Source organism: Sorex araneus, chromosome 3 (genome assembly GCF_027595985.1).
Source record: "Sorex araneus isolate mSorAra2 chromosome 3, mSorAra2.pri, whole genome shotgun sequence".
NCBI classification, from domain to species: domain Eukaryota; kingdom Metazoa; phylum Chordata; class Mammalia; order Eulipotyphla; family Soricidae; genus Sorex; species Sorex araneus.
In genome coordinates this window covers 40,839,568-40,983,746 of record NC_073304.1, presented here as the reverse complement: position 1 = coordinate 40,983,746, position 144,179 = coordinate 40,839,568, and positions in this window count along the sequence as shown.

The window sequence follows — 144,179 nt, the reverse complement described above, 5'->3', positions numbered from 1 at the left end:
GATAAGCGTCATTTCTACCATTTAGGCATCAGATAAGTGCCCTGCCTTTGGGAAAACATTAGACTGGTAGCTGGTTCCTGCTTGAGAAAAGACAAAGCATCCTGGCAAAGAGTAGGAAAAGAGAGAGAGAGGAGCACTGAGAACAGGGGGTAAGGAGGTTCCCACACAAAGCCAAGCAATGATGACACACTTTCCCAGGAGCAGGTGGTAGTTCAAGCAAAAGAGAATCCAGCCAGGTACATAAAATGAGAGTCTCCAGCCACATATGTCAGAAATGTAATGAATGGGCTGTTACATGTCATTGCTTTGACAGAGTGAACTATTTTCTCTGTTGTCTTCAATTTAAAAAATTACTCTTTGTAACATAAGGATTTTTTTAAAATGTCTATTGCTTCTGCGTCCCCCCGCCCCCCGCCTCTTCATTTCTATCTAATCTTTAGACACAGGTTAGATGTCAGTATTTTTTATTATTGCTTCTCTTTCAGAAGCACTAATTCCTCTAGGAGCATTACTGGAGGATGAGAGTGGATAACAGACAGTCTGGGACAGCAGTCCCCAGTCCAAACCTTTGCTTTAAGTTCAGTTTAAGAACTGGCTCCTCAATTCATTTCCTTTGCCCTGGAAGGTGTCATTCTCAGTTTTTGCTGTTCAAAACCAAAAGTCCATATTTTTCTGTACATGATCTATTGCCATACTCCCTTCTTTTCTTACCCAGATTCACAATCTCTATCTAGTTCTACAGACTAAAAGGTTTTAGGCATGTGGAAATTGAATAGCAGTGCATCATTCTCTTTATCTGCTACCACCTAACTTATTATTCTTACTCAAAGCAGAAGTTCAGGATATGTCTTTCAGGATTATGTCAGTAGCTTTTAGGGAAAAAATGTTTTTTGACCAAGGTATGAAAAGGTATGAGTCAACTCTCAGCCCATTTTCTAGGCTTAGGGCAACCATGACATATATATATATATATATATATATATATATATACATATATATATACAGCTATATATACATATATATAAAGACTTTTGCTGTTTACTGTGTGTGCTATGGATCTCTTCTAATTACATTGTCTATCAAGTTTTGTCTCCCTTGTTTTCACTTTTAAACCACTGTTCCAGGTTTTAACATTTAAAATGTTCCTTTGAAGGGATTTCTGTATCTCCATTCTAAACCCTATCCTGTAGATGTCACAAAAGTAAAAGGGAAATGAGGGGCCTAAGAAAATATTGGGGGTGGGCAATGTCCTAACAAAGATAGAAATTAGCAGGGTTTCAAGTTTTGGCTGAAAAGGAAACTTTGGAAGAGAAAAGGCAAGGAGACTCAGATGAATTCAGGGAAGACAGAAGGATGGAAGGATAGAAGAGTAGCCCTGCGTGCATCTCACTTTCTCTGTCTCAACTCGAGACAGAAGGAAAAAGCAAGTACTGTGGAAGTACTCAGTGCAAGTACAGTGAAGGCAGCCTTTGAGGCCAGGTGACATGGGGAGGGCTAAATGCAAAAAACTGATCAAACCCTGGGCTCTCCACCCTTCTTCACCCCTCTGTCTCTTTTCCCCTCCCCTCCTCTCCCCCACTCTTCTCACAAACTTTGAAGATTAGTGTTGGAAACTGAGCTGTTGGCAAAGGAGAATGCTGGGGTACAGGTATGGGGAGGGCAGCGGGAAGGGACTGGTGGCCAAAAGGTAAGTCAATTAAAGTCTTTCATCTTTGTTTATCATTCATTCCCTTTAAGACTGAAGCAATACTAGACTTCCTCTATCTCTGGCCCTGCTCAACATAAAGTCAGAGTCCTGCTCACTAAAGTAAAGCAATAAGCAGGGCAATAAATAAGATAAATAAGAAGATAAAGATTAGAAAAAAGTAAACAGTCTTTGTTTCAAAATGATAAAATTATCTACATAAAAAAGAATCAACTGAGAAACTGATAGAATAAGAGAATAGAGCAAGTTTTCTTAACCTATAATCTTTCTTTAATTTTTGGCACCAGAGATTGAATATACTCTTTCCTTCATACCAGCAATAATAAACTAGAAAGTACATAAAGAAACCAGACATTATCCACAGGACATTAAAAAACCTATTAATTATCTATTTATACATAATAAACAACTTTATATTTTTCCTTTTGCCATTCCCTTTCAATTTTATAATAGTCATAAAATGTGGTTATAATGGTTAACATTAAAATGTAGTTCATAATTTCCTGAATATCAAAGCAGAATTGTTATTGGAACAGAGGAAAATTTACCACTACCCATAAATGGAAATAATATAGCAAAAATTCATAAAACTTTCCTAGAGAAAACTCTAAAACCTAATTATAGGACATAAAAGAAAGCCCAAACAGAGAGTCATACTATGTCCATTAATAGACAAAAATGTTATAATTTTTTGTCAATTATCAATAATTTTGTCAATTATCTCAAAATCATACTGTGAAATTAACATGATTTTAATAAAAATACAACTGTTCTTTTAAGGCAGGCTCTCATCAAATCTATACCAAAATGTATATGGAAGAATAAAAGTCTACAGATAAAATCCTTCAGGGACCTATATAATGAGAACCAGATCCTCAGAACTTTCAAATATAACCTAACTTAGCCAATCCTAGATTCCTGTTTTAACCTTTGAGGGTTTGCAATGACTTAAGGTACCAATTACTGAATAAACCAGCTTTCTAGGTTGCCAACAGCAGAATGCTCTCTATTTTGAGCACAAGGGGGGTTTATTAAAGGGTTTGTGTAGTTCACAGAATCATTGTGTAGTTCACGGAATCATTGAGAGTACTGACTAAATTGAGAGCATTCAGACTCTAAACCAGGCATCTACAGTATCTGTCTCCAAAAATCAGTAGAGCATCATTGAGACACATTCTCCCCTTTCTTAAACTATGAAACCACAGCAGACTTTTACCTAAACTAATTTAACTACCTCCACAAAAATATACTCAATATTCCCCCCCAGAATATACCAAAATCTTATCATTGCTCAGACAAGATCTTATTTCTATCTGACCATTAAATTATCTACAATCAGAAAGATTTATCAAATCTTAATGAGACTGTGGGTAAGATTAAACTTTCATGAATTGAGCAGATTGCGCTTAATCTTCATAAAGGCGCAGCAGCCCACAGCCACACTAAACACCGTCCAACATAGCAATGACCCAACTCTACAACTAATCTCAAAAAGAATGACAAACAGTTGAATCTTTCCAGGTGTGACCAGTCTATAGGCTGAAAGCTAGGGGTTGTTCTCAGAATGGGGGCTGGCAGATTCCTTACCCCCTCCCTATACACCACCAGAAAACACACCAGCTCCCACCCACACCTGCTATCCTGCCAACAGATAAACAGCCCAGCTCAACAACTCATCTTGGAAAAAACATGATGCCTCTGAATCGTTCCAATAGGTTTGTCTGGGCTGACAATTCAGGGGCCTTCTAGGAACAGGGGTGGGCAGATTCTCCTTTCTTCCTGAAGGAACAGCAGCCCACAGCTACACCCAACACCCTCTGATATAGAAATGTCCCAGCCCCATAAGTGAACATCAGCAAGCCACCGTGCCACAAATCTTTCCAGGTCCATAACTCCTGGATATATGGCTGCATGTGTGGCTACACAACACTTCCAAATTTTGTAGTACTGTCAAGACAGTGGGATCACAGCAAATCCGATGGGAAAGTTGTGTAAGAAGACCACCAAGTTTAGTGAGCTAAACACTAACACAGAAGGCTCAGCAAGTACCAACTAGCACAGAAAATCCTCAGACAGTGGCTTTAGTAACACCATTCCAAGATAATACAATTATTACAAATTGACTTTTATTAATATAAATTTTGATAATTCCACTTGACTTTGTATTGTCTTGAATGCAGCTGAATCCAGTTCAATCTCCAACCCTGCATGGTCCGCTGAGCAGCCACTAGAACTGTTAAATGTAGCCCAGTGATCCCTCCCCAATTTTTTTCTTTTTCTTTCTGGTTTTTTTTTTGGTGGGGGGCAGTACCAAACAGTGCTCAAGGACCCTAGGGCAACTTCTAATGGTTCTCAACCAACCAATGATGCCCACAATTCAGATCTAGAGCCCAAGGATGCTGTGCTGCTTGTATCCTGTGGTGTTCAGGAGTCTCCAGGACAATATCTGATGATGATCAAGAAGCCATGTGGTGCCAGGGGTCAAGCCCAGGCTAAGCACTTACTACGTTTGTGCCCTAAACATTATACTATGTCTTGGATGAAGAAAAACTAATTCTCAAGAATTTTAACGTGCATATGGTTGGATATGTAGAGATGTGCTTGCACAGACAAACAGGGTTAATTCCACTCTACCCTTGAGGCTTCTTTTTTAGCATTATAGATGTCATATGAGTACGGAATTTCCCCAGTTAATCATCATAATTAAAAACTCAAAAGTTTCTCCAAAGGTGCAGGCACATTTCACTTTCAAACATAGTGCTGATCCGTTTATTTCTCTAAGGAGACTTCCCTCAAACACGTCAGTCATTCATCTCTAAGCTGCTTATTTTCTTGATTCCATCTAATCTTGGTAAAGAAAGTGGAGGGAGGTTAGAGCAATCTTTCAAAACTTTGAAAATGGTTCTAATTGCTCTACTTTCAGGCAAAGTTACTGTTGCTTAATAGCCATTTAGAGCTCTTTTTGGAAAGCAGTCATTCTGGGTTATAAAGGTAGTTTCATGGAAATGTCCCTTCTGACAGAAGGGAGCATTGGAGAATTCATACACTATTTTAGCTGGCTCTGTGATTGCAATCATACATTCCAGAGAGATCCCAGGAACAGAAGCTTTTTCCATTTCAGTATTTCAAGGTTTAACATTATCTTTTCATTATATATATATACCCTCGGGTATCAAGAAATGATGACATGTAATCCATAATTGCAATAGCATTCTGTCTTCCTCAATAGATATAATAAGGGAGATAAGGAGAATTCTTTTGTTCTCAGTTACATTAAAATGCCCAGAGAAATAAATATATATGTGCATAGAAATATTAATAAATAGGACTGACTTATCTTTGCTCAACTGTTATAACTTCCTACTACCCACTGCTTTGTTCATCCCAACATGAGTGAGCATTGCAGAGTAAGGTAATGGCTATTTTTCATAGCCAGTTTAGTGCTAAAGAACTGCATACAATTAGAAGGTAAATGATCTGTTGATTTGTCATACATTTCCCCAGCTATTCTATTTGGCATCCTGTTCTCTTCTTTGGCATTTTTATTTATGTACATGTAACACCATAAGGAAGCCGGTGGCATAAACACTGAATATATCTTAGGGCATTTAATTTTGGCTTTATTTGTTGAATATTTCAAAGCTATGTGATTATTGCTAATCATATATATATTCTATTTCAGTGGTGTGATTTAAACACAGGACATCAACTGAGGGATAATCAGAATGAGTATCCTAGTTGAAATCCTCTATATTCAGCAATGTGAAATCGTTCAGAAACTGTAGCCTGGTAAATGCAGCTTATCTGGGCTTCCTGAAGACTGAGTTTTGCTATAGCATCTACTTCAGTGTGGTGTGCATATCTCCATTTACTAGTGAGAGAAGACTGTCTCTTAAGAGCAGAGCAGGATGGGCCACAGAGAGAGCACAGAGTGTAGGGTGCCTCCCTTGCATGTGGCCTACTAGAGTTCAATCTCCAGCACTCCAGATGGTCCCCTGGACTTCTCCAGAAGTTATCCCTAAGCACAGAGCCAGGTGTAAGCCTTGAACACTGCTGGGTGTGGCCCCCAAACAAACAAGAATAGGCAGAGCAGTGTTAAGTAATTGAAACTAGAGTTTCATCTTTTTAGAAATAAGTATCACAAGATTTGAGCCCATTGGTTATTGAAGCCATCCTTCCATGTGAGGAAAAGGATAACCCCAAACTGACTTTGGGATCATTTCTTCAGATATGAATATTATAAGTGATTAAAGAAAAAAGTGCATTATATTAAAATTTGTAGCTGAAGTTGAACTCTAGCCTATAAACCCTTTCTGAACATTTCCTTATCGAAAGATTCTTCATGATTTTTTTCCCTTGTATATATCTGTATGTGGTCATGTGCAGTAGAAAACTCTGGAAGATCTGGACAGTATTTGCTGAAAGCATGTTGGCACCCAGATTCTACTGCTGCTCACTAAAGCTAAAGCTGAAAAGTAAATGAAAGATGCCAGAGATATGAGTAGGGCCACAGTCTCAGGGCACATGGCAACAGACTCTCTAAACTGGAGTCTGCTTGTTATAGGAAGATAAAACCGAATATCAAAATTGTTTGGGTGATAATCTTCTGCTCTTTATCTTCTAGACAGCAAATAACATATACTCTTAAAACCCCTAAATATTTTTGTGTTCACATTTTCTAAATACTTAAGGCTGCTATTTTGAGATAGTAGGAAGCAGCCCAATCTGTCATCTTATCTCTCTTAAATAATGAAATCCAGACTGCCACAATCAGCTAAAACCAGGATTCAGAGGTTTCTATTCTAGTATGTGGGATGCTGCTAATGTAAGAAGCAGCATCTTCTATAGCCAAGGTTTCAAAGTCACAGGCAATGTGCTAATGACCCCGGGTATCTGTGATAATTATGAATATTCAGGAACATATGTGAGCCAAAGGAGCCCTAAAATAGTAAATATAGTTTTCTCTCTCTTTCTTTCTTTCTTTCTTTCTTTCTTTCTTTCTTTCTTTCTTTCTTTCTTTCTTTCTTTCTTTCTTTCTTTCTTTCTTTCTTTCTTTCTTTCTTTCTTTCTTTCTTTCTTTCTTTCTTTCTTCCTTTCTTCCTTTCTTCCTTTCTTCCTTTCTTCCTGGTTTTGGGGCCCACCAGGCAATGCTCAGGGTTTACTCCTGGCTCAGCACTCAGGAATCATTTCTAGTGGAGCTCAGGGAACCATATGGGATGCTGAGGATTGAATCCAAGTCAATAGCATGCAAGGAATATGCCCTACCTGCTGTACTACCTCTCTGGTCCAATATAATTTTCAATTAATTGCAATTTCTTACATATCTGACATAAATTATATATATATATTAATCTGAAATAAGGTCTTCAGAGATGACCCTGGAGCTTACACTTTTGCCTTGGGGCTGGCTCCGGTTTGATCCTCAGATTCTTCAAGAACCACCAAGAGCAAGCCCTAAGCACAGATAGATGTGAATGAATAAATAAATAAACAAACCTGAAATGGGGACTGGAGACATAATACAGTGACTATAGTGCTTCCCTTGTATGTGGCCAACATGAATTCAATCCTTAGCACCCCATATGGTCCCCTGTGCCCCACCAGGAGTGGTTCTTGAGTGCAAAACCAGGAGTAAACCCTGAACACTTCTGGGTATGTCAAGAGAGAGAGAAGGAAAGAAAGAAAGAAAGAAAGAAAGAAAGAAAGAAAGAAAGAAAGAAAGAAAGAAAGAAAGAAAGAAAGAAAGAAAGAAAGAAAGAAAGAAAGAAAGAAAGAAAGAAAGAAAGAAAGAAAGAAAGGAAGGAAGAAAGAAAGAGAGAGAGAAGGAGAGGGAGGGAGGAAGGGAGGGAGGAAGGGAGGGAGGGAGGGAGGGAGGGAGGGAGGGAGGGAGGGAGGGAGGGAGGGAGGGAGGGAAAGAAAAGCCAAGTTGAAAATTATTTTAAACATGGGGGTGGCACCGACCCCGCCTGCCGCCAAGATGTAATCCTGGGGGCCGCACGTATGTGCAGCCTCTCTGCACCTGCATGAGCGTGACTCCAGACACCAGCTAAATAACTTTCAGTATGAGCAGCTCCTTGCAGAATGTCCCCAGACTGAGAACCAAGCTGAGGCCCCATGCCCGCCTAGGAGGGGAAAGGTATTTCTCTCTCTCACCTCTTCCTTGCCGGGGGTGAAGGGTGTGGTGACCGCCATAATATGAAGACCACAGATGTGGTTTACAAGCTTGCAATGGTCCAATATCTGGAAGAAATCTCTCTGAACTTAGTTGCTAAAGTACAGAAATCCAAAACCTCATATCTCTTCACAACAGGTCTGACTCTAGTGGGGTACTCCTAACAATAATAGTGAGGTTTGTGTTGAAATATTGAATGTAACCAAAGTAAATAGAAAGTAAAGTGAAATTTGTCAGTTACAAGGCAGGGGGGTATGGGGTGGGAGGGATGGGAGGTGTACTGTGTTTGTTTTTTTTTGGTGGTGGGATATGGGCACTGGTGAAGGGATGATTGTTTCAGCATTGTATAACTGAGACTTAAGCCTGAAAGCATTGTAATTTTCCACATGGTGATTCAATAAAATAAAATCCTTATTTAAAAAAAGAAAATTATTTTAAGCATGGATTTTAGGCATACAATTAATTTTTAGTAACCATATGAATGAGACACAAATGCAAGAAATTGGAAAAGTTTAGTCTAATGTGCTACTTGCATTAATTGTATTTTCATCTATGTTTTACTTTGGCTCCCTCCTTAGTGCAGATAATTGGTTGTGTGAATTCAACACCTGGATTGTCCCTAGAGAGGGGTATGTTGGGTAGGTGTCCTGTCTGGGTAGATGACTGTACATTGAGAAGCGAGATGAAACAGTTAAATTCATGGTTATTGAGAAAATACCTGTCCCAGGAAAAAGACAGGATGCAGTACAGGAGTTGAGCTAGATGATTTGGGAGCAGCACTTTCACCAAGTGTGCCGTGGATCTTATTTTGGTGAGAAACATGAACCTTAACTTAAAGGAAGTGCCGTATGATGTCACTACATGCCAACCCGAATCCAACAACATACTAGTGAGAATAAAGACAATTTCTGGTAGGTTTGTGTAGCTGTTTCAAACAGTCACTTTAGTGGCCTAACTTTGTTATTCTGGAACTTCATTCTCATCAGAATATTTCCTAAAAGGGATCTCAAATGTTCCTCACTTCTGTCTCCAGGGACACTGCTAACTCAGAAGACATTGCAGCAACTTTTTGGTCTTTGCTGGCTCACTTCTGATCCTGAGACAAGCTCTGAGTTGGCTCTACTTACTCACATATCAGAAAAAAAGTATTGAAAGGGTAAAGGAAAAGAGTAAAAGGCAGGGGCAAATCAATAAACTGCTAGTTTGAATGTCTTAGTGAGGCCCTGTTGGCCTTTGAAGGCAGTCTCTTGGTGTTGTCAGATCTTCTTAAGTGTCATTGGAAGGAGAATGACTCTAGAATTGTCAGTATCAGAACCCTAATGTTGCTGCCTTTCAGGATACTGACCCAGTATTTCTGGGGCTGAATGAAGTGATGGTGAAGTCAGCAGGCACTTGTAATGAAAAGTCAAAGGAATGATAAGTTCATCAGTGAGAAGTTCATCGGTATGGTGCCTGGGCCTCCTGATTTCTTGTGTATACTGGGTTGCTATCTGGGAATGTGTAGTATTTATGCTTATTTCTACCTGGTACAAGATAGTATAGGGCGTTTATAGAAATCTTTCTCTGCTCCTGCATATTGCTGAAGATAATTAGCATTTCAGTGAAGACAAAATGGGCTGAATTTTCTAAAGCCATATTCAAACAGAATATTGTCCCTGGCAAGAGGCTTTGGGTCTACCTTCAGGTATAGTGGTGAAATCTAGGAGTGGAATGCTTAACTGATTCTCCCTATTAAAATTAGGAGATGAGGGTAGAAAGTACACTCAGTACTTTTTTCTCTTTCAGAAAGTAGGTGACATCTTTCTCATTGGATCCCAACTGAGTCAAGAATTTAGGGACCTGCCCAAGAATGCCAAAACAAGAGGAAAAGAAAATGGAGCTAAATGGCTTGTTCAGACACTTTATTGACAGAACACCCCCTTTTTTTAAATTTTAGGTTTCATAAGGTACATAGAGCTTTTAGAATAGTATTGCGGGATTTTCTCCAGCATTATGGTAGGTTGTATTATATAACAGACAAAAAGCTATTGGTGATCTGATGTTAATAGTTACAGGCTACTCAAACATATAATTGAATGTTGAAAACAAACTGCCAATGTCTTGAAGATTTACTTGGGGTTGACTTCTCCACAAAAACCTCTATCCCATCTATAAGTAATCCTCATTAGCATTGATTTAGGTTAGCAATAAAGCTCAATCACCTGAATCTTCTAAATAGGGGAATCCATTTATATCTTACAAAATCTAGTGTTTCTTTTCATATGCTGTTGCCTTTTCTATTTGTCCTGTGTATTTAAATAAGTTTGAATGCACAGTAGAAATGACATCTGAACCTGTATGTTCATTGCAGAACTGTTAATAATTGCTAGAATATGGAAACAACCTAAGTGCCTGGGAATAGATGATTGGTTAAAGAATCTTTGTACATCTAAACAATGAAATACTATGTAGCTATTCAGAAAAATTAAGTCATGAAATTTGCTTATAAGTGGATGGTCACGGAGAGTATCATGCTAAGTGAAATGAGTCAGAAAAACAGGGACAGCTTTCCGCTGCTACATGAGCATGATCCCGGAGGCCAACTGAACTACTTTGGACACCAGCAGCTCGCAGAAATGCCTCTAGACTGTAAACTGAGCCACTGCCCCATGCGGCACCAGGAGGGAAGGGTCTCTGTCTGCAGGCTTTTCCATCTTATAAACACCACACAAGGGAAGTAAAAGCTTGCAGTGATGCAATTTCTGGCAGAATTTTCCCTGGACTTTATACAGAAATCCAAAAACACGCGGCCACAACAGCGGCCGTGTGACCTAATATCTCTTAATTATCAGCAACGTGAAAGTTTCTTTTTAGCAGGTCTGACTTTGGGGGGAAACTCCAAACAATAATAGTGAGTTTTTTGTTGAAATATTGAAGGCAATCAAACTAGCAGCCATGTCTCTAGACTGTGAACTAAGCCAGAGCCCCACTCCAGCCAAGAAGGGAAAATATCCTTCTTTCTCGTTTTTTTTTCCCTTTTCAGGGAGAAGCGGTGTGGCATCCGCCATATTATGAGGACTATTAAGCAGGCACGAACTTGGTGGCATGGGAAGGAGAAAAAAAAAAGAATTATGTATTTGGAACAGCGGGGCTTCATGTCTCTTCATTCTCAGCAATGGAAAACTAATTATCAAATGCTTCCTTGGCAGTAGGGCTGTATTTTGGGGGGAGAAACTCCAACAATAGTGAGTTTTGTGTTGAAATATGGAATGTAATCAAGGTAAAGAGAAAATGAAGTGAAATTTATCAGTTATGCAGGTTGGGGGTGGGAGGTATACTAGGGTTTTTGGTGGTGGAATATGGGCACTGGTGAAGGATGGGTGTTTGAGTATTGTATAACTGAGACATAAGCCTGAAGACTTTGTAACTTTCCACATGGTGATTCAATAAAATAAATAACTTTAAAAAAAAGAAAGAAAGAAGAAAAACAGGGACAGACATAGAATGCCTGCACTCATTTGTGGAATATAAAATAACATAATATAAGACTGACACCCAAGGACAATAGACACAAGGGCCAGGAAGATTTCTCCATAGTTGTAAGCTTGCCTCATGAGCTGCGGGAGAAGGCAGCTGGGATAGAGGAGGGATCACTAAGTCAATGATGGTTGCAGGGATTGTTCAGAATGGGAGATGTGCTGAAAGTAAAGGACTAAATGTGATAGCCTCTCAGTATCTGTATTGCAAACCATAATGCTCGAAAATAGATAGAGAGTATGGAGGGAAAAATTATCTACCATAGAGGCATGGGGAGAGTTGGGAAGGAGACAGATACCAGGGACAATAGTGGTGGAAAATGTGCACTGATGGAGGAATGGGTGTTCAATCATCATATGACTGAAATTCAAACATGAAAGTTTTGTAACTATATCTCATGGTGATTGAGCAAAATTAAATGAATAAATAAGTTTGAATGCTTCATTGTCAAAGAACTGTGCTTTGGGGAAGGTTCAGACATAAGTGTTAACTATACCAAGCTTACTCAGATCAGGACTGGGCCTCCTCCGCCCAAATCCCCAGTTTTCCAGGAACTTGGCAATCACACCCACAAACTGCCTCAGCGCCAAGTAATCTTATCAATAGCCAAGATCCAGAGACTGTAAAACAAAGCTCCTGGAAGAGAACGACGCAATTTTTTCCTGGAGTGCGTGGCTGCATTTGCAGCCACATGATCTCTTATACTCTAGCCATTGATGTTCCTAAAGCAGCACACATGTGTTTGGTTTTAACATACTTGCTTGTATTCTCTTATATAGGGGCTTAAAGGCCCCAGAATGAAATCAACAGCCTTTACACACTTCCCTCTTATTGTGATGGGAAGATGCTTGCTGGTTGCATGGGTGTTTCAATATTATCTACAATGAACTATTGTGAAATACTTTATGAAAATAAAATGTATAAAAACTGCAAAAAAATGTTAACTATAATAAATAATAAAAACGTTAACCTGATACAACTAGCGATAGACATTTTTAACCTAATACAGCTACCAATAGACCTTTTTTGTTCCACCTTTAAGACCTTAAAGCAGACATAGGTAGAATCATGTATTGCCACCAATAAAGGTTTATTCTTATATCTTGGGCTTACCTGTGCTTTTATTATAAAGGAGGAAACATATTCATTGGCATCACTATCTAAGCACTTTAAATATTTTTTCCCAAGCTTTGTATTGAAGTACCATGACTTCTAATACTGATAATGATAGAGTTTCATGCATACACAGTGCCAGTGTATCTTCCCTCCATCCATGACCCAGGGAACTCGCTCATTTTTACAACCCTCTTGGTAAACCAGGTTTTTCTGCCTCGGGTAGTTATTACTACTTTAAAGTTTCTTTATATCCAACAAATGAGGAAAATCATTCTGCATTTGTCCCTTTACTTCTGACTGACTTCACTCAGCATGATATCCTCTAGTTTTATCCATGTGGTAGCAAATTTCATGATTTCATCTTTTCATAAAGCTGAGTAGTAGTGCACTGTGTATACATACCACAATTTCTATATCCAATTATCTATTCTTGAACACTTGGGTTGTTTCTGGAATATGGCTATTGTGAATTGAGCTGCAATGGATATAGGAGCACAAATCTAAGAAATTTTTTTAAAAACCTTGAGCCTCAAACTTCTTTACAGTCTTTTCCTTGGAGATTTGTGACTAGAGGCTAGACAAGGTAGTAATTCTGAACTTGGTTTTTAAAAAAAGTTCAGGCTGCTCAAATGAACAGAAATGACCTAATTCCTTTCCAGTTCTTTCTCATGCTAAAATAAGGTTATATATCTTTCTCTAAATATTTAAATTCATTTTAGCCATTCTTAGTGAAGTTACAATAGTCTAAATATTCTAAATATTTTATGAAAAAAATCAATAAATACAGAGCAATATGTTTATACAATCTAATATGCTTTTATCTGTAAAAAATGGGTTGTACATATATAGAAATTGAAAATTTCTAAAAGCCTTTTAAAATATTCTAAACTACTTGCTTATGTTGTAATTTTGAATGATCATATTATTTGATCAATTATATTTTAAATTTCCATTTAATAAATTTATACTACATGAACTTTTTTTTTTTTGCTTTTTGGGTCACACCCATTGATGCACAGGGGTTATTTCTGGCTCTGCACTCCAGAATTACACCTGGCAGTGCTCAGGGGACCATATGGAATGCTGGGAATTGAACCCAGGTTGACCATATGCAAGGCAAACGCCCTACCCCCTCTGCTATAGCACATGGCAGATCCAGGTTCGATTCCTCTGTCCCTCTCAGAGAGCCTGGCAAGATACCAACAGTATCCCCCCCTCAAGGCAGAGCCTGACAAGCTACCTATGACGTATTTGATATGCCAAAATTAGTAACAACAAGTCTCACAATGGAGATGCTGCTGGTGCCTGCTTGAGCAAATGGATGAACAACGGGACGACAGTGCTACAGTGCTACATACTACTTGAATAATAAAGTTGAGAAAAATATTTCAAAGATCAAATGAAAGAAAGAAAACCAACCAAGACAGTTTAAAACTCAGTCTACAAAGTTATAATGCAAGAACATGACGGATTGTCACATCTGAAACCAAGAGAAATACATAATTTGACTTATTCCAGCAGGAGAATATTCTGATTATTGCAATGTCTAGAGAAAAACATAGTGTTTCTTGTCATATGCATAACTAAAGGTCTTCAGTGATTCCAATGGTGCTATAGTTCATGGTATAAAGGGAAGGAACAAAGGCTCTCTGCCCTGTAATCTTGGTGAAGGCAGAATCCATGTCTGTCATACTCACTAGCTCAGTGTTTGTTTTTCACTAGAAATACAGAGTTAACCCTGCATATTTGTCAGAGGTTATGAGGTCTGACAGATAGCATTTGATTTCCGGGTTTCTTATCATTATGCAACAGATAAATTCTAGTTGAGTCGCCTAAAGTAACCACAATATTTATTTTGCTCATAGAGCTTACAGTATAGGCTGGTTGGATGGGGATATCTCAGTTCTGTTGCTCTCAGCTTCAATTGAAGTGGCTTGAAGACAGGATGTGGAATTATCTGAGAGCTCAGCCACTCCTTGGTATGATAGGAATGAACACCCTGAGAAAGAGAGACAAACTTTTAGGAGCATTTTATGAAGCATGTTGCTTCTACTATCCCTTGTTTGCTTAGATAAATAGTCACCAAGGTGAACTCAGCTTCAAGTGAAGGAAACATGCACAGCATGGTCTGATGAGAGAGTGTCATATGGGACCAGGAAATACAATTATGTGAATGCAATCTGAAAATGCTAACATAAAATAGGATCCATAAGCTTCAGCCTAACTTTATTTGCTTATATGTTGCCTTAAACCGTGTGCTTTATATATGTAAATCATGGTATCTACCTCTGAGCTGTTCTTTGGCCCCACAGAGTTTTTATTTTAAAATGAAATGCAAGGTAGGTGTCATTGGCCATTCTATTTCTAGTTAAGCTACCTCTCTACAAATATGCCATTACTTAATGACCATGTGGTCTTTTGTAGCAAGAAGCGGGGTCTTTCTTGTATGAGAAGATGCGCTATATTTGGAGTATAACCTCAATTTGTAGCAGGTACCTGAGAAATCATAATCATGGCTTTTCATTCTGGGAAATGTATTTGAACTGGGATTTAAAATGAGTAAAAGCATTGGTACATTTCGAAGCAAGGCAAAAATAAGATTATTGAATATTCGGATATATTTTGCTCAATGATGACCCTCAGACATTTCTGTTGAAGCAGAAGATAAAATCCAACTGTATGACCACAGAAACCATAAGAAATTTTCTAGTGGTGGAATTTTTTAAAATTCCTATTTTGTGTTCATACTGGGATTCTGAGAAGAATAAAGAAAATAGAGGCCTTGCCTCCACTGTTTGGACAGCTGGAACTCTCTCTTCTTAACCTCCAGGAAGACCAAGGAGGCTAACTTCCGGTCCTTGGGAATATCATCTTTCCTCCCACTCTTACTGAAAAAGGTGTGAGGAGAGCCTTTTGTTTAAGTCCTTGAAGTTAGAATGACCTCAAGGAACAAGGGGAGGCAATAGATTTGGAGACCACACAAAACAAACAAATTGGGAATTAAAAAAGAACTAATTTGCATTTCAAGGCCGAAGAAAATGGCCCAGGTCTCTGTTTAATTGGCAGGCTAAGACAAATTTTCAGCCTTATTCATTTAGTCAATTCATTTAGTTGCTTATTCATTAGTCAATTCATTAAGTTGCTTATTCATTTAGTCAATCATTTATTTACTAAGATTTTATTAAAAGCCAACCAATACTTTATACTGATAGCTATTTATAGCTAACCACTGATTATTAGCATTTACTGATGGCTACCAAGAATAGGAAGAGAAAAAAGAAACAAGTTTTTTCTCCTCTAAGTTTTCTGGAACATTAGTGGCACTGGTGGAGGGATAGCTACTTGAACACTGTATGAACTGAAACATAATCACGAACGTTTGTAAGTCTGTAAGTATATCTCACAGTGATTCATTAAAATATTTTTTAATTATAAAAAATAATTAATTGGGATTTCTATTAGTTCTGATTCAGAGCTGAGATTGCAGAGGGGCAGAATTAGAATCAGTGGGTCTAAGGGAACCATGAGGCTTGCTCTTCAAGTCCCTGTTCTCCCTTCAACATTTATCTAGCTTGCTTATCTCTGTTTCTTTGCTCACTTATTTTTCACTCTGGAGAAACCTGTGTTCTCTCTTGAACACATACTTCTCTCTTTATCTCCCCTCATGTCTTTATAAATAAGTTTCAGTAAAAACTATCTTGCTTCAAAAATTTTAAAATGTGCAGTGCTATTTACAACAGCCAACAGCTAGAAACAACCCAAGTGTCCAATAACAAATGAGTGAACCACAAAATTGCAGCAGACATAAACATAATGTAATTCTATTACTACTCCACTCTAAGAGAAAATCAAGTCTTGCCTTTGCAACAACATGGGTGAAGCTACAGATGGCACCCTTATTAAATCTGTTATTTTGACTTGCTTTCAAAGGACTAGGAAAACTGGAGCACACAGTTCTGAATGGTCCTTAAAGCTATAAGCGAAAGCTAGAGTTACAAAATCTAAGACTTAAAAAAAAATCTAAGATTTAAGTTGTGAGTGAAAAATTAAATGTCATCTTATAACACAGCTCTGAATATGCCATGCCAAACCCATCAATAAGGAACAAAGGACTCCCAATTAAAAAAAGAAAAGAATATGGGACTGGAGTGATAACACAGTGGGTAGGGCATTTGCTTTGCATGCGGCTGACCCGGGTTCGATTCCCAGCTTCCCATATGGTCCCCCAAACACCACCAGGAGCAATTCCTGAGTTAATAAGCCAGGAGTAACCCCTGTGCATTGCTATCACCAGGTGTGACCCAAAAAGAAAAGAAAAAAAAGAAAAGAATAGGTAGCCAGGGAAAACGGCTTCTATGGTTACCTACAAACTTGAAGGAGACCAGAAAATAGGTGAGGTTTCACATCTACATGACCTGATAGGAATCTATTGGAGTCTGAATGTTTGATACAAGTCTTATTTCAGGACCTGGAATGAAAGGATGTGGTCACTTTCCAGAATGAAGCAGGATGCCAGAGCTCCCCATTGCTGTTGATTAAGATACAGGTTGATCTCAGAGCTCAGAAAAGCAACAATCCTGCCAAACTGGGGAGGAGGTAGAGGTGAGGGGAAAGACAGGCAGAATCTGCACCATGATGTTGGGATATTTTTTGTAAGTCATAGCCCTTTCTTGTCCAATATACAGTGAGCACCCCCTGCAACCTCAATGCTTGCCAAGTGATACAATAACGGCTTGAATCTCATTTGGGCTGTGTCTTCTATAAAAAAGAATGGGCATCAAGGCTATAGGTTAGGTAGAACAAACAGGCTTTTATTAGGCCTCCATATCAAGTGGTCTCTCAAATTTCATTCAAAAGTCTATTTCTTTTATGACATCACTAAGTGATACTACAAAAAAGTCAAGAATATATTGCCAAATGCTAAAAAGGGACCCAAAATGTATAGATTCCCAAGATCAGAGAGATGCCAAAAATATACTACCCCAAAAGGGATCCAAATGTATTTATTTATTTAATGTATCTGAAAAATTTTATCATGGTAATCTTTGTAGATGAGCTTAAGATATTGGATAAGTAAGTGGCAAAAATGTGTATCAAAAATACTGATCAATGAATCCAAACTAAACTTTCTCAGACTGGTAAGTTGCAGCTCCATTTTATTTTAAAGGAAAACATATATTAATACACCTCCCCATTTTGACTTAATACTTTATTATAATTTTATTCAAACATTTAAGCTACAAGTTTGAGTAAGTTCTTTACACTTACAGACCTCATTCCACAATAAAGAATCTAAAATCAAAACAAACTAAAGAATAAAATTAAAATATAGTTTTAACCTATACTATTAATTTAACATGAATATAATTTAGTGCTTTCTGACACTAAATCACTGATAATTAAATTTCAATCTTAAAATGATAAGGTCTCATGTCAGACTCTATAATGTTCAACACTTTGACTTCACTTCGTCTGATTCTGAAAAGCCATACTCATATAAACACACTGTACAAGATGAAATTTAAAACTCCAAGGATTTGTTTAATATTTCAGGATAGTTAGACTTTCTAATTTATCAGAATTCTGCCAGCAAGAGTTCTTATATGTCAATTTTAATTAATTACAAAAGATTGGAATTAAAGTTAATATTTTCATGGAATTGAAATCCACTTTCAGTGGGAATTTATTTGTTTCTGGAAACAAAAACATTATAGGTGCATATAACATTTACTGCTAGATTGTTATTATGGAAGAATCACTGTCATCTCGTTGCTCATCGATTTGCTCGAGTGGGCACCAGTAACGCCTCCATTGTGAGACTTGTTACTGTTTTTGGCATATTGAATACACCACAGGTAGCTTGCCAGGCTCTGCATGTGGGTGGGAAACTCTCAGTAGCTTGCTGGGCTCTCTGAGAGGGGTGGAGGAATCGAACCCAGGTCAGCCGCATGCAAGGCAAATGCCCTACCCGCTGCGCTACCGTTCCAGTCCTATTTTCAAAATATAAACACCAATTAAAAGGAAGAAATTACTTAGGATAGATGGAGTAAAATGACGCATCCCCTCAGATTTGGAAACTTGAGTTTCATCTTAGCCATCTGCTCACCCAAACTCTTATTAGCAGTCCCCGCTCTCCTGTAAGTATGACTCAGTACTACTCTCATGTGTCGTGTGCGTGAGTTTCGAAGCTACAGTCTGCCTTCAAAACGTATTTCATGCATTCACCTGGTTTAAGAAATAATCTTCGACTTTTGATGCTTAAAGAGAAGCCACACAAGTGAAACCCCCTGCTTCCACCCATGGTATCTGGAGTATGAGATGCTCATCCATAGCTCAAGAAACTCCCCAGTCTAGACCACGTGGCTTAGTCTGCACTAGGAAGGTCTGTGCCTGCCCAGTGCTCTAGAAGGAAAGGGGTGACTCTGTGTGGCCAGGCTATAGTATTATGGAAGAAAGGTTAAATAATATTTTTTAAAAAAATCAAATCTTCAACCAATAGCAAGAATTCACTGAGTACATTTTTCAAACTGCTGTGTGCTCTGTAAACATATATCTTTTATTTCATGTCTCCATTTCAACTGCCAGAAACATTTCTTTGTATGAGATGCTATAAAGTTATTTGTCCTTCACGTACTGTGAACCCAATGGCAGGCAAATGCAACCTTGAACCGTAAAATTAAGTTAGAAGCCTCAGTGTTCATACCTTCACCAGAGAGAAAAATATGTTCACATGATTTACAAAATCTCATCATTCAGTCAAACTCCACATTTAAAGTTCTAAGTTTATGGTTCAGAGTTAACTTTTTGAGTGCTTCCTAGCTCATTTCTTAGAAATTTTCAGCAATTGATAACTATTTTACTATTGTTTATTTACATGTTCTAAAACATCTGATTGACAGTGCACTCAAAAGAAAGAGGGCTGGTATAAGAGCAAGGATTTTGAGTCTCTTTTGCAATCTTGTATGAACTAGTCAACTCATCTTTGATATAGCTCCACTTGAAGTTTTGACCCATAAATGAAGCTGAAATCTTTGAGAAATGTTAAGTATATTAGAGCTTAAAATTTATTTAAATAACACCTATTATGTAAGAACCCCTAGGTAAATCATATGACAATATATTCCAGAATTACAAGAACCAAACACAGCTACACACATCTTAGATATTTACTTTATAGTAAGCCAATTTGGAATGAATTGTTTTGTTGTTGTTTTTTTTAATTTTTTATTGACTCACCATGATAACAGTTACCAAGCTTTCAGGTTTAAGTCTCAGTCGTACAATGATCAAACACCCATCCCTTCACCAGTGCATATGTTCCACCACCAAGAACCCCAGTATACCCCCCATCCCATCCCAACCCACCCCCACCTGTGTGGTAGATGATTTTCACTTTACTCTCTTTATTTTGATTACATTCAATTTTCGACAGAAAACCCACTCTTATTATTTGAAATTTTCCCCCAACAATCAGACCTGCTGAAAAGGCATCATTTGATAATTTGTTTTCTATTGCTGGTAATGAAGAATATATAATTTTGGATTTCTGGTATTTTAGTAATTAAGTCCAGAGTTAGTTCTGCCAGAGGCCACTGGGTTATGAAATTGGTTTGTGTGCCTCTGGGATCATGGCCGTTTGTGGGCGGCTGCTTGGCGTCTCCTCTGGGTCGGGAGCAGCGCTGGTACCACCCTAGATTTCCTGCGTGCCCGATCACTGCAAACTTGTACCTCTGTCCAATGGATCTGAATGATGGCGGTCACCATGTCACTGCCATCAGAAGGAAAGGCCGAGGGACAAAAACCTTTCCCCTCCCGGGGGCAGCATGAGGCCGTGGCTTAGTTCACAAATACTTTTTAGAAGTATTTCTGCAAGAAGCCACTGGGTTCTGAAATTGGTTTGTGTGGCTCTGGGGCTCTCTCTATAGATTTGGGCATTATATTTTGCTTGGACATTCAATACCACCATTCAAGCCTGCCTTCTAGGGGCAGATGCTAGATCATCTATTTTCCATTGCTCATTCTGTATATCAAGAAAGGTTGCCCGGCCACTTATGGAGAATCCTGGTCCCCACATACCGGAGCCATGTTTGTAGAAGCTCAATGTCACCGGGATTCCATCTGGAGAAGGCGGGGAGACTGTACCTCCTCCATCTAGAGCACCCTGGGGTTACCGGCTCACTTTAGGGCCTGGAGCATTCTCCAATGTTTCGTTGCCTGCAGGCCAGGATTCTTCCGTTTTGTTGTTTCTTAACAATAGAAAAAAATCTACAAGGAATGGAGCATCAAATCATTGCCTCTGGACAATCTTTTGATTATTCTTCCACACTATAGTGATTATTTGTAAATGAGACTTTCTGAAGCAGAGATAATATTTAAAGAAGTCATTCTTTTCCTAGAATTCAGAATAGGCTTCAAAGACTATGTTTCTTTATGCATTTATTTATGTATCCAATAACTATGGGAGTGGGTGTATACAAACATGAGAGCTTAGTGTATGCACATGCACAAATCTGAGGGGAAGAGCTTGTGCTTAATCAGATTCAGAAAGATGAGCAAGAAGGAAAATGGATATGAACCAGTGTTTGATCATGAGACTCAATTTACATCACTTGAGAATGAACACTTTAACCTGAAGAGCAAATGTTTTATGAAATTATTTTTCTAGGAATGGTCTCCAGGTTTCTGCAATTTAGCCCTCACTTCAATTTTGCTGCAAAGTGTTAATCAATAAAAAACACAGTTACATCATTTATCAAAGATTAATTGAGGCTAGGCACTTAACAATGGTATACATAGTGAATGTAAAGTGAGTACCATGGGGCTGGTATTTGATTTGGAATTTTATAGTATGAAGTAGCCCCAAATATTCCTTAAACATGTATTTGATCTTTATAGCTAAAATCCACTGAGACTGTAGGGTATCTCTTTAGCTAAGTGAATGTAAGTTAGTATTTATCTAAAGATTAACCAGATTCTGCCTGGCTTCAGCCTTCAGTTATTTTATTAAGGTACATGTGGTGAGATCACCAATTTGAAATGTATAGTTCAGTTTTGACAAATGGCTACACTGGTATATCTCATTCTTCTGTCAAGATACAGACCACTACAGTTACTCTACTCTACAAAGTCCCCGATTTCCATTCTCAAGCAATCTCCTCTCTAGAGACTGATTTGCTTTCTTTCATGATGACTTTTATTATTTTAGAATGTGTCCTAGTTTCTTATTTCTGAAACTAATTGTCAGATCAGTTTTAATGTTTTGAAATCTGTGCTTCCTAGAATGGCAGGAAGTCACTGCCAGGATTTCAGAGGAAGGGCCCAAGATCTTAGAGAGATCTAGACACTTCCCCGGTGCTGATATCCACTGGAACAAGTTCCCTTTGAACTCTTTAATAAATTGGAATTTCACAAAGAGGGGTGGTTTTAAAGGAGGTTCTGCTTCTTTTCAAAAGTTATCTGCCATGGGCTACTGTGCCAAAAATAACTGCAGTGTTTAAATTGAACCATTATAGAATCTAACTCTTAAGTGACAGTTAAGACTTCTTTAAACCCATGGGAGTGAGCAAAAGTTGCCAGTGGTGAAGAATGGAGGCCAAAGGGACAAGATGGCCACACTCTGACATGAACAATGGCAGGATACCACAAGCCATTCTGCAGAGTGGGTAGCCTTTCCTAAGGGTGATTTCCAATGTTGCAACGGGTTTTCCTCAATCTGGAGGCACTAAATGATGCTCTTGCATTTGGGGACATGTTTCCTCCCATGAAGTAAGTCATTTGACTATTTCAAGTCAATCTGTGCCTTAAAAAAACCCTGATTAAGACTTTGGCTAGGGTTATTTATGACAATACCTAACTAGGCAGTAAATTTTTCCCTTTTATCTAACTTCACTGCTTTATAAATTAAACCTAACATTATCTATTGTTGGATAAGTTGCTTTAATAGAAAAGTTCTCAATTGTGTGCACTATAAATGTTCTTTCATTTATGAGATGTAAATATGGGAAACTGTCTTTAGAAGAAAGTTTACTTTTATGGAATATCAGCTCCTAGTTGCTAAATTTTCAGAAAAGAGCCTTAGAGAAATATTTTTTTGGTTGATTGTTTAAATGAGGTTTTCTTTTTAATTTTATCTCCCAAAAAAGAACACTGTCACGGTCATCCTGCTGTTCGTAGATTTGCTTACGCGGGCACCTGTAACATCTTCATTCTGAGACTTGTTGTTATTGTTTTTGGCATATCGAATACGCCACGGGTAGCTTGCCAGGCTCTGCCCTGTGGGCGGGATACTCTCGGTAGCTTGCCAGGCTCTCCAAGAGGGGTGAAGGAATTGAACCCGGGTTGGTCATGTGCAAGGTGAACGCTCTACCCGCTGTGCTATTGCTCCAGCCCCCCCCCAAAAAAAGATAATGTAAATAAATTACTTTAAATGTAAAAAATAATTTTAATTTCTATAGTGGTTTGTAAGTTTCAAAACTATCCTGTTTATCATTATAATTTCTAAAGTATGTGTTATTATATCCATTTTAAAGAAAAAAATTAAATAAGTAGTCATTAATCTACTACCTAGCATTTTTCACCTGTCTTTCTAGGACTGGTTATTTTAGTTAAGAGACAATAGGTGATTATTAGTTAGTTTATTTGTTTGTTAGGAGGAGGGGATTGGACCACATCTGGGGAGTACTTTGAGGATATTCCTGGCTCTGTGCTGAGGAGTGACTCTGGTCATGCTCAGGGAAGCATCTGCAGTGTTGGACCTTCAAACTAGGGTCACAGCTAATGGAGCTACATGCTAGCAAGTGTCTCACTCCTGCACTGTCTCTCTGGCCCCAAAGTGATTATTTTTAACCCTAAATCTTGGTCTCACCTCACTTATTAGCCTGTTTTTATGTTGGATTTATCTGTTAATGAAACTTGGCATACTAACTTGCAAACATCTTTTAAGTTTACTTTTTAAAAGCTTTTTCTATTGGGATAAGAGAGGAAATCATTTCCCTAAACTTGAGAAAGTGCCAGGAAAAGCTAAACGATTAATTTCCCATAAAGTGCACCAGGCATTTCACTTTGGCAAATGACCCTGAATTAGAAATCATCCTTAAATTAGAGATAAAGATCTTTGGAGTCTCTCTGAACCAGGAAAAGCATGTTTGATTGGTTGGTGAGAAGAGACAAAGTTACAGGAAAGAGACTCCTGGAAAGAGGCCCCCTAAAAGTACCTATAAAACATTCATTGAAGAGGCCAAGCTTTGCTAACAGATGTGCACTATCTGGCTGATGAAGGGCTATGCTATAAGAAAAGATTGAGAATATCATTTTAAACAAATGATCACTTAACTGAATGCACCATTACGAAGAATGTAGACTCCCCATCAAAGAGGAAGGGAGCATTTAGTCACACATGGGGGAACCAATGTCAGAAAGGAGATAAAGTCTAGCAGAGGATAACATTGCGATCCTGGGGTCAAAATGGAGCCATGAATCAGGATGAGTCATTGAGAGCCTGAATTCCTTCCAACATTGTAGATGAAGTAAGAGAGAAACTTAAATGACCGAGAAAGCAAATGACAAAGGGTGAGAACGTGCAGCTGGACAAAGGCTACACAGATTGTTGGGATCCAAAACAGCCACAGGGGGGCAGTATCAGAATGACAAATTCCCCAGCGTTCTTTCAAAAAGTTGGGTTTTTAAAGATAAGAATCTGTCACTAAGGGCTCACTTAAAATTGCTGGGAATCACTGGAATCTTTTATTAATGACTTTTAGATAATTTAATTCAAAGTAAATTTTCTTTTAAACTACAGGTCCCAAGAATTTAGCAGAAGTGGACTGGTACAAGTGTTTCCAGGTAACAGAAAAACAGAAGATGCATTCTTCTTTCCATTATTTTCTCTTTGTCTGTCATGCTGAATAGAGAATTTTAGAACTAGTAATGTTTAGGTTGTATGCTGCTGTCTTTGTTGTGGAGGCAAGAAGGTGGCTAAAAAGATAGTTAACATTACCAGTGTCTGATATTAACAAAGTGTACCTCAGGAAATGGACAATTGGTTGATGAAATTACATGATTAAATTTATACTGCGGAGTTCCCCTGAGCTCTGCCATAAAAGACTCATAAAAGACTCCTTTATCCACTCTGTGTACTCTTGTGAATTTTGAAAAGATATGTGAAGGAAAGAGCGTAGTAGATTTTTTTAACTACTTTTTTTTCCACCAAGAAAATGTCGCTTTAGCCAGTCCTCTAAATAGATCTAGTATTAGGAGTCAATTGGACCTATAAATGGATTGTCCCACTTTGATTTAAAAACAGAAAACCCACTGAGGATGAAATGAATGAGTCTACTCAGTAACATTGGGTCACTAGGAAACAAATAAAAATGCAAAAACATTTTTTGCCCAAGAATTGTGTCCTTCTCAGTATTACTTCTTGAGACTTGAATTTTGTAATTTCTCTGACACTTTGTTTTTTAACTTTTATAAAACTCAGTTAACAGACTATGAAAAACAACCCACACATTAATCAGGAATTCCCAGCCAAGGTACTGATTTCAAAACAAAATTAGAGAAACCAAAACACAAAAACAAAAATACAAAAAGATTTATGTTCAGGATGTTTACAGATATGGATATTGATTTATATTTGAGAAAATGGAAAACAACCCCAACTTAATGATTATAACAATGACCTTCACAGAGCACTAATTTGGTGCCATTTTCAAGACTTCATATTTTTCTCCAAAGTCTAGAGGTATAATAATAGCCAAATTAAATACGACGAAGCAAATATCCAAGAGATTAAGTACTTTGACATTGATGGTCACACACCTAACAAAGAGAGGAAACAGAATTTGGGGGATGGGGAGAAATGGGCTGCCCAGCAGTACTTGAGCAGGCTCCAGGGTCCCTCTTAGAGATTTCCAAGTCTGGGCTGGAGATTCAGAGACAAGGCTCCAGTGCGCTCTGCTTTCCCTTTAAGATCAAGCACAGACAAGTTTGTCCTTGCCACTTATATTCAATATAATAGTGAAAGTACTCGCCATAGCAATTAGACAAGAAAAATATATCAAAAGCATCCAGATAGAAAAGGAAGAAGTCAAACTCTGCCATTTTCATATGATATGAAGCTGTTTTTTAGAAAATCCTAAAGACTCTACCAAAAACTCTGAGAAAAAATAGATTCATATAGTAAAATGGTACTCTAGAAAATTAATACTCAAAAGTCCATGATTTTTCTATAAACAAATAATGAGAGAGAAAAAAGAGATATTTTAAAAAATAAATAATCACATTTTCCATTGTGCCTCAGAAAATCAAGTACCTTGGAGTCAGCTTAACTAAAGATGTGAAAGACTATACAAAGAAAATTATAAAACACTACTTCAAGAAATAAAAGAGGACTCAATAAAATGAAAACACATCTCCTGCTCATGATTGGGAAGATTAATATCATCAAAATGACAATACTCCTCAAAGCATTGTACACATTCAGTGCAGTCCCTATAAAGATACCTATGTCATTCAAAAAGTATATCAAACACTTCTGAAATTAGTATGGCCCAATAAGCCCCTCTGAATAGCTAAAGAAATCCTTGTAAAAAGGAACATGGGAGACATCACTTTCCTCAATTTCAATTTGCACTACAAAGTGGTAATAATTAAAACATCATGGTATTGGAATAAAGGAAGACCCTCAAATCAGTGGAATATACTTGAGTATCCTGAAACAGACCCTCAGGGATATGATCAGTTAGTCTTCAATAAAGGAACAAAAAATATTAATTGGAGCAAGAAATGCCTTTTCAACAAGTGGTGTTGAGAAAACTATTCAGTTACATGCAAAAAATATAAATTCAGACTTCTTTCTAATTCCACACACAAAACAAAATCAAAATGGATTAAAGACTTCAATAATAGATCTGAATTCATAAAGTATATCTATAAAAATGTAGGCAGAACCCTCCATGACATTGGAGCTAAAGGCATATTCAAGATGAAAAACTACTGACCATGCAAGTAGAAGTTAAAGATAATCAAATGTGACTACATTAAACTGAGAAGATCTGCATTTCACAGAAAATGATGATCAGAATATGAATAAAGACCATGGAATGGGAAAAATGTATTCAACACTCATCTGATAAGGGCTTAATATCCAAGGTACATAAAGCTCTGGTAGAATCTTACAAGAAAAAACATACAACCTCATCAAAAATGGAGAGAAGAGATGAACAGAAACTTTCTCAAGGAAGAAATACAAATGGCTAAAAGGCACATGTAAAAGTGCTCTATATCACTAATTATCAGGGAGATTCAAATCAAAATAAGAATGAGATATTATCTCATATCACAGAGACTGGCACACATCAAAAATAACCAACCAGCTGCCATGAATACAGAGAAAGGGTCTCTCATTCACTGCTGGTGGGAATGCCAATTGGTCCAGCCTTTTTGGAAAACAATTTAGGTATTCCTCAAAAAAACTAGAAGTTGAGCTTCCATGTGATCCAGCAATATGATCTGGGAATATTCCACAGTAACCCAAAAACACAATATAGAAAAGTCATCTGCACTCCTGTGTTCATTGCAGCACTATTCACAATTGTCAGATTCTGGAAGCAATCCAAGTGTCCTAAAACAGATCATTGGATAAAGAAACTATGGTACATCTACACATTGGAATACTAAGCTGCTGTTAAGAAAAATAAAGTCATGAAAATTGCTTGTACATGGAGAGTAACATACTGAGTGAAATGAGTCAGAGATAGAGGGACAAACATAGAATTATTGCTCTCATTGGTGGTTTTTTTTATATATACATGTATATATACATGAATAATACAGTAGAAATAAGGTCCAGGAGGACTGGTCCATCATAAGGAGCTTGCTACACAGAGGGAGGGGGAATGCAATTCGATCACCAAAGGGGCCACTCTGACAGTGATAGTTGGAAATAATCACTGGACAAAAACTGAATGCTGAAATGAGGTAAATTGATATGCTTAGTACCCTTTAAGTAACAGTATTGCAAATCACAGTGCCTGAATGGGAAGAGAGAGAGAGAGAAAAAGAGAGAGAGAGAGAGAGAGAGAGAGAGAGAGAGAGAGAGAGAGAGCCTGCCATGTGCCATAGAAGCAGATTGAGGAGGCAGGGCAGGGGGTGGTGAGAAGAAAACTGTGGACAGAAATGTGCACTGGTAAAAAGTTGGGTTTTGGAACATTGCATGTCTGAAACTAAATCATGAGTGACTTTTTAACTGTATATCTCACAGTAATTAGATTAAAAATATTTTTTTAAAGTTGAACCCCCTAAAAATGTAATAAAATGTCAGCTGGACATATTTTTGGATGATAGATAGAAATTTTCTCTTTCAATCCTCTGGCATTTTCTAGTTCTTTAATTGAGCATACTTCGCTTATATAATTATGAATAAAGTTTTATATAGCAGGTATATTGCGAAGAGGAACTGTAAAAAATTTTTTTCTGTAAGAAAATCTGATATGATGAACTTGACAGTTGCTAAGGAATTTGTGGACAGATCTGTATAGTCAGCCCAGACACTTGGGAAGTGAAGAGCAGGGAGCTGTTTTCTTTGTTATTCATAGTCACTGAAACCTGTTAAGTAGAATTACAGTGGTTTATTTAACGTGGTGAAATGCAATTAAGATCATATATATATATACATATATATGCATATACATGTATATATATATACTATCATGACCACATAAAAGAGATAAGATTCTTAGAAATAATGTTTCCCAGTTAGAATATTTTTGACAATGAGTAACACAGTACTCAACTAAAACTGGCTTTAGTGAGAAACATATTTATTATTTCCCATAAGAAGAGGCCCAGTGTCAAATTGGTTCCAGGTTTGCTTCAGCTATCCAATGCAGAGATAAAAATCTAGTTGCTTTCCGATCTCCCTTTCATATCCTTAATTAGTAGAACTATCTTCCCTCACTCTAATATAGCTCCAACATTATATGTAGACATAATCTCACTCCATATACATGAAATTATTTTGCCCATGCATTTTGCCTTACTATATATATACTTATCATTAATCCCCATTAGTTGATAATACATATGAGCAGAGTCGAGAAATGGGAATGGCCACTGTGTTGTTTGCACAAGTTCCTCTGAGTGATGCAGTGAACAATAGAGCTTCACCCATCTGAGCCCTTCAGATGGCATAGTTATGTATTCAAAGAACTGTATCTTTGTAAATAAGAAACTTCAACCAGTTTTGGAATCTTATAGTATAGGATCAGGGAGGATGGTGACCACCCTGTAGGGTAACATAAAGCCTTCTCAGTATATTTCGGTGTCACAGAAGGCAAGACAAGGGACGATTTGGATGTTCAATGGAACCATTTAAAAGAAATACGATCAGACCTTCTACTTGCTGCTCCACCATCCCAGATGTAGCTTGCTACTGGCTGATATCACTGGCCTATTCTGGCCTATTCCAAATATTCTGGAATAGGAGGCAAAACCCCTCCCAATTGGATGGGTCCCCACAAGCTCCAAACTTGGCCTGTGCCCTATTAAGGCACAGCGCCTTAAGTGACAGCTCTGTTCAACAAATTACAAGCTGCTCAGTTATTCTTCCTGTCGTTCTGTGAGGATGGACAGAGAAGACAGAGTGCAAACTCCAGCTTAATCCCTCAGTATCTTCTGAAGGGTAGCTGCAAAGACTCATGCCAAGCACAAGAACACTAGGAAACAAATGTAAAAGCCCACCAAGCTCAATGAGTGAAACAGTATCACTAAAGACATAAACCACACTAATAAATCCTCAGATGGTGTCTTTAGTGACACGATGATGAGGATGTTCAATGAATTCAAAGCAATGATCACACAGATATTCAGAAAGCACAAGAAAGTATAAAAGTCAAAATGAAAAAACTCTTACAGTCAGAAATGACAGATATAAAGTATATGGTAGCTTATATAAAAAATGCCAAGAAACACTCTGAACAGCAGAATAACAGAAGCTGAGTCAAAGATCAAGGATCTCCAAGATGAGGAGAAAACCAATAGGAAACAACATAAAGTGGAAAATATTTCTGAAAAACAAATGAACAGCATGCCAGAGGACTGTGGGATAAGTTCAAGAGGAGCAATATAAGAATCACTGGAGTTCCTGAACATCAGGAATCAAATGTGATGAAGAAATAGAAACAATAGTTTCTTAACAATAGTTATTGAGAAATCATCTATAAGAACTTCCCAGAGTTCAGTATTCTAGGCTCTGAGATCCAAGAGGACCTAATGGTCCCAGTGAAAATAGACCCAATTAGGAAAACCCTAAGACACATTATACTTAAAATGACAAAATCCAAAGATAGAGACAGAATATTTAATGCGTCAAGATCAAGAAAGAAAGTTATATACAAAGGAAAGTCTACAAGATGTATAAGATGTACAGAACATCTATCAAATTATACACTATGAGACAGAAGAATATGGAAGGATAGAGTACAAAACCTCAATGAAATGAATTAGTCATCAAGAATAGTCTAGCTAGATTATCATTCAGATTTGAAGAGATGATACAGAGCTTCATGGACAGACCACAGCTTAGGGAACTTGAAGCCAATACTGCAAGAAGCATTAAAAGAGCTCCTTTATTCCTTCTCCCCATTTTGTAATTGTATTTTTTAGTTGTTTCTTTTCTTGTAAAGTTCTACCATTGCCTTATACATCTTTTATACTAATCCCTTATTAGATGGGTGTAGGATGACATTACTTTGTCCTCTCCTCTCTTGCCACACGAAGCCTATCCCGGTTTTTCCCGGAGTTTAGGCTTACCCCAGTCACACCTATCAAGGTGTTCCCAAATCTCTCCCATCCCTTTGTTTAGCTGTAGTCACTTCTCTATGCTCTCTTCCCCCAAACAGTTAATCAGCTTTTCCCCTAATCTGACTCTGTTAATTTATAAGGTCCGACCTTCCTAGGAGACAACTTTATTAGTTAATATTGAATATTTTAACACTAAATATTATAAGTTAATATTGCCTTTCTCCTCTCCTATGCCTTTTGAATAATTTACTTTAAAGCAATGTCCTTTTTGTTTAGACACAAAAAGACAATATTATGCTTTTGTAACTTGGGTCTTAATTGGCTTCGAATATTATTCATTCCCAGGCACCTGCTTTCTCCACTTATGCCTCAGTTGCCCTCAGTTCCTAGCACCCCAAAAGCAGGGTCCCGACGAGGAATGGGACAGATCCAGGGCAAGCAGTGAGTTATGTGCTACCCTGGCATCAAGATGGGCCTGGCCAAAGTGCCCAATTCTTAACTATAAGTTAAGAGCTTGATCATAGACAAATGCTATCATGATCCAAAAGTAATGACGAGACTAGGACTCTGCTAGCGATAGGAAAGACTGATCTGGCCTGAGCCCTGTAGTCTGAGATTGAGATGGTCCCAGGAGAGCAATTCTATAAGCTTTAATGCATTTCTTATTGTGTCCATACAAAATGATTAATATTGTTAATGCTTATATGTTTGCGGGACTTATTGTTACTGTTTTTGGCATATCCAATACGCACGGGTAGCTTGCCAGGCTCAATACTCTCAGTAGCTTGCCGGGCTCTCTGAGAGGGGCAAAGGAATCAAACTTGGCTGCGTGAAAGACAAATGCCCAACCGCTGTGCTATCGCTCCAGCCCCGGATCTTTAATAATAATAGTAATAATAATAATAATAATAATAATATAAAGAAAGAGGTCTGCATGTAGCTGCCCAACTTTCCCAGCACCACTTGTTCAAGAGGCTTTCCTTGCTCCACTTCAAAAATTGGGGAGAAGAAGTGGACAAAAACTTCTTCAAAGGAGAAAAACAAGTGGCTAAAATGTGCCTGATAAAAATCATCAGGGAGATACAAATCAAAACAACAATAAGATATCATCTCATGTCACAGAGACTGGCACACTGGCACAACAAAAAAAAACAAAAGAACAGTGTTGGCACAGATGCATGGGGGAAGGGGACTTTAATTCATTGTTGGTGGGAATGTTGACTGGTTCAGCTTTTCTGGAAAACAATGTGGGCATTCCTCAAAAAACTAGAAATTGAGCTTCCATAGGATCCAGCAATAATGCTCCTGAGAATATGCCCCGGGGGTCCCAAAACATGCTGCAGAAAAGCCATTAGCACTTCTGTGTTCATTGTAGCACTATTCACAATAGCCAGAGTTTGGAAACAACCAAGTGCCTGAGTACTGGTAGTGGGGTAAAGAAAAAATAGTGTATCTACATAATGGAATGCTACCTAGACACCAGGAAAAATTAAGTCACGAAATCTTCTTATAAATGGATGGATATGGAGAGTATCATGTTGAGTGAATTGAGTCAGAAGAACAGAAGACACAGAATGACTGAAATCATTTGTTGGATGTATAAAAAAAGCAGTATGAGACTAATACCCAAGACAGTAGAAACAAGGGCCCGGAGGACTGTTTCATGGTTTGAAACCTGCCACAAGTGGTGGTGTAGAGAGTAAAGTTAGAGAAAGAACCACTATGAAAGTTGTTGGTGAGTGCTGAAAGTAGGTAAAGAGACAAACATGATAATGTTTTAATAGCTGTATCACAAACCATAATGCTCAAAAGAAGTGGGAGAGAGAGACAGAGACAGAGACAGAGACAGAGCAGGTTGGGGGCGAAGGTGTCGGGAGGGAACCTGGGGATATTGGTGGTGGGAAATGTACAGTGGTGAAGGAACAGGTGATGGAACATTGTATGACTGAAACCCAATCATAAATAACTTTGTACTGTATATATCACTGTATATAAACTTTAAAAGAAAAGAATTCTTTTAAAGGGGATTACAAACTTCCTCTTTTTTTGCATTTTAGGTCACACCCAGTGATGCTCAGGGGTTACTTCTAGCTCTGCACTTAGGCACTCGGAAATTACTCCAGACTATGCTTGGTGGACCATATGGGATGCCGGGATCAAACCCAAACAGGCTGCGTGGTAAATGCCCTACCTACTGTGCTATCGCTCCAGCCCCAAACTTCCTAACATGTGGCTTGAGTATAGCACTTACTAATGGTGCATATGGTTTTCTTCTTCTAGATTAAGAAAAGTTAAAAACATAGCAATTCATCACCACTAATTGACTTTTGCTTATTTATTTTCTGATAATTAATTTTGCCATTGTTTCAACTTTTTTTAGACCAAGCAATATGAAAGTTAATTTTTCATCTGCTTGCCAACAGGGTAGGCTAGGGGGCTGGAAGGAAATCTGGGGTATTAGTGGAAAGAAGGGGACATTGGTGCTAGGATTGGTGCTAATATTGTTGGAATATTATATGCCTGAAATAACTCTATTATGAACAATTTCATAAAGCACAGTGCCTCAATAAAAATTACTGGGGGAAGGAGGTGGAGCAACAGTACAGCAGGTAGGGTGTTTGCCTTGCACGCAGCCTACCTGAGTTCAATTCCCAGCATCCCATATGGTTCCCCGAGCACTGCTAGGAGTGATTCCTGAGTGCAGGCAGAGCCAGAAGTAATCCCTGAGCATCACCAGATGTGACCCAAATGCAAAAAAAAGATACTTGGGGAAAAATAAAAGAAATATGATCACCAACTATGCTGATAAAGTAGAATTTGGTGTAAATGTTTTAGATAGTAGCATGACAAAATTATTGAAGAGGACCTATTAAGATGATGTGACAGCATAAAATACTTTTTCTAATTACATATTTTTACTTAATCTTTCTCAGTTTTAAAAAGTTTTTATTAAGAGGACATAATTTACAAATTTTTTCATAATTGAATTTTAGACATACAATGTTCCAGCACTAATCTCACCACCAGTGTCAGCTTCCCTCCACCAAAGTTCCCAGTTCTCCCACCCCACCCCTTTCCTATCTTTTTGACAGGTGCCTTATTAAATTTGGTTGTTGTAGTTTGGATCTTCTGCTTTCACTGTTTTTAGCCCTGTGGTTTAAACGTTTAGATATACCATAACTCTACTTCACCGATGTGCTTGGAGCCTCTGACACCTATCCCCTTTCCTTCCCATCTGCTTCTGCTTACTCCCCTTCCACCGCCACCCATTTTTCTTTTTTTCCCAATTCTTTTTCTTTCCTGTCCCCTTTTCTATACTTTATGATCAAAGTACTATAGAAATCCCCCCTCTAATACCTTGCATCTCCCTCCTCCTGTTATTCAATGTATTCCAAATAAGTACTTTCATCCTGTGTTTGTCCTTCTTTTGACTTTCTTCATTTAATATGATATCCACCAGTTCCATCCAAGTATAAACTATTTTTAAAATAAAATAATATAAAAATAGACATAATCATTAAATAATGCAATATAAGCTAGAAGGTAAATAAAATATACAAGATGAAATAATACCAGCAAGTACATAAAAATAAACATTCAGTTTAAAGAAAATCACTGTATCACTGTCATCTTGTTGATCATCAATTGCTCAAGTGGGTGAAAGTAACATCTCCATTTGTCCTAGATCTGAGATTTTAGCAGCCTCTCTTTACTCATTCTTCCCAGCGGTGCCACATTGGAGGCTCTTTCAGGGTAAGGGGAATGAGACCCATCATTGTTACTGTATTTGGCATATGCCACGGAGAGCTTGCCAGGCTCTGCTGTGAGGGCAGGATATTCTTGGTACCTTGCCAGGCTCTTCGAGAAGGAGAACTAGGCAATAAGAGGTCACTTCTGGAAGATTTGTTTTATAGTCTCTGAATCTTGGCCGTTGATGGAATTACACAGCACCTCCAGGGGCAGTTTGTGGGTGTGACTGCCAAGCTACTGGAAAATGGGGGATCTGGGTGAAAGAGGCCCAGTCCCATTCCGAGCAGGCCCAGAGATCTCTGCCCTTGGTCCTGCATACCTGGGTTCTTTTGCCGGTTCATGTGTGAGACTGGTACAACCATGTGGAGAGCAGCCTTGAGTATGGCTGTGGCTGGGTTCTGGAGGTCTTCTGCTGCTGGGGCTTTGCTCAGGGCGGGAAGTAAAACTCAACCCACCCCTTTTTGAGGGGCCCCAGTGAAGACAGCCAGGTGTGGGGGCAAAATAGTAGAAGAAAATAAAATAAAAAGAAATGAAAGAAAATAGTATAAGAAAAAAACAGAAGTAGTGCTACATGGAGTTTGGTTGAATGCACAGTTAAAAAATGGTGGGCTGCAGCACCCCAACTCCTTAGGGTTCAATTCTGTTTCTTCTTAACCTTTATTTTTCTTCCCTCTCAGCCACTAGTAAAGCTGCCATTTCTACCCAACAAAAGCAGATGGCTCTGATGATGGTCCTCAGACTCTTTGAGTCCTGAGCCAGGTAACAATCAATTACAGTTATTCCTGGTGATGAAAATTTTCTAAACCCTATCTTTGAAAAAAACACTGAAATTAGCTCTTTAAGAAAAAAAGAAAACCGTAAGTGAAAGTAGTATTATTGACATGTTAACTTCAAAAGTTAGGAAATAAACTGGCAAAATACAATCATAATAGCTTACACTGAAAAATAACGTGGTTTTGAAAGGAAAAGAGGAGGATATCTTAGGAAGGAGGTGAAGGGGTTGTTGCAGTAGTTTGATGGCTCTACATCTCTGGTGGTGGGATGGAGAAGCTTATACCCATAAATGTGTGAACCTGTACTCCTTAAATTTTATAATTTTGCAAACTTATCGTACTGTACACCCATACTGTTGCAAACAATAAAAAATTGTTTTAAAAATGGTGATATTGAAGTAAAACAGATAGACTATAAAAATAAAGCCATATAAATGTCATTATCTATAGATAAATTCTGAGAATATGCCTGGAAACATAATAGGGCCTTTTGGTTTTGTGTTTTTGTGGCTAGACTCACTCTTTTATCCAGTCTATTGATGACTATTGATACATATTTTTATGTGAGGCTATGTGCTAGGAACCAGGGGCTGAGAATATAGTATCAAAGGTAGATCAGCATTTCTTTCATAGATATAAGGTACGTATATTCTAGTATCTTTTGTTTAATATTAAATCATCCCACATTTGCAATTTTTGTTGGATTTGGGGGCCACAGCTTACTGTACTCAGGCTTTTGCTTGGCTCTATGCTCAGAGATCACTCCTGGCAATGCTCAGGGGCCCAAATGCAGAGCTGGAGATTGGTCCCAGGTGGGTGGTGTACAAACACCATACCCACTGTATTGTCTTTCCAGTCAAAACATCTGAGATTTTTAAAACTGCTTTTTAAAATTTCAACTTAAACTACAGTTCACATGTCCTTTCTTTTGAGAGTATTTTCCAGGGGAATGGGAGGCCTGATTCTGCACTCAGGCATCATTCCTCCTGGCAGTGGCCACAGGATCCCATGTAATGCCAGCATCAGGAACTGAATTCAGGTTAGCTGTGAAGGCAAGTGCCTTAATTCCTTTGTGTTCTCTTTACAACCCTGCATGTATTTTCATGGTAAGTAATTAAAAACTACTCTTTAGTAGTTCTTTTAAATAATTTTCCAGGGGGCTGGAGTGATAGTACAGTGAGTAGGGAGTTTGCCTTGCATGCAGCTGACCTGGGTTCGATTCCTAGCATCCCGTATGGTCCCCTGAGCACCCCCAGGAGTAATTCCTGAGTGCATGAGCCAAGAGTAAGCCCTGTGCATTACTGGGTGTGATCCAAAAAGAAAAAAAATTAAATAATTTTCCAATTTTTATCAATTCTGTCATTATAAATGATCAATTTTATTACCTCTTATAGCTTTATAAAGAACTTTTTAGGAGAATTTTGTACAATAGTATGTAAATGGGTAAATGGACACAGTTGTTTAATTACATCCATCAGATAAACTTTGCTCTCCAGTGATTTGAGTTTTAGTTCATATACCTTTTTCCAGTCAATATGTATATACATGCAGCTCTACTTTACCATTTTATTTGCATTTCCTTGTATAGACAGTGCATTTCTTATTGGTTGTTATTACACTCAATGAAACAACAAAGATTCTTTGTAAGTACATAGGTACATTTACATTAACATTCATCCCTTTAAACTTTGGAGTAATACTTGGAATAAAACTTCAGTAGATATGTATTTAATGACAGGTTTATGCTTCATGTATTTAATGACAGGTTTATGCTCCATGCTGTCTCTTTTCCCTAACCCCAGTTCAACTCCTTAGAGGTAAAAACCAAACATTTATTTCTCTAATAATTTCCTCTAAACATACGGCATACATGATGCTGTGATGTTTTAGATCATACGATAACCATGTCCTCTCTCTTGAAACTGCATTCTGATTTTTATTTGTTTATGTTGGGGCCACACCCAAAGGTACCCAGGCAACTGGTTTTGCTCCCTGTACTACTAGGGACCAAACCCAGATCTCCTGCATGCAAAAGGAGATATACTCCACCCACAATGCTGTCTCTACAGCCCTGAATCTATTTTTTATGAATATGTGCTTTTACCTCACTCAATTTTCCCCAACTACTTCCTTGTTCCTTACCATGTCAATATGAATTAAAAATTCTCTACCTTCAGAGAATTTACTTATCTCCAGAGTCCCAGAGCTCTCTCCTTTAACCCTTTAGGACTTTGCTCAATATATTCTCAATAAAGTATTCCCTGATTGCTCCATATACAATGTCAATTCCAGCCCCAGTCCTCCATTCCCTGTCTTGGTCCACTGCCCTCAGAACATACTTCTTATGTTAAATTCAGTGTATCGTTCCATTAAATTATTGTTTAAATACTCTAGTGGGATGTAACCTCCATGAAGGAAGATTTTTATCAATTTTGTTTTCTGTTGTATCCCCAGTGCTCAATTAATGTGTTTAATAAATATATGAATAGCTGAGAAGGGCATGTGGACATCTGAAGCTTAGTGAAACATTAATTGGAATCTCTTCATGTAAAAATAGCTGTGTGGGACCCTCTGCACCTAAAGACTTTGATTCCAGAGACGTAACACATTCGAGCATCCAGCGCAGCTTCTTATAGCAATGCACTGGGACTGTGAACTGGGCTACAACTCCATGCTGCCGGGGGTGGATCTTTCCTCCCACCTTGTCTTCCTGCATGGAAAATGGCGGCGGCAGCAACATCCACATGGCAGGAGCCATCTTCTAAGACTCCTAATCCAGAGGTATACGATTTTTACACTTGGGGATCCTAGGGAATCATGGGAAGTGGGTGTAACTGGTATGCCCTCGGCCCAGATAAATTCGGAGCTGCTGAGAGTGAAATGGACCCTCTGCGCCTAAAGACTTTGATTCCAGAGACTTCTTACAGCAATGCACTGGGACTGTGAGCTGGGCTGTGCAATTTCTGGCAGAATTTTCCCTGGACTTTATACAGAAATCCAAAACCATCTATAATTGTCAGCAATGTGACAATTCCTTTTTAACAGGTCTGACTTGAGGGGGAAACTCCAAATAATAACAGTGAGTTTTTGTTGAAATATTGAAGGTTATTAAAGTAGCAGCCATTTCTCTGGACTGTGGACTAAGCAACAGCCCCACACCGGCTGAGAAGAGGAAATATCCCTCTTTCCCGGTTGTTTCCCATTTTCAGGGAGAAATGAGGCATGGCGTCCACCATATTATGAGGCGCGGGAAGGGGGATAAGGAAAAAAAAAAGGGAAAGAAAAAAAAGAGTTATGTACTTGGAGCAGTGGAGCTACATATCTCTTCATTCTCAGCAATGGAAAACTAATTATCAAATGCTTCCTTGGTAGTAGGGCTGTCTTTCTTGGGGGGAAACTCCAACAATAATAGTGAGTTTTGTGTTGAAATATGGAACGTAATCCAGGTAAAGAGAAAATGAAGTGAAATTCATCAGTTATACAGTTGGGGGTGGAGGGGCGGGGGTTATACTGGGATTTTTGGTGGTGGAATATGGGCACTGGTGAAGGGATGGGTGTTTGAATATTGTATAACTGAGACGTAAACCTGAGAACTCTGTAACTGTCCACATGGTGAGTCAATAAAAATTTTTTAAAAAAATAGCTGTGTGATCTTGAAATAAATCTCATAGTTTCCCCAGAAGTCATCTCCATCTCGCAATAGCCTTGGCCATTTTGACTCACCAACGAGCCCTGCTCTTTAGATACCTGGCCTAAATCTCAGGAGAGCAAGCCAAACAGCTAAACTTCATGGACACACTGGTTCCTGAGACTGAAAACTCTGGTGACGATCTGCCAGATGCACCCACACCCCACTGTTAGAGTCTGCAAGGGCTCAATTACACTGCTCCCCGAATGTTCTCTGCAAAGATGTCAAATTGCAAATAATTTCAAGTATGTTGGTAATATACTTGATAATTTCAAGTCTATTTCACTGCCCCTGGAGCTGTGTAATCCCATCAACAGCCAACATCTAGAGACTATAAAACCAAGCTCCCAGAAAAGAGATACGCAGTCTCTTGCCCCCACACGCCTGGCTGTCTTCACTGGGGCCCCTCAGAGGGGACAGGTTGAGTTTCCCTCCCCACCCGGAGCAGAGCCTTGACAGTTGAGGACATCTGGAACCTAGCCACGACCATGCTCAGGGCCACTCACCACACATTCAGACGAGTCTCATGCATGGGGGAGCTGGTGGAGGCCTCTTCCACCCAGATCCCCCCGTTTTCCAGTAGCTACACAGTCACACTCAGAAACTGCCCCCAGCACCGTGTAATCCCATCAATAGCCAACATCCAGAGACTATAAAACCAAGCTCCTGGAAGAGACCAGCTGCGATGCCCCATGACATCTAATAGCCTAGTTCTCCCTCTTAGAGATCCTGACAAGCTACTGAGTCTATTGCCCGCTCAGGAGAGCCTGGCGAGCTCCCTGTGGTGTATTCATATCCTAAATACAGTAACAGATATATACATACCTCTCAGAGATCCCAGCAAGCTACCAAGAGTATCCCACCGCATGGCAGAGCCTGGCAAGCTACTACGCATGGCGTATTCAATATGCCAAAAACAGTAAAGATAGGTTTCATTCTCCTGACCCTGAAAGAGCCTCCAATTGTTTGGAAAGATGAATAAGGAGAGGATGCTAAAATCTCAGGGCTGAGTGTAATAGAGACATTACTGGTGCCCGCTCGAGTAAATCGACAAACAATGGGATGACAGTGATACAGTGATGCTAGTGTTCATCAACATCTGGGCTCTTCTCAGAGTCAGAGTAGGCAGCCTCCTCCCCTTCACACTTTTGAAAGCCCCCACCAGCCTTACCCACCTCCCATATCTGCTGCCATGTCAACTCATTGTCCTAAACCATAGATCCTGAAGTCTCTGGACTGCACAGCTACGTATGACACTTTCTAATTCCCCAATATTGAAATTCCAGTAGGAGCACACTAAATTAGAAGGGAAAGTAACAAAAACCAACTAACCTCAACAAGCAAAACTAACAATACAGAAGGTTCATTGTAGCAACAGATGGCTTAGTAAATTATTGAATAAGGACTTAAAGCATCTTGATGATATATGATAGTTTTTCACATTTAAAAGAAAACTGTTTTTAAATTTCGATTAATTTTCATATTGGAACTTTGTTATATAATCAAGTTCAACTCGAATCATATTGACACTTTCAGCCTTTGTCTACATTAAAATATTTTGTAAAAAATTATCATAGGACTGGAGAGATAACACAGTGGGTGGGCGTTTGTCTTGCATGTGGCTGACCTGGGTTCAATTCCCAGCATCCCATATGGTTCCCCGAGCACTGCCAGGAGTAATTTCTGAGTGCAAAGCCAGGAGTGGAACAGTACAAACCCTGAGTATTGCCAAGTGTGATGCAAAAAAAATTATTAAACTGAGGAATTGAAATTAATCACTGTATAGGTTATGATAGTTCAAAGGGGCTTCATCATGACAAATTTTTAGACCAGTATTTTAAATACATGCGCAGCGAGTATCAAAAAGCTTCCTTTTCTTCTCCTCTTTTTCCTTCCCATCCTTCTTTCTTTTTCCTCCTGCCTCTTCTTTTCCAATCTTAATTTTTACTTCTGTTTCTTTCCCTGTTCCTGCTCCTCCTCTTTTTTTTTATTACTATTAGAAGTAAAAACATATCCTTGCTATTTTTCTTCCATAGAGATCACACTTACTACTTTGTACACAAAGCACTTAAAATTTCTGTCCACCACAAGTTCACTGATGTTACCCTTCAAATTATCCTTCATTAAAATGAAGATAATATTGTGAATTTCATCCCTGCCCCAACACACACACACACACACACACACACACACATCATCATCATCATCATCATCATCATCATCATACTGGTTTTCAGGTCATACCTTACTGTGCTCAAAAGCTATTCCCATCTCAGCACTGAGTGAACCATGTGGAGAAACCCAGCCTTCATACATTCCAGACTTTTGAGCTGTCATCCAGGCCCCAATTTTGCTAATGCAAAGAGCACTCTATAGCTCCACCTGGAAGATCTGGCTCTAGGGCAACTGTCTGAAATCAAAGACACTGTCACTTCCTTCCACACTCTTTGGGCAAGTCACAGGGACTGATCCAAGTTTAGAAATTCTCATTCTCATGAAAATAAAAATACCTGGACACTAAGACAACTCCATTGTTTGCCTGAGTGTTGGGGAGTCACTCTCCTGGCCCAACCCTACACAATAGATCTCTCTCCACTAGTTCTTAGCAGCCAAGAGTAAATTAATGGAGCAAGAATCCCACTTGGTTTCTTGGGATTTAAGAGAAAAGGAAATTATCTATCATGTTTCTCCCAGCCGAATTCCCAGGAACTTCTAGCCAAGATACTGGCTTTAAGTTAGCTCATTCCTACATTTTTTACCCACTTAACAAATGCTGTGTGACTGTTTGGAGGTGGGGGAGAGCCGATTACTGAAGTCAATAAAAGTTGTGCCACGAAGTTTCCTTCTTCAAAAGACAACTAGTCATAGAAAATATAGAAGCTATTTAAAAGAGAATTTATCTTAATCAGGCAGTCTACACAGGAAATCAAATTCAAAAGTTTAACAAATGTGAGGGAGTGAAATTTACATGACACATAAGAAGACAGACTGAAAAAACTTTTCTATCCAAGGTCACAAACTAGATAGTGACTAACCCTGGGTTCCTTGCTGCCAAATTAGAAGTCCCAGGAGTTTTGCAATAGTTTATATGCTATCTGGACAGTATAACCTACAAGGGGAAAATAGAAAGTCTGTTGATAAATCATGTGGAAATGATTAAACTGCTGCTTCAAGAAATATTTATCAAGAGTGCAAAACACTGTTAGATATTCACAACAACTTGAGGAAATAAAGTGTAACTACACCTCCTCTAGGGGAATGCACTCAGGGACAGTATAAATAAAGGCTAAAATTGATCCCCCCTGATCTCATGCCTTGGGGCCCCATTTACATGATTTTTACCTGTGCCGCCTGGAATGTGTGCTTTTTTTCCCCCTGGAGAATGGCTGGCATAGAAAACTGATTAGAGCTGATCATGAGTTATGCTTTCAGTTTGAAGAACAATAGCTGAAGGACAAGAAGTCTGAAGGGGTGAAAAAAAAAAGAGATTCCCTTACCAGGATGAAAATCAGGGCTTAGTCACGAAAAGGATGAAGGGGCGCTAAGGATTGAGCTGAATGAGATGGCATGCAAAAATGCAAACCATAACACCCCAAAGAACAGAGAGAGTAAGAGGGATTTTGCCTGCCACAGAAGCAGGAGATGGGAAGGGATGGGGGTAGGGGGAGGGACACTGAGAATATTGGGGGTGGGGAATGGGCACTGATGGAAGGATGGGTACTTGAACATTGTTTGACTGAAACGCAATCATGAAAGTCTGTACATCTATAAATCTATCTCATGGTGATTCATTTTAAAAAATTAAATAGTTTTTTAAAAAATGCAGCAGCTTAGAGAAGTTAGGCACTAAATGATTATGAAGCCAACTGTGTTGAAGGTGCTGGCAACAGCAACTGGGAAAGTGGAAATAACAGGAATGTGGCTGTGAATAGAACCAGCTATAGCTGAGGTGGAGCCTGATAACATCATTTACATGGGCACAGAGTGTCATGGTCCCCAACAGAGCAGGAGTGTTAAGTTGCTAAGCCATCAATCTAGGGGTAGGATTACTTTGAAATAGCTTCAGTAGAGGGGAGTCTGGTTTTTGATGACAAGGAGGACAGTGAGGAGCAGTCTTGTCTTGGTAGTGTGGTTCCTGGAGAATATATCCTCAAAATGTTTGAAATCTCTCTAGTGAAAGTCAGAGGGTACAAGAGTTAAAGCACTTGCCTTGCATGCGGCCCACTTAGAATTCCTATGACCATATATGGTCCCCCAGTTACCCCAGGGGTCATTACGGAGTACAAATCAAGTAATGGCCCCTAAGCACTGCTGGGTATCACCCAATACACCCTATCATCCCATTCCTCAAAAAAAAAAACAAAGAAAACCATTTCAGTTTCTTCCTCCACCACAGTAAGGAAGGTGCACTTACCAAATGTGACCAAATAAGATGCATTTGTTTTGAATATTCTACAAATGACTCCTTTTAAAATTAAGATGAAACTGATACATGACATTGTATTAGTTTTGGGTATGTACCAAATAATTTTTATTATTCCTATTAGTAGTGTTGTATTAACACCTAAAACCTAAGAATGTCTGAGGAACTTTAACTCAGATGTCTTTATTTCAAGTTAAAATATTTACTTTAAACATGAACATGGAAGACAACAGAAGTACTCAGTTATTTTGATAGAAAATAAAAATAAAATGGCTCTGATCAGGTGAGATTGAACAGAAATATATTCTGTTCAATATATTCTACTATTTTATTATTTTTTATTATTATTTATTATTCTAATGGGCTGGAGCGATAGCACAGCGGTTGGGCATTCGCCTTTCACGCGGCCAACCAGAGTTCGAATCCTCCGCCCCTCTCGGAGAGCCCGGCAAGCTACCAAGAGTATCGAGCCCGCACAGCAGAGCCTGGCAAGCTACCTGTGCGTATTGGATATGCCAAAATCAGTAACAATAAGTCTCTCAATGAGAGATGTTACTGGTCTTCGCTCAAACAAATCGAGGAGCAACAGGATTTATTATTCTACTATTTTATACTGTGGAGTTAGGCCTGGAATACATTTTTTAGTTTTATTGTTTTTTAGAGTTTTTTACTGATTAAACTTAGTATAGTATGATTAAACTTATTTAAAGATGAAAATTGACAGCTCTGGTTACATTATTTAATTTAAAATATCAACTAAACGATATTTTATAGAGTACATTTTGGATAAGCATATCAGTTTGAAAATGTGCTTGCTCCTATTACTTTGTTTAGAGTTTTGAGTACAAAATACAAAGCATTAGCTGGCATTTTTTCATTTTAAAGATTCATCTGAGAAAAATGGTTTATCCAATTTATCTCAGTAGCAGAATCAGTGCTACTGAGGTTTCACCCATGTCTAGAGGGAGAGAGGCAGAGGAGGCAGATTCGAGAGTCAGGGCAGACTTGAGGACACTGTTCCTTCAACGATCAGAATGCCTGTCATACCTGAGAGGCCTAATGAAAAGACAAGAGCTTCACCACCTTAGCTTAGAATCCATCTTCAGCAAGCTGAGTCTCCATATTGCCAGGAACTATGCTGCCTCTTTCTGCCTTGGGCTTTCAAGGTACAGGGTTAGAAACGTGGGAGGCAGGAAAGAACTCCACTTTCTGCTCACTTTTCTACTCACTTCTACTACTACAAGCACTTCCTCTTCCTTGAGTACTACTTAATATTTATTTGTTCGACATTTCCGAATGTGCAAATATTTCCTAATATTTGTTTGACATGTCCTCATATAGTCAGACTTCTTCGTCAAGACCCCGAATGAATGATTTGAGTCTTCCTGTTCCTGGAGCGAGCAGATACCATTGAGCTACACTAAAACGTGACAGGGATAAATGGAGACATTACTGGCACCCGCTCGAGCAAATCGAAGATCAACAGGATGACAAGTGATCAAAGTCCTCATTCTAAGGATTCAACATATAAACTTGTTTAATATTACAACTTTATCAAGTAGAACTGATATGATATATGTTTGATGGAATATATTCTACTGTTTTATACTGTGGAGTTAGGCCTGGAATACATTATAGTTCATATATGTACCTGTCCTAATTTCCTAGTGCTCATAATTGGCAGTGTGTAAACTAAAAATCCACTTTATCAAGTAGTTAAAATATAAGCCCTAGAAAATCTTTTGCCTATTTTTCATTTGCCTTTTTAATACAAAAGTTTGTACTTTGTCAAATCAGATGTTAATCTTATTTATTAAATCAGATCATTTATTAAATCTAATTTATTAAAAGTTGAGTATCTCAAAGAACTTCAATGTCTTACTTGAATTCTGCTAAATACAACAGAGTTTTTATAAGCCTTCTCAACACATTCTGGTGGATAAGATTGCTGAGTCTTTTATCCGAGAGGGAAACAGAATGAGCTGAATTTGGCCATCTCATGAGAGAGGTCTTGTCATAGATTATTGAACATCATAGTCTGTTTTCAGGCTTCTGAGAACCACATCAGAGAGGCTTTATAGCAAAGATCTGCCCATCTCCTTTACTGGGAAATTCTGTGAGAGGAACGAAAGGGGCTGGAGCAGTCCCTATGAACAGCTTTCCTGACATAGCAGCAACACTGGCTGGCTGCACTCTGCATTGTTTTGCTCTTTAGGTTTATAGGTTTGTAGACACAAGAAGGCCAAGGAAATCTGATTTCTGTGAGTGAGTACTAACTAAGGGCTCTTCCTCCCTCTTTTTCCATCCTCTGAGTAAAAATCAGAAACATTTTTGATCCAAGGGCTGAGTTTCTCCATTTTGGATTTTCTCTCTCTCTGAATTCGGTTACAGGCTGAATTAAGGCTTTTCAAAAATTGCTGAACCCCCATCCCAGTTCTCAAAGAGGTAATGTAGTTAAAAATGATGCTATTAGCATGATAATCATGCTAAGTGAAATGAGTCAGGAAAGAGAGGGACAGACATAGAGGGACTGCACTCATTTGTGGAGTGTAGGGTAGCATCACATGAAGCTGACACCCAAGGACGGTAGATACAAGGGCCAGCGGGATTGCCCCATAGCTGGAAGACTGCTTCATGAGCAGAGGGGAGAAGGCAAATGGAATAGAGAAGGGATCACTAAGAAAATGATGGCTAGAGGAACCAGTTGGGATGGGAGATGCATGCCAAAAGTAGATAATAGACCAAACATGATGACCTCTCAGTGTCTGTGTTGCAGCTATAATGCCCAAAAATAGAGAGAGTATGGGGAATATTATCTGCCATGGAGACAGGAGAAGGGTGGGAAAGGGGAGGTATACCTGGGATATTGGTGGTGGGGAATGTGCACTGGTGGAGGGATGGGTGTTTTATCATTGTGAAATTGTAACCCAAACATGAAAGCTTGTAACTATCACACAGTGATTCAATAAAACTTTAAAAAATTTAAAAAAAAGAAAAAGGATTGTGATAAGGACATGAAGGTGGTCCACCAAAATTATTGAACTCTTCTCCTTGACAATGATATAGCAATGATTCTTATCTAGGTAGAAAGTTCAGTGTTGGGGGCAGCTTGAGAAAAAAACTATTAAACAAACTGCAAAAGCAATTAGTGTGCCCCCCCATTTTGGTGGATGTCCTCATTTTTATCTAAGGTGTATATTCTCAGTTCTCTCTCCTTCCTTGTAATTTCTAAATAAAACTGTTTTACTTAAAAAAATTATGCTATTAGAGTAGGGCCTTCTAGAACAAACGGCTATCAGAACACAAATATGTTTATGCAATAGTATTTTTAAACTAGCTATATTATTCAGACCAGTCCGAATAACATAGCTAGTTTTAAAACTAGGGACTGGAGCCCAGATAAGATCCGGAGCTGCTGAGCGCGAAACGGACCCTCTGCTCCTAAAGACTATGATCGCAGAGGTCTTCTAACCCATTTTGGCACCCAGAGCGGCTGGCTTCTTACAGAAATGCATCTAGACTGTGAGCTGTGCTACAACTCCGTGCCGCCCGGGGATGGATTTTTCCTCTTCACCCTGTTTTTCTGCTTGGAAAATGGCGGTGGCAGCAATATCCACGTGGCGAGAACCACCTTCTAAGACTCCCAACTCAGAGGTACGATTTTTGCAGTTTTGTGACTCATAAGTGATCATGGGAAGTGGGCATTACCGGCACGCCCTCGGCCCAGATAAGATCCGGAGCTGCTGAGCGAGAAACGGACCCTCTGCTCCTAAAGACTATGATCCCAGGGGTCTTCTAACCCATTTTGGCACCCAGAGTGGCTTCTTAGAGAAATGCATCTAGACTGTGAACTGAATTAAAATACCAGAAATCCAAGTTCATAGAGTTCATAGAGTCTTCATTCTTAGCAATGTCACTGTCACTGTCACTGTCATCCCGTTGCTCATCGATTTGTTAGAGCAGGCACCAGTAATGTCTCTATTGAGAGACTTATTGTTGCTGTTTTTGGCATATCCAATACACACGGGTAGCTTGCCAGGTTCTGCTGCGTGGGCTCAGTACTCTCAGTAGCTTGCCAGGCTCTCCGAGAGGGGCGGAGGAATCGGGTCAGCTGCGTGAAAGGCAAACGCCTAACTGCTGTGCTAAGAAATTATTAAATGATGCCTTTTCAGCAGGCCTGATTGTTGGGGGAAAATTCCAAACAATAATAGTGAGTTTTCTATTGAAATATTGAATGTATTCAAGGTATAGAGCGAATAAAGTGAATATCATTAGCTACTTAGGTGGGGGCTGGGTAGGAGGGGGGTATTTGGGGGTTCTTGGTGGTGGAACATGTGCACTGGTGAAGGGATGAGGGTTCAATCATTATATGACTGAGACTTAAACCTGAAAGCTTTGTATTTTTTTACGGTGATTCAATAAAATAACAACTTAAAACATAAATAAATAAATAAAACAAAATTAGGGACTGGAGTGATAGCACAGCAGGTAGAGCATTTGCCTTACAAACAACATTTGTTGCCTTGCAACACATCTCACAATGGAGACTTTGCTGGTGCCCGCTCGAGCAAATCGATGAACAACAGGATGACAGTGTTACAGCTATGTATGGCACTTTGATTTATTAGTCCCTAGTAGCATAAAAACTTAAAATATAAGTAAATACTATTAACATTGATAAGGAATAAACAAGTTCTATAAATATTTATTTACTTATCATTCTTTCTTCTCCTTGGTCACATGGCTGTCCAGCGCGGCCAGGGTACACTCGCCCCCGTCCTGGTAGTGGCACAGCGTCCCTGTAGTGCACCCACACGCAGTTGGGGCATCCGCTCATGCAGCAGGTGGTCTGGGGGCTGGAATTTGGGGGGGGGGTTCCCTGCAGGGCCGGACGCTCCTGCGCCCTCCTTCCCGGGGTCTGTTCCGAACTCTCTGCGGCCTGGGTGGGCCGGGATCCGGGCCCGGCGCCGCCGAGGAAGGCCTGGGAGAGCGAGGTGGGCCGGGCCGGCCACGGGCAGCGATGGTCACCACCCTGCCGGCCCCGGCCACGCTCCGAAGCAGCATTCTTTCTTAAATTTAAGTTTGGTGAAAGCATTAATATGTCTTGTTTCCTTTGTCTACCTTGAATCTCAAACTGTGCTGGTTAGTATTAAAGATAAAAAGATGCCAGATGAATGATAAATGGTAAATGATGTCTTTGTAATAAGTAAATAGACTTGATTCATATATTTAAAAAAGTAAGTTGATAAGTAAGACTTTAAATAAGATAAATACCTTGTTTGAAAATGTAAACATGATTTCTTTTATGAATCCTTAAAGCATTAAATTATATGTTTATTAATGTCCTGGTTTTCCATCTGATAGTTGTCTAATTTACCTAATTATACTAGTCAACAGGAAAACATAGGGTTGAGTTCAGATTCAGTGTCCTGGGCTAGACATTGATACATGAGTCAAGTCCAAAGAAAAATGGAAATGTAGCCTGATATTTGAGTAAAGGCATCTTAGAAAGAAGTTTTTTGTGGTTGTTTGGGAGGGGACATAAAAATTAACCTAAATCAGATTCTACATGCGAAGAATAGGAAAGAAAGACCATTAGGTAAGAGAAGAGAGGACAGGACAAGAAAAAAGGATGCCAAGAGTTATAGAATGATTGATTATTGGAGTAGTCCTGGAATAATCCTGGATCTATTCCAAGCAGAATTATTCAAAGAAAGAATCTCTGGACTGGGCCCCAAGCTTTTGATCAACAAAGTAAATAAAAGCACAAAGCTAGTCAAACAACCATCAGTGTTTGATTGCTGCTGGTTTATGAAAATACTGTTCACATTGTCTCTTTCTTATATTTAGAAAAATACTTGTCTTTAGAAGAACTTTTTCCTTATATCTGGATCACTTTTTTTTCTGGCATCATCAACATTTGTTTTCATATTACTAGAGAATTGAAATTATATCAAAGGAGTTTATTATTCATTTACCACCATATGTGCCATTGATTTTGGAGAGTTTACAGTAAGTAAATTTTAGTAATCTTGAAAAGATAATTGGCAAACTCAACAACAGATTGAAAGATGTAAAATAGAAGATCAAATAGAAATGTTAGCACACTTCTTTGAGAGATACGGGTACAGCTCTTTTGAATAAACTCTTATTGTATGTAATACATCATATCTACCTCCTACTTTTCCCATTTCAAAGTAATCTCTGACTATGAGATATGATGCAGAGCAAGTCCTTGTAAACTAAATATATCTGTCTGATCAAACTTTTTAATGAAATCGTTAGTCTTAAATGAGTAATCCTACATAATATGTCTTGGAAAACTTCTTGAAATATATTTAAAATTTCTCCCTAAAATAAAGATAAAATAAAGAAAATGAGAGGACTGGAGGCAGACAATATCAAGATTGAAATCAACTGGTTCTGGGGCTGGAGCAACAGCACAGCAGGTAGGGCACTTGCCTTGCACGCAGCTGACCCAGGTTCGATTCCCAGAATCCCATATGTTCCCCTGAGCAGGAGTATGTCCTGAGTGTATGAGCCAGGAGTAACCCCTGTGCATCACTGAGTGTGACCCAAAAAGTAAGAAATCAATTGGTTTTTGTAAATCAGGCCACTCTGTGGAAGAGGGCAAGGAAATTCTGCAGAAGGAGATGAGAGAAATCAAAGGGACTTTTGGGTAGAGGTGACAGCATTCACCAGCCTGGTTGGGGTTCTCTTAGATTGCTCCAAAGAGCAGCAGGTGGTTAAGAACATTTAAAGCCACCCATTTTAACTTATCTTTGTCTGTCAGATGTTGAATACTGTTTCACAGAATGACCCATCAGTCAGGCCCTAACTTACTAGGCCTATTTTCAAAAAACAATTTAATATAGAATAATTTATATTTGATGTTGGTGGGTTTTTGAACCTATGGTCTGGACTTCTGTGAAGACATAAATTAGGACCAATAATCAGAGGCCATTTTGGACTGAATAATATAATATTTATATATTGTATAAAAGAGGCAGCTAATTCTAATTTCTAACAATATTATTTGCATATTTGGAGTTCAGCTGAATAAAAACTGTGTATATGATTTCCCTTGTGTTCATCTTTTGCTTGATATATATTTGAGACTTAATTAATGTTATCACAGTAATAATTTATTGTTTTTGCATTGTTGTACAATACTACATTGCATAAATTACCAAATTTTAAAATCCATTCTCCTGTTGGTGGATATTTAAGTCATCTCCAATTTTTTTATTATTTTGTACTTATGTTTTGGACCACACGTGACAGTGCTGAGAGATTAATCCTGGCTCAGTGCTCAGGGACCACCCCTGGCTGGATTTAGGGGCAATATGGAGTGCTGAGACTTGAACCTGGGTAAACTGCATGCAAGGTAGATACCCTAACCATTATACTATCTCTCTGGGCCCCCAGCCATAATTTTTGAATATGTCATTAAGGTTGTTGTGAATAACTTTCATGCAAGTTTTTATGAATTTGTTCTTCTTTCAAGTGATTAGGCAAGATTGGAATTATTGATCTGTAAAATTATTGGATCAATATAAAAGTTGATATATATCAACTTTATAACACAAAGCTTAAAATGTCACTCAAAAATATTAATTTTATACTTTTATAAGAGATATATGAAAATTTTTTTCTGAAAAATAAAATTGTTATTTTACCATTATTTGGCACCTTTATTTAACTATTATAATATGCATTTAAATGTCATTGTGGAGTTTGTTATGTGTTTCTCTAGTGACTAATAAAGTTGAGTACAGCTTTATATGATTATTGGCCATTCACAAACTGCTTTTGTGAAAGTTTTTTCAAACTTTTTATTAATTTTAATTAGTAAGAAATTGATGAACAAGTAAAAAATTATTTCATTTGTTTTTAGGTCACACCTGGTGGACCAAAATTTACTCCTGGTTTTGTACTCAGGGATCACTCCTGAGAAAACTCAGGGGACCATATACAATGCTGGGTTCAAATACAGGTCACCTTCATGCAAAGCAAACACCTTGTCACTGTACTAGCTCTGATATTTCTTTTAATTTACAGATTATGGAATTAATTTTTCCAAATATAATCAAAGCAGTTTTGAAAGATGTATATAGTTATATAAAGCTGTACTACAAAGAAGATGCAGATAGTTTTGTCAGCCTCCCCCCTACTCTACCACAGACACACACACACATGCACACGCACACATGCACAGACACAGTCACATATGCTTTTCCTTTAAGGTAACTTTTTTTTTGTTTTTTTTTGTTTTTTGGGTCACACCCAGCAATGCTCAGGGGTTACTCCTGGCTTTGCACTCAGGAATTACTCCTGGCGGTGCTTGGGGGACCGTATGGGATGCCGGGGATCGAACCCGGGTCGGCCGCGTGCAAGGCAAACGCCCTACCCGCTGTGCTATCGCTCCGGCCCCTAAGGTAACTTTTTATAAGCAAATCTCCTTCCTCATAATAACCTCTGGCATGTAATTATTTTTTGTCAACACAAAATTTAAATGGAATATTCTAGTATGTATACTTTTGTCTTGTTTCTTTAGTTTCATCACATATAATGCATTAGAGATATTTGAGATTCGTCCTTATTATTCCATATATCTATACCTATCTCTATCTCTATTTTGCTATGTAGTTTCCAAGTTATGGGCTAGATACAATTTTTTTCAACAATTATAAACATATATAACACATCATAAACACATATAAATTATAATCATAAATTATAAACACATATAAATCAATTTATATGTAAGGGACATAAATTGCTTACAATTTGAGGCAATTATAAATAGCTGCTATAAACATTTACCTTGTTTTTGTGATGAGCGTATGTTTTCATTTATCTTGAATAGCCAGGAATCAAGTTTTGGGATCATATGATAAATGTATATATACTTATATACATTTAAAAATTTTGTTAAAGACTAGCAACCTGCTTTCCAAGTCTCTAAAACTCTAAAACCCATTCTTTATATATTAGAACTCCAATATAATCTTGATACTTAGACAATTGTTTTCTTTAGTCATTTTAATAGTTTGGTAGGGAGCTTAGTGGTTTGAGTTTGCATGTTCTAATGGCTAAGGATGTGAACTGTTTTTTTAAGTATTTTTTGAAATATCATCCCTCTCTTTGAAAATGCTACTCAAATGTAGTATGTGTTTTACCAAGTTTTAAGAAAATGTAATGTATTGTGGCCACAAAGCCTTTATAAGATATATGATTCAAAAATATTTTCTCTTGATCTATAATGTCTTTTACTGTTTTAATCTCTTGCAGAGCAAAGCTTTTCATCTTGCTCAGAATTTGTAATGTCATTTCCTCTTGATGGATCATGCTTTTCATCTCGTGCCTAAGATTTTCTTACATTGTACAAGGTCACAAAGATTTTCACTCAGAGTTCCTAGTGATTTTGTCCTTTTTTTGTTAAGGTCTCTTTTCTCTTTGTCTTTAATTTTAGATAAGTTCTAGTGAACGATCTTCAATTTTACGGATGATTTCTTCTGCTCTTTCCAGGCTGAGTCCATCAAATGACTTCCTCACTTTCAATTCTGTACTTTCATTTGCTTCCCATTAGCTTCCATCTCATTGCTGAGATTTCCCAATTGTTTCCTCTACATCTTTAATCATTTTTAGTGTAAATGTCTCGTAATTCTAACACTGTGTCACTAAGACTATTGACTGCATTGCTTTGCATATGTGTCACATTTTGCCTGTAAATTCTTTTTGGTATGTATGAAACTGGAGACTGCAAAGACTAATGTTTACCTTCAGAAAAAGTGGACTGTTTTTTTAAGTATTTATTTGAAATATCATCCCTCTCTTTTGAAATGCTGCTCTTTTCCAGGCTACTTATGGGTGGAGCAAGAGGTATGATGGGTGAGGTGAAACTCTCCAATGATGATCTGTCTGAGCTTTGTTATAGGTTTAGTTAAACTCACTATTTGAGGGAATGAATGAAAACAAACCTCTAGTAAATTCCTATTATGATCTTAGTACAATGAGACTCTATACCAGTATATAAAAACTTTTTTTGTCCGTGGCCCTCTTCTGACATTGTTTCCTTTCTGTGTTCTGCCCTCAACCTTTCCTACAATTTCATATCCTTATGACATAGACATTAGGTTATTTTCACATGTGTCCCCTTGGAATATCCTGCGGCCATGCAGGGGCCATGTGGTCCTCAGTTGAGAAACGGTGCTCCAAACTGTATAGTGCCAAGACTCCTGTCTACAAAGTATGAAACTCCAGTGCATCAAATATTATTTTGAGCCAAGTTAATATGATCTTATGATTATATTTACTCAATTTATCCTCTGATAATTATACATCAGAAATATTTATTGGTTAATATGAAATTATAGATAAATGTTGACCAATTTGATGTCTGATCATTGATAATATCTCCTGTTATTTCCTGTGGTAATGAGCAAAATTAAATTGTATTCTTGTAATAAAATACCATGCATAATTGTGTTGTCTCTGGTCACCTCTTGACCTTAAAGTCCAGGTTCTTTCATATACATTTCCTCATGTATGTGAATTGCTGTCATAACAAATCAATAATAAGCTTTGAAGGGTATGTAAAAGCAATAGTATTTGAAGGTTTTTTTATTTTGTTTTTTACTTTATTAAAAATTAGCAATCAATTTAATTCCAATTATATTTCAAGTCCAAGATAAAAAATACCAAAGCAGGTTCAAATAAAATATATTCAATGGCCTGTTTCCCCTGGTGGCTTGGTTGCCGCCATCTTCCAGAGTCCTGTGGACAGCCAGGTAGGGGCCCACAGTGATGAGCAAGCTGCAAAATGGGCATGATCCCAGAGACTCAGAAATAAATCTCTCCAGTTTTAATTATTAAAATTTCACAATTCCAAAATCTCATAGCCTTAATAGCAGCCTTGCAACATCATTTGCTATTCATAATTAGCAATAGAAAACAAAATGTCTAATGTTGCCTTTTCAACAGATCTGAGTGTTGGAGTAAAATCCCAAATAATAATGGTGGGTCTTGTGTTGAAATATTGAATGTAATCTAAATAGAGAGAGAACAATGTGTAAATCATCTGCCACAGGAGGGTGTGGGATGGGGGGATATTCCTGGTTTTTGGGTGGTGGAAAATGTGCACTGGTGAAAGGATGGGTGTTTTATCATTGTATGACTGAGACTTAACCCTGAAAGCTTTGTAACTGCTCTCACGGTGATTCAATAGATAAATAATTAAATATACATATATATATTCAAGCATTCACAGTGAAATTTCATGAGATAAGAACATTTCTAGGATTGATAAAATTTTCTGCTGCTTATTCTACTTACTGTTTTTAAATAAGTGTGTAGGTAATAAGTCTCTATTTCTTCTTGACAGTGCTGGGTGAATTATAGCCAGTTGTTTTTCAAATGTCATTTGCTCTGTTTTTTTAATTGGTTTTAGGCCACAAAGAATAGTTGGCTTTATTATCAGTACATATTTTATAGTGTCATATACCTTAGGATTTTTACTTTCTAAATAACATTCCCAAATCATTTTTTTGGTTCTCTCTTTTTTAGCATTTTTTATTGAATCACTGTGATATAGACCCTTACAAAGCTGTTTATGATTGAATTTCAGTCATACAGTATTCCAACACCCATCCTTCCACCAGTGCACACTTTCCAATGTCCCCAGGTTTCCTCCCATCAACCCCACCTTCACTCCCTGTCTGCCTCAATGGCAGACGCTTTTCTTCTCCCCCCACCCCCACCCTCTACTTTTTGACATTAGGCAACGTGGTTTGCAATATTGGTACTTAAAGATTATCAAGAAAAATCCCTTTTCCTACTTTTAACCCTCAGATCTTGTCCAGTGTGATCAATCTCAGCTATCATTGTCGTAATGGTCTCTTCTCTATCTTACCTACCTTCAGCCCCCCCACACACTTGTGGTTAGTTCCAACCATTGACTAGTACTCCTAACCCCTATTTTCCCTGACCATGGATTTTAGTCTCCTACTATATATATATATTTTTGGACGACTGGTCCAGCCTTCTTGGAAAACAATATGAACGTTTCTCAAAAAGCTAGAAATTGAGCTGCCATTTGACCGAGCAATACCACGTCTGTGAATATACCCTGGGGACTCAAAACACACAGCAGAGACACCATCTGAACTCCTATGTTCATTGCAGCACTATTCACCATAGCCAGGATCTGGAAACAACCTGAATGCCCAAGAACAGATGAATGGATAAAGAAACTATGGTTCATCTACATAATGGAATACTATGCAGCTGTCAGGAAAAATGAAGTCATGAAATTTGCCTATAAATGGATGGACATGGAGAGTATCACACTGAGTGAAATGAGTCATAAGGAGAGGGACAGGTATAGAATGACTATATTCATTTGTGGTATCATCATCATCATCTTAATCATCCTATTGATCATCGATTTTCTCAAGCGTTCTCAGTAGCATCTCCATTTGTCCTAGCCCTGAGATTTTAGAATCCTCTCTTTACTCGTCCTTCCCAATGGTGCCGCACTGGAGGCTCTTTCAGGATTAGGGGAATGAGATCCATCATTGTTACTTGTTTTGGCATATGAATACTCCACAGGGAGCTTGCCAGGCTCTCCCATGCCGGCAGAAAATTCTTGGTAGTTTGCCAGGTTCTCTGAGAGGGAGAACTAGGCTATGAGATGTTGCTTCCGGGAGCTTGGTTTTATAGTCTCTGGATGTTGGCCATTGATGGAGACAGTTTCTGGGTGTGACTGTTTAGCTACTGAAAAATGGGGTATCTGGGCAGAAGAGACCCAGTCCCGATCCAAGCAGGTTTGGAGATTCTAAACCTTTAAATATTTTTTTATATACCACAAATGAATTGTCTCTTATATTTGTGGTATATAAAATATTTAAAGTTTTAGAATGATTGAATTATGACTGAGTTTCTCTTCCTTCTTCAAAGTGTTGTACCATGATTTCTAATGACAAGGACAATGCATTCATAGAATTTTAAACTCAGAAAGCAAGTAAGTAGTATGACAAAATGTACTGTGTTTTGCTGAAAAACATCTGAATCATATTTTAAATGATCTTCTGATATGTATTTGATCCTTCCCTTCCCTAATTTTGATGTTTTCCTGGGACTAATAACAATAAATTAATAAATTATTTCATGAGAAAATATACTTGTCATACTCAAAAGAATCATTCCAATGAGAAAGAGAATGTTCAACCTCTAGATGTGCTCTGAAAACAAATTAATCTGGGGAAAAGGATGTGATTCAAGTGGCAGAATACATGCCTTATGTATATGAGTCTTGAATTCAGTCTTGTGGATTGCATCCCCACCAGCACTGCTGAGTGTGACCTTTGCAACAATAGTGACGCCAAAATGAATAAAATTGTAAATATATATAATTTAAATTGTATTTTCTTCTTGAAAGTAGTGATTATTTTTTGTGGGGTGGGGGACACAGCTGACTGTGCTCAGGGATCATTCCTGGCAGTGCTTGGTGAACCAAGTGCCAGGGATTTAACGAGGGTCAGCTTCATGCAAGGCAAGCACTTTACTACTGTAATATCTCTCCAACCCCTAGTGATAATTTTAGATATGATTTGTTTTTCATTTCTGCCTTCAGGATCATATTATAAAAGCAGCCATCTTAAACTTTTTGTCTCTCTATTATACTTTAATTGCCATGGTTACAATAGTGTTAACATTTATGGGATTGATGTACAGTTACTTCACTGTCACCACCACAATCCCTATGTCACCTCGTCTTTCTCCTCCCCTTTCCTCCAATTGTAAAAACAGTAATTTTTCTAGGTACTAATGAGTTTGGGGAATTATTATTGGAATGCATTGCCATATGATTATTTACATGCTATTTGTCTTTAATTTAAAATCCTGTGAAAAATAATGGTAATATTACTCCATCTTAACTTTAATTGGGAATGGCCAGGGCCTTGCCTGAGTGAATTTTCTATCTACTAAGATATCCATTATTTTTTGAGGAATGGAATTAAAGCTAAATGATGGCATATCTTAAATTAAAAAGCAGAAGCTGCCAGATACTTTTACTAGCTTCTTCCATCCAAATTGCAGAGGCTTGCCACAATGAGAAAATGCCACAATTTCTAAAGTGTCAGAACAGGGAGGAGAAAGTGAAAAACAAATTTGTATTTCACCTGTTTTGGTTACATTTCCACACGGAAATTTAGTTATTTTAATTTCATATTGTTATTAAGAAAAATCATTTTCAATATATTGCAAATCTCAACTTGACTTGTCAACCTCCCCAATATCAGTCTCTCTTTATATTTAGATTCATACTTGCATTTGTATGCTATAGAACTGTCTAAAAACTGTCTTACCATTTTTTGCTACTATGTATTCCAATAAATGTATAAATACATATGTACAAATTTATGGGACTATTTTCATTGACATCTGTTTCTTGTACAGTGTTTATAGTTATCATCCACTGTTTCTTAAAGTTTTATTGCATTTTTTTAACTGATCGAAAATTAGTTTTACTCAAAAGTATAGCTTGAGATATTTTTAGTTTCAGTAGGAACTATATATAAATATATATTCTAGCAATATCCTTCAAATAAGTAAACTTATAACACAATGAAATATTGCTCAATAAGGTCTTTTATAAAAATGAAAACATGAGTTTTCTCTATATAGTTATATAGATATAAACATGGATACAGATGAAGATCAAGATGGAGAAGGAGTTAGAAAAATAATACATGTATATGGCTAATGGATAAATGTGATAGAGAGTCTCTCTGTGGCTTATGAAAGGACCTTTATCTCTTTCTGTGGTAGATCACAGCAGAACAGGGACTGAGAAACTGTTTCTTAGAGGACCAGTACTCTAGAGACCTGTGAATGCTCAGTTTAAGACAGATCTATTAGGTGAGAGAAAAACCCTACTGAACATCCTGAAATATGGAATTGGAAAATCTCAATGAATATTCTGGGGAATTCTGGCTCTGCATCCTTCAACCGTGGACCCTCCAATGTGTAGATATGTCTCCGCTTTCCTTGGCAGGAGCGCACATTCTGCTGCACTGAAGCATGCTCTCTTCCCAACAAGGTAGCACATAAACCCCTCAGAAGTAACTTCACCTTGTTTCTTAGGTGCCAAGACAATACTTAGAGTTAAATCCCTGCACAAAATTTCTGTGGAGATGCTAAATCTAAGAATGAAGGAAATATATAATACAATAAAGTACTATAGAGATCCATCAGCTTATAGGTAGATGTCAAACATACAGAATATGAAACTGGTCATACAAGAATCATTGGTTTGAAGTTTCTTGTCATGATTTTGTATTTAATTATGTATTACTCTAGGTTATTCTAAGTTCTTCAGAAAAACAAAAGCCATCATATATATTTATATATATATATATATATCATCACCATCATCATCATCATCATAATCCCGTTGATCGTCAATTTTCTCGAGGAGTCTCAATAATGTATCCATTCGTCCTAGCCCTGAGATTTTATGTACACTATTGAAATAATTAAACATGGATGCTGTGGGTCTGTGATGAATCTAATACTTTTGCAATTTACATAAGCAAACCAAAGCCTAAGCCCATAAATGCCTCAAGAATAAAAATAAGGCCACTCAATTAGAACCAGTCAAGTCAGCTTTTCCACTTAGATATATATTTAAGCTACACCAATCAAATGAAACTCACAACCTACCATCAATAAGTTTGAGCAGATATCACAGCCAATGGTATAGTTCTAGTTCCAGACCAAAGTCCTGAGAATCAAATGATCTAATTCAGTGTGAGTTCAAAACTAGTGTGAGTCTAAAGACAATAGAAGGCTGTCTGGTCCTATGCAGGCCCTCAGTGAATGATCTTTGACTCCAGATAAATGAATTTTTGTTGTTTATAAGCTACTTAGTCTGCTGTATTTTTAATAGGAGCCTGAACAGACTGAATACATGGGTTTAATATAACCCAAGGAAAACCTGTATGCCAAGTAGATTCCCAGAATTAAGGGGATGGGGAAAGAAATAGCACTGTAACCTTTTCTTGCATTAGGATGTATTTACATGTAAAACAGAGGAAAAGTGGAAGCAATGGGTAATTTATACCAACTGATTCCAGAAATATTTAATAAAGTTCTTATTCCCCCTGGACTGGAGCAATAGCACAGCGGGTAGGGTGTTTGCCTTGCACACGGCTGACCTGGGTTCAATTCCTCCATCCCTCTTGGAGAGCTCGGCAAGATACTGAGACTATTCCGCCCGCATGGGAGAGCCCGGCAAGCTACCCGTGGCATATTCAATATGCCAAAAATAGTAACAAGTCTCACAATGGAGACGTTACTGGTGTCCACTCGAGCAAATTGATAAACAACGGGACGACAGTGCTACAGTGCTACAGTGCTTATTCCCCCTGCCTATATCCTTATGTAGGATAAAACTATCATGCAATTAAAAAATTACCTAATAGAAATCTCATAAATTCATTCTAGGTAGCATGGATATTAGTATAATAAAGACTAGGGCTCTCCCCTTATGCCAGATTTCCCTCTTTGTCATTCACCCTACCATTGAATGTTTGCAACTTTTCGAAGACCAAACATCTCCAAGTGCTGGCAGATGCTTTTCCCAAATAGCTTCTACATGGCTGTATCTAATGCCAAACTGTTTAGTTCTTAAACGCTTAGTTCTGCTAATAAAGCCAATGTCTTTCCCAACTAATAAGTGTAGAAATAAATTAAAAATACTTTATTTATTTGTAGAGAACAAATGAGCCTTGTTTATCCTAAACTTCTGTGGCAAGGTTATCACCCTCCCTTAGTTACATTTGGCAGAGATGCAAAGGGATTAAAAGGAAATGAACGGGGCCTGAGCAATAGTATGGCAGGTAGGGTGCTTGCCTTGCATGCAGCTGACCCAGGTCTGATCCCCGGTACCCATACAGTCACCCAAGCCTACCAGGAGGACTCCCTAAGTGCAGAGTCAGAATAAAACCCTGAGCATTGCCAGGTGTACACCCAAAACAAATGAAAAATCTAAACAAAAAAAATTAAGGGAATAGACAAACATGATGGTGGGGGGAAACGGTGGAGTTTAGATGTGCTCTAGAGATTGTCAGCGTTAGGATGCTGGAGGCAAGTTAATTAGAAATGACCACTTAATGACACTTTGGGTTAGGGTAGGGGAACATGTTAGTTTTATTCTGGTTTAGCATGATTTGGAAACTGTTGAAAATTAAGGAAGCTGGCTATCATTGACCAAAGTCTAACCACTTTGACCAGATTGATGCAGATGTGGTGGTTTGGCATCTGGGCCACCTGCATCAGATTTCCATTGTCTATGGTCTAACTATTGTATAATCAGCTTCTCAGGATAGACATCTGTGTCAGGTAGGACTTCACAGTTATATGAGTATTCTGCTCTCTATGAATATTCAACAGTATCTGACCCAATACTTTTTTTTTTTAATTCGGGAAGATAAAAGAACCAAAAGACTTGTACTTTTTATTAAGCTACATCCTCCTAAAACCTATTCTTTTCTTGCTTGTTATTTCAGTTAACATTTGTTTACAGCACTATATAAGTTTTAGCACTACAGCCTTCAACCTTTTCAAAAGCATATTACATTACTATACTTATCACCAAAGTTCTAAAACCTCCTGTCATCATCCTGTTAAGTATGCCTACCCATTTTTCCCAACTCCTTCCATCCTCTTCCCTTCTTCTGATGACCATATTTTAATTTAAGCATTGTCTACAATGCTCACAACAGATACCATAGAAGTACACAAAAATTCATAAAACACTAAAATAACCATCTACATATCAGTAAACTTGACAATCTAGGATCCTCTCTAAGAAATTTGGCTCCTAATGAAAAGTTTATTTACTTTATCAGATTGATAAAGTTTATCTAGGAATCTTTTTGATAATGGGCATTCATCCTTTGCTTCAGGGGGATGAAAATTAGGTACTATATATAATAAGGTTAAGGAAGATCAAATAGGCTAGGGTCTTCATAAAAATAATTTTTTCTTAGTACTGTATACATATAATAATATTATTTATTTAATTACTGAATATAAACCATATGTTCAGACATCACTTATTAATACTGAGCTCATGGTCCAGGAGTTATGATAATCAAGTTCTTGTTAGAAGGTATATATGGTTCCTTGCCATGTAAGGTAAAGGTTTATCTTGTTGATACAGTATAGCTTCTAATTACCTTGATTTCTTATAGGATGACATTACTTTGTCCTCTCCCCCCCCTTACCACAAGGAGCTTGTCCTGGTTTTTCCCGGAGTTTAGGCTTACCCCAGTCTCACCCATCAAGTTGTTCCCGAATCACTCCAGTCCCTTCGTTTAGCTGTAATCACTTCTCTATGTTCTCTTCCCCAAAAAGAGTTAATCAGCTTCTCCCCCTAATCTGACTCTGCTAATTTGTAAGGTCAGACCTTCCTAGGATACTGAACTTATATTATAAGTTAATATTGCCTTTCTCCTTTCCTTATGCCTTTTGAATTGTATGGACATGAGAAGACAATATTATGCTTTTGTAACTTGGGATTTAATTGGCCTCGAATATTATTCCCTCCTGGGCATCTGCTTTCTCCACTTAAGCCTCAGTTGCCCTCAGTTCCTAGCACCCCAAAAGCAGGGTCCCGACAAGGGATGGGACAGATCCAGGGCAAGCAGTGAGTTATGTGCTACCCTGGCATCGAGATGGGCCTGGCCAAAGTGCCTAATTCTTAACTATAAGTTAAGAGCTTGATCATAGACAAATGCTGTCATGATCCAAAAGTAATGATGAGACTAGGACCCTGCTAGGGATAGGAAAGACTGATCTGGCCTGAGCACAGTAGTCTGAGATTGAGATGGCCCCAGGAGAGCAATTCTATAAGCTTTAATGCATCTTTTATTGTGTCCATACAAAATGATTAATATTATGAATTCTTATATGTTTGCTGGCTGAGGAGAAGAGAAACACACTCCTGGGACTCCGCCCTTGGGTGGATCCTCCTGCTGAAAGAGAATTAAGTCCTAGGAGAAGCATCCCCTGAGGGAATGGAACCTTTACCCTATTGATTGTGACCACACCTATGTGTACACCCCAAGCCCCTCATGCTAGGGGGATTTAACTAGGCTGTAAGAGTGGGTTGGGGAGCCAGATCCACTGATCCTGAGAGAGATCCAGAACCGGGAGAGAAGCAGAGAGGGAGAATGAAATAAATTGATCGAGCAATCAGTTTGACCTTCTTCCTTCCGTCGCCCGGGGAGAGCCCGCGAGTGCACACGCCCCTTGGTGTGCCTTAGTTTTTTACAATTTCTAAAGATGAAGTATTGCTGGGGCTGGAGAAAAAGTACAGCTAGTAAGGTGCTTAAGGTGCTTGCCTTGCACATGTCCAATCTGGGATCAGTCACATACAGTCACTAAAGGACCACTGGGAGTAAGCACTGAGCAGAGTCAGGTATGGCCCGAACACCTAAAAGAAGAAAAAAGGAGGAATTATTTTTGTAAAAGTGAAATTAGTTCACCTATGAACTCTACTAGGCATTATTAGAAGCAATAAAATCAAGAAAATCCTGTTAGAGGGGCAAGGGGACTCAACCAGCAGTCTTGAATTACTGGATGACCATTTCGACTTGCTGGTCCCCATTAAACTATTTTGTGCTCCCCATGCCCAGAGTCTTTGAGCCTGTGTTCTAATGAAGTTAACCTAAATCATGACACACTTGGTCTCAGGAAACTTTCGCTCTATTTTCATCCCTCCAATGGATTATTATGCCAGCTAACTTTGTATCCTCAAAGTTTAGCCAGTGGCTTGCTCTCAAATGCTTTTCCCTGATTTTGTAAAACAAAAATTTTTGTACAGATATTCCAACCAATGTTTCTATGCAGTGACTGAGATTTCCTATAACCTTAAGGACATGAGTCTGAGATTTAGTTCCAGGTGTGAAGCAGGAACAAGATTTTTCCTTTGGACAAGATATACTTTGAAAAGACTCTAGATTATCTATAGGAGGGTGCCTTCAGAAGGAAAGGAAGTCACTTTATTTGACACTTTCTGGTGTCAAATAAAAAATATAGTTATGAAAATCTAAAGGACCTAAGAGAGCATACCTCAGGTTAAGATGTCCTAGTAAATGGTAAAATGACATAATAAGGTTAGACATAGTAAGCATTAGAGAAATGAAATAAAACCAGAAAATAAGTGGAATATTTAAAGGGTGTTAAAGGTCAAGACTACATTAATAAGTGATTTTTTTTTTTTAAAAAAAGGAGTCAGGGGCATATGCCTTGCATGTTTCCATCTGCAACATTTCTTCGCCACCTCCAGTATCACTTGGAAGTAGCTTTGGAAGCCATGGACGTGACTTGGGAGCTTCCTTCCCCCAAAAGGAATCAAAGTACGGATGCTGGTTTTAATCGCATCCCACCCTACCTGACCACCCTTGGAGTCAACAGGGTTTCTTTGGGTTTATTAGTTACCAAAGCTTTGCAGATTTTCTGTTTCATAGTTTGCCCAGGGCAAGCTTTTATAGCCAGGGCTCCGGGGCCATCAAAAGATTGAGCCCGAGGCATATTGTAAGCTTTCAGGAGAAACAGTCACCTTCAGAGACTGTTTCAGCTGCCCTTTCTTCCTGAGCCCACAAGACTGGTCCACAGCCCATTTTTCTCTCCATTTTCGCCAAGCAGAAAGATAGTGAAAAATATGTTTGAGTAGTTGATCTCTGTGTTGTTTGCTATTTTAGCTTTTTAAAAATTATGTTATCATTCATGTTAATAAAAGAATTTCCAATTAAATGTGTCATGTAAATCTGGACTTCGATTTTCCTATGCATAGTGAGATCCTAGCTGGCTCGTCAACAGTCAACACTTAGCTCAGTACCATTTGTTCTGCCATCAGCTATGAAATGCAGACAAAATAGCAAAAAAAAACAAAACAAAAACTACCTTTGATGGAATGCTATTAAAATGCTATTAAAAACAAATATTTATAAGGTAGCTGATAATGTTACTCTTAAGTGTGGTTTTTTTGTGTTTTTTTTTCTTGTTTTGCTTTGTTTTGTTTGCTGCCCACCTTTTAAATGTAGAAAGGCATTGTGCCACTCAAACTCTAAACATAAAATTGTGGATTTGTACTGTTCATGATCAATATTGTCAGAGGTGGCTATAATTATAAATCCCCCCAGATCTTAGGGATCAATGCCCTCCATGGGCAGACTATATAGATTGTCAATGCATGAACCTTAGGGTTGAATTTAAAAGTGTTTCTTTCCTCAGAATTTTAATGAATTTATTCCAAATGCTTCTAGTATCCAGTTTTGGTGGTAAGGAATCAAATGCCAGTGTTTTTCTTAAGTTCCCATTGTTTAATTTTTGTTGTTTTATCTTTTTTATCTTCTTCCAAACCCTCTGCCCTGTCTCTGTCCTCTCTCTCTCTCTCTTTCTCTTTCTCTCTCTGTCTCTCTCTTCTCCTCTCCTCTCCTCTTCTCTTCTCACCTCTCTCCCTCTCCTATTCTCTCTGCTTTTGTTTTGTTTCCAATTTTCAGAAAGCTCACAATTATCCAATGTTGCGTGAACGTTCTGCAATCGGAGGCGCTGAGATAGGAACGCGGAAGAAATAATCACTGATTGGAGGACTAAGGCTCGCTCTGGCTCTTAGCAAAGGCAGAGGGCCTCGTGGACCTCCTTTTATTGATCATGGTACCTCTAAAGGGCGCAATATAGTGACGTCACCAAAGGCATCAAAAAATGGTACAGGGAGAACATTGAGACAATGGGAACATATTGTTTCCTTGTATGGGTAGGCCTATAGCCTCGGGAAAAGAATACAGAACTGAGAAGGGAAAGATACAAAACCGAAACTGAAACCTTCTTCAGGCACCTGGATTTACATCCCAAAGACTAGGCTGTGCTTGCCACTTCAAATACAAACTGGGCAGGCACCTGAAATCTGCATCCCAAAGACAAAGCTCGGCCTGCACCTGAAATCTACAATTTACAATATCAAAGGTCAGGCCTGGCTAACACCATCTGCATGTCAAAGACCAGCCAGGCTTCTGTGAGAGAAGGAAAAAACTGCTCTTTTCAGTGTTCTGAAATTATTTTTCTGAAGGCAGCTTGAAGGGGGAAAATGTTCAGCTTCATCCAAACCAGTCAGGACACACGAGAAGTCTCGCCCATTTTCATGGGTCCCTATGTTCCTGTCCGTAGCACGGTACAGTATACATGGGCTCGCCCTGATAGCTCAGTCCAGCCCCAACAATCCAAAGTGAGAGATTTAATTTATTCACTGTGCCAATCCCTTGATGAACCTTTCTATTAGAATAGCGAACTTATTCATCCCTGGGAAACTGGGACAATATTTTACATATTGAAATTCCTGTCACTGACTATAGGCTTCCTAGCTAGTGCCCCTCTATGTCTCATTTTCTCTCAGAAAAGGTAGGTATTTTTCTCTTTGTTCTATTTTATGGCACAATTTATTGACATCTTCTTTGAACAACATTCATTTGCAGGGGTTGAAGTAGTGGGTGAAAGATAACCTTTTTTGAAACAATGTGCTAATTATTTGTTTTTAAATGTCATCCATTTTTTGTATATTTTATTTTGTTTGTTTGGGGGGCACCCTTGTGGTACTCAGGGCTTACTATGCTCAGGGATCACTCCTGGCAGGCTCAGGGAACCATACAAGGTAGTGTGCTCAAACTCAAGTGTAGACAAGCACCCCACCTGCTTTTTTCTCCGCCTCCCTGACCCTTGGCTTTTGTTTTTAAGATGAAACATTTTCATAATTCATCTTGAGAAAACTAAGCAGATTCTCTTCTACTCCACAAGCCATCCCTGTGTCCTTCATTCCCATTTGCTTCTTACTTGTTTATTTTGGAAACTAATCTCAATTATGTGGAGGTCTTCAAGTGGTCGTTAATATTTGATAATGCTCATGGGTTAAGTCAGAGCAACTGGGGAGATTTGCTTATAGATGGTCTTAGAAGAGGAGCTGACAGTTGTGCTAGGAGACCTGTATATGCCACAGTGTAGAGAAGTCTGTTTCTATGGCACTGGGATTTCTTTAGGAAAATATACTCTACATGGGAATTTGGGGAATAGAGCAACCATGTGGTGTTGGATTGGAAAAAAGCATAGAAGTTTTGTATGTAGACTTTAAATTAAAAACTGTGTTTTCAGGACCACATCAAACCTTGTAGTTTCTTAGTTCTGAGGCTCTTTGAAGTCACCATGTCATCTATGTGTACCAATCCCTAGCGTCTTCTCTCTACTTCATCAAAAATCCCATATATTTACTTTTGGTCTTCCAAACATTCCTTGGAATTTTCATTTGGTAATAGACTCCTACCCATTCCTTTTTTTTTTTAAAGAAATATTTTATTGAACCACCGTGAAAACAAGAAAAAAAATACAAAGCTTTCAGGTTTAAGTCACAGTCAAATACTGATTAAACCACCATCCCTTCACCAGTGCACCCGTTCCACCACCAAGAACCCCAATACACCCCCCTCCCACCCCACCCCCATCTAAGTAGCTAATGATATTCCCATTATTCTCTATATATATTGAGTACATTTCATATTTCCATACAGAACTCACTATTATTGATTGGAAATTTTCCCCAACAATCAGGCCTGCCGAATAGGCATCATCTAATAATTTCTCTTCATTGGTAAGAGTGAAGACTTTGAGTCCACGCGGCCGCGATAGCGGCCGCGCGGTTTTGGGTTTCTAATATTTTAGCTCAGTTCACAGTCAAAATGGATGGCTGCAAGCATCCGCTCTGGTGCCAAAATGGGTTAGGAGACCTCAGGATCACAGTCAGTAGGCGGGAGGCTCTGCTTCTCGTGCCGCGGCTCTCGGTTCATCTCTGGGCGGAAGGCGCGCCGGGAACACCCCCCCTCCCAGGACCACCTACAGGCTACGTCACTAAAGAAAGTCCTACCTCCTGGTGGAGGGGTCTTAGAGGGTGGCTCTCACCGCGTGGCTGCTGCCGCTGCCGCCATTTTCGCTCAGAAAAATGGGGTGGAGAGGGAGAAAAAATCCCTCCCCGGGCTGCACAAGGTTGTAGCTCAGTTCACAGTCAAAATGCATGGCTCAAGCATCCGCTCTGGTGCCAAAATGGGTTAGGAGACCTCAGGATCACAGTCAATAGGCGCGGAGGCTCTTCCTACCCATTCTTTTAATCAATCTGATCTACACGGAATATTTTAAAAGAGGGATGACACTTCTATTTTGTCAGCTATCATAGATAAAAATAAATTTAGCCTGAGAACAATTATATTCTGTAGATTCATTTTTATCTCAAAGTGGCACTCTTACAGTTCATTCTTATTTAATCTAGTTTTAGTTGTTTTCTTAAGTAATGTAGGAGTACTAATATTTATTCAGCCATTGATTAAACTGATTGAATTGGGCATGAACTCCACATTACTTTTTTTTTTCCATTCTGAATGTTAACCTTATTTTATTATTTTATTATTATTATCATTCCCCCTTTTTTTTGATTCACCATGAGATACAGCTACAAAGCTTTCATGTTTGAACTCTAGTTATATAATCATCATAGTTTTAGTTGTTTTTTGACATAATTTCTTTGTCTTTTTCCTATATTTTTCTAGGCAGATAAGAATATTTGTACTTATCTTTTCTAGAATTCAGACCTCCTTTTTAATCTATTTATGCTAAAAATCTTCAGAATAATGCTGAGATGGTAATTAAAAGTAACTTATCTTTTTCCTAACATACATAAGACTTGATCTCTGGTAATACCTCTGATTATAAGTAAAGGTACTCTCTATTACATGAAGGGATTTGCCTTAGCTTTCTAGCTGATACATTTTGTCAGAAATAAATGTGAGTTTTAGCAAAAGGCACTTAGTAAGGGATCATTGTTCCAAATGATTATGAAATTTTTTAACCTTTTTTTGTCATCTGTGTTTGCCATTCTCATTCTATATTTCACCTTTTTCTGAATTCTGGATGAATTACTTTATAGTCTTCTAATTTATATTTTTATCATGTCCATACTACTATTCATAATCTTTATTGAAAATTTAATATTTAATAAAATATTAAATTTAGCAGTTTCTTTTGTATAAATCACATAACACTTTAAAATAAAGGATAAGAGTCATTAAAGTGATAAACTGCTTTTCTCTTTCCTCAATTCTGTTCCAATAGTCATCATTTTATGTCAGGTTTGTCATCTCTTTCGAGCTTCTTAAAATTTTAGTAAGGGAGTATGATACCGCCAGCAGGTCGATCTGCAGGGTGAGAGCATCAGCAGCCTAATGGTGCCTTCAGGCTTCCTAATATCCCCAAATTGCTGCTGTGTCTCATATGAGACTCCAACAACTCAGGACTAATTTTTCTGAGGAATTAAATGGCCAAAATTCAAGTATGTGGGAGTCACACCCACAAACCACCTCAAACTTAGCTATACAAGCTCATTTATTGGCCTTGTTTCAGAGACCCATAAATAAATCTTGAAAGAGATCAAAAGCCACAGTTAATCTCAGGTCCATGTAAGGTTGTATAGACCAGGGTAAATTGGAAGTGGGTAATTCAGCCTGGTGCCTGCCCAAACTGAACCCCCAGTAGCCGCTTGCTCCCAAAATTCAAAACCACCACCGTCTGTCCCCAGTTAGACGCCACTCCCTCAGGATGGACCTCACAGAGGTACTAACCTGTTGAAAATTCAGGTATGCAGGTTTTGTGACTGAAATCTCCAGGCTTTCTCAGGGTCAGATTGGCCAACCTCCCCAACTTCCCTGTACTCCTTGAAGCACCGGCAATCACCCCCATGAACAAACTCCAGTGCCACCATGTAAGCTATTCTATCGGCCTTGCCTCAGAGACCCATAAATAAATCTTGAAAGAGATCAAAAGTTACAGTTAAGCTTGGACCCACACAAAGCTGAACAGACCAGAGTAAATCGGAGGGGATGGGTCAGCCTGGTGGCCACCCAAGCAGAGCCCCCAATAGTTGCTTGCTCACACAATCCATAACTGCCACCATGCCCCCTGCTGGCCTCCACCATTTCAGAACAGACCTCATGGAGATATAATCTGCTGAAAATTTGGGTATGCAGGTTTTGAGACCGAAATCACCAGACTTCCTTGGAGTCTGGTTGTGCTACTTTCTCGCACCTCTCTGTACTCCAGAAACCTCGGCAGTCACATTCCAAAGCTGCCATCCAGTTAAAAAAGCTACTTCAGCCTTACTTTCCAATAAAAATACTGAACGCCTTGAGCAAATATGATGACCTCTAGTATCTGTACTGAAAACCATCACTGTCATCCTGTTGTTCATCAATTTACTTGAGCAGACACCAGTAACATCTTGATTCCTCCCAGCCCTGAGATTTTAGCAGCCACTCCTTATGCATCTTTCCCAACAATTGGAGGCTCTTTCAGGGTCAGGGGAATGAGACCTATTGTTACTGTTTTTGGCATATCGAATACACCACAGGTAGCTTGCCAGGCTCTGCCCATGCGGGCGGGATACTCTCAGTGATTTGTTACCTACTGTCTAAATTCCATCTCTATGATTTGTTACCTACTGTCTGAATTCCATCAAATATGGTGTGGTAATTATGGAAAATAGGTAGAAAGTATCTTATAATGTGTCCGGAAAGCAGCCTGTAGCGTGGCAGCAGTTGGGTAATGGAGGTCGGCTGCTGGGGCTGGGTTCCTTGGGGTGGGGAGGGTTCTCACCCCCCTCTCTGGGGCGCCCCCATTGAAAACAGCCTTGTATTCAAGTATTCAATAGAGTTCAATATTTTGTTTTTGTCTATATGAAGAGAGTTTCCCAACAATGTGTGTGTGTGTGTGTGTGTGTTGCAGGGGGGTTGGGTTCGGCGTTCCTGTAGTGCCTGGGCTGAACAGGTCAACTGAGTGAGGAGTTTGGATTCAGGCCACTGAACACTCTTACTTGCCTTCATGTACAATCTTACAGTACCAGCAGCTGAACAACTATTTCACAGTCAAAATTGAACATGCAGAGACAGAATTCGTTTTATCAAGATAAAATTTATGAGAAAAATCTAGTATCATGTAATATTAGAAATGATTTGGGGGCTGGCAAAAATCCATGTACAAAGAGCATAATAGGAAAATACAATACAACACTTTTAATACAATAAAACACTGTTTTCCTTTTGTGGCATTTGCTTCTAATCTGGTATATTATCTACAAGTTAATTTTGATTATTAGAGTTACCATCAATTATCTGTGCCATAGCTACAGCTCTCTCATTTACATCAGTGCTGAACTATCAACACCTAACACTCCTAAATCCCCTACTCCAGAACACCCGAGAGGCTGAGTGTGAAGTGTGAGACAGAAAGAGGTTTCCAGTTTCTCCAGCATTTGTATAAACCCAATTTGCAGAACATAGCCACATGTGAACAGCACTTCACCATGATGAACCAGAATCGTCCCAACAATGAACTGATTTAAGATAAATCACTCGTCACTGGAAATGCAGGTTTAAGCTGTGAGCAGTGAGACAGTGGTGGATTTAGGGTTAGATGCAAATGTCCAACCCTGTCCCCTGTGACCCATCATGTGCCACGGGAAGTCTTTCCTACAGCGAAAAATGTGCCTGAGGAAAAAAATCACAGAAACTACAGAAAAGTGCTTCTCATGCCACCAAGTACAAGCTGAGACAAATTGTGCCCCTGTGCTTGTGGACCTAAATGCTTGGCTGTAAAAGCAAAATCGTGACAGCTAAAGGTTCTCCTGACTGCAGATTAGAATGGAACAGTTTTGGTCCAATTTAGAAGCAGATGAAATTTAATTTGAGTTAATCTGTAAAATGTCTGGGTACCACCCACAGCAACCAGGACATCTTCCTGCTCTGCAGGGAGCCCCGCAGGCGGGCAGCAGAGACCATAATGCAAACCATAATGCACAAAAGGAGAGAGAGAGAGAAGAAGAAAAGTGCCTGCCACAGAGGCAGGATGGGGGGGATGGGGCTGGGAAATGGTGGGAGGGAAAAAGGGGACATTGGTGGTGGGAAATGTACACTGGTGGAAGGATGGGTGTTGGATCATTATATGACTAAAATCGAATCATTAACAGCTTTGTAATGTTGTATCTCGTGGATGTTCAATAAATAATTAAAATATAATTATTTTATATTTAAAATAATTTAAATGATAATTTAAATTTAAAATATAATTAAAACAAATTTTTAGAGAGAGAACCCTAATAAACCAAATCAGAAATGAGAAGGGGGACAGCACAACAGAAACCAATGAAATTCAAAAGATCACCAGAGACTACTTTGAAAGTCTGTATGCCACAAAACAATAGAACTTAAATGAATAAATTCCTTGATTCCTACAATTTCCCAAGACTGAACCAAGAAGACTTGGAATACCTGAATAGAGCCATTAATATCAAGAAAATTGAAACTGTAATCAAAAGTCTTCCCAAAAACAAAAGCCCAGGTCCAGATGAACTCACTAGTGAATTCTTCCATACATTTAAAGGGACCTGTTGCCAGTTCTTCTCAAGCTTTTCCAGGAAATTGAAGAAACAGGAACTCTCCCAGTTTCCATGAGGCACGTATCTCCCTAATACCAAAAGCAAACAAAGACACCACTAACAAAGAAAATTAAAAACCAATATCCCTGATGAACACTGATGCAAAGATCCTCAACAAAATATTAGCAAATAGAATCCAACAACTCAACGAAAAGATCATGCACCATGACCAAGTGGGATTCATCCCGGGGATGCAAGAATGGTTTAACGTTCGAAAATCAATCAACATGAACCCATCATATCAACAAAAGTAAAGATAAAAACCATATGATCATATCAACAGGTACAGAAAAAGCATTTGACAAGATCCAACACCCGTTTATGATGAAAACTCTCGCCAAAATGGGTTTTGAAGGAACTTTTCTCAAGATAGTCGAAGCCATCTACCACAAACCCAAGGCAAGCATTATCCTCAATGGGGAAAAACTAAGGGCCTTTCCTCTAAGATCAGGGACAAGACAAGTATGCCCACTCTCACCACTTCTGTTCAATATAGTACTGAAAGTACTTGGAATAGCAGTAAGGCAATAAAAAGATATTAAGGGCATCCAGATCAGAAAGGAAGAAATAAAACTCTCACTATTTGTGCATGATATGATACTATATCTAGAGAATCTTAAAGCATCTACCAAGAAACTCTTAGAAACAATAGACTTGTACAGTAAAGTAGTAGGCTATAAAATCAATACCTAAAAGTCCATGGCCTTCCTATATGCAAATAATGAGACAGAGGAAAGTGACATGAAAAAAACAATTCTGTTCACAATCGTGCCCCAGAAAATCAAGTACCTTGGAATCAGCTTAACTAAGGAAGTAAAGGACCTCTACAAAGAAAACTATAAAACACTACTCTACAAAATAAAAGAGGACATGTGAAAATGGAAACATATCCCCTGCCTCATGGATAGGGAGAATCAACATTGTCAAAATGACAATACTTCCCAAAGTATTATACAGTTTCAATGTGATCCCTATAAGGATACCCATGAAATTCTCCAAAGAAATGGATCAAGCAATCCTGAAATTCATATGGAACAACAAACGCCCATAAATAGCTAAAGCAATTTTTGGGAAAAAGACGATGGGAGGCATCACCCTCCCCAACCTTAAACTCTACTACAAAGCGGTAACAATTAAAACAGCATGGTATTGGAACAAAGGTAGAGCTGCAAACCAATGGAACAGGGTTGAATATCCCTACACACAACACCAAATGTATGATCATCTAATCTTTGATAAGGGAGCAAGAAATGTGAAGTGGAGCAAGGAAAGCCTCTTTAACAAATGGTGCTGGCATAACTGGACAACCACATGCAAAAGAATGGGCTTAGACCTCAACCTAACACCATGCACAAAAGTCAGATCAAAATAGATTAAAGACCTCAACATCAGACCACAATCCATAAGGTATATTGAAGACAAGGTCGGCAAAACCCTCCACAATATTGAAGCTAAAGGGATCTTCAAAGATGACACACAACTGAGCAACCAAGTGGAAACAGAGATAGACAAATGGGACTATATTGCATAAACCTACATGGAATTCAACAATAAGATTAAGTAGTCTATTAAGCCATGAGATGATCACTGTATCACTGTATCACCATCATCCTGTTGTTCATCGATTTGCTCAAGCAGGCACCAGTAACATCTCCATTTGTCCATGAGATGATAGAAAGGAATAAATATATATTGCTAAGTGAAAGAAGTCAAACTGAAAAAATTAGTACATATTATATGGTTTTAATTATATGACATTGTAGAAAGATACCACTATGAAACAGTAAGATTTAGTGCTTACCAGGGGTTTAAATGAAGTGAGGAAATGGTTGAAGTGAAGGTGGCCCACAGGACATTTTTAGTGCTATGAAGCTATTGTGTAGAATATCATAATGGTGGATACCCCTAGAATTATATATCACAAACTATGGACCTTAATGAAAATGATGGACCCTAGTTGTATCAGTCTTTGCTAGTGTAATTGATCTAGTATAATTGTATATGTCTACTTACATATAAATCTTTGCTTAGCCATTGTAATAAGTGTTAATAGAAGAAACTGCTTTGGGGAGGAGTGGAAGAGGAAGTAAACAGAGTTTTCTATATTTCCCACTTCCCTTTTCTACAGACCTAAAAGTGACCTTTTAAAGTCTTTGAAGGCTGGAGAAACAGTACAAGAGGGAGGGCACTTACTGAGCATGCAACCGAGCCCAGTTTAATCTCTAGTATTGGATACGGAGCCCATGCCCTGCTCTTCGCCCTGCTCCAGGCATCTGCAGGGGTCACTCCTAAGCGCTGAGCACATCATATGGCCCCCAAACCCAGTGGATTAAAACATGTTGTTTAAGTTAAAAAAAAATTTTTTTAGATAGTCATGATATTAAAAGAAAATAACTGTTTCAGAGAAAATTAAAAGCTTATGAAATCTGGGTCCCAATATTTGTGCTAGGTTGAAAAAAAGCCTGGCTTTTTTCTGTCTACCATTTTTAAAAAGGAAAAAACAAAACACTACTCTCTTAATATTTTATTCTGCGATCTTTCTGACCCTTCTCTTTGTACTATTATGAAATAACTGGTTTGTATGTTCTTAATTCCTACTATAATCTGCCCCTCAAAAGTAATTATTACTATAGAAGGATTTGGATGGTTGTTCCTTGATTTCTTGGTTTTTAGAGTTAAGTTTTTTTAATCTGGTAACCTTTGGAAGTATTAGTAGCATTGATAGACCTTTGCCTGAACATCAACTTTTACTCCAATTTAATATTTATATATTGTATTAAAGGGCTGGAGCGATAGCACAGTGGGTAGGGCACACGGCAAACCCGGGTTCTATTTCTCGATCCCTCTTGGAGAATCTGGCAATCTACTGAGAGTATCCCACTGCATACCTGTGGCATATTCGATATGCCAAAAACAGTAACAAGTCTCACAATGGAGACATTTCTTGTGCCCGTTCAAGCAAATCAATGAGCAACTGGATGACAGTGATACAGTGATTGTATTAAAATACCATTATATATATGTATATAAATATATAGACCAATATATATATTTCAGATAAGTGTCACTGAAAATTGGTGTGTGTGTTTGTGTGTGTGTTATAAGGTTCACTGTAGAATAACATTGGTTTGTGCTTTCAGCCTTGCCACAGGGAGCTTAGGTTTATTGGGTTACTCCCATCACAGTGCTCCCATTCCTCTGTGTTTATCTGTAACCTCTTTCTTTGTGCTCTGCTAACTTGCAAATATTGCTTTTCTATTCTTCTTAAGTCCTTTGCATAGTTATTAAGAATTTAGAGGAATGTCCTTTTTTGTATGGACACAAGAAGACAGTTAATGCTATGGTTTTGTAACTTGGGAGTTAATTGACTCTGAATGATATTTTTCTCCTGGACATCTGTTCTCTCAACGTAAGCCTCAGTTGCCATTTATTCCATTCCCCCCACGCGCCTCTTCCATTCTCACTAAGCTCCCTATTCTACCCAGTCTCACACTGTCCCTCATTCTCGTCTCCTCCTGTCTCTCCCAGTCTTCTCTCCCTCTTGCAGCCACCTCTCTTGTCTCTCTTTGTGTCTCCTCCTGAATTCTTCCCCTACATTCTTCTCCTTCTGTCCCCCTTGCTAGCCTCTCTGCGCTCCATCTTGCTGCCCTGCTCTCTCTCTCATCTCACCAACTCACCAGCATTGGGGGTAGACACATACCTGGTTTGGTAACAAAATTAACATATCAAAAGCCCTTCCTGACCGCCCATCAGGCCCAAGGGTGGAAATACCACCTAGGGATATATCTCCTCTCTTTAGTCCAATAGCTTAATCAGCATCTTAATTAACATCTTAATTCTACTTCTTAATACTAGTTATTTTGTGTGGACACAGTAAGAGATACATTTAGCTTGTAGGGTGGCTCTCCTGGGACATCTCACCACAGACTCAGGCTACAGTGCTCAGGTCAGATTAATCATTCCTAATCCTAGCAGGATCCGAATCTAGTTTGCTTTTTAGATCATGACAGCATTTGTCCATGACTATGCTCTTAACTTCTAGTTAAGTGTTATGGCACTTTTCAATACCAGGGCTGCACATAGCTCACAGCTTGCCCTGGGTCCATCCAGTCCCTCATCGGGACCTTGCTTTTGGGGTGCTAGGAAGCAAGGTTAACTGAGGCTTAAGTTGAGAGAACAGATGTCTAGGAGGAAAATATCATTCAGAGTCAATTAACTCCCAAGTTACAAAAGCATAGCATTAACTGTCTTCTTGTGTCCATACAAAAAGGACATTACTCTGAATTCTTAATAAATATGCAAAGTACTTAAGAAGAAGAGAAAAGCAATATTTACAAGTTAACAGAGCACAAAGAAAGAGGTTACAAATAAACACCGATCAGTGGGAGCACTGTGACAGGAGTAACCCAATAAACCTAAACTCCCTGTGGTAAGATTGAAAGGACAAACCAATGTTATCCTACAGTTCACCACTAAGGGTTCAATTTTATACTTCAGTATACAATTGTCCCCCTTCTCTCAATTTCCTCACCCCTTTCTTCCAGAAACCACTACTGGTCTTACAGTAATAAAGTTTGATTTCACTCTACATAATTCATTTGTTTGTTTGTTTTCTCTCTTAACCACATGCGAGAAACCATATACTGTTTGTCTTTTTTTGTAGACTTATTTCACTAAACATAATGCCTTCTAGGTCCATCCATGTTGTTATAAATAGTAGAATTCATCTTTGCTTTATAATTGAAGAATATTACATTGTGTATATATACTACATTGGTTTCTTCCAAAGAAAATATGGCATTGAGGTCATCTCCAGTTCTTGGCTACTATACACAGTGCATCAATAAATGTGGGAGTTTATGTAATGCTGAATTTGAGTTTTTGTATTTGGGGGATACGTATGCCCACAAGTGGGATAAGTGAATCACATGAAATGTTTTTTTTAAAAAATTATTTGGGATCACCAACTGGCATTCTCACCTATAGTATATGAAGTTCCCTTCTCTCTAAATTCTCAATGTTTAAGTTCTGACATATACAAATACATTTTAAATTTTGTGTATGATGTCAGTTTCATTCTTTTGATTGTCACTTGCCTGTTTTCCCAACAGTTTGTTGAAGATATTTTCCTTGCTCCACTGTAAAGTCTCGGCTTGTTTCTTTGTTATTAGTTTTCTATATATGTGAGATTTTTTTTCTTCCCTCTAAGTTCTGTACCATTGATCTCTATGCCTTTTTTATGATATTATCATGTTTTTATTACAATGCTTTATGTTAAGATTTGAAGTTTGGGACAGGTGATACCATAACACTTGGTCTTTTTTTCACTAGTGTTTCTACTATTTGAAGTCATTTGTAGTTATAAGTATATTTCATGGGTTTTGTGCTCAATTTCTGTGAAGAATGCTGTTGAAATTTTGGGAGGTATAGCATTGAATCTGTGTATTGTGTTAGGTATATTTAATTTAGCCCTAGGCATAGTCAATTTAAGTATTAAGTATTGAAGAGAGAGTATCCTTCTCTCTCCTTGTGTCTTTCTTTCAAAATGTCTTAAAGCTTTTGATTTATGAAATTTACATTCCTTTGATTAAATTTATTCTAATCTATATAATTAATTTTATTTCATTTATAAATGAAATTGCTTTCCTGATTTCTCTTTCTGTTTTTTACCTATGCAACGTATTTTACATTAATTTTGTAGTCTACTTACTTACTTTACTCATTTATTACTTCTACTAGATTTTTACTGAAATCTTTTATACATTTCTATTCATACATTCATGTTTTAAACAAATAGTGATAGTTTTATTACTTCCCTTCCTATTTGGATAAATGTTAAATTTTATTCTTATTATATTGTTCTTGTAAACAATTCCAATGTTATATCAAATATAGTAGTGAGAGTGAGCATCCTTGTTTTGCTCTTCATTTAGAAAATAAGTTTTCAGTTATTGCCATTGGATATGATGTTTACAGTGGGTTTGTTAAATACTGAGATATGTTTATTCTTATCTGTTCTGCTGAGTGAATTTAATCGTAAATATGGTCTAATCATAAATGTTTAAAATCACTTCAAACATCTCTATGATATTTTTTGATGTTTATCATAAACATCTTTATGATCTTTAAATGAGCGAGGACTATCAAAATTATTTTTTGGTATCTACTGAGTGCCTCCATGATTTTGTTTCTTGGGTGAAAGGAGGAAGGAGTCAGTTCTGCTCAGGACTTACCCCTATCTCTGTTCTCAAGGATCACTCCTGGCAGTGCTCAGAAGACCATATGTATTGCTTGGGATCAAATTGGGTTGGCCACATGCAAGACAAGAGCCTTCCTCTCTGTAGTACTCTTCAGTCCTTCGTATAACAGTATCACTGTATCGCTGTCATCCCGTTGCTTATTGATTTGCTTGAGCGGGCACAAGTAACGTCTACATTGTGAGACTTATTGTTACTGCTTTTGGCATATCAAATACACCATGGGTAGCTTACCAGGCTCTGCTGTGCAGGCAAGATACTCTCGGTAGCTTGCCGGGCTCTCTGAGAGGGGCGGAAGAATCGCACCCGGGTCCGCCATGTGCAAGGCAAACACCCTACCCGCTGTGCTATCTCTCCAGCCCAAAATTGCAATTAAATAATAATAATAAATTCAAATTTCCTGAACAAAGAGGCTGGAGATATAGTAAAGTGGGTGAGGTGCTTGTCTTACCAATATAATATTTTTTGGAGTGATCTCCCAAGCAGTACTCAGAGCAACACTCCTGAACATATTTGGTCAACATGACCTGATGATGAAGTGTTACTCAGACTCAGAAGTGCTGGGGATCACCAGTATTACACCTAACAATGCTCAATGATCAGATGGAGCTGGGGATTGAACTCAGAGCTTCTCGCATACAAAGCATATGCCCCTAGTCTCCTACTCTTGTGACTCTTGTTATTATTCCTTTGTGAATGTATACGTCGTATCCCACTTGATCAGAGTGTGTGATCTTTTAAAGTATTGTAAGTCAGTTTGCTTAGATTTTATTGAGGTTTTCTTTTCTATTTTCATTGAAGATTTTAGTCTACAGTGGGCAGGGTTTGTTGTTTTTGGTTTTAGGTTATGAGTGTGTACTAAATATCCTTGTCTGGGCTTGGAATCAGGATAATGTTGGTTCTAAAGAGAATGTGTTTCAAAGTTTTTCTTTTCAATTTTTTGGAAGATTTTGAGAAGGTTAGGTTTTAATTCTCTGAAAGTTTAATAGAATTAATTAATGAAGTCCTCTGGGTTCCAGGTTTTTGTTTTGAAGAATTTTTATTGCTCTTTCAATGCAGTTACTTCTAATGGGTGTTTCCAAGTTTTTAAAATTATTCCTGATTCCATCTTGGACTTTTTCTAAGAATCTGTTAATTTCTTCTGTAAAAATTTTTATATATGATTGCTCATGATCCCTATTATGATTTTTGGTATTGGTGTGCCATCGCATGTACTTCTCTCTCATTTCTGATTTTTTTATTTTTCTCTCTTTTTTGGTCTTACCAAAGTTTTGTATCTTGTTCATCTTTTCAAATATTCCTTTTATCTACCAATTTTTGGTTTGATTTTTTCTTTTTCTTTAAATGAAAGCTTAATTTTTTATTTTTTATTCTTCTTTGTGACTAGGTAGGCCTGTATTGCTAGAAACTTCTCTTTTAGTACTATATTCACTGCATCCCATAGGTTCCTATAAGTCACATCTTCATTTTTATTTGTCTCCAAGTAGTTTTTCATTTCACCTTTGAATTTTTTGTTGTCTGATTTCTGAGCTCTTTGGTTGTTTTCCTGAATTTTCATGGTTCTCTCTTCTTAGCTTTTCTGAGTGCTCTTCTACCTCTTTAAGTTTCTTTACTGTAGCAGTTTTGGATTCTAAAATTCCTTGAGGTCAAGTCACCCTGTATTATGTTTTGCCAGCCCATTTTGCTACTTTAACTTTTCCTTTTTGTTTATTGATTTGTGTGTTTGAGAAAGTTTGGATCACCAACCCAGAGAGTTGAACTGCAGATTGTGGTTCTGTGGCTTTATCTGATTTAGTTGTTTTATTTTTTTAACCTTTGCTGGTTTGTGTGGGTTCTGTGTTTGTGATTATATGCCGCATCAAAGCATCAAAGTAGCTGGGAGGGATGCAACAGGGTCCAGCCACTGTTGTGAACCTGGTTTGTATTTGCAGCATCACTAATGTCCCTCCTTCCTGGGGTCCCAGATCTGATCATTGGTCATGTGCTCTCTGTCAAGTGTTCTTCACAGGTCAGTTCAAGTACCACTGCAAGTACCAGTGCAAGGGGCATGTACACCAGAGAACCTTCTCTTTCACTCCTTACCAGGTCCCAGGCAGTGTGGAGCATGCCAGCTCCTCATACAATTTCTGCCCTGCCTTGAATGGGCCGGCAACCCCGCAGCAATGCAGCTACACTGTAGTCTCCAGCATATCTCTTCGATAAGCACCTATCCAAAGAAGCAGGAATCTCTATTGTCCCTTCTGGACTGTGTTAGTCTCTGAGGTGCAAGGGTGAGCCAGTCTAGCTCTGTGTCACATCTCTCTGTTCATTATTAACTGCTCCTCTCTGACCAAGTATGTCTTGGTGGCACCCTTCTGTCAAAATTGTTAATTTTATTTGTGCCTCAGTTTCCTCATCTGCTTATAAAACAGCTACCCGGTAACATGGGTAATGCATTGGTAAGGACAAAGCATTAAGGGTAAGGAGCTCAAAATGGGCTCCTTAGTGTCCCAGTGGGACCAGCAGTTGCCATCCATCCAACATTAGCACCCAGTGAAAAAAGGAGACAGGGATATAGGCATGGATGAAGGGAAAGGGGAAAGCTTCAACCTTCACAACGCTCTACCTGAAATCTTTCTCCAAACTACTACAAAATGACTACAGGTTCCCAGCTGGTCTCTACACTTTGTTTACTAGTAACAGAGCAAGCCACTATAGAGACACCATTAAAATATAAGTCAAATTGTGTTAAAACTCTAACAGGAACCCAACAAAGAGGACTATGCTGCTCTGATCTAGCCACAAGGCCCTCCCTGTCCCTGCAGACTGTGCCATACAGGCACTGGAACTTCCGCGGTTGCGTGCTGGCTTGCTCCTTCCCTTCCCTCAGTTCTGGTCTATGGGTCAGTGTCTGACGTTAATCATGATAATTCAACTCTTCCTTAATTTTTTTGATCTGTAGGACTTTTTTTTTTTTTTTGCTTCACACCAGGCTATGCACAGGGGTTACTCCTGGTTCTGCACTCAGGAATTACTCCTGGCAGTGCTCGGGGGACCGTATAGGATGCTGGGACTCGAGCCTGGGTCAGCCACATGCAAGGCAAATGCTCTATCCGCTGTGCTATCATTCCAGCCCCTAGAACTTATTTTTAAACAAACTAATTTTTAGTGTTTGTGTTTATTGTCTAGCCCTCTTTAAACTGAAGATCCCATGGATCAGGGATTTTGCCTACTTTTTTCATAGCCATAGTCCCAATACTTTAAACCTTTCTTGAAACAAATTAAGTACTCAGCAAATATTTGTTGTGTGAAAAAAGTGGGTACTATATCTTCTAAGAAAAAAGATTCTTGTAAGGTTTCTAAAATAGCACTTTTAATAAATTTGGGTCACTTTATGGACTGATTCACTTTACATAGTTTTCAAAGACAAGAAACAATTATTTTTTCCAACCTGCTTTTCTGGTGGAAATGACCCTGAATGTGTGCTGCACAACTACGTACTATAGAAAATAATCAATGTGTCCTCTGATTCTCTTGAATAATCTTTGAACAAGCTATATGTCATAATCATGTAAATGGTATTTTTACAAGAATAACTTGCAAATATAACACTTCTTCCATCCATAATTTAATTTGTGGTTAAATTGAGGATCAGAGAGATAGTTCAGAGTTTAAGCCATTTGCATCACATGTGGCCAACTTTGGTTCAATACTTCGTACCACATATATTCCTCCCCCACAAACACCTCCAGGGGACATTCCTGAGCACAGAATCAGCAACAGCCCCTGAGATCGCCACGTATGACCCAAAAAGCAACAAAAAGATGTCTAGTGTTCTTGTATTTCCAGATTTATGTGCATGTGTTGCAAATTTTACATTACTTAGTTTATGGCACATCTTCAGAAATAAACATCTGTTGTACTTATTACATTTTTGAAGTCAAGGGACGGTTATTGTACATGTGCCATGCTATTTCATGCATGAGTAGAGGAGTGTTCATCCTACAGTTTGAGATGTTTAACTGCTTTATTGAGTTCATACTGACATCTGGAGGCTAAATTTGGTACTACAGACTATCTACATCAGAGCTCTGAGTACTTCCACACACCCATCCCCTTAAAGTAAGTAAAACATCTGAAACATATAAAACTAAAAGTAATCAGCAAAATAGTTTGTCTCTAATGATTTTTCATCTTTTACATACATCTTTGTTTTTTAGGAAGCTTGAGTATAACATTATGGAAAAAGAGAACCTCCACGTGATGAAAATTTCCAAGTATCAGGCAGTATGCCAAAGCTTTACTTTCAAGGAAATCTAGCATCTTCAGACCACCTTATGAAACAGCGACTATTATTATCCCCATGTTACACATGGCATAAAAGCTCAGAATGTTAGATAGTTTCTCAAGGTGACAGAAGTATTCATAGCAGAGCAGAACTTGAACCCGAATCTGTGGTACCCCAGAATCTAGTTGGCTCTGTTGAGAGGTTCTCCAGCTGGAATGTTATGAGATCAAAAGGATACATACATCATCCTAGCACATTTTCACAAGGATCCAAGTTATATAATCTGCTAAATCATAAATTCTTTGAAAATGCTAACAAGAATATTTCTTAGATAAAGAATTATCAGGAAGCAGACGAAGTATCTTAGAAACGATATCATTGCTTACCAAATAAGATTAAGATCTGTTCCAGACTATTTTTTGAGTAAAGTGAGTCGACCCCAGCACTATTTGTTTGAACCTCTCAAAGGTAAAGGGACTTAAGTGTGAGCCTTTAGGTGGGCTCACTGACAATACCCAGTGACAATTATTTTCATTGTATCTTAAAATTTCACATTTATGTCCCACTATGATAGCTCAATCTCATCATGTATCATGAATGTATAAATTAGTGGCATAATCACGTTGCACCATATTTATGGATTAAAAGTTAATTTATTAAATGTAGGCTTGCTATACTTCAAGTATTATAACACAGTTCTGACATTTACTTTTAAATTTTGTTTGTGCCACCTCACTCAATGGTGTACAAAAGTTGCTCCTGCTTTATGCTTGCTCCTGGCAGTACTCAGAGAACCCTATGATGCTGGGAATCAAACCCAGACCTCTTGCGTGCAAAGCACATGCATCAGCTCCCTGAGGGGTTTGAGCCCCTAAGTTGTTTTTGTTGTTGTTGTTGTTGTTTAAATAAACTAAAATCCTCCAAAGATGTCCTTGGATACATAGGTTTATAGTTCTACAAATACACTTGCAACATTTAGCCAAGAAAATGCTGACCTTCCCCAACTCAGTCTTCCTTTAGAGTTCTTGTCTTAGTTTTTCTAACATATTAGCATGCCTTTATTGGTAGTCAAAATATTTCAAAAACTAACAGAGTGTTAAAGAAAAAATCTAAGAAAATAGGGGATAATTTGCTTTCAGAAGCTGGCTGAATAATTTTCCCCAAGTATTTAAGCCACTGTGGTTCTTATATTTAGCTACCTTAAGTGTTTCTCCATGATTCAATATGCTTAATTTGATAGTTTGCTTATTTTTATAAAGGGAAGAATGTTTTTATGCTAAGGTGGTAACAATTAATGACTATGTGAAAAAAAAAAAGAAGTTAATGAATTTTCCATCAGTTGTTGGACTGGCAAATGTCAGTAGCTGCAATGTTTTCTCTCCTTCTGCTTCTAGTCATATGCCCAGAGATCATAAGTGATGGGAATTCCTTTTTATATTTCAACCTCCATGTTTCCCTCTGTTCTAAACTTAACTCAATATGTTGATCATAGCAGTCTGGCAAGAGTCAGTATCTGTCTACCAGTCTGGGAAAAAAAGGAAGAATCTTTCAAGATCATTCCTCATTGCTGCACATTATATGGTTTCTGTAAACCAATTAAAATTGCTCATTTCCTCCTGGCAAATGTAGCAAGCCTAGAAACCCATGACACTTGACTCCTTCCATTCCTTCATACCTGCCCACCCAAACTTTTCCACAATATATGATTCTGTATATATATGTCTTCATACAGATATATTCATTCATTCATACATATGTATTCTGTATTAAATCACTATGTTTGTACATGTATAAATGCATACATATTATGTACGATTAAACATTGCATCTCAGCTATGATTCAGGATAGTTGATTGTCAGTATATTTTGTTTGCTGTTAGCACATAATATACAACAGGGCAGTATACCATTGGTTTGCATTTTCATTCCGTTGCAATTCTTGCTTGCCTACTTGTTCTTAAATGTTACTGAAAGTAAACTCCTTGAAAATATTTTAGTATGCTATTTTTAACTTTCTAAAATTTGCCATTTAATATGCTTTGTTAGAAAATTTATTAGAAAATTTTATATTGGCATTTACATTTGTTCGTCATTGACTTGTTTTTTACATTTTAAATGCCCTTTTAAATGAATTTTGTCATTGCTCCAATTTCAATAAAATAATAGTTTCACATTTTAATTGCTGAAGGAATTTTATAACTATGGGTCTGAATGACTTAAAACTTAAATAATTTTTATTTTTACTTTATTTTATTTTTGGTCTGGGGGTCATTCCTGGCTGTGCTCAAGACTTACTCCTCTCTCTGCACTCAGGGATTACTCCTGAAAGGCTTGAAAGACCATATTGGCTCCCAGGGATATAACCCAGGTCAACAATGAACAAAACAAGAAACTATGGACTGTATTGTCTCTCTGTCCCCTAAATTTATTGAAATATAGACAAAGCAGATCTCTTGATATTTATGATATTTTAGTTTCTCTTAAGCTCGGAGTGGAACTATTGAGTCATAAGTTAACCCTATGGTTAGCATTTTGAATGATGTAAGATAACATTGGTTTGTCCTTATTGTCTTGCCACAGGGAGATTAGGTTTATTGGGTTACACCCATCACAGTGCTCCTGAGGCAGCCCATTCCACTATGTTTATTTGTAACCTCTTTTTTTTGTGCTCTGCTTCCCCAACTGTTAATCACCTTTATCTCCTAATCAGACTCTGTTAACTTGTAAATATTACTTTTCTTTTCTCCTTATGTCCTTTGCATAGTTAATTCAGAGCAATGTCCTTCTTGTATAGACACAGGAAGACGGTTATGGCTATGTTTTTGTAATTTGGGAGTCAATTGCTCCGAATAATATTCACTAGGGGCATCTCAATTTAAGCCTCAGTTGCCCTTACTTCCTAGCATCCCCAAAACAGGATCCCAACAAGGGACTAGATGGACCGAGGGCAAGCTGTGAGCTACCGTGGCATTGAAATGGGCCACTCCAAAACACCATTACTTAACTATAAGTTAAGAGCATGGTCATGGACAAATTCTGTCATGATCCAAAAAAGTAACAACTAGATTAGGACCCTGCTAGGGTTAGGAAAGATTAATCTGGCCTGAGCACTGTAGTCTGAGATCTATAGTGAGATGTTCCAGGAGAGCCACCCTACAAACTAAATGTATCTCTCACTGTGTCCATACAAAATGACTAATAGTAATAAGTATAATTAAGATGAATGTTTAAATGGTTATTGGACTAAGGAAAGGAGAAAAACCCCTAGGTGGTATTTCGCCCTTGAGCTGATCTCCTGGCTGCAGGAAGGGCTTTCATATGTTGATTTTGCTACCAGACCAGGTGGTGGTTGCTATGGCCAAGGTTTGGAGGGTGTGAGAGACTAGAGAGACCAGGACCACAGAGTCAGAGCGCGGAGAGACTAGCAAGGGGAACAGGAGGAGACGGGAATGAGGGGCAGGGTGAGACTGAAATAGGGAGCTTAGTGAGACTGGAACAGGCGCTTAGGGAGAATGGAATAAATGACAGCTGATCACCAACTAGCCTGACCCTTGTTTCCTCCTTTGTCCACCCATGGCATCGGCTGTCCAGGGAGGGGAAGCGGCCCAAGACCACTGAAGGAGGTGGTGAAAGAGAGCCACGGGCTTCATATTCATTTTTTTAATACACAGAAGAACTTGCAAACTATTTTTCGCAGTATCTGTATCATTTTACCACTTCACTAGCAAGGTAAGAGAGTACCAGTTTCTCTACAACCTTGTCAACCCCTAGTACAATTGTTTCACTAAATAATTATAGCCATCCCAGTTTGAGCAATGTGATGTTTCATTGTGGTTTTGATCTGCCTCTCCCTGATGACTAATAGTGTTGAACATCTTTTCATATGTTTGACATCTACTTATATATCTATCTTACCAATGAGTTCAATACAAATAGTAAAAAAATAAATTGTTTAAAAAATCCCTTAGATTGACAAAGTCAAGGTGTAAAGCTCTTTTAAAATTACAATAAAATAGGATCATAAAACAAAAGCATGTCAACTTTAAAATTTTTGATTAATTGAATTTTGCTTATTTTATGGGTCACACCAGACAGTGCTCAGGGCTTTCTCATGGCTCTACACTCAAGGATCACTCCTGGTGTGGTTCAGGGGAACCTACGTGGCACTTGGGGAAATTAATTAATTTTTAAGTGTTAACAGAAAATAATGTTTGATATGATGGTACTAATTTGGGGCAAAGGTAAGTCTCAAACAGTGGGTACATTTCCCAAAATGTATAGGCTGGAGAATTTTTTTGTTCCTTTAAGGAATTTATAAACACAAAACTTATAAAAAAATAACTCTTCAGGGGGCTGGAGCAATAGCACAGCAGGTAGGGCATTTGCCTTGCACACAGCCAACCCAGGTTTGATTCCCAGCATCCCATATGGTCCCCTGAGCACTGCCAGAGGTAATTCCTGAGTACAAAGCCAGGAGTAACCCCTGTGCATTGCTGAGTGTGACCCACAAAGCCAAAAAATAAGAAAACTCTTCATATGAAAGACTTCTGAGATATTTTACTATTGAAGTTTAGTTATGTACACAAATACTTTAGTGTTTTTTATTAGGGATTTTATTTCCTTCTTTTCTTACACAGTGTATTTATTCTAAGATGAAAGTGGATTTTGGGTTTACGTCTTGGAAAACACTCATCATATGTTGCAAGGGATTTATCTATACACATGAACTTTAAAAATCAGCATGAACAAGTGATGGTGTGCTTTGAAAATAATTGTTTCATTTTTTCCATGATTAGTTTGCGCTACAGCCTGAGCAAAAAAGAAAGTTAGACAAGTTGAAAAAATAGTACAGTGGGTAGGACACTAATTTTGCACATGACTGACCCAGCTTTAATTCCTGGCATTCATATGGTTCCCTGAGCACCACCAGGAGTAATTCCTGGGTGCAAAGCTAGGAGTAATACCTAAGCATCTCAAACAAACAAACAAAAAGAGGTGAAAAGAATATGTTGAATTTTTTCATGGATTGTGAGGTGAATGGATTTTTGAAACATATTTGGGCCACTATCTTGAGTCTTATAGATAATGCCTTTATTTCTGGTTTTATATTAACTTCAAACACTTTATTATATAAATATAAATGCTGATAAAATTCTAAGGTTAATATCAGCTGATTTATCTAGTACATAGTTACTAAACTCCATGACTACTTGAAGAGATGAATGCAAAAAATAAGAGGAAAAAAATTCCTTCTCTATCCATTCCTGTGTATGCATGAAAAATAATGGTAGTAATAGGATGAAAAGAGTTTAGTTACCAAGAAAAAAATGAGGAAGAATCTCATGCCCTCATGTCAGACTGTCTTCACTGGGGGCCCCCTAGGAGGGGGCAGGTTGAGTTTCCCTCCCCGTTCCAAGCAGAGCCTCGGCAGCCGAAAACCTCCAGAACTCAGCTACAACCATGCTCAAGTCCACGGTCCACACACTTGGACCAGCTTCAAGCATGAAGGAACAGACAGAGGAACCCAGGTGTGCGGGACCCATGGCTGAGATCTCCAAGCCTCCTATGATAGGGACTGGGCCTTCTCTACCCACATCCCCAGTTTTCCAGTAGCTTGGCAGTCACACCCACAAACTGCCCCCGAAACCATGTAATCTCATCAACGGCAAAGATCCAAAGACTATAAAACAAAGCTCCCAAAGAGAGCGATGCAGCTTTTCCTGGAGCATGCATCCATGAGGACAACCTCTTATACCCTAGCCCACTGATGTACCTAAAGCAGCACACGTGTTTGGTTTTAACATACTTGCTTGTATTCTCTTATATACGAGCTTAAAGGGCCCCAGAATGAAATCAACAACCTTTACACACTTCCCTCTTATTGTGGTGGAAAGATGCTCTCTGGTTGCATGGATGTTTGAATATTTTCTGTAATGAACTATTGTAAATGACTTTGTGAAAATAAAATGTATAAAAACTGCAAAAAATGAATGGATATATTTTAATTTGTTCCAAAAAGAAGAAAAATTAAAAATAAGGAAAGAATGGGAAGAAGAAGTGAAGGAAGGGAAGGAGGAATGAAGGAGGAAAAGAAGGAAAGAAGGGAGGGAGACAGGAAGTGGCTAATTCTTTGATTCAATACACAATTATAAGGATTAATAGTATAGCCTCAAAATTTTTAAGGGTAAAATCTTTTCAGATTCTACTTGATCTCCTTCCTTAAAGAGGAAGGCAACCTCTCTCTTTCAATAGTTCAAAGGAGGAAAGTTCAAAGTTCCTATCCTTTTGCCCACTCAAAAGATTATTTCTGATTGGAATAGGTCCAGTCCAAGAGCATTCTAATTACCAGTACAGTTGAGGAGTGGCTGAACCATCACCAGTATTTTTTTTTCTGGACTGCACTTCCTTCCTTGGGTAATAACACCAACCAAAATGCATTCTTACTCAGCACTGCTCTTTCCTGAGAAGGTCCGGAGCAGCCGGCATTGACCAGGCCTGTTTAGACATCAAATAGGTTCTTAACCATCAGTCTGAAGCCAGTGCGTGTTAGAATATCTCTAAGGCATTATTTGAATGAAAATTTAGAAGATAACAGAAATAGCTCAAATTAGAAGCTATATGCTGAATGAACTTGCCAAATAGAAAATTCCAAAGACTGTATGAATTAAATAATTATTACTACTAAAATAATAAAAATTTTAACTTAAAAATGGGCTGGAGCGATAGCACAGTGGGTAGGGCATTTTCCTTGCACATGGCCAACCTGGGTTCAATTCCTCCGCCCCTCTCTGGAGAGCCCAGCAAGCTACCGAGAGTATCTTACCCACATGGCAGAGCCTAGCAAGCTACCCCTGGCGTATTCAATATGCCAAAAGCAGTAACAACAAGTCACACAATGGAGATGTTACTGGTGCTCACTCAAGCAAATCGATGAGTAATGGGATGATAGTGATACAGTGAACTTAAAAATAATACTATGAAAGGATACTCAAAATTATGGAAAATTAATCAAATATTTCTAATTTGTTTTTCTTGAATTGCCATGAGTTACAAAGTTGCAAAGATATTTATAATTGAGTTTCAAGCATATATTGTTCCAACACCAATCCCTTCACCAGTGCCCACTACCCTCCACTAATGTCCCTAGTTTCCCTCCCACCCCCAAGCCTGCCTCTTTGGCAGGCACTTTTCCTCTCCTCCATTGTCCTGGTGTTTCCTTCCTTAATTTATGCCCTTACTCATGCCCCAGTGGAAATACTTCTGGTTTAAAAACAAAAACTGGGGACCAGAGTGATAGTACAGTGGGTAAGGTGCTTCCCTGGCATGAGTAGACCTGGCATCCCATATGGGGCCCTGAGCCTGCCAGGAGTGACCCCTGAGAACAGAGCTGGAAGTAAGTCCTGAGCCCTGTGGTATGGCCCCAAAACCAATAAACTAATAAGTAGAAACAAATGCTGGCTTTTGTTATAATCATTTATCACACTTATTTATAGGATAAATAAAATAAAAATGGAGAAATTTGATTCTTGTATAAAGTCAAACTGGAATATGGCAACCACTATTACCAAATCTAATTATAACTTGTACATGTGGTATTTTCTGCATTAGGTAAAACAAATCTTTAGATGAAATGATTTTATTAAAGTGGTGGATGTGAGGTACTTTTGTGGAACACTATAGAAACAATAAACTAGGAAATATGTCCCTCTTGGACACATGAATCTTGAGTTCAATTTTCATTTTCAATTATATAAAAAGGAGATTAAGGATATATATCTCTGTCACACACACTCACACACACACATACACAGAGAGAGAGAAAGAGAGAGAGAGAGAGAGAGAGAGAGAGAGAGAGAGAGAGAGAGAGAGAGAGAATGCTAGTTTAACATTTGGCAGTATTTCATGGAGTTTATCCAAAAGCTCCCTTAGCTTCATGTGTAGTGTTTTAAACAGCCTGGTAATGTTAAAGTCATCAAAACAGATGAGGAGTTCATACCCATTTGAAGTCGTGCCTGGAGTCATTAATTTGTAGTTTGTCCTAACACACATTTTAAAGGAAAACAATGTTTTTGGAATAAAGGTAAAGCAGACTTATGGACTATTTTCAGGTCTATGAAATAAACAGTCTCTGTTCTTTGTGGAAAATGCTACTTTGATTGTATCTCAATAAAATTAGGATATCAGAACAACAAATGATGGGAAGTGATCAAATTGTTTCTTTTCCATTGTTTCACTGTTAAGGTCCCCTGGATGCTGTTGAATTATCTGAAGCTGGAATTCTTCATGTGAGGGCCAGGAGCTATGGTGATTTGCTGGGTTTAGGGAACAGATAGCAAAATGTGTGCCTAAATGGAGCCAGACCTCTGAGTATCACCAGGCCATGTTCCAAGGGAGGGAAGATTCTCAGACTCCATCATTATTTTCTTCAGGAAGAAACCATGGGTTGTAATGTTCTTGATCTCAAACTCTGATCTGACGTGTTCCTTAAAGTCCAAGATTTACTTAAATCTTGACTGTTGTGTTTTGTGTTGGGGCCATACCCAGTGGTTCTCAGTCTTACTCCTGGCTCTACATTCTGGGATCACTCCTGATAGTGTTCAGGGGACATTATGCAGTACCAGAGATCAGTCTTTTTTAAAAAAAATTTATTGAATCACCATGAGATACAGTCACAAAGCTTTCATGTTTGAGTTTCAGTCATAAAATGATCAAACATCCATCCCTCCACCAGTGCACATTTTTTACCGCCAATGTCCCCAGTATTCGAACCCCCTCCCCATTCCAACACTTCTCCTGCCTCTATGTCAGACAGTTTCCCCCATACTCTCTCTCTCCCTTGGGGCATTATGGTTTGTAATATAGATACTGAGAGGCTATCAAGTTTGGTCCTTTATCTACTTTTGGCACACATCTCCCATCCCAAACAATCCCTTCGACCATCATTTACTTAGTGATCCTGTCTCCATTCCAGCTGCCTTCTCCCCCAGCTCATGAGACAGGCTTCCAACCATGAAACAATATTCCTGGCACTTGTGTATATTGTCCTTGGGTGTCAGTTTCATATTATGTTATTTTATATTCCACAAATGAGTGCAGTCTTTCTATGTCTGTCCCCTTTTATCTGACTCATTTCACATAGTATGATACGCTCTGTGACTTACAAGCAAATTTCATGACTTTATTTTCCTGAAAATCTGCATAGTATTCCATTGTGTAGATGTACCAAAGTTACTTTAACCAGTCATCTGTTCTCGGGCACTTGGGTTGGTTCCAGATTCTGGCTATTGTGAACAGTGCTGCAATGAACATAGAGGTGCAGATATCATTTCTACTGTGGTTTTTTTTTGCACCCCCAGAATGTATTCCCAAAAGTGGTATTGCAGGGTCACACAGAAGCTCAATTTCTAGTTTTTTAAGAAATGCCTGTAATTGTTTTCCCAAAAGGCTGGACCAGTCGGCATTCCCACCAACAATGAAAGAGAGTCCCTTTCTCCCAGCACTGGTGGTTCTTGTTCTTTTGATGTGGTGCCAGTCTTGTGGTGTGAGATAATATCTCATTGTTGTTTTGATTTGCATCTACCTAGTTATTAGTGATGTAGAAAATTTTTTCATATGCCTTTTGACCATTTGTATGTCTTTTTTGAGGAAGCTTCTGTTCATTTCTTCTCCCCATTTCTTAATGGGGTTGGAGATTTTTTTTCTTGTACAATTCTACTAGTGTCTTGTATATCCTGGATATTAATCCCTTATTAAATAGGTATTGAGAAAATATTCTTTAACATTCCGTGGGCTCTCTCTGTATTTGGTCACTGTTTCTATTGAAGTACAGAAGCTTCTTAGTTTAATGTAGTCCCATTTGTTTATGTTTGTTTCCACTTCCTTGGTCATTGGTGTTTCTTCCTTAAAGATGCTTTTTGCTTCAATGTCATGGAGGGTTCTGCATTTTCCTCCATGTACTTTATGGATTCTGTTCTGATACTGAGGTCTTTAATCCACTTTAATCTGACTTTTGTTCCTGGCATTAGGCAGGTAGCTATCCAGTTTTCCCAGCACCACTTATTGAAGAGGCATTCCTTAATCCACTTTACATTTCTTGCACCTTTATCAAAGAATAAGTGATCATATATTTAAGAGTTTGTGACAGAATGTTCAACTCTGTTCCATTTGTCTGCAGGTCTGTTTATAGTCCAATGCCATGCTGTTTAAATTACTGCTGCTTTGTATTACAGTTTGAAGTTAGGGAAGGTGATGGCACCTGTCTTCTTTTTCCCAAGGATTGCTTTAGATATTTGTGAAGGTTTATTGTTCCATATGAATTTCATGAGTGTTTGTCTAATTTTTTGAAAAATGTCATGGGTATCCTGATAGGGGCCGCATTAAATCTGTATAGTGCTTTGGGGAGCATTGCCATTTTGATAATGTTAATCCTCCCTATCCATGAGCAGGGGATGTGTCTCCATTTCCTAGTGTCCTCTTTTATTTCTTGAAGTATTGTTTTGTAATTTTCTTCATATAGGTCCTTCACCTCTTTAGTTAAGCTGATTCCGAGGTACTTGATTTTCTGAGGTACTATTATGAACTGGATTGTTTTTTTAATATCTCTTTCTTCAGAAATCAATCTTGGGTGAGACACAAGGCAAGTGCCTTAACCCTGTGCGAATAATCTGCAAGTTAAAATAAAGTCTAAATAAATTCAATCATTTTGCTGTGAACTCATGGACACCACATTCTCCATAACAGCAAATATGCATCCTATTTGTGTTTGGTTTAGTTGTGGGGCGACACACAGAGTTCTCAGGGCTTACCTCTGACTCTGTTCTCAGGTATCACTCCTCAAGAGGTTTAGGGGAACATGTAGGTACCAGAGATTGAACACAGGTTTGCTACATGCAAGGCAACCTGCCTTCTGTACTATCCCTCAGTACCCACAAGTATCTTACTTTTAGTAGAGGAAAATGAATTTGAGTTTACTGTGGTTGAGAATAACTGTCTTCACATTGTTTCCTTCTCTATTCTCACAAAAAAAGGAAAAGGTCCATGGCAGTTCCAGAGGTCTCTGGCAACCTAAAATGGTATTTCCCAGAAATCTCTTGGGGGTCTTCAGTGACAGCTATCTTAAACTCTGCTTATTTTTTTTGTAAACCCTAATGATTGTAGTTGGTAGTATTATATCTTAGAATCGTTTAGAGTTTGGCAGAAATCTATGGTGCCTTTGTTTTTAAATTACAAAATGTTCTAGATGAAATATAGAGAAACTTAGAGACATTGGAAGTACTAACTAGAGTTCTAGAAAATCTCTCTGGTTTTGGCTTTGCTACTAATCTCACTAGTGTGTTGGAAGAATGGAGCCAATAAAGATAAAAGGTACTTAAAATTTGTGAAACAAGTATTAAATGTACAAAACAGAAGCCTGGGGAAGAGTCCCACTGTTGAATCCGTGACTTGCATTTATGAGACCACAAGTTCTGTCTCCAGCACAAGCCTAATGCATTCCCAAGGTACTGCTCTCTGCGGATCCTGCAATCCACAACAAAGTATATCTTCTTGAGCACATAGGCATATCTCTGAAGAAAATGCCTGGCCCCTCTCATCCTGGCAACAACAGGGAAAAGAAGGGGAAAATCAACAGAAATACAAAGTAAAAGGAAGCTTCATATGTTATGATGAAATATGTTAGAAGTCAAAGATATTGATGAATTTGCAAGTGCAAGTAGAAGGGGAACAATTCATATAGACAAAATTCCATGCTGTGAAAAAAATTTGATGATCAGTATCTAAATTTTAAGAAAAAACCTTAATTAAACTAAAATAAAGCACCATACTTGCCTGAGGGACTTTATGTAGATATCACAAGTGAAAGAATTCTTAAAATTATGACATATTCTTCATTTCTCAAGGAAACTATTCCATTAATTTTTTTTTTTTCAGGAAAAGGAGTCGCGTTCATAAGGTAAAATAAGCAACAGTCATTCAATGAAACATGACATTTTTCCTTAAAGTAATAGAGGAAAAAAATACAACTTTGTTGAATTTAGATACTGATAGAGGGAATAAGCATTATATAATATGCTAGGAGATGATAAGAGATAGATAGAGCAGAAACTATAGAGAGGGAGGTAGATTCTTAGGGAAAGTTTCATTGCAAAATAAGATCTAAGCAAGTGAAAAAAAATTGGTCAAACAAGTACTTGAGGAAAGAGCAGACAAATCAACAGCAAAAAGCCTTAAGACAGGGAGTTAGAGCAATAATTCAGTGGGCAGGGCACTTTACCTTATGTGCAGCTGGCTCGGGTTCATTTCCCAGCACCCCACATGGTCCTTTTCTGCCCTCTGGGAGTGATCCCTGAGGGCAAGGTTAGTAGTATACCTCGAGCACCACTGGGTGTGGCCAAACCAACCAACTAACCAACAAACAAAAGACCTTTAAAACAGTAGTTTCAGTGCCTGGGCCTCCAGGCAGCCAGTCTTACCTAATTACTGATGCAATCTACAAGGATGTGACTTTTGGACACCCCAGGTTACAAGCTCTGGGTGGGGAGCATGGTATCCCAATCGATGTCCACTTGGCCAACAGTTAATGTCCACCATCATATCCCATTAGAACCACAAATTAGCCTCTTTTTTTAAAATGTAGGAGTACTACTATTTATTCAGCCATTGATTAAGCTGATTGAATGGGGCATGAACTCCACATTGCTTTTTTTAAAATTTTTTTAGTTTAATATTTGTGAGATAAACCACTACAAACCTGTCCATAATTGGGTTTAAGTCATACAATAATCCAGCACCCATCCCTCCACCAGTGTACATTTCCTACCACAATGTCTCATGTTTCCCTACCACCATACCCAATATCCCAACCCCCACTCCCAGCCTCCCTCTATGGGAGGCACTTTCCTTCTTGTTCTCTCTCCTTTTGCTTCTGTGCATTATGGTTTGCAATACAGGTGCTAAGAGGTCATGGTGTTTGTTCAGAGCATTCAGCAATTTTTATTGGGACAGTAAGGCTGAAGTAGCTTTCAATTGGGTGCCAGCCTTGGGCTGTGGATGTGACTACTGAGGCTTCCAGAAGTACAGGGAGGTGGGGGTAGGTAGCACATCCTGACCCCAAGAAAGCCTGAAAATTTCAGTCACAAAACCCAGATACCAGAATTTTCAGCAGAATATGCCTCAGTGAGATTCATCCTGAGACAATGGAGTCAGGCCCGAGGCCTAGTGGGGATTTTGGATTGTGGGAGCAAGCATCTGCCAGGGGCTCTATTTGGGCAGGCACCAGGCTGACTCACTCCCTTCTGATTTACCCCAAGCTGTATATCCTTGTGTGGGTCTGAGATTAACTGCAGCTTTTGATCTCTTTCAAGATTTATTTATGGATCTCTGAAATAAGGCCAATAAATGAGTTTGTATAGGTGAGCCAGAGGTGGTTGTGGGTGTGACTCCCACAGACCTAACTTTTGACCATTTAGTTTCTTGGTAAACTTGATCCCAAGTCGTTGAGGTCCGGCCAAAAGCACAGTGGCAATTTGAGGGTATCAGGAAGCCTGAAGGCACCACCAGGCTGCTGATGCACTCACCCCTCAGGTACAGGTTGACCTGCTGGCGGCATCATATCCCCATGAAAGCACTAGGGCAGCTCTACCATCTGACCATATTAGGTTAATAGTCCATTAGTCCCTATTCCAATCAGCATTCCCCCCAAAACACAAAAGCAATGTTGAACATAAGAATTCAAACTGCAAAGATCACAGTGGTAAACAACTCAGAAATCCACCAGGCTTACTGAGTGAAGAAGCTAACCAAGGTGACCCAATGCGTAATAATGAACTACATAATCTTTCTGATAAAGAATTTAGAACAGAACTGATAAGCATGCAGTAGGAGTTCAAATAAACAATGGAACACTTACCAACAAAATACTGGAGGATATGAGAGCAGAAATGAGGAAAATGCAAACAAAAATACAAGGAAAAATGACAGTTGTCAAAAACCAGGTAGGTGAGATGAAAAACCCACTGGAAGGCCTCAGAAGCAGCATAACAGCTGCTTAGGACAGAATCAGTGAACTCCAAGATGAAATGCAGAAAATCTCTAGACTATAGCAAAAGATTGGAAAGACTCTCAAAATAAACAGATGACAAGAGAAAATCAGGATGAAGCCAAGAGGAATAGCATAAGAATCACTAGAGTACCAGAGGGACAGGAAGAAAACCCTGATGAAGAAGCAACCATCAAAGCTATCATTGCTAAGAAGTTTCCAGTGCTGAAGAGTTCATGCACCCAAATCTAGAAGGCCTGAAGCATACCAGTTAAAAAGAAATCCAAATAAAAATACCCCAATATGCATCCTAATCAGAATGATGAAAACCATTGATAGAGTTAGAATACTGAAAGCAGCAAGATCAAACAGGCAATTGCTTATAAAGGAGCATCCGTTAGATTCATAGCAGACTTCTCAGATGAATCCCTTCAGGCCCCAAAACAGTGGTGGGATATAGTGAACCAAATCAATGAAATGAACACCTCACTGAGAATACATTACCCAGTCAGACTCTCATTCAGTTTGAAGAAACAATATAAAACTTCAAGATAAAGAATTCAGGAACTTCACAGACTCAAAACCATTATTATAAGAACTAAATAGACTACTTTAAGATAATACAAGCCCCAAAGTACACCAAACTCTTACATAAAGATGGCACAAAGTCCCATCTCAATAGTCTCTCTCAATGTCAGTGGACTACATGCACCAATCAAGAGGCACAGAGTGTCAGAATGAATGGAAATGAACCTAACATTCTGGAATGATGGAAACTGAACTCAACATTTTGCTGCCTGTAAGAAACACTTTTGAACAATCAAAGCAAACACAGGTTTAAAGTCAAAGACTATAAAACAATTTTCCAAGCAAACAACCCTCTCAAAAAAGCTGGAGTGAGTGGCATACTAGTGTCAGACCACACAGACTTCAGGCTGAAGAAGGTTATGAGAGACAGTGAAGGTCATTTCTTAATGATGAAGGGATTGGTACATTAGGAAGAACTCACAGTCCTAAATTTATATGCAAATTAAATTTGTATGTAATTTATACACTTTATAAATTTGCATAAATTACATGCAAAATACTTAAAATGACTGTTAATAGACTTGAGAAAGACATTGATAACAACCCAATAGTAATTGGAGATTTCAACACTGCTTTGTCACCTCTTGATAGATTGACTAGGAAATACTTTATTTGAGAGAAGAAATAGAAGAAAGGGAGCTAGTAGATACATATATGTGTGTGTATATATATATATTTATATATAAAAATCCTATACATATGTAGGGTTTTTCATCCCCCAAAAGCTGAATACATATTCTTCTCTAGTGCACATGGGACATTCTCCAATATATACCACATGCTGGGTCACAAAGCATACCTCTGTAAAATCAAGAAGATAGAAATTGCATCAACTATCTTTTCAGACCATGATGCTCTGAAAATAAAAGTTAATCATACATGAAAATAAATAATCAAATCAAACACCTGGAAATTAAACAGCTCACTACTGAACAACCAGTGGGTTAGAGAGGAAATTAAAGATGAAGCTGAACAATTCCTGGAAACAAATGAAAATGAGGACACAAGGTACCAGAACTTTTGGGACACAGCAAAAGCAGTGTTAAGGGGAAAGTTTATAGCTCTGCAAGCATTCACCAGGAAGGAAGAAAGGGCCCACCTCAATAACTTAACAACACAGATTAAACTCTTGGAAAATGAACAATAAAAGGAGCCTAAACCAGGTAGGAGGAAAGAAATAATAAAAATTGGAGCAAAAATCAATGAGCTGGAGTTCTCCACCTTCCCTCCCCCCCAACACACACACAAAAAAAACAGTCCAAACAATCAATGAAACCAAGAGCTGGTTCTTTGAGCAAATAAACAAGATTGATAAACCACTAGTGAGACTCACAAAGAGCAGAGAGAGAGAAACCCAATACACTGAATCAGAAATACAAAGGGGGACATCACAACAAAAACTACAGAAATCATGGGATCACCAGAGACTATTTTGAAACTCTTTAGGGCACAAAACAAGGGAACCTCAAAGAAATGGATAAATTCCTGGATTCATATAACTTAAGAAGGCTGAACGAAGAAGATTTGGAATAACTAAACAGACCTATCACCATTGAGAAATTGAAATGGTCATCAAAGTTTCCCCCAAAACAAAAACCCAGGCTCAGATGGATTCACTAGTGAATTCTTTCAAACCTTTAAAGAGGGCCTACTGCCAATCCTTTTCAAGCTTCTCCGGAAATTAAAGAAACAGAAACACTACCAAACAGTTTCTATGAGGCAAACATCACCCTAATACCCAAAGCAGACAGAGACATCATGAAAGAAAAAGAAAGAAAAAAGAAAGAAAGAAAGAAAGAAAGAAAGAAAGAAAGAAAGAAAGAAAGAAAGAAAGAAAGAAAGAAAGAAAGAAAGAAAGAAAGAAAGAAAGAAAGAAAGAAAGAAAGAAAGAAAGAAAGAAAGAAAGAAAGAAAGAAAAAGAAAATTACAGACCAATATCCCCGATGAACACAGATGCAAAGATCCTCAACAAAATGCTAGCAAATAGAATCCAACAACTCATCAAAAAGATCATATACCATGACCAGGTAGAATTCATCCACTGAATGCAAGTATGGTTTAGCATTCGCAAATTAATCAAAAATAAACCATATCAATAAAAGAAAGGATAAAAACCATACAATCGTATCTATAGATGCAGAAAAAGCATTTAACAAGTCCATGATAAAAACCCTCAACAAAATGGAAGTTGAAGGAACTTTCCTCAATAGTCAAAGCCATCTATCACAAGCCCACAGCAAGCATTACCCTCAATGGGAAAGAACTAAAAGCTTTAGCAAGAAAAATACATCAAAGGCATCCAGACAGAAAAGGAAGAAGTCAAGCTCTCACTATTTGCAAATAACATGATACTATACTTAGAGAATCCTAAAGACTCCGTGAAAAAACTCCTAGAAAGGATAGATTTGTATGACAGAGTGGCAGGTTACAAAATCAATACTCAGAAGTCCATGATTTTTCTATATTCAATAAACAAATGAGAAGAAAGAGATATTTAAAAAAAAATAATACCATTTACAATCATGTCTCAGAAAATCAAGTACCCAGAATAAGTTAAACTAATGAGGTGAAGTGTAGGATAACATTGGTTTGTCCTTTCTCCTTGCCACAGGGAGCTTAGGTTTATCGGGTTAACCCATCACAGTGCTCCCTTGTCACTCCCATTCCTCTGTGCTTATCTGTAACTTCTCTGTGCTCTCTTCCCCAACTGGTCTATCACTTTTTCCCCCTAATCAGACTCTATTAACTTGTAAGGTCAGATCCTTCTAAGGACACTGAACTTGTATTGTAAGTTATACATTGCCTTTCTCCTCTCCTTATGTCTTTTGCATAGTTTACTTTAAAGCAATGTCCTATTTGTGTAGACACAGGAAGACAATATTATGCTTTTGTAACTTGGGAATTAATTGATTCCAAATAATATTCACTACCGGGATTCCGCTTTCTCGACTTAAGTCTCAGTTGCCCTTAGTTCCTAGCACCCCAAAAGCAGGGTCCCAATGAGGGACTGAATGGACTCAAGGCAAGCTATGAGCTACCGTGGCATTGAAATGGGCCAGGCCAAAGCGCCACAATACTTAACTATAAGTTAAGAGCATGGTCATGGACAAATGCTATCATAATCCAAAAAAAGTAGCAACTAGATTAGGACCATGCTAGGGTTGGGAAAGATGAATCTGGCCTGAGCACTGTAGTCTGAGATCTATAGCAAGATGGTCCCACAAAAGCAATCCTATAAGCTTAATGCCTCTCTTACTGTGTCCATACAAAATGATTAATATTATGAATATTTATATGCTTGTTCGATAAGGAGAGGAGAAACACACTCATGGGATTCGGCTCTTGAGTGGGTCATCCTGCTGAATGAGAATCTGTCCTAGAAGAAGCTTCCCCTGAGGGAAGAACTTTACCTCTGTTGATCATATGACCACACCTATGTTTAATTATTACCCCAATCCCTCATGATTTGGGATTTAACTGAGACTGTAAGATCAGAAATGGGGAAGGCAGAAGCAGACTGAGAATCAGAGAATGGAGATGAGATTGGAATAAACTGCAACTGACACCAAACAAACTGGTCCTCATTACTCCTTCATCCTTCCTTCATCATCGACCTCCTTAGGGTTGGGGAAGTGGCCCAAAATCACCAAATGCAGGCAGCAAGAATTAAAGCTAAAGAGGCCTTTCGTAATTTTTTTTTAATATACACAGTGAAGGACCTATACAAAGAAAACACTACTCCAAGAAATAAAAAAGGACACCAGAAAATGGAAACACATCCCCTGTTCATTGATTGGGAGGATTAACATTGTCAAAATGGGAATACTACCCAAAGTATTATATATATTAAATGAAGTCCCTATAAGAATACCCACAACATGTTTCCAAGAAGTAGATAAAGTACTCCTGAAATTCATATGGAACAACAAACCCCCACGAATATCTAAAGCAATCGTAGGGGAAAAGAAGATGGGCAGCATCACATTCCCCAAAAGCAAACTGTACTACAAAGTGGTAGTAATTAAAACAGCATGGTATTGGAATAAAGACAGATCTGCAGATCAATGAAACTGTGTAAAAATAAAAATAAAAAGAAATTGAACGCGGGCGGCGAGGCAGGCGAAGGAACGGACGGAGGCCAAACTGGTTGCTCGATCGGTTTATTTCATGTCCATCTCCATTCTCCTCTGATTCTCCTCCTGCTTCTTTCTCCCCCATCCTACTTCATTCTCTCTCTCTCTATCTGTGGATCTGGCACCAGTGGATCTGGCCCCAAACCCACTCTTCCAGCCTAGTTAAATCTCCACAGCATGAGGGGGTTGGGGCATACACATAGGTGTGGTCAGCAATAGGGTAAGGTTCTTTTCCCTCAGGAGATGCTTCTCCTAGGACTTAATTCTCTTTCAGCAGGAGGATCCACCCAAGGGCAGAGTCCCATGAATGTGTTTCTCTTCTCCTCAGCCAGCAAACATATAAGAATTCATAATATTAATCATTTTGTATGGACACAATAAGAGATGCATTAAAGCTTATAGAATTGCTCTCCTGGGGCCATCTCAATCTCAGACTACAGTGCTCAGGCCAGATCAGTCTTTCCTATCCCTGGCAGGGTCCCAGTCTCATAATTACTATTGGATCATGACAGCATTTGTCTATGATCAAGCTCTTAACTTATAGTTAAGAATTAGGCACTTTGGCCAGGCCCATCTCGATGCCAGGGTAGCACATAACTCACTGCTTGCCCTGGATCCTTCCCGTCCCACATCAGGGACCCTACTTTGGGGTGCTAGGAACTGAGGGCAACTGAGGCTTAAGGCTTAAGTGGAGAAAGCAGATGCCCGGGAGGGAATAATATTTGAGGCTAATTAAGTCTTAAGTTATAAAAACATAATATTGTCTTCTTGTGTCTATACAAAAAAGACATAGCTTTAAAGTAAATTATTCAAAAGGCATAAAGAGGAGAGAAAGGCAATGTTATAATATTCAATGTCCTAGGAAGTTCTGACCTTACCAATTAACAGAGTTTGATTAAGGGAAGAGCAGATAAACTGGTAGAAGTGGTTACAGATAAACAAAGGAATGGGAGTGACTCGGGAGCACTTTGATGGGTGTGACTGATAAACCTAAGCTCCTAGTGGCAAGGGGGAAAGGACAAACCAATGATATCCAACAGAAACAGTGTCCAATATCCTGGCACTGACCATCAAATATATGATCACCTAATTTTGATAAAGGAGCAAGAAATGTGAAGTGGAAAAAGGAAAGCCTCTTCAACAAGTAGTACTGGGAAAACTGGGCAGCTACATGCAAAAAACTAAACTGAGAGCTCTTCCTAATGCCAGTCACAAAAGTCAAATGAAAATGGACTAAATACCCCAATGTCCAGGTTAATATCTCAGTGAGGTCTGTCCTGGGACAATGGAGTCTGGTCCAGGGTATATAACGATTTTGGATTGTGGGAGTAAGTGGGTGCTGGGGGCTCTGTTTGGGTGGGCAGCAGGCAAACCCACCCCCACTTCAATTTACCCTGTTCTGTTCAGCCATGCAAAGGTCCAAGATTAACTGAAGCTTTTGATCTCTTTCAAGATTTATTTATGGGTCTCCATAACAAAGTCAATAAATGAGCTTGTATAGCTGAGCCAGAGGTGGTTTGTGGGTATGGCTCCCACAAACCTAACTTTTGGTCATTCAATTTCTTGGGAAACTTGGTCACAAGTTATTAGGGTCTGGCCAAAGACACAGCAGCAATCTTGCGGTATCAGGAAGTCTGAAGGCACCATCAGGCTGCTGATGCACTCACCCCACAGGTACAGGTTGACCCGCTGATGGTACTATACCCCTGAATCTTCCTTTGTCTTAGGGAAGGTGAATAATGACAAAATAAATTGTAGTATTTTTTTAAGTCTATTTTAAAACTTTGGAAATTCCAAGAATGTTGGAGAGATGGGAGTGGAACTCTTTTCTCCAAGATCTGGGAGAGAGGTTATTTCCCTAAAAGTCTGTGGACATCTGTTTCCATGACCATCACACATGCCCTGGAAGGTGAGTATGCCTCAATTCCAGAGCCCACCATCTCATAGACACTAGAGTTACTGGTAGGCCTTGGGGACAGTGCCAGTCACATCTTCATCTGTATATGGTATTCCTTTTGGTAGCTTTTCATAAATCTTGAAAGTTTGAAAAGGGGCAGTCTCATGAGGAGCACTGTCAATAGTAAGAAAATTAAGCTAAGAGGGCTGGAGTGATAGCACAGCGGGTAGGGCATTTGCCTTGCACGCGGCCGACCCAGGTTCAAATCCCAGCATCCCATATGGTCCCCTGAGCACCGCCAGGGATAATTCCTGAGTGCAGAGCCAGGAGTATCCCCTGTGCATCGCCAGGTGTGACCCAAAAAGCAAAAAAAAAAAAAAAACCTAAACTCTCTGTGACAAGGCTGAAAGGACAAACCAATGTTATCCTACAGCACTTAAAGTCATTTGCGCAGAAATTTTATGACCCCATCAGTTCAGACTCTGAGAGCTGCTGTCACTCTGCCAGCTTTCACATCTCCTACTACACTGCCATCATCTTCACTTTCTTTCAGCACTTTTTAAAATGTGATAAATCAGTTATGAGACATGAACAGAGATTTATCTGTATAGTAGAAAATATAGAGCATAAATGTAGTTCTACTTTAAACTTACATTTGTATTTAAAAGCAGAGTAATCAATAGTATGTTTGGTGTTGTTCAGAGTAACTGTACTTAGCAAAATGACTGCAAAGCATTTGCATTGCTCTATCTCCTGAGACTGGACTCTAAAATCTTCAGTATATATTTTTGGTGGATAACTACTTCTCATCGAAGTCAGATCTGGGTTTTGCTATCAATGCTTTTATGGCTAGATCTCACAATCACAGTCTAAGGGATTAAAAAAAGTAATATAGGGGTACATGCAAATGTAATGCAAAATATTGAGTATATCTTAGCATGTACAGTAAGATATGTCTACTCTTGCTTCATGAAGGAATTAGGGTCGCATTTATTTAAACATTGACCCATAACTTCTCATCTCTTTTCATGTATTTCCTTGCCTTTTTTGCCTAATTTCTTCATTGAATCAAATAGCATCATAGAAAAGACACTTTAAATAAGGTGTTGGTCTATATATGTAAATCCTTGACAAAGTTTTCACTTTGACTGACTTCTTTCTGTTTGCAATGGATATCATTGCACTGAATCCTGATTGTGCTATCCTCAGTTTAGTTTGAATGATGTTTTTCGATTCTGTTGTAAAATAATGGAAGGCACTTGGCAATGCTTAGCCATATTTGGTGTGTCTATAAAAGCTATGGATCCTCAGATATAAAACTTGGTCATCCCATGAAAATTTTGGTTGTTCACTTTTAGAGAAGAACTTATATTCTAAGAACCAAGTTTGCTGAAATCCATTGATTTTATTTTTATTATATGAGAAAACAAAGCTTTTGAATAAAGTCTTAGCTTGTTAGGGAACTGTTATCCTCAAAACACCCCGACACGTTGCATACTCGGTCCAGGCAGGAACCTGTTCGGGGGATGAAGGAGGGCAGGCATGCAGAGAAACACCTCCAGGAGCTGATTCAGTGATCAAAGCTCAACTTTATTGCCAAATACACACATTCATATAGAGAGTCTTATCTTACAGGGGATTCAATCACATTAGAGCTTAACGCTATTGGCCTATAGCTTTTTCCTTTCTGTTTTGTCCCAGGTCCAATCCCCTTCAAGGCTGTTGTTAGAATAACTTGCTTAAGGCATACGTGAAGGTTTCTGCATTTTAGGCATACATGACTAGGGGATCGAGTGAGGCTCAAGGCCAGACACAAGATGTAGGTGCTCTATTTTACTATCTCTTCCTAGTCACTCCCCTTTGCAAGGTTTCACTTCAGGGCCATTTTGCAAGGTCAAGTTTTTCTTGCTCCAATGCCTGTAGCCTTCCCCCACATTAGCTGAGAAGTTGTAGGATTTTTTCAGTTGAATCTAAGAAACTAACCAAAATACACACACACACACACACACACACACACACACACACACACACACACACACACCCCTCAGCATCATTGATCATCAAAGAAAAGCTAATCAGTATAACAATGAAATATCAGCTCACAACAGTGAGAATGGCCTATATTTTCAAATCCAGAAAGAACAAATTCTAGTGGGTATATGAAAAACAGAATCCTCATTCACTATCACTGTCACTGTCACTGTCATCCCCTTGCTCATCTATTTGCACAAGCGGGCACCAGTAATGTCTCCATTGTGAGGCTTGTTACTGTTTTTGGCATATCAAATACACCACGGGTAGCTTGCCTTGTGGGCGAGATATTCTTGGTAGCTTGCCGGGCTCTCCTCATTCACAACTGGTGAAGTATAAACTGGTTCAGCCTCTATGGAAAATAGCATTCAGAGTTTTAAAAAAGAAATTGAGGTTGGAGAGTACAGTAGGTAAGGCCTTTACCTGGCATGCAGCATACCCCAGAATCCCATATGGTTCGAACCCATCAGGAGTAATTCCTGACTGCAGAGCCTAAAGTAACCCCTGAGCGTTGCCCAGTGAGGACCCCCCAAAAAAACCCAAAAAATTAAATATAGAACTTCCTTGTAGACCAGCAATTCCACACCCAGGTAACTCTTGAAGAATATAAAAACACTAATCCAAATAGATACAGGAACAAATCTGTTCATTGCAGCACAATTTTATGATAGTCAACATCTAGAGTTCCCAAAAACAGATGATTGTACAAAGAAGATATGGTATGTATACACAGTGTAACACTAATCAGCTATTTAAAAAAATGAAGTCTTGCTTTTTGCTACTATTCTGATGGAACTGACCGAAGAAAAACACCAGGTAACATACAGAGGAAACAAAGGAAGGAAATAGACAATATCCAGTGAAAACAAACCCTTGAACTCATACAACAGAAACTGAGATTTCTCAAGGCAAGAACTTGAACGGTATATACAGTATATAAAGGGTCCTCTGGACTGTAGTGGAAGCTTATTGGGCCTTTGGTGGTAAACATGGTATAGAAACACTGAACCTCAAGAATATAAACCTTTATATTCTTGTAAACTATGCTGCCTCATTGAATTAAAAATACATTGAAAAGCAAGTGCATATTTTCATAATAAAAACTCAGTAAAATGTTGGCCAAAATTCTTTGGAAAGTGAAGCTAGCCTAGCCCAATCGATGCCAAATAACTGCTTTGTACATAGAATAGAAAAATGTCAATTTGTTCAAAATATGGCAAAATAGATTTATTCTTGAGATTTCAAAATAAAGGCTAAAAGTTCCATGTCTTTATTAGTTAGATAAATGCTATTATTTTTAATAATTTACATTTGACACATGTATGTTTATGTTGCTTGTCTCCTTTTAAAAAATAAGCTATTGGCTTTCTAAAAGAAATCTAAACTTAGAACTCTGGGTAGGTTTAATGTAAACCATTTGGGATTTTTAATGGTGTTTGAAGGTCTTCATGCTTCAAAAACTGTTTCTGTTTGGAAAATATACCTTCCCAGCAACCAATTAAGATGAAACTATAAAGCCTCCATTTATAAAAGGAATAAGAAACAAACTTTTTTCAAACATCTGTCTGAAAGCAGATGTATAAGTGTTTTTTCATGAAAAACTAGAAAATATGTATAACATTTTTCACTTTTAAGATAAACTTATAATCAGTTCGTCTAGCTAATAAATGATCTTAACTAATACTTTTATTTCTCAACAAAATTTCATGCAAAAATATTTTAATTCCCATGCATTTTATAACTGTAGCATGCCAAAATATACTAAGATATAATCTTGTATATGTAAATCGGGATGTAAGTCAGTTTGTATGTAACAAGGGTCCAAAACCAACAGTTTTTCTATTTAAGCTAGTTAGACATTTATTTCTATATTTCATCAGTCTAGGGTAGATGGCTCAGTACTGATTTAAGAGATTTCCTCCATAAGGTCATTTGGGATTCAGACTTCCACTTTTTTTGTACAATTTTATGGTCCATCTTGACTTATCTACAGTGGACTCAAGGTAGAAAAAAGGGGATTAAAGATTGAGGCAAACTACCTCCTTTTAAAGACTAAAACATAAATCTGTACCCAATACTACAATTTATGTATGATTAACCAGAACATAGGCTCGGAGCTACATCTAAGTGCAAAGAAACTTGGGAGTGGTAACTATTCAGAGAGAAGAGATTCATTACAGAGTTAATGTAAGTGGAAATATTTACAGTCTTATAGAACAAATGTAAATATTCATTACATAGAAGAACCTTAATATTCAGGACAACAGACAGTCTTTTCAGAAGCATCCTCTTAAACTACTCAAAATATCCAAGTATATATGATTTGCCTTTTTTACTCCACAGGAGATACTCCCAAAATCCCATCCAGTTATTTAATCAAGTTTATGTAAGTTCAAAATCTCTTCCTTTTGTTTGGTTTTATTTTCGCTTTGGGACCACACTCAGCAGTGCTCAGGGTTCACTCCTGTTTCTGCACTCAGGAGTTACTACTGACATTGCTCAGCAGACCAAATTGAATTCTAGTAATGGAACCTATGCAAGGTAAATGCTCTACTTGGGGAGAAGGCAGCTGGAATAGAGAAGGGATAACTAAGTCAATGATAGTTGAAAGAATTGTTGAGGATGGGAGATGTGTGCTGAAAGTAGATAAAGAACGAAACATGATAGCTTCTCAGTACCTATATTGCAAACCATAATGCCCAAAGTAGAGAGAGAGTATGGGGGAAATTGTCTGCCATAGAGGCAGGGGCAGAGTTGGGAAAGGGAGGGTTCTGGGGGCATTGGTGGTAGAAAATGTGCACTGGTAAAGGAATGGTGTTTGATCATTGTATGACTGAAACTCAAGCATGAAAGCTCTGCAACTTTATCTCACAGTGATTCAACTAAAAAAAAAAGGTAAATGCTCTACCTGCTGTGCTATCTCTCCAAGATCCCTTGGCATTTCTCTCCATTGTGTGACTTCATTTGGTATGATCACCTACAGTACAAAAGACAAAGTCTTCATTTCCTACTAAAATAAATTTAGAACAGAAAATTTTAAAAAAGCAAACACAACATAATCATTAATACCATAGTAATAATCAAATTCTTCTGGTCAGAAATTGGAAAAATCCCTGTTCTGGTTGGTAAAGGGGCAAGTCCCTGATTTAGCTTTCTAAGAAGAATTCCCTAGTGTTCTTAACTCCTGTACCTGGGAGCTAATTCTTTGCCAGTGGCCCCAAAGTCAACATCTGAATGTGTTAGAGAGTAAATGTTTCTTGGAAACCTCACAGCTGCTTTTATGCATTCTGCTTCCTGTTGGAGCATGTTTATAAATTTGGAAGTTAGAGAGGCAAATCTGATATACATAAAATCATAAGTTCATATTAAGTTCCAATCTCATCTAAAAATAAAAGAATCATTCATCTAGTTGCTCCACTCTATTTTTATCACCTTTATTCCTTCCTTAGTAAAATCCCATTTCCCCCTAATATCAATACTTATATCTATCTTAATTTTCTCAATTCCAAATGTATAAAAATAAATTTCAGTATCTCTACTAATAACAAATTTACTAAGTATTGCTTAATATTTATTTGCACTAACTTTCATTTTTAAATACATAAGATAAAAGATGTGTATTACATTCAAAAGTCACTTTGAGAAGTTATTTTAATTCTTTGTGATTCTACTGTTATATAAATTAATATTTGTAATGATTTATAGGTGACTTTTGTCCAACTGAAATGTTAATGAAGATGTACAACCAAAAAAGAAATTATGAAGAAACTTAATTTTCCTAATGCTTAAGACGCACTTGTAAAGCAAGAAACAACAGAGAAAAAGAACAAAACTCATCCTTTCTATGTCTAATTAAAACATAAATTAACAAGGACTATATCACTGCACTATTCTTAGAAAAAATGAAATGTGTAAGTATCCAGATAAGAACAATGTGGTTAACCTCTAGTGGTTAAGGATTCAGCACTCTCAATCAATACAGTTGACCTCATATTTAATCTTAAGTGGTAATCATAATGACAATCATAATTATTTCATAATCTAAAAGTAAAATAATTATGTACCATTTTTTCAAATTTTATATTAAAACATTATCTAAATTATGTTTAATGTAATGATAATATAGAGGGTTAGTGATAACATAAAAAAACTGTTCTTATATACTTTCATGAAGGATAAGTTTGTTATGCTCTTTCTGGAGGGCATCAAAAATTTGCATCAAAAGCAATAACATTTCGGGAATGGAGAAATAGTACTAGGTTAAGGCACTTGCATGTGCCAACCCTGGTTTGATCTCTGGCACCACGTATGGTCTCTTGAGCACAACCACCCTGAGTACAGAACCAGAAATAAGCCCTGAGGACTGTTTGGAGTGCTCTCAAAACAAAAATAAACATCACTTTTTACAAACTCTTACTTCACATTTTCATTTTAGGACAATTATCATTACAGGCATAATAAAAATCAGTGTGATGAGATAGGTGTGCAAAAATAAACTACATGTGCCTTTCTTCCGCTGCTCGAGCTCGACCCCGGAGGCAACTGAACTACTTTGGACACGAGCAGCGCCCCCAAAATGCCTCCAAATTGTGTGATCGGAGCTACTGGCCCATGCGCCACCAGCGGGGCACGGTTCTTCTCTCCAGGCTCCTCCATCATGTGAGCACCACAAAAGGGAAGTAAAAGATTGCAGTGATGCAATTACCAAAAGAATTTTCCCTGGACTTCATATAGAAATCCAAAACTGTGCAGCTACGACAGCAGCCGCGCGACCTAATATCTCTTGATTGTCAGCAACATGAAAAGGTTCCTTTTTAGCAGGTCTTACTGTGGGGGGAAACTCCAAACAGTAGTACTGAGTTTTTTGTTGAAATATTGAAGGTAATCAAAGTAGCAGCTATTTCTTTAGACTGTGAACTAAGCCAAAGCCCCACGCCGGCCGAGGTGAAGAAATATCCTTCTTTCTTGGTTCTTTTCCCTTTTCTGGGAGAAACGCAGTGTGGTGTCCACCATATTATGAAGTCTATTAAGCAGGCACAAACTTAGAGGCGCGGGAATGGGAGGGGGGAAAAAAAACTATATACTTGGAACAGCGGGACGCTTGGGAAGTCTCGGTCCAATACCAGCGCATGCTCCGCTGAGACTCAACCCGGGTGGCCACACTTTTGTGTGGCCGCGATGCTGCTGATCAACCAGAATCCGGAGCCTAACTAGACTACTTCCGGTTCCAGAAACTACTTGCAACCATGTCTCTAGACTGAACTAAGCCATAGCCCCATGCCGGCAGAGGACTTTTTTCTCGTCGGGCGGCGTGGTGTCAGCCATAATATGAGGACTATTCATTAAGCAGGCACGAACTTGGTGGCCCGGGAAGGAGGGGGGAAAAATTCTATGTACTTGAAACAACGGGACTTCATATCTTTCCAGTCTCAGCAATGGAAAACTAATTATCAAATGCTGCATTGGCAGTAGGGCTGTCTTTCTTGGGGGAAAACTCCAACAATACTGAATGTTGTGTTGAAATATGGAATGTAATCAAGGTAAAGTGAAAATGAAGTGAAATTTATCAACTAAGCAGGTGGGGATGGGGGGTGGGGGGCGGGGGGTGGGAAGTATACTGGGGTCTTTGGTGGTGGAATATGGGCACGGGTGAAGGGATGGGTGTTTGAGTATTGTATAACTGAGACATAAGCCTGAGAACTTTGTAACTTTCCACATGGTGATTCAATAAAAAAAAAAGGAGTAGCACACAACATTTGATGGGGTTTAAAGTAGAAGGCAACCAATCTCATGGGGGAAAAATATGTGTGTATATATATATGTACATATATATATATTACCACTTGTATCACTTCACTTGTCATCCCTTTGCTCATCGATTTGCTCAAGTGGGCGCCAGTAACGTCTCCATTCATCCCTTTTGCATGCTAGTGTAGCCCAGTGGCGTCTGCTCATTCCAGGAACACGAAGAGCATCAAACCGTTCACTCAGGGCCTTGACGAAAAAGTCTGACCATCTCATTGTTGAGCGGCCAGGCATTCTTTTGACGTCCCAGGGAATCCAGTTGGTAATATATATAATACGTATTATATATGTATATATATACACACATATGAGCACACAAGGCTCATGTTAGTAATCTCTTATACAAGGGCTTAATAGCTCAGCAGTCTCCACACTCTTTGCTCTAAGGAAACATTATTGGACCATTTTTAGCAGGTTATTCATAACAAGCCATACAAAATTAATTGTTTCGGTTCTGTTTGGGGGGGCACGGTTTGGGATTTAGGGTAGAAATATTCTAAATATGGGGGTGGGAAGGTGCAATGATAGTGGGATTAGTGTGTGAATATTAAATGTAATGAATTATTGTGAACAACTTTATAAAAATAAAATTAAATTTCAAAAAGTGAAAAAAAATAAATAAACTACATGTTCAGGTCAAAAACAGAAAGAGAAGAAATAAACTAAATGCTCATCTATAAAAAAAATTGGCCTGTGCCCAAAGAGTTAGTACTTTTAAGGGACTTGTCTTGCATACAGCTGACCAGGATTTGATGGCAGACATTGCATCTAGTCCCCCAAGCAGCACCAGGAGTGTTCCCTGAGCACAAAGCCAGAAGCAAGGCCCCAAGCACAGCTGGTATGGCCCAAAAACAAATAGAACATTTCTGGCTAAATTAAATGTGATTCTTAATCTATTTTAATTTTCTTTAGACTCACTTGATAGTGTACCTGTTCTTTTACCACAGATGAAAAAGAAAAATAATTCTACTTATTGAATAGAAAAAAATTGGAACTCTCTCTTTTGCTCAGTGACATACCCTATACTCACTCCCAAAACCTCTCACTCTCATCCTAGTGAAAGAGAGTCATGGACTAGTCTTATGTTCCTGTTCAAAACAGATGTATTTTACTCCTCTGCTTCACAGGTCGTCTACATACTTCTATAGGCCTCTGACTTAGAATGATAAGAAAAGGTCAGACAAAGTAGGACAGGGATAATACTGACTGGTCTAACTCCAGAGAGTTTATCAGAGTTTAGCAGAATTGATGCTCCTTTATCTCTCAAGACTGTTACATCTGATGATAAAAAGGTATTATCCCTGGATAGCTCTAATGTCTGAGAGAAAGAGAGAAGCGAGTCTAAACATGGACTCAACTGCTTTACCTAACGTATGGAAACAAGTCTCACAAGTGACATTGTTCTGCCTATGTGCTATTGAGCTTCACAAAACTACCTTTTAATTCATAAGAAGTACCATTCTTTTCCCTCTGATTATGACGTCGGTCTTCGTTGGTGTATTTTTACAAGAAGTAGGGAAAGAGTCTGTAGAAGAAAGTTGCCACAGGCAGACAGAATAGTGTGCAGCTTTCCAAGATGAGTGAGTTGTAAGCAATTATGTGTGTTGTTTCATCCTATTTATGGAGAATTTTTTGAAGGACATAGAACAAAACATTGATACTGTTTATCTAGAATATTAGCACAGTGGGTAGAATGTTTGCCTTGCACGAGGCTGATCCGGGTTCGATTCCTCTGCCCCTCTCTGAGAACCCAGCAAGCTAACAAGAGTATCTCGCCTGCACGGCAGAGTCTAGCAAGCTACCCATCATGTATTCTATATGTCAAAAACAGTAACAACAAGTTTCAAAATAGAGACGTTACTGGTGCCCACTCAAGCAAATAGATGAGCAATGGGACGACGGTGATACAGTGACAGTGATTCTTTTTTTTTTTTTGCTTTTTGGGTCACACCCAGCGATGCTCAGGGGTTACTCCTGGCTTTGCACTCAGGAATTACTCCTGGCAGTGCTTGGGGGACCATATGGAATGCCAGGGATTGAACCCGGGTCGGCCGCATGCAAGGCAAACGCCCTACCCGCTGTGCTATCGCTCCGGCCCCGACAGTGATTCTTAAGACTATTTTTATTGCTTTTCATATCATCTTGATATTTTTAAGTTGATTGTTTAATTATTGGGAGGCTTTCAAATATTAATTATTCTTCACTTTTACATACTTTCTCTATCTCATTTCATATCACTTACTCTCAACATCTTGTTTGTATGTATTCCTAACTAAATTTACTGATAGGTCCCATTTTGTCAACTTGGAGGTACAAAATAAGTTCACCTCTCCTTGTACAGTTTCAAGTGCATGGTTCCCTTCACTTAGAATATCTCCTTAGCAGAAGTAAACTATGGTAATAGCACCATATATTCTTGGGATGTTCTTCTTGGTCTAAAGCATCAGACTAGGGACCTGAGCGATAGTACAGTGAGTTGGCCATTTGCTTTGCATGTGGCCTACCAGGGTTGGATCCCTGGCATCCTATATGGTCCCCTGAGTACCACCAGTAGAAATTCCTGAGTGTAGAACCAGAAGTAATCCCTGAGCATTGCTAGGTGTGACCCAAAAAGGCAAAAAGTAAATGAATAAAAATAAATAAATAATAAAGCATCAGACCAGAGCAGGAAGTGTGGGGCAGGATAGGTATCTGTTTTAACACAATCAGGACCCAGCACCCGAGTCCTCTTTGACAACTGCTCTGTCCTGATTCTCTACTTGAGATGATTATAAACTCTGAGGGTCTCTTCTGTTATTTGGTTGTGTTGAGAGGGTCCAGCCAACAGTTTCAGTTCCTTTGGAATCAGAAAGGGCTGAGTGAGATCTAGGTCTCTTCTATCTTTGTTATCCTGGGAATTCTCAGACAAATTCCCCTCCTCCTCCAAGTTCTTTTTGCCCAAATATTTTCTCACAGGAAACAAAGCATGTTAATTTTGTCTGGACAAATACCTTGCTATATAATTAGGGAATTTCTTCGAATTCTAAAAATAGTGCTTTTTCTAAATTAAAAACTTACATGAAGTAAGCATTTCAATTAATGTTAACCCCAACAGAGATAAATTATTAATATTTATCCCTTCTTATTCTTGATTATGATCCCCCTTATTGTACTTTTATACAACTATACATTTTGAACATATAATAATTAAATGCAATGCATATTTACTTAACATTTGCACTAAACTCTAATAATATCTTTATTTTCTTAACATTTATATCAAAATATCCTATCCTACAATCATTTGTTTTCCAAAGTACAATTTTATTTATTTTGTACTTTTTTTTATTGAATCACCATGACATACAGTTTAAAAGCTTTCATATTCGAGATTCAGCCAGACAATGATCAAACATCCATCCCTCCACCAGTGTCTCCGTATATTCCCCTCCCCCATCACAATCTTCACCCTGCCTCCATGGCAGGCAATTTCCCCAATCCTCTCTCGGTACTTTTGGGCATTATGTTTTCCTCGAATTTTCCCACCACCATTCAAATATGCCTGCCAGGGGCAGGTGCTAGACCATTTATTGTCCATTGTTCGTTTTGAATATCATGGGTGCACAACCCGGTGCTTCTGGAATCCTAGACTGTAAATGGTTGGGTTTCAGAGACATTTCTGCTGGGCACTAATCCATTTTGGGATTCAATTTGGTGTCTCTGGACCAAAGCTGTTGGTGTGCTAAGATGGCACCCAGAGGCACATTGTGTGCAAGACATCCAGACCTACAAGCGGGCGAGGAGCCGGAGGGGGACAGCCCAACACCTCTGCTGCCATGCAGCATCGAGATTTAATATGACCCTAATGATGAAGAAGCTCTTAGATTTCATATTGTGGTACTTCATAGTTTTATTTTTAAGCCACATTCATAACAGAACACTTTGTTCATAACTACTTAATAGAACACTAAAAGTTTAATTTATTTATACTTTAGAACTTAGGACCAAGGTACGAGGTGTAAAAGCATAGTCTAATACACAAAGTAAGTAAATTTTCTCACATGGAACCGTAGTGTGCTCGAATTTTTCTTTGACTACTAGCAGAGAAAGAATCACTCATGAATGTCCGTAGTCTTTTTCATTGTCTCAAACTATTTTGAAGGCATCATCACCTAATTCTCATAAATCTTAATGTGTATGTAAAAACTGAAACCAAAAAAGATGCACATAGAACATAGAAGTCCTCGCTGCTCAAAACAATGCCCTCTAAAAACAATGTGGGACTGACACAATGGATTGACAGAAAGTTTCAACAGTCCTGAGCAAAAGCATGATAAATGCGGAAGGGTTTTTTTGTTTGTTTATTTGTTTTTTTATTGAATCACTGAGATACATAGCGTTACAAAGCTGATCATGGTTGGGTTTCAATCATCAGTGTGAAGCATGATAAATGTGTTTAATGACAAAGCCTATTGTTTTGCGGTGAAATCTGGAGCAGCCACAGGAGGCAGGTGGGAAGAATACCCATCCAGCCAAAACTCTGGTGGCAGCATCCTCACCCAACCACTGCAGCCCCACAAAGGGCTCAACTCCAATGCTTCCTGAATATTCTCTGCAGAGATATCACTCTGTGATTAATTTCAGGTACCCAGTGCCCAGGCTAAAAACTTTGGTGTTTTGGGACTGGAGAGACAGCACAGCGGGTAGGGTGTTTGCCTTGCACCCAACCGACCCGAATTCAATTCCCAGCATCCCACATGGTCTCTTAAGCACTGCCAGGAGTGATTCCTGAGTGCAAAGCCAGAAGTAATACCTGAGCATCGCTGGGTGTGACCCAAAAAGCAAATAACAATAATAATAATAATAATAATAATAATAATAAATAAAAACTTTGGTGTTTTTTCTGATCAAGGTGGATACCTCTTCATCCCTAACCCCAATAATTCCTGAAGCCTTGACAAACACACCCACATCCCACAGGTGCTGCCATGTGAACTCATTGGCCCAGACTGTAGATCCAAAGCCTCTGGACCACATATGAGCCACATATGAGCCATGCAACACCTCCTAAAGCAACAAACAGCTTAACAAATTTTTAGGCAAGGACTTAACAATCCGATGATCACACGTAACAAATGTCCACATACTGTCTATTGATTTTAATATTACAGCTTTGTAATAAAATTATATCAACAATTATGACAATTATGCCTTTTTTCTACATCAAAATATTTTTTTAAAGAGCAAGTGATGATACAGCATGTTCTCAATCAAAAGCACAACTTCTCAGATTCCCATACATCTGGTTTGTCACCAGCACTGAGTAAAGATTCCACTGGACATGAGAAGCTTCTGTATCCTAGAGACGATGTCACAGCCCTGTTTGATTCCATTCCCACCAGTCCACTCCCACCACACTCCTCTGCCTGCTCCTATTGTGCTGTGAGTAATGTGAAATTTTATGTAAATTGCCTCTTATTAATATGGCAGGAAAGAAGTAAAAACCAAATATAAAGCAAATTTTAATGCAATATATTTTAGATGCCAAAGTTTGAAAACTTATTTATGTAAATGAGAATAGGCATTATATTGCATTAAATGATTTGAACTTCTTTATTTATATCACTGTCACTGTCATCCCGTTGCTCATCGATTTGTTCAAGCGGGCACCAGTAACATCTCTCATTGAGAGACTTATTGTTACTGTTTTTGGCATATCCAATATGCACAGGTAGCTTGCCAGGCTCTGTGCGCAGGCTCCATACTCTTGGTAGCTTGCCGGGCTCTTGGAGAGGGGCGGAGGAATTGAACACGGGTCGGCCACGTGAAAGGCGAATGCCCAACCGCTGTGCTATTGCTCCCCTAAAATTATATAGCAATCAATCATCACAGATTGACTTTTTAAAATTTATTTTCTGATAATTACACTTACCATTCCCTTTAGTTTTGTTGGGTCCATCAATATGAAGTAACTTTTTATATACCTGCTAAGAAAGCAGGCTGAAGATGGATGAAACCTGGGGACATTGGTGGAGAAAGGTCACACCAGTGGTGAGATTGTTTTTGAAACATGATATGCCTGAAACAACTCTATTATGAACAACTGTGTAAGTCACGATGTTTTAATAAAAATAATTCTTAAATGCCCATTTGTGGTAATTTGCCATAGTAAGTCCTATGTTTGGCATTCTCTGATCCAGTAGGATTGGTCACAAGAATGAGACAGACAGACTCTGGCAACTGCAAGTTTCAAATTAGCCTTGACATCCCAGAACCGGTCTGACCTTTTATGGAATACAATTTCTGCAACCCCACCCTGATTCCCTAACTCCAGACTTGTGAGCTATTATTTCAGGTATATTAATAACAGTTAGCAGGTACAGTAAGAGCAAGGGCTGGAATATTCACAAAATGTGGCCATAGGATGATAGATACTTAGCAAGAACCTTTACAGCATAGTATTAAAATCATAATAATTTATTTTTGTTTTTATTTTTAATTAAAGAACTGTGATTTAAAAAGTTATTGATAGTCTCATTTTAGGCATATACTATTTCAACAAAATCTCACCATCAGTGTCAACGTCCCTCAGTCATGGTAATTTCTTAGTCTATTCTTGTCTGGGTTCACATGTGCAGCCCTCATTGTAAACTAAACTGAACTTGTTTTACTCAAGGGAAATATCCCAAGCTTGAGGCTATTATTAAAGGGAGCATTTCCCACACCTACTAAATCTACAAAGAATTTTTCTCTAAAACATTAATTCAGAAAGGCAGAAAATATTGACAAAAAAATGGGGGATGAGAGGGGTAACAGCTAGGAAGTGTGGAGAAAGGCCGGCAATCTAATCTGGTTATTTTCAAAGCCGTGAAACTTTTGTTGCAGCAGGGAGAGTGCTAGTGATCACTTTATTTATTGAATTCTTGCACATTTCTTAGCCTTGTTTGCAGTATATAATGAATATTAAAATCAGGTTTACACTTGCTCTGTGTTCATTGGAATCTCTACATAAAAGACTGCATAAATCATAGAGTGAGCAAAAACATGCTGGCTCTAATTTATTTTATTTTATTTTTATAATGTTGTTCACAATATTTGATTGCATTTAATATTTGAGCACCAATCCTACCACTATTATATTTTCCCACCACCATATTTCCATTCCCAACCCCAAACCCTGACCCCAAAGCAGAACCAAAATAATTTATTTTGTATTGTTTGTTATGAATAATCCACTAAAAAGATCCAAAAAAGGTTTCTTAGAGGAACATGTGTGAATATTGTTGCATTTCACCCAGGAGCCATTAAGACCTTCTATAAGAGATTAGTAACATATTAAAGTTTGAGCCTTGTGTGCATAATATATATAATTTATATAATATAAATATATAAATATATTTACCGCTAAGATTGGTTGCCTTCTACTTTAAATCAATCAAATGTGGTGTGCTACTCTTAGTATATTAGTGGTGTAAAGTATGAGATGGCGTGGGGCCACATATGCGGCTGCGGGGTCCAGAAATAAATTCACTCATGGATGAGGCTAGTCCAAGCATGTGGAGAGTGGCTGTGAGCATGGCTGATATTGAGTTCTGGAGGTTTTTGGCTGCTGGGCCTGGCTCTGTTGGGGATGGGAGTATACCTTACTGAACCCTCTTCCTGATGCCCTGAATGAAATAGCCTGGCTCCAGGGTCTGGCGGCGTGTCTATAGTGTATCATTCTCAGACATGATGGTTTTAAACATGCATATAATTTAGGGTCATGGATGTAACTCAGTGGAAGTGTGCCTCACATGTTTGAGGCCCTGGGCATAATACCCAACACCAAAATTAAGTATATAATTTATCTTTGACCAGCTAGTTGAGAGAAAGATCTTAAATTAAGGGTGAGGGTAATCATCTTTCCTCATTTGGCAACCAAATAATTTGATTCAAAGAACAGATTAATCAAAATATGATTCTTCTCCGAATGGTGGGCGGGGGACAGAACCGGCCCTGCTTCCTGCCCTAATGAGACCCCAGTGGCCTCCCACGAACAGCTCCCCGCTCCTGAACAGCCACGATTCCAGAGGCACACAAACCAATTTCAGAATGCAGCGGCTGCTGGAAGAAATATCTCTGGTCTTAATACCAGAATCCTAAAACTGGGCGGCCAATTTCACGACCGTGCAACATCATATGCTCATTGTTATCAACAATAGAAACATACGATCTAATGATGACATTCTGACAGGTCTGACTGTTGGGGGGAAAACTCCAAATAATGATAGTTGAGTTTTCGGTCAAAAATTGAATGTTATCATAGCAATGAGAGAGTTAATTTAAAATCATCTGCCACACAGGCAGATGGTGGTGGATCATGTGCACTGGTGAAGGGATGGGTGTTTGATCATTGTATGACTGAGACTTGATCTTGAAAGCCCTGTAACTGTTCTCACGGTGTCTCAATTAAAAAGCATCAAATAAAAAAAATTTAAAAATATGATTCTTAATTTAATCTATATGGATTCAAATATGGTGATACTTAACACTGGTAACCAAGTAATCAACCACCTTGGCACAATCTTGAGATGAAAAATCTTTAGAGCCAAGCTTCTTAGACCATAATAAACCCCATTTGGGGTCTCATAATCGAATGTGGGGGGTTCAAAAATTGGCAGTCCTGTAAGTTTTCCCAATAAGCTATGACCAGAAAATAATTCAAAATCAACTGCAAAATGAATCCAAGGTGTTTCTGGCAGTACTCACCCATGTTACATTTCTCTGACACAGTTTCAGAAACAGTTAAGAGAACAGTGCCTCAAATGACCAGAAATGACATAATACCTCATCTGACCAAAAAAACACTATGGAGCATACTTGTATCTGATTGGCTGCCCAACTAGCTATTTATTTTATGTAGGTTCTTTGAGTCAGGGAACATTCATTGGGCAGCATATAGAAAAAGTCCAGAATATGTTGTGAAGGCAGTCAAGTCTCCCTTTAACCAGATTTTCTTGGCTTTTGTCTTATTTGTGGGATGTGGGAAATCCAAAATGACTGAAATCCAAAGTTATGAAGAAACATAATGATAGCAATGTAAAATGTTCTCTCTTTCTTCCTGTTCCACTGCCAAATAAATAAACTGTTTTATATTTAAGGTCTCCAAAGACAATTCACAAATCTTAAATATCTCTGTGCCCTGTGACTCATATTGTCTTTAGTTAATATCTTCTGTTCTGGTTCTAATTTTTATGATTGTCTGGTTCAGTTTGAGTAAATTAGTTCTCAGCCATTAGCACAGTAAACTTAAGTGGTAGTTTGGGGTTGAAACGGGAATAGCATCTGTGGGAAAACTACAAAAATTCTGACATCACCCTGCCACCCAGCAGAGAAGAGAGACAGGATCTCCTAAGAAGACCTCACATTCCTTAGCCAGAACAAGTATGTCACATTCCAGCACAGTCAGTATGCCCCAGGGTTTGCTGCACCCACCACATGAGATCAACTTACTTATGGGGTAGCCTAGCCACTAGCTCATCCCTTTCCCCTTCATGGCCCTGCACTGATATTCTGATGACCAAGGGTCACATCTAGCTCACGCTTAGTTCTTTCATCTGATGTGGAACAGAAGGGTTTTTTCTGGTCAATTTTCCAAAAAAGGGTAATAGCTAATCATCTGGAACATAGTCTTGGACAAATGTTGTGTTTTTTTTAAGGGAAGTTAATCCTACCTTTATTTCCTTACTAGGAAAACTATTATTGTAAGTATAAGCACAGAAAAAGAGAATCTTTTTGGAGAATCCTCTCCCCATATTTCTTAAAAACAAAATACTACTTGCCTACTTGCAAGGAAACTTTGAAAGCCCTAATTTTCAAAGTTTCAGTTGCCAAGGATGGCATTGGCAAGGATATGTTTTATACACAGACCCATTCAGGTTTCTTCTCACTTACTAGTAACATCTGGCATCCCTCTAGGGTCTACCTGAGATCCCTAACTATTTTTTTACCATGTAAATGATTACAAATATCTCTTTACCTCTGCCCTACTTCATCCAGACTTTTCTCCACTGTTGATACACCATTGTAAGATCAACAAATAAGACAATTCCTAATTCCATGGTTGAGATCTCTGTTCCCATAATGATAATCATCAACCAAATAAAAAAATTCATAAGTAATAGCCTGAACCAAGTGATTCCAGTACCAAATATAAGTGAATTACTTTTAAAAGAAATTATCAGTCTATCGTTCTATCTTCCTTAGTTCATGCAAATCCAAGACCCCTCTCTCCAGAGACATATTTGGCTTTCAGTTTCATAAAGATACTTTCTTGGACAATGCCAATAACTTGGAAAAAGACCACCCACTCTTAATTTGCCTTACTTCCTTGTTTTATTTATTTTCAGGGAAACTAGATTTTCAAACCAACATTTCACTTAGGTCTGGGAAAATATTTTTCCAGAATGGATCTACTATCTCCTGATTTCTGAGTGAAAACAATTATCCCTTAATCATCTGGGTAAGTTCAAGCTGAGGCAGAACTGTACCTATTTTACTAAGATGTTAAAGAAGTCAATTTTAAGATCAACTGTAAGATCAATGGTAAGATCAAAGAAATGCTCTCAAAGTCGATATTTGTATCCATATGTATTTAGTTGAAAACCTCTGGAACCCAGCCACAGCCATGCTCAAGGCCACTCTCCACACATTCGGACAAGCCTCATGCATGAGGGAACTGGAAGAGGAACACAGGTGTGCAGTACGCGGGGCCGAGATCTCCAAAGCTGCTCAGATTGAGATTGGGCCTCTTCCACCCAGATTCCCCATTTTCCAGTAGCTATGCAGTTACACCCAGAAACTGCCCCTGGCGCCATGTAATACCATCAACGGCCAACATCCAGAGACTATGAAACCAAGCTCCTGAAATGTCTCAGCTGCGCAACATCTGATAGGCTAGTTCTCCCTCTTGGAGAACCTGGCAAGCTACCGAAAGTTTACTGCCCACACGGGGAAGAGCCTGGCAAGCTCCCCGTGGCATATTCATATGCCAAATACAGTAACAATGATGGTCTCATTCCCCTGAACCTGAAGAGCCTCTAATACAGCACCATTGGGAAGGACGAGTAAAGAAAGGCTGCTAAAATCTCAGAGGAAATCGATGATCAACAGGATGACAGTGATACAGTAATATCTTTAGTTATTGTCTTTAACAATAAGAATAAAATGCAGGTTTTAGGAAGGGAAACATCTCACTTTGCCTGAGATTAGGGGCTAAAAGTAACTGATGCACTATCTGGGGACCATCCTTGCTAACTACATAGCATGAACAGATATCTTTGTATATTCTGGAGTGTTCTAAATGTACCAGTTCTCAGGGAGAAATCTATGAGTTGTGCCCACACCCAAGAATTCTGTGATTTTTTCCCCCCTGATGACCTATAATAAGACTTCACCATGATCCTGGTACAACATTAAAGAGCTGGAGTGATCGGTCTCCTTCCCTGCTACCATAATGTGAGTGCCATGAGTCCTTGTATACACAATTACTTTCCCAGCACTTGAAAAAGAACAGGAGTCCAACATCTGTGATACAAGCCAATAAAAGAAGACTTTAGGGCAATGGAAGATCCAGTGCTTCCTAAGCAAGGTGTGGGAGGAATTCTCCAGGAGTAGAGTGCAGGTTCAGCGTTGCTGCAAAAGGCTTAACAGAGCAGATAGAACTTGAATTGGCCATAAGGATAGGGTAAGAATTCAGCAAGTGAGTACAGTGGGTAAAGCTCCTGCTTTGTACACAGCCAATCAGGGTTTGGTGTCTGGCATCCCATATAGTTTCCTGAGCACCACTGGGAGTGATTTCTGAGCAGAGAGCAAGAGTACCCACCTAACTTCACCAGGTATGGCTTAAATACAAAATAATATATATTATATATATATATACATATATATATGGGGCCAGAGTGATGATAGTACAGCAGAGAGGGCACTTATTTTGCACACAGTCAACCTGGGTTGAATTCTGGCACCCCTTAAGATCCCTAGAGCCCTTCAGGAAGTATCCCTTGGTGTGTAGCCCTGAGCACAATCAGGTGTGGCCTAATAACAACAACAACAAAAGATTTCAACAAGCAGAAGACTTTCCACCAAGGTGGAGTGAACTGGGGGTGACATTAGAGGTAAAAGGGTCAGGAGTGAAAGGAGACCCAAGTGGAGGGGGTCCCTGAAAAAGATCCCTCTCTCTTCCACAAACTATCAGATAGTGGAGGGTGTTTGTCCTTATCTCCTGTCCACTTCCTTCAGTGCCAGAGGCAGTTGCCCCTTCTGTAGCCACTTTCTGGATCATTTACATAGAAGTAAGACACCTGTCACTCCATCCCACTGGTGGGGAGGTGGGATTTCAGGTCCAAGGCTCGTCATTCCTTCCCTATCCCAAGAAACCCCTCCTCATTACTCTCTCCAGAAACTTCTCTTCTCCTCTGGATACTCAGGCGTCATCTTAACAAAGAGCTTAAAATTGAATCAAAGAGAAAATTTTCTGAAGCTCCTGTTTCCCCACCACAAATATGCCTGAGGTGGACTTTGAGTAGGTCCAGGTAATCTTAACGAAGCAAGAAAATCTAGGAAGAAAATATAAACATACATTTCAATAAGTTAAGCTTTTACAAGTTCTGCCAGTGGTTCAAGGACCCGTTTATGCTTTCCTAACACATTTTATTCATAACTAAATGAAGGTAAAGTTTTTCCAAATGAAGAGTTGGCATAATTGAATATTCTGTTCTCATCTCGCCTTTTCACAGCAAGGCGATTTGTGAATGTTGGGCGCAGCATTCTCGGTACCACAGCTAAGACGTATTTAGGCTCCAGTACTTATTCTGCATCTTTGTTGGTGTTCTTCAGGGGTCTAAACATTGTCTTCAGTTTAGTTTTGTTATTGAAAACTGAAATTTAAAAAGTACACGTTTGTTTGAGTGACTGAATAAATAAGATAATTCCAAACAAAGTTTAGCTTGGTACTATGTGGGATAGAAAAAAATGGAAATTTATAAAATATTATTAACTTCTAAAAATATTGTTTAAATCTATCAATAATTGAAAGCACCCAGATTGTTGGGTTCCCATGGGATCTGTGTCCCCAAGGGGACTTGGAATCTAACAGAAAATGCTCCAGCCCAGCTGGAACCCATGAGTTTGTTAATTAGTTGCAACCAGTAGAGTAGGCTGGGTTAGGGATACAGATGTGACTGAGATCATTTAATTGAGGAAAATGCAAACTGAACTAAAGCAGGGGTTTTAGTTTCTGCATGAGTCATCTAAAGAAAGTGATGATTTGCCTATTTGAACAATGAAATAAAATAACTCAGAAAATTAAGTAACATATGGAAATTCAAAACCACCTATTTTTTCCCTCTTCAGCCTGTTTAGTCTCCTATGACAGCCCAATGCTCTGAAAGGGAATATACTGTGCAAGTGCTCCAGCACTGCTGAAGAAAAGAAACATTTTGTTTGATGTGAATTATAAAACCTCTGTTAGCTGCTATGGTTGGAAAATAGAGTGTCCTGGTTACCTCACAATGAGTTAGGGTGTGCTGTATAAAAAGCTAGAGAGATACTTATTTATGTAAATAGATTGGTGTATTAAAAAGCTAAAAAACTCTTTATAAAATGTGTTAGACTCATTGAAGGTATTGCCTGCTTCAGTAAGAAGGAAGTAGAATTCCTTCTTAAAATATATATTAAATTTCAATTCACTTATAATAGTCATGTTAACTATTCATATTGAAATTATTATGATTTTTATATATGAGGATATATCTGATCATACAGAGACCAAGGAGATAGCACAGGAGTTAATATGCTTTGCATGTGCCCCTAATTCTGACTTGGACCCTGGCCCCAGGGATTCCCAGTTTCACTTAGTGTACCCTGGAGTTCCCTGAACACCTCCACGTACCACTCTAGTGGTCCCTGGCACCACAGACAGCAAGCAACACCTCATCCTTGGACAATAGCATTGAACCATCCTGCTTGGCCAAGTGTCACTGGGAGTGACCCTCAAACCCCTTGAGAAATGCTTGGGAGACCCCAAAATTATAGAGTAAATTATATTAAAATATATTGTATAAGTAAATGATATACTTGATTGTGTATCATATTTATATGTCTATCTAATTAAGATTAAAGTTTAAAATTTTGATCCAAAAAAGTTGGTTTATGCCTCCCAAGTTCAGGCAAATAGAAATTACACTACATAGTAATCTGCTGATACATATCAAAGAGTTTCTTCTTATCTGGAAATGTTTTTTAATGCACAAGTCCATATTTTAGTGGCATTTTGTATTTTATTTTGAAAACTATAGGATTTATTTAAGTGAGTGCTCTAATTGCTAGAGTTCTAATTAAGGTTTTCCGGAATTACTCATCTCTGATTTCCCCATATGGTAGCACTTCGTAGAACAGGACAAAAGGGGAAGCTTCTCCAAATTCTGCTCAGATGTGAACAAGCTTTAGAGACTCCGTCTTGCTCTCCACATGTAGAAAGTGAGCAGGTGCTGGAAACTCCATCTTGGTCTCTACAGAATTTGTAGATCTTTCTCTCACCCCTTGATTCTGCCTTTTCCCTGATGTTAAGAAACATTTCTAAATTGTGTGTTTGGTGTTAAATGAGGGACCAACCACAACTGAGACAAAAAGAATGAACCACATTTATCACCCCTGATCACATCATATAGGCTAAGAAACATGACATTGCACAGTGATGTCATCTTAAATTTTTCACAGAACTGGTTGGCCTGCCCCAGTGAGTTCATCAACCCTAGGGATCAGAACTGAATCTTTCTCCCAAACCAGAATAGTATACTTTTCTGCTTTTGCCTACTTTTTCACCTGTAAGAATTTGGTAGGGTGAGATCAGGGTATTAAAGTCCACCATATTCTCAGGTTTTCTAGAACCTGATTAAATATGTTTTTCTCACACCACCATCTCTTGCCTCTCCAATTCAGAGGCAAGCACTGAACCTAGGATTTGGTGGAACATGTGGACTTCTTATAATTTTCTACCCCTTGGTGGCTCTATCTGTTCATGCAAAGGAGATTTTCATACATTATACATTTAACATGAAGCCAGAAGTCAGTCATGGATGAACAGGAGAAAACAACCTTCAGGTCCTTATGAGAGATATATCCAATGGTACCCAGAGACAGATTATGATTTCAAAACTGTTATCAACAGCAGAGCACCAGCGTCAAACCACTAACACCAGCCAGCCACATACTGCCCCTTTCTCACCACCGTTGTCTCACTATCCTATTTTCCCCACGATCAAATCCAAACCCCAGTCTGATAGCTTTTTCATACAAGTCTCCTATCTTCTCAGGTTGCTAGAATGAGCCACTTTTTTTTTCTTCCTTAAACTAATTCTTGCATTTTGAGTATTGGCCTTTGAGCAGCAGGCAATTGGACCTTGACTCAGTAACAAAGTGGGAACCAAAAGATTACTGTATAGTTAAGAGGAAACCTTTCGTGGGTTTGTTTGCCACTTAGTGTCCTAGGGAGCTTCTATTCTATATGAAGACTTAAATTGAGGCTACTACTACTTTTATTGTACTATTCACATAGTTATTATCTTATACATTGTGTGCCTGTGTATCTTTGTGTGACTGTTTTATGCATATGTGTGTCTCTGTGTGTACCTGCCTATTATAAATGTCTGTGTGTAGGGGCTGGAGTGATAGCACAGCGGGTAGGGCATTTGCCTTGCACGCAGCCAACCCAGGTTCGATTCCCAGCATTCCATATGGTCCCCGGAGCACCACCAGGAGTAATTCCTGAGTGCATGAGCCAGGAGTACCCCTGTGCATTGAGAGGTGTAACCCCCCCCCAATAAAAGTCTGTGTGTATGTCTAATCTGAGCCTCTGAACAGAACAGATGTCAGCACTAGAATAGAGGTGGAGGCTTAAATAGAGAATAGAATTGGCTTCTGTTTGACATGGGCAGCCAAGATCTTGTTACATGGGTAGCAAGAGCACTTCTGGTGCTCTTTCAGAGAAACAAAATTAATCTTACATAGAGGTGGAGAAAAGTAGAAGTGTTCACTGATATTCTCCTCTTTCTTCATCTGGCTGGTACCGCATTTCCATATTTCCCTCTAGTGCTTGGTCCCTTGGGACTCTCATTCCTAAACTTCTCTCCCTATTCCGATCTACCAGGCATCCAACACCCCAGCATTCCAAATGCCTGCTGTCCTGTCCCTTTCTTAGAGATGCCTGCTCTTGGCCAGGTATCCTTGGGAATAGGATTTGCTAAAGGTAATCCATATGAAGGTTTCAGGATTGTTTATAATTTATCATGAGACTTCTTCCATATAACAAATTCAAATTAAAACTGCATTCCTCAGAGTGTTTTAACTTCCCTTTAACTCTCCCTTAATTAAGCATCTGAGGGTTAATTTGAAGAAATCTCAAGCAAGAAGAGATATGAAGGGGGAAACAATTGTCCTAACTAGCTTCAGTTTTCCTCGGAAAAGTGCCTGTCCTCAGAGCAAAACATGGTCTAGAATACTTCCCCATTGTGCAGTGGCTGCTGCTGTTGGGGTTTCATGGTCTGCTTGGCTAGTTTCCTTTCAGGGTCTGCTGCTAATGTTTCAGAACTGGGAGAAGCAAACATGTCAGGGAAACAATACTGTGTAACAAGGTGGTGGCCAGAAAACTAGGACTGAAAATGCACATTGCAGTTTTTTCTCACTGGCTCATGGCCCAGTTTTTATCACGGTTGTTGTAATTGTTAACAAAATGGTTCACCAGAAATGAGATCCACACTTTAGCTTACTCGGGTAAGGCCAGGGCAACGAGGGATCTGTTTATTTTAATTTACTTAAAAATGACTCAGGCCCTGTTTACTGTCTTTGGTTATGTTGCTTAGAAACTTCAAACTTCTGACTGGATTCCAAGTTACAAATGGAACATTTGGAAAATGATGGAAAAATGTTCTTGGAGCTCTATTATCATTCAGAGAAGTTTTTTCCATGTTAACTCTACATATCTCTCATACATGTGTATAATTTTATAGAGCAACTTTTAAAAATTGTCATTAGTGGACAGATCATGAAGAAATAAACATTTTCATCTTTTCCCCCAAGTTCTTGCCTCAAGCAACAAGAGACTTCTACTAAATTGTTAGTGTTGGAGAAAAATCTTTCACCTTCCTTTTCTCCATGCAATCTTCCAATGTGCAAAAAAAGGGAGGAAACCTCCCCTATTAGGCATAGTTTGGGATGTCATCAACTACAACCATCTGTGGCCGGCCTCTCTCTCTCTCTCTCTCTCTCTCTCTCTCTCTCTCTCTCTCTCTCTCTCTCTCTCTCTCTCTCTCTCCCATCCCCTTTCTCCCCCTCCTCTCCTAAGATTTTCCCAAATAAAATTAATTTACTTCACCATTTGTTCCCTCTTGAAATTCCTTTCTGCAAGGGTAGAACATAGATGTAGAAACCCAGGCAAAGATTAGGATGAGATTTCTTTTTGCTGAGAAGAGCAATTCCTTATTGCAACCATAGACCATGACTCTCCAAGAACTCAGGTGGTGGGTACCAGTTCCCACACTGTGAAGATCACGTGGACTTCAGTGGCACTGGTGGCATGTGAGCATCCACACTAAGCAGGGACTCCTGCCAGACATTATCAGTCCTAAACCTCCCAAGAACTTTCTGGAGATGCTGAGGAGAATCAAGCAGGAAGGTGGTTGCTCTCTCTCCCATGTGACTAATATCTCCCTTGATATCCACTTCTTTCACTGATATCAGTTAAAGAAACTTAAAGATTGATATCCTTGGGTAAACTACTCAAATCACCTCTAACCTTTAGATTTTGGATTCAGTACTTCCTTCATCACTTTTTGTTATTTAGAGCCAGGCTCAGTTATAGACACTTGAAACCTTTGTTTCCTGCTATCATCTTGTAGGACTTTACTATCCAAAAATTCCTCATTAATCACCAGGTCCTTCACTTCTGGATTTTCTCATATCCAGTGAGCCTGTCACCACCTCATTTAAGCCAGTCACATATTGTGAACACCTGAAATTTTTCTTTCACCAAGTTCTCTCATTGAAGTACATTTAATTTTCTCCCATCCTCTTGCCTATTCTTCCTGCTTGCTAATAAAACTACTACCATTGCATGATTCTGAATTACACTGAGCTATCAGTGGACCATGGCTTTTCCCTATCCCTTACCCCCACAGTTTTCACTTCCTCGATAACAATTTTAGATGGCAGGGCCATTCATTTCAATTCTTTAGCTCATTCATTTGCATAATCCAACAGACCTTCTGTCCACTCATTAGCAGTAACTAAACAATCTTGGATGGATATGTTCAACTTCTCTATTTCTAAAGTTGATAGGTTAATGTGACCATAGAAAATCACAGAACCACGAAGAAACGTGTCCCTCCATACATTCTAGGCCTACAGCTTTGCCTGTGATGGAAGCACCACCTAAGAATCCCACTATATTTCTGACTAGCTCACTCTCATCTCATCTGAATGGCAATGGCAAAACTCATCCATCCTCCTCAAGTCTCCAAATTCCTTAATCTCTCATCACTTCATATCAGATGCTTCTTGTTTAGATGAAATAGAAATCATCAAGGGGGAGAATGCCTCAATTCAGTGAGATAAAACTCATTATATTCCCCTCCTATAACAATGGAGTAGGCACTCCCTCCACCTCATGTATGTTCAAATATCCTGTCCTCTCACCTGCTGAAAACTCTAAGGAGGTGTATCTCTTCCAATGTGCCTTACCTGGAATTTCTGATCTCTTCATACCCATTAGAGAAACTTATCATTGCTATCATCAAGAATGCTTGATGTTATTGTGGAATTTATCAGATAAAATTTCAAGGTATTCTGGCTCATTGATATATTTTAAGAGTCACCCCCCTTGTGTAGAGCTTCTTCTACTACAGGTTTATTCCAATAAGCACTTCACTAGATAGTGTATCTGGTATCACTCCAAACAACCATAGTAACAAGACAAAAAAATGCTTCTACTGTCCCACATTATATCTCTATCACCCTCTGTTCTCAAAAAAAAAAAGTGTTGCTCTCTCTGTCTCAGTTTTTTTTGGGGGGTGGGGGGTAGTTCTTTTGGCTTTTAGCCCACACCCAGCTGTATTCAAAGCTTAGTTCTGGCTTTATATATAGGAATCACTCCTTTTGGGCTCAAGGAACCATATGTCATGCTGGGGATAAAATTCTAGTCATCTGCATGCAAGGCAAATTCCCTACCTAAGGTACTATCTCTCCAGCCTCATTATTTCTTTACCTTTCTTCTCTTCCTAATTCACATTTGCTCCCACACCTGTCCCTAGAACACCCCTTACTAAGATCATCAATTCATGTTTCTTTTCTCTTTATTAGTCTTTCAGCAACCCTCTCCTTCCATCCTGAAACACAGAAATAACATTGTGCCCTCTTTATTTATTTTTTCTTACACTTCAAGTCACTTCTTAAGGTCACTGCTTGGTTCTAGCAGGTGCTGTAATTATATTCTCAATACCCAGGCTACTTAATTTATAGATAATTAGAACAATGTTATCCAGATATTCAAGCCTCAGGCTTCAAGCTCACAGGCAATGTGCAATGGAGAACCTAATTTTGCTTTATAGTTATGTGGGTTCTGTGTGGTTCATATTAATCATCATTCTTCATTGGTTTCATTGAATCATCATAATTCTATTCTGTGGTTTGCCAAATTCTGGTTGAGACATGAGCATGTGACACAACTCCAGCCAACAAAAAGAGAGATTTCACTTCAGAGGGCCTTTAGAGGAAAAAGATAAAAAAAAAGAAGAATGTAGCCTTGGAAATCATAGGCAACCATCCTGTAACTTTATCAGAGTCAGCTAATGAGAACAATACCATGTAAGGTAGATCCTAGGAAGAGGGCACAAAAAGAGCAGGAAAGGAAAAATACTGAGAAATCAATGGGATACGGCCCTGCTCCCCACCCAAACAAGACCCCAAGTGGCTGTCCACGAACAGCTCCTCTGCTCCTGAATGGCCATGATCCCAGAAGCACACAAACCAATCTTGGAACTCAGCAGCTGCTGGCAGACATACCTCTGGACTTAATTACTAAAATACCAGAATTCCAAAACTGTGTGGCTGCAACAGCAGCCGTGTGACCTCATATGCTCTTCATTATCAGCAATAGAAAACAAATTATCTTATGATACCTTTCCAGCAGGTCTGATTGTTGGGGGGAAATTCCAAATAATAATAGTGGGTTTTCTGTCGAAAATGGAATGTAATCAAAGTAAAGAGAGAATAAAGTGAAAATCATCTGCCACACAGGCAGGGTGGGGGGGTGGAAAGGGGGCATACTGAGGTTCTTGATGGTGGAACATGTGCACTGGTGAAAGAATGGGTGTTTGATCATTGTATGACTGAGACTTAAACCTGAAAGCTTTGTAACTGTTCTTACAGTGATTCAATAACATAAATAAATAAATAAATGGGATAATTAACCTGCTAAATCTAATCAACCCTAAAATCCATATTGTCCTGGGTCTTCCCATTATATAACTCATTATTGTTCAAGCAAGTCTGGATTGGTCTGATAATTTGCTATCAAACTGATTATTTCTGATTCATTGAGTGGTTTCTAATAATATTTGAATTTCCTCTAAAGTCTGATCATTTTGTCTCTCAAATCAGTTACTCCATGACTCCAGTAACCATTATGCTGACTAAAAATAAGCAATATCTCTGGCTTAGCCTTTTCCTCTCAAGGTTAAACAAGCGTACTACATTAACCTACTAACTAGGTATTTCCCTCTGGATGGTTTGGAAGTAACTGAAATATATTGAGTCCAAAACTAAAGTTACTTCTCCTTCCACCATTCTCCAGAATCCTGGAGATTCTTTCTCTCCTGCTTCTTGGAAATAGGAAAGCAATTAGGATTAGAACTTGATATAGAGATACCAACAAAGACTCATATTCTTATGTTTCCAGCTGCTCATCCTCACCTCTATTTTATCCTTGGCTAGATTCATCTCAGTATATGAATCTAACATATATAACAGGTATGTACATAATAGTATATAATAGGTATAAAATAACCACCGATGGGATGTGATAATATGTTTCCTCTTTCTCATAAGATGGGAGAAAATGTAGGGGTCTTTCCCCAACTCTGGAACAACATTTCTTATCATTTAAGTCATGGAGCCAATTTAAGTTATGGAGTCTCTATGGCTGAATAATAATTGTCAGAGAAGTATGCAATATATGATAAGGTCTAATCCTCTAACTATTTCTGTGCCCAAACAGCTAAGGAATAGAATAAATGGCTCATCAGCCATGGTGTTCTCCACACCCAGTTGGTTGCCAATTTAAGATGCATTTAATCTTTTAAGTCTCAATTTAAAATCACCCAACTAATTCACTGAGATTTTTTTGATTCCAGACACTAAACTAGACATTGGGATTACAATGGTTAACTAAACAGACAAGGTCTCTGACCTTGTGACACTTTTTTTTTTACTTAACAACCATCACTTTTATTTTAAAAATGTTCAAAACCTCACACTGTTCCTGTTCCTGATTCTTACATTTTGCCAGTAATCAACATTAAGTCCCCCATTTTAACAGAATATTTTTATTTAGTTTCATTTAAAAAAATAAGCATTATGATGTACAATACATCACTGGTAGGGTTTCTTGGATATAACTACCATACAGTACCCTTCACCAGTGACCACCCCCCTAGCCCACATGATTCCCCCCACCCCACCCCCCACTCCCTGTAACACTTTAAGTTCTTATAGGTTTAAAGAAAAGGCAAAAATAAACTAAATGCAAACAAATGCATAAGAACAGTGTGTAGTGGTTGTTCTCTGGGAGAACACATTACTATGAGTTGGGTCAAAATTGAGATTTGATGTTAGAAATGGCCACCGAATAAATGCTGTTTTAGCTTAGGCTTGAAAGATGAGTAGAAACTTGCCAGTTTATAGCAGAAAGAAACAGCACTGGAAGCAATCAGATGAAACAGTGTAAAGTTACTGACAATCTCATTTCATGTCAGCAGTTACACTAGATTACCACCGACGTTAACATAAATAAATCATGTACATTTCTGATAAAGACTCCATAAATGTTTGAATACTTTTGTTTGTTTGTTTGTTTGGGGATCACATCTGGTAATACTCAAGGTTTACTCCTGGCTCTGTGGTAAGGAATCACTCCTAGTGAGCTCCAGGGACCATATGTGCTAGGGTCAAACTCCAATTGACCACATGCAAGACATACCACCTAGCTGTACAGCCACAGTGCTTAAGTATTTTAATAACTTAATTTGAAGTTAGAAATTGTAAAGTATACTATTAAAATTAGAATTTTAAGTACAAATATTTTGCCTCCAAAAGTGTTTTAAACTAATATTCATTAAGTAACCATGACAGTGGTTCACTGAACTAAAGGAACCTGATTCTTCAGCTCACTAAACCAATAGAACCTTATTCTGGAAAGACTGTAATGTTTGGGAGGAAATCTGAGACATTTTTCAAGGTTAGCAACTGGCTTTTCAACTCACCCATCTAGCAATACAAGTCAAGCAGTCCAAGATGAATCACACATGGTAACAGTGAAGGATGAAATAAGTAAGAACTTGGTGAGGAAATTTCTAAGTGCCATTCATGGAAAATTTGAAGAAAGTGAGGCCTCCAGCAGGAAAGCCTAGCTCTATAAAACTCCATGCTATTGCTGGTTTGTCCTCAGAGTCAAGTACCTACCATTTTCAATTTAAAGTGAACATGGAATAGTCATTTTCAGAATTTTTGTCAGAGTCAAAAGCTTATTCAATTTATAATCCAAGGGGTAAGAGGAAAAAGCTTACTTTAAATTGTTAATCTACTAGATTAACTAGATTATCTACTAGATAATTGTGCATCAAAATATCCAGATGGGCATCCAGCAGGATAGATCTGTACTTGGTATATGGAAGCTATCCAACATCACCTGTGAGAAAAGGTCTAGTTTAAACTATGACTACACCTGGGTTCCAACCACAACTATGGAAATTCCCAACTTTTAGTCATAAAAGTGAAGATAATGTCTATGTGGTTCATGGTATACTATTTTTTCTGCTCTCCCCTGCAGCATATCTGGATAAAATCTTTGCCATAACCTTTAGGGCTTTTTGTTCTATAAAGAGTTCCTGACACACACAGATGACAATGTCATGTGAAGATGAAGATATACTGGAACCATACTTCTATAAGTCAAGGAGTGCTGGCAACTACCAGAAGCTTGGAGAGAGAAGCATGGAACAAAATATTTTTCTCAGTGTCCAGAAGAATACAACCCTGCTGATACTTTAATTTCAGACTTTTGGTCTCCAAAACTATGAGAGAATAAAATTATTCTTGTTTAATCCACTAACTTGATATTGATATTTTACAGCTGTCCTAGGAATCTAATAGTCTTTTATCTAAAAACTGGACATTCAAATTCCTTAACACTCAGCCTCCTCGTTTCTGGGACTGTTCTGAGCCATGTGTTTACACAAATACACCTCATTTATAGAATTCTGCACTTTGCTCACAAAAATGCAACACATCATTTTTTCAACAAAATGATACCTTCATACTTTCAGGAGAAATTACAATTTTTCATTTTTTTAAAGGAGGACTAATTATTCTTGTCAGAACATATTAAAATTTAGCATTTCTTTATGGAAAATATTGTGAAAAAAGATTAATTATTTGGTTTGTAGTGGCATCCAAATGGAAACTTAATGTTTGATTGCAGAAAATCAACAATAAGATATAAGAACTTACTAACTTGACTCTGCTTCCTTACAGAAGGAATTGATTATAATAGCATCAGTTTTCCAATTCTGTGATAAAACCACTAGTAAATCAAATCAGTGGGGCCATCCCTAGTGATGCTCAGGGATTACTCCTGGCTTTGCACTCAGGAATTATTCCTGGTGGTGCTTGGGGGATCATATGGGATGCTGGGAATCAAACCCAGGTCAGTCGTGTGCAAGGCAAATGCCTCATCTGCTGTACTATTGTTCTGGCCCCATAAATCAGTAGTTTTTCGCCCTCAATATTTGAAACTATCTGAAGCACTTGGTCCCTTGACCACTACTTATGATGTTTTCATATCCATTGCCCTTCGTGACATCCTCAATCTGCTCTGAAGATTTACTGAAGATCTCAAACATTTCTCTACGTTCAAACATTTATCAAGATTGGTGTCATCCCCAATTCAACCCTACAAACATTTGTGAACCTGTTAATAGACTGTGCATGACAATTAATGCTATTAATGCAAAGAAGAACAAGAGTTGCAATTCATGAGGGGAGGGTGAGTTTAAACAATAAGGCAATTAAATTTGCTTGAAGGTGCTGCAGTAAGACTGTCTACAGATAAATCACCATAGAACACAGGATAAAGTCACAAACTCTGACCACCTCCCTCCTGATTTCTGGTGTCTAAGTGAGACTTTTCAACTCTAAAGTGGAAGCTCACACAGTGAATTCAAACAAGGAAGAGTTCCTTGCAATGTTGGTGCGGAGCAATGAAAGACAAAGGCAGCCCTAGATGAAAGAACAGGGTGTGCTTCATATTCTCTGCCACGCTCCATCAGCCTTTCTGCTTCCTCAGAGCTTCAGTTTATACCCAGCCTTTAATGACTCTTTCTCTACCTTATACCATCTTCTCAATTTCACCATCAGCTACGAATGGCTACATTCTCTCCATGTTTCTTAATGCCAGCTCCTAAAACAAAAGAATCCTTATGGGTCTTTTTGCACTAATCTTTTCACACTAAAATGTGTCTGCCTAAAACTAAGATCCAGTCTTGTCTAGATCCTTGGCTAGGAGTAGGTCATGATAAAATAGATTTAGAGATGCCCCTATTTAAAAATTCTCAAAGGCTTGGAGAGAATTTGAACCTTTTTTCATTTCACCTGAGGTTCCACATGATCTGGTTTACCTGTCTCTCCAACTTTTTTTCATGATGAATGAAATTCCAAAATCAGGCAGGATGGGGGGGGGGTGATAGGAGTGGAGTTGAGGTTACTGTTGCTTGAGGGTTGATTTCTTTTTTGATTTTTTTGTTGTTGTTGGGTTTTTTTCTTCTTACTGGCTATCAGATAAGGTGTTCCCTTTGCCCATAACATGTACTCAAATATGATATCCAAGAGATAGAAACCATATCTAATATGTGGATCATATGATGCCTCAACCTTGGCACAATGTCTGGGAATAAAGAACCACGAAAAGTATCTGTGAAGTAAATGTTGCCTTAGTAATAAAACAACAGTAAATTTGTAGGCCTGCCTTGGCAGCAGAAGCTGAGGACAGGAAGCTATTGTGCTGATATGCTGATTATGCTGATATCTAATTCATTGACTGAGTAGATACCCAATGTTCTACACTAATATTTCCCAAAACTATATGTTATCAGTCAAAGCTCTGTGGTCAGTTTCACATCTATGTTTTAATTTCCTCTGAATATCTTCAACTTGACAGTCCTCAGATGTGAGGCTTACCCTAGCTCTCTACTGTAACCCTTTCCAAATCCTTCTTTCTTATGGCTTCCTCATATCCTCTTATGCTCAACAAAATCATAAGTTTTTATTTGACACCCCATGATTTACATTACTGTCAATGTTTCATGCAAACAACTTTCGAACACCAATTCTCCACCATTGTCTCAGGGTCTTTTCCCTTCCCCACCCCATTTGGAAAGCTCTGTTTTGTAGTCCAGTTCTCAGGTTCTATTGTCTTTAACAATTTAAGAAGCACAATAATTATCTTCTCTACTTGACCCTTATTCAATGTCCATTGTGTTTTATTTGGCACATTATCTCCCTGTTAAATGACTAGAATTCCCATCCTGATGTTCCCCAGGGATCATTTCCCACTTTGTTAAATCTAGTAACCACATTACCAGCATGGCAATGTACTGAAAACACAAATTCAAAATAAGGAGAGGAAATGAAAAGAAACTTCTTCAAAAAACACAGAAGAATGGTCAATAAGCACATGGGAAAAGTTTTCATCTTCACTTACTATTGGGAAATCAAAATCAAGACAATATTGAAATATCATCTCAAATTAGTAAGAAAAGCACATGTCAAAAACAAACAAACAAAAAACCCTAATAACAATCTGTGCTGGAATGAGTGTGGTGAAAAAGGAATTCTTATCCCACTGCTTGTAGAAATGTTGTCTGGTTCAACCACTATAGAAAACATTCCAGAATGGGGCTGGAGCAATAGTACAGTGGGTAGCACATTTGCCTTGCACGCGGCCAACCCGGGGTCGATTCCCAGCATACTCTATAATCCCCCAAGCACTGCCAGGAGTTATTCTTGAGTACAAAGCCAGGAGTAACTCCTGTGCATTGCCGGGTGTGACCCAGAGAGATTAAAAAGAAAAACTCCAGAGTTATCTCAGAAAAGTAAGTAGAATGTAATGTAATGTAACTGCAATGTAACCCACAAAATGTATTTCTTAGTTTCTAGCCCCAGGACACAAAAAAAGAAAGACATATGAATACCATTATTCATTGCAGTGCTTAGCACAATAGCTAAACTATGAAATCACCTAGGTGTTCAACAGCAAATGTGTGTTCTACAACAGGATAATGACGGTATGCTATATGTAAACAATGAAATAGGATATTGATGCAAGGAATAATTACATTTCCTGCAGCTTGGATGGAACTGGAGAATATTATATTAAATGAAATATGTCATAAGGACAAATACCAGGTGATCTTATTTATCTGTGGTATGTAGAGACCTGTGGTATACAGGTATAATAAGATAATAATAATAGAACAAGGAAATGTGAGGTATCAGAGGAGATATACCTAGATTACCTTTGACCTTAGACTATAGAACTAAGAAGCATAGGGTAGGAAAGAAATCAAAGCAGGAAGAGGCAGATAAATCGGGCACAGGCAAAAATGTCCACTACATCCACTTTTACTCAAAACTGTATTAGAAGTCCTAGCAACAGTAATCAGGAAAAAAAGGAAATCAAAGGGGTACAGATTGGAAAACAAGAAGTCAAAGCTCTATATGCAGATGGCATAATATTATGCATATAATATTCCACAAAATGTGGCAAACTACAAAGTGAATACAAAAGTAGGTAGCATTATTATGTACAAATAATGAATAAGAGCAGAAAAAAAAATCAAAGAATCTATTCCATTCAAATAGTGTCCAAGAACATCAAGTACCAGGAATCAACTTAACAAAAGTGAGAGACCTATACCATAAAAACTCTTAAAAAACTTAAGAAAGAAATTGAAAACTTTAAGAAATGAAAAAATATTCCTTGCTCTTAAAATGGAAGAATCAATATTGTCAAAATGACCATCCTACCTAAATTATTACATAGATTCAATCCTCATCCAAATTCAGACAACATTCTTCAAAAACTTAGAACAGTCTATAATAAAATTTACATGGAATCATAAATGACCATGAGTAGCCAAAAGCACACTGAAAATAAGAAACTGAGGAGTATCTCATTATCTATTTGAAACTATTCATTCTATAGGAGGAATAGTGATCAAAACAGCATAGTATTGACAAAAGTCAATTCAAAGTGAATCTAAGGCCTTGAGATCAGACCAGAATCTATAAAATTCATTGAAAAAAGCATAGGCAGAAAACTCCAAGATCTGGCCCTCAATGAAACAATGCCACTGGCAAAAGCAACAGAATTTCAAATAAAAAAAATAGGACTGTATCAAATTAAAAAGTTCCTGCATGGCAGAAGAAACATGAGCAAAAACTAAAAGATAGACAACTTTACGGGAGAAAATATTTGTTGTAAACATGTCAGAAAAAGGGCTAATAGTCAGATATACAAAGTACGCACAACAATCAACAACAAAAATCCAAAAACCCCATCAAAAAATGAGGAGAGGAAACAAACAAGGACTTCTCTGGGGAAAATCAATGGATGATCAACAGACACATGAGAAAATTCTCACCATCATTTATCATTAGGGAAATCCAAATTAAGACAACAATGACATACTATCTCACAATAGTGAGAATGGCACATATCAAAAATAATGGGAATAATCTGTCTTGGTGTGGATATGGTGAAAAGTGAACTCTCATTCACAGCTGATAGGAATGATTATCTGGTACAATCCCTTGGAAAACAGTATGAAGGGTTCTCAGTAATTTTAAATTGAGCTACCATATGGTCCAGCAATTCGACTCTTGGATATCTATCCCCAGGAAAGAAAAAGATTCATTTAAAAGGACAAATACACACTATTACTTATTGCAACACTCAATACAATAGCCAAAGTTTGGAATCAGCCTAGATGTCCAACATAGATCAGTAGGTCATGAAGATATGGAATATGCACACAATGGAATACTATATGGCAGTAAGGAATGATGAAATGCAATTTGCTGCAACATGGATGGAACCGGAAGATTTCGTATTAAATGAAGTAAGCCAGGAGAAGGATAAACAGAGGATATTACTTATATGTGGTATTTAGAGTAACTGGTTGAGAAATTGCAGTGATTTAAAGAGCGATATACCTAGATCATCCATGGTCCTAAGGTACAGGGAGAAGGAAAGACAACAAATGGAGGTGGGTGGGGTGGGAGGGAGAAGAGACAGATGAGAAGAAATAGGGGACAACGGTCAATATACATAGGTTGTGTTAAGGGATGATAGCACTAAATATCCAAACCACAGAGTCAACAATACTGAAATCATGAGACCCAAATTTAAATACACAGAATAAAAAGCTTGCCTTGTCGAGATGCCAGGCTGGGTGGGGGTGAGGGTAGAAGAGGGAACCTGTGAACACTGGTGGAGGGAAGATGAAACTGGTGGTGGGATCGATGATGAAACATTGCATGTCTAAAACCCAACTATGAATAACTTTGCACATCATAAAATAAAATTTGGGAACAAAGAAAAGGCAGAGAGGATGTAACAGGGGCAGGGAGACAGGGTCTTGAGCACATGGGTGATGCAGAAGTATGGTTTAATCTATATATCTAAACCAAGGTGCCAACAACACTGAAAGCATCCAAACTAAACTATGAAAATTTAGAAAGTGTCTTCTAGGGAGTCAGGCCCGGGATTGGGAGGGTACCTAGGGAGTTTGATGGAGGGAAGTTGAATTGGTATAGGAACATTTTATTTCTGAAACTCTTTATTAAAACTTTGTAAATCATGGTGCCCAGAGGAACAAAAACTGAGAACTGGTCTTCAGTAGGACGCTTACTATTTGCCAGGGAGCTAGCAGGGAGAGGGGACTGGAAAGGGGATGACACACTATCTATACGCCATGATGGAGGGTGTGCTGCCTATATATTTTATAAATGAAACCCCACATTAACAGTTTTGTAAAATATGGTGCCTAAAATAAAAATTTTAAATAAAACTTTTACAAAGTAAGAAGAGCTTCTTATGACCCTACTATTTTATTTCTTGACACCTATACCCAAATGCAAATAAATTCATTTGAAAAAAAACAGTTAAGCACTATTTTTTAAAACTAATATATGAAATTAGAATGATTACAAAGGCAAGCAATGTTAAGAACTACTATGTTCCAATGAACCCCAAATTAATGTTTTCTTTAGGATCAGAGGTATCCAAAATATAGCTTTAAGTGATTAACCTACGAAGCCTGAAGTCAGCAAATGAACTATCAGTGGAATTATGACTAACTTAAGAAGTTCCCTTGATAAACAATCGTTTAGAGCACAACAATGATTCTGACATCATCTACATAAAGTGCCTGATTTATATCTACAATTTGGAAAGTATTTCAGAGGTCAACAACTTATTATGACTTTTAAATCATTTTCTCCTGGGGCTGGAGTGATAGCACAGCGGGTAGGACGTTTGCCTTGCACGTGGCCGACCCGGGTTCAAATCCCAGCATCCAATATGGTCCCCTGAGCACCGCCAGTGGTGATTCCTGAGTGCATGAGCCAGGAGTGACCCCTGTGCATTGCTGGGTGTGACCCAAAAAGCAAAAAAAAAAAAATCATTTCTCCATGTAGATGAAATGAAAAAATAAAAGGTCCTCCATTTTCTAAGAAGAATAAGTAAATACAGAGAACTGGGCTGCTGTATCTTTTTGTAGGTTTGGGGCCACACCTGATGGTGCTCAGGGCTTACTCCTCGCTCTGTAATCACTTGTGAAGCTCAGGGGGTCACATGTAGTGTGAGGGACCAAACAAAGGTCAATGATTCACAGGTCCTGTCCTATCTCTATAGCTCAAACTAGATAATTTTACATCATACTAAAAGACAAACCAAAGATGTGAACTTTTCTTCTGTGAACCTTTTCATAACTCTGTAATGTTATGAAAGGACCATAACAGACTTAATGGTCCTCCAACCCCCTTTTCTGCCACATAAATATTAATGTTATGGCACATACCTCACTCTACTCTAATTATTCTTTAGGTAACTCTCACCTCAACTGAATTGTAAGTTATTTAAGGGCAGAAATAGTTTGTACCATTTGTACTCTCTGTGTCTGCTCAGACTTGACTTATATCCCGCCTGATGGACTAATTATACTACATTCACTAAAAAAAAAAACTCTCCATGTCCTCCGAGAGAATGTTACTGGCACAGAAATACTCTAAAAAAAATACATGTGTTTTATTGACTGGAACTCAGATGCCTAAATTAAAGTAATACCTAAAACAAAGCCAAATCTCTCTGACAGGACTTTAAATCAACTGTTCTCTGTTTTTAAGAACCTATCCCAAATTCTCAGTCCCTTTGTCTGCTCACTCTTGCTGATTGCTTAATGGTCTCCAGCTGTTTTAACTTCCAAGGTTTTTAAGTTTTTCTTTCACTCACCAAAAAAAAAAAAAGACACTGAACAGCATATTCTGAAATTATATTTTAATTAAATTATTTCTCATAATCATCTTCCCAAGTTTACACCCTTGCTACCACCAACCTTAAAATTAGTTTATTCTCTTTCACACTCCAGTCATATCCTAATTCTACATCCTTGTGTCCAGTGGAACCCACCTGATATGTTTATGTCCACTTCAGCACAAACATTCTATCCCTCTGCTTGTTAGCAATGTGGTTTCCACTCCAATTTCCTTCAGATGTGTTTCAGATCATTGAGAAATTTATGAACTTTAGCTTTCTATGGAAATGACACTGAAGAAGCACAGTCCTTCCCATTTTTGCAAAAAAAAAAAAAGAGCTTATAGAAGAAATGGCTTAAGTACGACTTTGCTCAGGCTTTAATAACTCAATAGAAAGCATTCTTTTTCCACACAAGAATGTTTAACCATCTTGACTAAATGATGTTTCTTCACATATTTTTGTCTGGACTGTTTAGCTAGGTGTTAATACCTAAAAAATAAAACAAAACATAGGAAATTAAAAGTTATGAATCAGAAGTTCCAGTTTCAGCTTAGGACTAGCTCTGTGATTTCTCTTAGCTGTCATTGTTGAGTTCACCGGAAAAGCACTTGGACGAAGCAAAAAAACAAACAAGCAACACCAGCAGCAGCACCACCACCACCAACAAAAAAAACGGAACTATATTGAACCTGTGTTAATGGTACTTTTACGTATTTCAAGAACTGTGAGGAGCCTGAGGTTGTCGCCAACTTGAAACATAACAGGTTAATCTAACACAATTGCATGGACACTGGCAAAAAGTAATGGTAAATAATAAATAAGTATATAAAACATGAAATTCCTAAGTCAAAGATCAAGGATAACATCACTATGACCTACCAGAGTATACAAATACCAGCATATTTGTATCAGTTTTTCTTGTTCCCAAGTTGCACAGTTATAAAATATGGGTTCAAAAGGCACCCACCAAACAAATTGCTTGTATTTCAAGACAGGAGCCTTTAAGAAAACCAAGTCTTTTGTAATGGGCAATAAGCATACCTGCCTTTGCAACTGAAGGTAACACTTCATTCTCAGCTGTCTACTATACAAATATCTTTGAGAAATACTTCTGAACAAAATGCAAACAATGCCTTGTTCACAGACAGGCAGAAATGTGAGATACCTGTGGAGTATTGTCTTCCAGAATTTGGCAGCCTTTCATATAGGGTATGTCATATGTCATACTTATATGTCATGTATAATATATCATGTCATGATGAACTTGTATCACTTCACTTGTTGTATCACTTGTCGTCCCATTGATCTTCGATTTGCTCGAGTGGGCACCAGTAATGTCTCCATTTGTCCCTGTCAGGTGCTAGTGCAGCCCAATGATATCTCCTTGCTCCAGGAACAGGAAGAGACTCAAATCGTTCATTCAGGGATTTGACGAAGAAATCTGCCCATCTAGTTGGTGGGTGGCCACGTGGTCTTCTGACATCCTGTGGAATCCAGTCGGTAACAGCTCTACTCCAGCGGTTGTCTCTGAATCGCATTACATGACCAGCCCATCTGATTTTTGATGCCTTGGCAAACGAGACAGTGTCCCTGATTCTTGACCGTCAACTGGAGGTCATAACTCCGGATTCTTTGTCTCACTTGAGTGAGATGTGATACTCCTAGCATAGCTCTTTCGAGTCCTCTTTGGGATACCCAAATAGCGTTCTCATCCTGTTTGCATAAGGCCCAGGTCACTGAGGCATATGTTAGTGCAGAAGAATGGTGGAATTGAAAAGATGTGCCCGGAGTCCGAGGTTCTTCATCCTCTTAACCACCTCTTCAACGCTCTTGAAGGCATTTCACGCTGCTCTCTTTTTCCTGAGGAGTTCTGGTGCCAAGTCATTCCTCATATTGATTTCTCAACCCAGGTACACATAGCTGCTGCATTCGGAAATGTTCATTCCATTGAGAGCAAATGGAGCTTCAGGGACTAGTTCTTTTTTCATGAGCATTTTCTTATTGAGATTCAGCTGCAATCCGACCTTTCCACACTCCTGGTCAAAGTCAGCCAGCATTTTGCCACTTGGCTAATGTTTGCTGTTATGAGAATGATGTCATCAGCAAAGCGGAGGTGGTGTAATTGCCAACCATCTATCTTCACTCCTATTCCTTCTCATTCCAGTCATCACTGGAGAGTTTCAGTGAAATGGTATCACCCTGCCGCACCCCTCTCTTTATATCAATGATCACTTCCTTGTAGAATGGTGAGATCCTGGTGGTGAATCCACAATACAGGTCTCGGAGGATTTTGATATGTTGAGTTTGAATGCCCTGTTTGGCTAGGGTTCGATGACTGCTTCAGTCTCAACAGAATCGAAGGCCTTCTTTAAGTCGATGAATGTCAGAGTGGTATCTTGAACTCTCGTGAAACTTCAATGAGTTTGGTCACTGTGTGGATATGGTCTATCATGCTGAATTCCCTTTGGAACCCGGCTTGCTCGCACGGTTGTCCTTCGCCTAGTGTTCTGCCTATTCTATTCAGGATGACACGAGCGAACAACTTGTAGGCGACAGACAGAAGGCAGATTGGGCAATAGTTGCTGATGTCATGGATGTCTCCCTTCTTGTACAACAGAATGTTCCTACTGGTTTTCCATCGAGATGAAACCTTGCATTCAGACAGGTAGCGTGTAAAGAGCCAAGTCAGTGTATTGATGAGTACTGGGGGCAGATTCTTCAGGTGTTTGGGTCTGACCTTGTCTAGACCA